The sequence below is a fragment of the Schistocerca gregaria genome, chromosome 4, assembly GCF_023897955.1.
Source record: "Schistocerca gregaria isolate iqSchGreg1 chromosome 4, iqSchGreg1.2, whole genome shotgun sequence".
Classification (NCBI taxonomy): Eukaryota; Metazoa; Arthropoda; class Insecta; order Orthoptera; family Acrididae; genus Schistocerca; species Schistocerca gregaria.
The window spans coordinates 740,160,189-740,304,367 of record NC_064923.1 but is presented as its reverse complement, the minus strand read 5'-3'; positions in this window follow the sequence as shown (position 1 = coordinate 740,304,367).

Sequence of the window (144,179 nt, the reverse complement as noted above, 5' to 3'; positions counted from 1 at the left end):
TTTGAGCTCAAAATAAAATAGAAGATTTGAGGATTTAATTTTTTATTTTTCGTGTAGTTACCTTTTTAAGTCAAACATTAGATACAATAATTTTCCATTTTATTAATAGCTTCAGTCAAGTAAAATATGTCGAACTATGAAAGTTAAACATCCGACAAGAATCTTTACCCACACACTCATTTCTTCAGTTTTCAAAACAGACACCCCTACAAGCTTGCCAAGCTGTTTCTGACCACAGGGTGAGCCATTTTGATGCAAAATGGAGAATAACTGGGATAGAGATGAGATACGAGAACAAACACACATGAAACGTAGACCATTCATGTACAAGTCTTTGAGTTAGTCTCCTCACCTCTCATTCCTCAGAATGCCCCTTCCGTTTTGTATCTAACATCATATTTTGCTATATACATCTTTTATGCCTACTAGAACTATAAACGTATTTGCTTGTTTGGCCTTCAGTGAACCTTGTCATGTTCTTGAACAATATATCAATTTACATATAGAGTCTGCCACTCTTTTCAATCTTAAATTAAATATTAGGGTTCCCATTTCAAAAAATTAGTTTAGCCTCCAATCCACCTTAAAATTCACTTTCAACGCCACGGCGATAAGTAGTAATGCGTGATCCTCTTTGCCATCTACAACTTCTGTCTGAAACTTTCTGCTGTATCTCATCTCTGCACCGATTTATTCAACATTATGGTTCAACATGATCCACTCTGCATACATCACAGAACTACAGAAAGAAAACAGAACTAAAAATATCATTTGAAAAACACATTTCATGATGACTATAGATTATGGCCCTTCAGAGCTTAAAATTCATAGCAGCATAATATCTAAAAGAAGCTGCTTTAAATACCTAGGAGAATGGATAACAAGCAACACAAAAGGAAAGATAGCCACAGATAGTAGAATACATAAAAATGAAAAGGTATTGTAAATGACAAACTACAAATATAACCAAAAAATATTTTCCTGGAACGCCAAACTAACAGTGGTAAGGCCTGAAACACTGTATATAGCAGAAACAAATAAGATTTGAGGATCTTGAAAAACTGGAAAAATCAGAAAGAAGAATCTAAGGAAAATACTAGAACCTAGAAGCAAAACTAATGTTGGATACAAATTAACATCAAATGGAGAGTTGTATTCGAGAATGGAAACTGATGTAACGAGGAAAAGATGGCTACAGCTTTACAGCATCATATACCGAATGGATGATAACAGAGTAACCAAGCAGATTTCCAAATTACTAAACAGCTACAAATCCAAACCCACATGGTTCACCGAAATTGACACAGATATGAAAAGCACAGGATTTAGAACAGACATAATACGTAACAGAATAGTTTCTAGACAAGCAACAGAAAGGGCAGGACTTGAGGAAAGAAATAATGTACAAAAGAAAGAAAGTGAATATAGGAAGGAAAAGAACAATACTCCTGATTGATGAACGAAGCCTGCGAGCAACGAAAGTTACTTGTAAAGGAGCAATCCCAAAGTTGATTTATCGTATCCTCTGAAAGGGTTGCTCAAACAAATAAATTACGTATACAGGACGTCGGAAAATGTCTGAAACGCCAGTAGGGATGTCTCAGGGCAGGTTGTATTGAGAGATAAATGTTAAGAAGGAAGTTAGATACTTTGCACCGTTTCCGACTTATTTAGCATTGAAGTTAGTCAGTCACGTCGTCGCACGTGCAAATTCAAGTTTCAGATAACCAGATGAAGCACTCGTTGGGCAACACCCTGGCAGGCCGCTTGAATGTGAGCGCGTCACTCCCCAACTGCCTAATTTCAGTGCTAAATAACTCGTAATGGGCGCAACGTATCGGATTTTTTTTCTTAACATTTTTATCTCAGTCCGACCTGCCTTGCAACATCCCTACAACCCTTTCAGACATTTTCTGGCCACCATCATCGCAAAGATCCACTCAGATTTTTAGCAGTCGTAAGAGATGAGGTGTCAGGGCGTGCTATCTTGGTAAAAGATAGCAAGATGTGAACGATTTCCTTTACTAGCAGCCTTCGATATGCGAAATACAGTAATTTTCAATAATAGTTATGCAGTCGTGTATTTAGTCGGTGACTAGTCCACCTAGATACTACCAAGAATCGGTAGTCATTACTTATTCACACCGATGGAACTTTTTTTACCTTATTTAGTACTGCTACAATGTTTTTCATCCATGATTTCGACTAGCTCTTCTCCTTTACTGTGTAACAGCCCCTGAATGTAGAAATCATTCAGGAAACAACACCCAGGATGTGGCTAAGCCATGTTCCGCAATATCCTTTCTTCCAGGAGTGCTAGTTCTGTAAGGTTCGCAGGAGAGCGTCTGTGAAATTTGGAAGGTAGGAGACCAGGTACTGGCGGAATTAAGGCTGTGAGGGCGGGGCGTGAGTCGTACTTGTGCAGCTCAGTTGGTAGCGCACTTGTCCGCGAAAGGCAAAGGTCCCGAGTTCGAGTCTCGGTCCGGCACACAGTTTTAATCTGCCAGGAAGGTTTCAGTGCCTGAATCTTTCATATGTTGTTGAAAAACGCATGAAACGTCCCCTTTGAAAAATTAATGAATTACTGTGCTGATTAACCTCTTACATTATTTGATTTTCAAACAGTTGAGCAGAACTGAACGTACTCAGACATTTCTCACTTCACTTATTCTGATCATCGCTAAATTGATACACAATATTATTAGCGCAATGCAGTCTGACTTTCAATAATCCCCACAAAAGAATGGCCCTGACTAACATTAAACTATGCCTTTCACAAATCACTTACCTCAAAAAAATCTTCCTTACACGAACTACTGTTACACAGCGAGCGCCAATACTGCCAGCTAAATAAGATTCTAACTACTGAAGGCACTAACTACTGATAGGTATAGTTAGCAAATGAGATGTTGATAGAGAACAATGTATTTACCTTGAAAGTCTTCAAAAGTCATAATATATATAGCAGTTCATGACACCCAGTCTTACAAATTTACTTTCTGATGGACACACGTCCAGATCGTCAGCTCTCAAAATTCCGCCATCTCTCTCCCTACATCCACCACTGCTGGCGGCTCACCTCCAACTGCGCAACGCTACGCGATGTTAACAGCCAACTGCCCAACACAATAGCGAATATTACAACAATGGCACCCAGCCACAGACTGCACTCAGTACAGCCAGTGATTTTCATACAGAGCGCTACGTGGCGTTACCAATATAAAAACCTAAACAGCCTACTTACACGCGAAGCTACCGACAAGCTACTAAACTTACTAGCATCATAGGGCGATATCAGAAGGGCATTATTTTAGAAAGCTCTTAGAATTTTTTCAATATTCCTGCCATCTCCGCATCAGGCTAAAAAGTTTCAGGACGTGCATGAGTAAATGGTCATGCAGATGTACTGGAATGATTGATCTAGATACAATGATCCAATGATTTTATTTCACGAAAGATAGTGAAAATGTAATTACTCTGTAGCGGAAGAAAATGTAATTACGATTTCGGTAAAAGTCCGTGTGCGTCTACTACTGCTGTATACGTGCTCCGTCCATACTAGACAGTCCTGGTGAGAAGCTGCTCCTGAGAGATAGGCCGCCCGCGCTGCCGCTCCGCCGGCTCACGCTTACGGCCGGCAGCCGCGAATACGGGCCGCTGATTGGACGTTTCCCCGCGGATTTATGGGTGCCACGAGACAAACGGCTCCTCTCCGAACGGTGCTCAAAAACCGACCACTGAAATATGCTTCCATATATTTTGTCAGTGGCGCGACGAAATCTATGAATACACAATGAGCCGGCGGTAAATTATACGAAACGGATATCTACCAGAAAAGAAAGAAAAGCAAGAGTGGAAGGTGTTCTGGTCGTAAAGTACGTAGCGTTTTACTTCAGAGAGCGCTATTAGTTCGGTCCGTAAATAGTCGTGTTTCACTTAGGACGGCTGTCCCCAGTTCCCCGCTCATGAGCTGTGAAGCTGGCATTTCCGGACGTAACAAAGGTACAGCGGCGAAAGACTCGGAAACTAAGGTTACCGTCAAGCGAACCTGTATTTCTTCGATCGCTACGATACGTGCTAGCGAGCTTTGCATGCAACTCAGCAAGTACTTTGGTTAACCGTGATGCATGGTGGACCTGCAGCTAAACTCAAACTGTGAGACATCGCCTCGAGATTGCAGCTACCACTAACTGTGTGAATCGGGCTATGCTCGTGAAAGATAAATACGCTCTCAGTGGTCTGGGAACAATATTAACACCGTCTGTACCGTTCGACGAACTCATGTGTCTGAAAGTACCAAATTGAAATGCGTCGGCTACTTTTTCTTACCCAACCACGCCAGCGCGCCGTACGCCAGTCTTCTATTTCCTTCCACAGTACAGAACAACTATAAGCGTTTCATTCGTTTTCAGAGCCATATATTTTCCAACGTATTAGATATAGAAATACACTACTGGCCATTAAAATTGCTACACCACGAAGAGGACGTGCTACAGACGCGAAATTTAACCGACAGGAAGAAGATATGCAAATGATTAACTTTTCACAGCATTCACACACGGTTGGCGCCGGTGGCGACAGCTACAACGTGTTCACATGAGGAAAGTTTCCAGCCGATTTCTCATACACAAACAGCAGTTGACCGGCGTTGCCTGGTGAAACGTTGTTGTGATGCCTCGTGGAAGGAGGAGAAATGCGTACCATCACGTTTCCGACTTTGATAAAGGTCGGATTGTAGCCTATCGCGATTGCTGTTTATCGTATCGCGACATTGCTGCTCGCATTGGTCGAGATCCAATGACTGTTAGCAGAATATAGAATCGGTGGGTTCAGGAGGGTAATACGGAACGCCGTGCTGGATCCCAACGGCCTCGTATCACTAGCAGTCGAGATGACAGGCATCTTATCCGCATGGCTGTAACGGATCGTGCAGCCACTTCTCGATCCCTGAGTTTTCAAGACAACAACCATCTGCACGAAAAGTTCGACGACGTTTGGAGCAGCATGGACTATCATCTCGGAGACCATGGCTGCAGTTACCCTTGACGCTGCATCACAGACAGGAGCGCCTGCGATGGTGTACTCAACGACGAACCTGGGTGCACGAATGGCAATACGTCAGTTTTTCGGATGAATCCACGTTCTGTTTAGAGCATCATGATGGTCGCATCCGTGTTTAGCGACATCGCGGTGAACGCACATTGGAAGCGCGTATTCGTCATCCGGCGTGATGGTATGGGGTGCCATTGGTTACACATCTCGGTCACCTTTTGTTCACATTGACGGCACTTCGAATAGTGGACGTTACATTTCAGATGTGTTACGACCCGTGGCTCTACCCTTCATTCGATCCCTGCGAAAAACTACATTTCAGCAGGATAATGCACGACCGCATGTTGCAGGTCCTGTACGGGCCTTTCTGGATACAGAAAATGTTCGACTGCTGCCCTGGCCAGCACATTCTTCAGATCTCTCACCAACTGAAAACGTCTGGTCAATGGTGGCCGAGCCACTGGCTCGTCACAATACGCCAGTCACTACTCTTGATGAACTGTGGTATCGTGTTGAAGCTGCATGGGCAGCTGTACCTGTCCACGCCATCCAAGCTCTGTTTGACTGTATGCCCAAACGTATCAAGGCCGTTATTACGGCCATAGGTGGTTGTTCTGGGTACTGATTTCTCAGGATCTATGCACCCAAATTGCATGAAAATGTAATCACATGTCAGTTATAGTATTATATATTTGTCCAATGAATACCCGTTTACCTTGTGCATTTCTTCTTGATGCAGCAATTTTAATGGCCAGTAATGTATGATTGATGCATGGACGCACCGAAATTGCATTGTGCCCACCAACTGGCGTTACGAGTGCGGTGCCTCGACAAAATGGCGACAAAGGGAGAAAAGAGTATACGCGCTGTTCATCTGTTACAGTGGTGCAGTATGCATCAGAAGGGATTATGGAAAGGAAACGCCACGTGAACAGAGGACTGTGCGTCGGTGTCAACAGTTCAGGGACACTGTTTGCCACAGTAAACAGAATAATAACGGTCTACCAAATGTGCTAGATGCAGTGGTGGAAAGGGTGAGTAAAAGTTTCGCACGCAGTCCAAAAAGATCAACGGTTCGCGTGCAAGCCACGATCTTGGAATACCGTAGCATAGTGTGTGGAAGATTTTGCGATGGTGGTTACATTTCAGACCGTACCGTTTCCATTTCGTGCAGCAATTCAAAATGGAAGATTATGTCCGACGCCTTCAGTTTAGCATCACAATGCAGGAAGCGCTTGAGGATGAACATTTCCCCTTCAAGCTGACATTCAGCAACGAATCAGCCTTGTATTCATCTGGAAAGGTTGACTCGCCAAAATGGCGAGGCACTGAAAACCTTCATGAAATTGTGACGCATGGACGAGATTTGGCGGAGGTTAATTTTTGTTGCGTAGTCTCACGATGAAGCTGCATGGGCCCTTATTGATCCGTGACATGACTGTGATTCGTAGCTGTTGTCTTGACATGTTGCAGTTTTTGTTGTTTCCACAACTGACTGCTGATTGCGTGGATTTCATCTTCCAATAAGACGGGCCACCCCCTCATTGGAGGATCCACGTTCGTCCCTATCTAAACAACGCACTTCCGCATCGCTGGATTGGGCGTAGTGGTGAAGTTGGTGCCACTCTCTACCCCCTGTTCTTCCCCAGGTCGCCTTGTAACAACGACGACTCTGTACTTTTGTACATATAAATAACTCTTTTCATCTGATTTAACGATAAACTTGTGTAATTGATGTTCTGATTTCATTTCTTTTTGTATCATGCCGTTATGTTAAGATAACTGTAAATAAGTTTCAATGTGAATATTAATGTTTGTCAAATGTCAAGTAATATTGTAATAGAATTGAAATGTAACAAATGTTGAAACTGTTGTAAGATGTTTAAAACTGTAACTGTGCGTCTGGTCCATACGTAGGCAATGTGTTAGGATATGTAGAATGCAAAACCTCGGGTGAATATCCGGTCTGTCAGGGAGCGGTAAAAGGTGGATGGCAGGCGAGCGCTGGAAAATGCGCGCGGACACTGCACTGCACGGCACAGCGGGGACAGGAGTTGTTGGAGTTTGGGACTGGTTTGAGCAACACCTTCTGGAGCGAGGAGGCTGTCCTGGAAGACTTAGCTTCACTGAGCCTCGGGTATGCCGTCCAACGCCCACACAGCATGGCAAAATTCCATAGGTACTAAATGGAAAAGTATTGCGATGCTAAGAAGAATTAAAGTGCCTATACGTCAAGAGCCATAGCCGTGATCGTATGTGTGCTCTGTGCCTCGCCACATTGCCGCCCGCCAACCACCGCATCGATACTAGCAGGTTGAAACTGTATTCGTATGGATCAGAAGTGAAATGTGTTTGGTGCAATAATAATCTAAATTTTACCAGAACTTTTCCATCATTCAATTATCCTCACAACTAACCTAGACAGGGTCCTTTCCAAACGTTGTGCAATCAGTGTGTTCCAAAACGAAAATAAAAAATTGTGTTAATAACAATTATTTGCAGAACTAGGTATATTAGAATGGTGTTTAAAGAAATGTTTTGTTAATGAACCAGTAAATGAATGGCAAACGGCTAACGAAGTCGAAAGATAACTTTAGTATTGATATAGTAGTGAAGTTTATAGTTTCGAGACAGATTTAAAGGCATTTAAATCAGCAGTAAATAATATGAAAAGAGTAGTAACTTATATACTGGAAATCTTGAATGAATAACAAATTCAGTAAACATTTTTTAAAATACAGCAGTCATAACAGTTTCAGGGGCCCCTCTTCATTCGTTTGAATTCTGAAGTGTTCTAAATTGGTGTGGCCAGCGAAAGTTAGTCAATATAAAAGTCAAAATTTATCAGTGTTTTATCTTTATCAAAATTGTCATTTTGTGTGTGGCATGGAAGTACATTTCTAGGGTATCCTATGCCCGATTTTAATCACATTTAACAGACAGTATAAAGTTCTGTAGTAAACATTATGGTGTAGTGTCATGTATTCATGATTTTCTGTATCAGTACAGAACGTGAAACTATCAGTTCAATAGATTTTCTGGTTCCAAAATTCTACTATATTATGTTGTTGTTTAGCATGAATATACACCAACTTGTACAGGGAAGAAACTCAGTTAATGCCTAATTCGGCTGGCGACCGTATTATTGTCACCTTGGAAGCATCTTCTGGTTTGCTTTTGGTCCATCCTGACGTGTGATTGCATTTCGAATGTGCTTCACGTATCATTCTTGTTACAGAGTGGATGTCGATATTTATGCGAAAATCCTTTCTCATAAGGTGAATCCCGCTTACTTACCATAGCGCAGGCTTTAACGAGTACTGTGTCAGGGAGATTACAGCCTGACCAAACGCCTTCTGACTTTTGCCTTTGGGGATACAGTAAGGCCCATGTTTAAGTACCCCCTCTGCCAAAACCAGCTCAGAGAACGCATCAGTGGTGCTGTGGTGGCCACTGACAGGGTGTTACTACATAATGTATAGAAAGAATCTGACTATGTCGTGTGGCCAGGAGGGCACTCGTAGAAAATTTAAGTACAAAAATCAAATTTGACGACTTTACGGTCGTTTCATGCTTCAATCACATATGCACCTGTAGGACTATGGATAATGTTGATCTTCGAAAACGAAAGAATGATTTACAGTGGCTCCGTCCAGTAGCTCTGACAAGGTGTGCTGCCTGGCTGTGTGCGGCATTTATTTCTGCGTGGCCGCGTTCCCGATGTCCCTTGGAGTTTAGGAACTCTGAACTGTGCTTGCGAAACAGACCGCTCGCCTCGAAAATCTGAGTTTGGCGCAACGTCTCCGCATCAGAAATCCACTCTGGGCTAGGCTTCTATTTTCTGGGAACACTCAGCACGGATGACGCAGATCTGCGGTTCCAACCTGCTGTTTAGTACACTTGGGTGTCACTGCGTACTTTTGGATTAATCTGTGCACTTCACTTGTATCACCTTCGTTTCTCGCAGATCGCATTGCCTTTAAATACTGTTTATGCAGCTTTAACTCTCGCGCCACGTATTTGTTCAAACTAAATTGGAAATCAACATTCGTTTGCGATCAGTTCGGAGCTATGTGCTCAAGTAGATAGAGTTATCCAGTTGTAACACATCCGTGAACAACGGTGACATTCAAACTGACTCATTCTCTCTCTCATCTAAAAGTAATAAGAACGCTTTCACTGTGTTATTTATTGGTCGTATTAATTAATTACAGCATTCATGACTGATGGGCAATATTTGAGACGAATTGTGATCACCCACATAGGGTTTTATACCCTTTAAATTACCTCTAAGGTCTTTAAAATAACTTTCTACCACATTTTGCTTTCGCCTTTTCATTACATTAAAATATTTCCTTTGTTTGAACATACAACCATGCAGCGTTATAAGTTTGCTGTAACACCAAGTGCCCTCGTGATACCCCGTTCCCTTACTCCGTCACGCACTTAACTGTCTTTTGTGACATTTAAGTCCGCAGCTCGTGGTCGTGCGGTAGCGTTCTCGCTTCCCGCGCCCGGGTTCCCGGATTCGATTCCCGGCGAGGTCAGGGATTTTCTCTGCCTCGTGATGGCTGGGTGTTGTGTGATGTCCTTAGGTTAGTTAGGTTTAAGTAGTTCTAAGTTCTAGGGGACTGCTCTGAGAGCTACAGAGGTGCATGTTTTCAAAATGATGCGGTACCGTTTCCGCCACGGGTGATGATGGCAGCGCTGAGGCGGTGAGATACTTCAGTGCACCGTACTCGCGTTATTGTTTGTGCACCGAATAATAATAAACACACATTATTTTTGAAAACGTTGTTGCAGGAAGTCATCGATCACAATGTAATATTTGAAATTAATTATAAAACTATCTAGATCGCAAAACACGTTTATTAAAAGGTGACCGATTTCGATCATTAAGTGATAACCTTCAGACCTTCAGCCAAATCAGATTAAGTCTGATGGATGAAGGTCTGAAGATAATTATTTAACGATCGGAACGGGTCACATTTCAATAAGTGCCTTGTAATCGGGACTGTTTCAGAACTAATTTCAAATAAACAAACGATATTCGGAGTTTCGGTTTGTTATCTATAAAGTTAACATCACGACAGATATGCAGTGGTACCGTGGACCCACAGAAGTTAAGTATTTGATAAGCTGCTTTTGGTAGGCACCTTTTGTAAACTAAGCTTGAAACACGTCGGCTATCCGCGCCAGCTTGTTTCTATAAGTAAGTACGCTGTTTTTCAAAGCAACGTATTTCTGACAGGCTGCTACCTTTTACCTTTTCTAATGATCTCTATGTCCCATTGGCCTAGCCGCAATGGGGCCCTTGTGAGGCAAACTGAGAAGCTACTGGACATGAAAACTGACAACAGCAGAGAGAGCTATGTGTCGATCTCACTCCCTCCTATGTTCACATCCAGTGACGCCCATAGGCTGAAGATGATACGGCGGTCGGTCGCTACCACTGGGTCTTCCGAGATCTCTTCGGACGTAGAGAGACAATGATCTCTATGTAGACAACGCTTCAAATTTTAAGCTTACATCCTTTTGACTTAGCATCCCGGCAAGCTCACAATGGGTAATGTAGCTACCTCTTCATTGCTTGATGTCTACCTTAACGAGAACTTCCAGTAATTTATAATTTACGGTATATAAGTCGTTAATGTGGCGCTAACTCTAGAACAGGGTGTGCGAATGTGGGCCGTGCGGCGGATGTGTTGCGAAGCTTGCAGTCCGTGCCAGCGCTGCAGAAATAAAACGAAGCCACGCCGGAGACCGCTGCAGTAAATCGTCGCTCGGAGTAAGAACGGACCCACTGTATCCTCACCGCGCTCAGAATGCGTCTCTCACCGCGCAAACAATTCTTGGCCCCTTCTGCGAGGACCGTTCATCAGGGAACACCCAATAAATTTCGCAGCTCCACCTCTTAGAATCCTGCACAACGCATTTTCTTGGCGACCTCCCGTCGCTTTGACACGACACAAAGCTCCTTGTGTTGTAATGCCACACTCGGAAAAAAATATGAGTTTACAGGCGATTACGAGGTACACTTTGCAGTTTTCCACGTACAGGTGCCCGATGCGGGAAGTTTTCAGAGAACAGCAAAGAACCTCCTGATTGCTTTACATCCGCGTACACACTGCTATGCCAGTCTCATGTGTTAGACGGCACCAGGTGTGGTCCTGATATTTATGGTATGAGACAGACGTATGCACACGTGCTCAACCTTCAGGTTAAAAGCGACGGTGTATGCCACTTGCAGAATGGGGTTACTATATACTCTGGGTCCAAGGGGAACTATATACAGGGTGGCGCACGAAATGTGTTACCAATTGTTTCTTTCACAATTTACGACGTACATTAGATATCCCGCTGGGATCTCTACAGCAGTACCAGCAGTGCTTGGAAAAACAAATCAGTTACGAAATGACGTGTAATTCACGATACTGCCGCTAGGAGACTAGTAAGCAGCAATGGCTGATAATGGAGGACTGACGACACTGCAACGATCGGCAAATGTATTACTTTTTCATGAAACGAAAAGCCTTGTTGTGACGCAGAGGCGTTTTCGACAACAGTTTAACACACAATGGGTCCTTTGCAAGAAGACCATCCACAGGTTGTACGATAAATTTGTACAGGAAGGAACAGTATTGGAAGCGAAGCTACCTTGGCCTAAGCCTGTTTGTTCGCCGGAGAATGTTGAAGTGGTACGAGTTGCTGTATAGAGAAGTCCGGGGAAATCGTGTAGAAAGACAACAGTGCAACTGGGAATATCCAGACGCTCCGTTCAATGCATTCTTAAAAGTGACCTCCATATGCACCCATACAAGATGACCTTTGCACAGAAGCTCAGTGAAGAACACAAACAGCAGAAACTACAGCAGTACCAGCAGTGCTTGGAAAAACAAATCAGTTACGAAATGACGTGTAATTCACGATACTCTCAACAACGTTTGGTTTTCAGACGAGACGCAATTTCATTTGGACGGTGTGGTTAACAAACAGAATGCACGATTTTGGACCACTTAAAACCCACAAGTGCTTCATGAACGACAACATTATGCTCCGAGGATTACAGCGTGGGCAGCAATTTCCAGTCACGAACTTATTGGACCCTTTTTCTTTGAAGAAACTGTGAACAGTGAGCGTTATTTGAGCATGCTTCGCAATAGCTTCATTCCACAGCTTCTTGCTACTGCCTTGCCCTTCAACACGCAGTGGTTCATGCAAGATGGAGTAAGGCCACATACTGCAAACGCTGTGTTGAACTTTTTACACGTGCATTTCGACATGCGGATCATTTCACTCATATTTCCAGGTCACTTCAATGACGGACAAAACTGTCCCCCCAATAGTCCAGACCTCAGTCCATGTGACTTTTTTCTTTTGGGGTACCTAAAGGAAAAAATTTTCCCGAAACGTCCACGTAATTTAATGGAGCTCAGAAGACTTATTCTTCAAGCTTGCAGTGAAATTACGGAAGACATGTGCGGTAGGGTAATAACTAGCTTCAGTGTTAGTTTGAAGGAAGTTAGGAAACGAAATGGTGGACATATTGAGCATGTGCTGAGTTAGAACAAATCTCCATAGACGGCTCTTCATTGTAGTATATGTTCCTTTCAGATTGTATTGACAATAAAGTTTATATTCAAAAACAAAATGGTAACACATTTCGTGCGCCACCCTGTATCTGTAGCGCGACAATTGTCTTCCTGTGACACGACACCATAACAAACAGCTGAAGACGCTCCGTCCAACGTAGAGGTGTTAGCTGAAATGTTCCGTCCTGTTAGCAGTAGAAATTCTGGAGTAGTCAGAGATAAAATACGAGAGGAGAGATGTCATCTACAAAGTTTACAGAAACCAGGCTGCAGTTATACAGTCGTGTACAGTGTAAAAGTCGAAGGACGTTACAACGGAGGTAGTACCTGAGGAGGTAGTGAGACAGTGCTGTAGCCTATTCTACATATCATTCAGTCAGTAAATTGATCGCGCTGTGAAAGAAATCAAGGAGAAATTTGGGAAGGGAATTAAAGTCTAGGTTTACCAACGATGCCGTAATTTTACTAGAAACAACAAAAGACTTAGATCAGTTGAACGGACTGGCTAATGTCTTGAAAGGAGATTGTAAGCTGAATATCAACAAAAGTAAAACAAGGAACGCAGTCGAACTAAAACAGGCGATGCTGAAGGAATTACATTAGGAAATGAGTTCGCTTCTTTTTTTTTCTTCCGGAAGTGTCCATTTAGCTGACAAAAGTGTAACATACATACAGAGAAGTAGCAGGCTGTAAAAATAATGATGAGTTTTGCTGTTTCGGAGCAAAATTAGTGACGATGGCCAAAGTAGAGCGCATATGAAATAGAGACTGGCAAAAGAAAGGAAAGAAATTCCTTAAACGGGGAAGGAGTGTAGCTTTGTACGGAACGGAAACATAAACAATAAGCAGTTCGGACGAGAAGGGAATACAAGATTTAGAAGTTTGGTGATTGACAAAAATGTTTAGGATAAGATCAGATAACTAATGAAGAGCTACATACGTGAAATGGGGAGTAACATGATTTATTGCGTGACTTGACTAACATAAAGCGTCGCTTCATAGGACAGATCCTGAGGCACAAGGCGTTGTCAATTTGTTAATGAAGGGAAGTGTGTGTGTGTGTGTGTGTGTGTGTGTGTGTGTGTGTGTGTGTTTTTAGGAGGGGCGGCGGACGGGTAAACTGTAAATGGAGACAGTGGAGAAGAGACTTTAACACAAGGAGGCTTGCACTGGATAGATTGACGTGGGGAAATAGATCTTACCAGGATACTCGGTGGTGATTTTCAATCGTTTCTTACCATCAACAACGTGACAGCAAAAATCATACTCTACATGCTTTCAACATAGTCATGAACATCCCTTTTTACGTAATTACGAATAACTTAAATTCGAACGATCCCAAAGGGAAAAATATCCAAAGGCTGCGATTTGTTGACAGAACATTTAGAAGATCTAACAGATTTACTAAAGAGACTGCTTACACTACACTTGTCTTCTTTCTTCTGGAATATTGCTAGGTGGTATGGAGTTAGCATCAAATACGATTGACAGAGGACATCGAAAAAGTGTAAAGAAAGGTCGCTCGCTTTGCATTATCGGGGAATAGGGGAGAGATTACCACGGTTATGGTACACGAATTGGGGTACCAGCCATTAAAACAAAGATGTGTTTCGCTGTGGCTGGACTTTCTCAAGAAATTTAAACTACCAACTTTCTCCTCTGAGTGCGAAACTATTTTTTTGGCTCCCACACACGTAGGCAGAAATGATCATCATAATAAAATAACATGAGAAATCACAGTTTGCATATAAAACTGTATTTGTTGGGACGACATGCTGAAGATTGGTGTAATGGATGCAACAATAACATTCAATGATGGTGCAATTTCAAGGATCAATGTTATGAAGAAATATGCAGACGGGAAGGAATATGGCTTCAGCTCCTGTTCGGAAATGGATCGGTACAGAAGTAGGTTAAAGGTGGTTCGACGAATACTCTGATAGGCGCTTAATTGTGAATTACAGAATAATAATGTTTATGTAGATGCAGATATAATTTAGTAACTCCTTCAATTTTGTCTCGCCTGCCTGAAAGTTTTTACAACACAGGATTGCAGCCAATTTTTTATCTTCTTGGTATTGACACGCAGGTTGTTCTCGAATTCGACAAAATAAAAGAAATTTTGTACACCGGAATCTATTTCTAATCTAACTTTTTCCACATTTTTAGACGAGCAGTGAAACGTTATACTGATGTACACATAAGCGAAGGGACAATGTCGAAGGAACAATATGGTTTCATCTTCCGTGTACGATGATGCCTTTGTAGATAGAACAGAAACTCGTATTGGGAAGGGAAATGTGTCGCCTTGCTTCTAAGGAAACGTCCTGACGTTCACGATAATCGATTTGGGGAAATGGCGGAAAAACACACTCTGGATGAACGAACGAGGGATAGGAGAGCAATCTTAGTGAACGCGACTCGCTGTCTTAAACACTGCTGCAACTCCCTTGATGTAGACAGTGTGGTTGCTCAGAGGGTTTCTCTGACAACGTTTATAGACTGCCTGCCACAAATATGAAGCGCCCAGAAGACGTAGCTGGCCGTCAATTTAACTTCGCACACGTACACAACACTCATGGGTATGTAAATGATTACAGAGTTGCAATTCTCTGTGACAGGTGGAAAGGTCACCAGCATGCATTAGTGTTGCTCGTGTTTATGGTTACTGCCAGGTTTGCTAGGATATAAACTGAAGCGACAAATAAACTATTATAGGCATGCGTATTCAAATACAGAGATGTGTAAACAGGCAGAATACGGCGCTGCGGTCGGCATCGCCTATATAAGACAACAAGTGCCTGGCGCAGTTGTTAGATCGGTTACCAAGATTTAAGTGCGTTTGAACGTGGCGTTATAGTTGGCGCAAGAGCGATGGGACACACCATCTCCGAGGTAGCGATAAAATGGGGATCTTCCCGTACGACCATTTCACGAGTGTACCGTGAATATCAGGAATCCGGTAAAACATCCGATCTCCGACACCGCTGCGGCCGGAAAAACATCCGTCAAGAACGGGCCCAAAGACGGCTGGAGAGAATCGATCTACGTGATATAAGTGCCGCTTTTCGGCAAAGTGGTGCAGACTTCAATGCTGGGCCATCAGCAAGTGTGAGCGTGCGAACCATTCAACGAAACATCATCGATATGGGCATTCGGAGCCGAAGGCCGACTCGTGTGCCCTTGATGACTGCTCAACTCAAAGCTTTACGCCTCACCTGGACCCGTCAATGGCGACATTGGACTGTCGATGACCAGAAACATGTCGTCTGGTTGGACGAGTCTCGTTTCAATTTGTATCGAGCGGATGGACGGGAACAGGTATGGAGACAACCTCATGAATCCATGGACCCTGCATGTCAGCAGGGGACTGTTAAAGGTGGTGGAGTCTCGGTAATGGTGTGGGCGTGTGCGGCTTGAGAGATATGGGACCCCTGATACGTCTAGATACAACTTCGACAGGTGACACTTACGTATGCGTCCTGTCTGATCATGTGCACCCATTCATGCCCATTGTGCATTGCGACGGACTTGGGCAATTCCAGCAGGACAATGCGACACAACACACATGCAAAATTGCCACAGAGTGGCTCTAGGAACACTACTCTGAGTTTAAAAACTTCCGCTGGCCCGACAGTAAACCCACGACAGTAACATTATTGAGCATATTTGGGATGCCTTGCAACGTGCTGTTCAGAAGAGATCTCCACTCCCTCGTACTCTTACGAGTTTATGGACAGCCCTGCAGGATTCATGGTGTCAATTCTCTTCAGCACGACTTCAGATATTAGTCGAGTGCGGCACTTCTGCGTGCTCGCGGGGGCTCTACACGATCTGTTTTCGGTTTACAAGGGACGTGATCAGCGCCAGATCGTGAATGATCTCTATGAAGGACACTGAGATGCTGCGTACTCGTCTAAAACAGCATTATCGGCTTCTGACAGTTTGAAAGGGGCGTCATTTTAGTGCTCCGTTTGCGTAGCTGGTTGAATCGTGGCAATGCGCTAATTTGTGGGGCATTCGGATATGGCAATGGCTCGATATGGAAACGTGGATGCAGGCATATTAGCGGTCAGTGTTCCGGTAGACCACTGCTGACCATGACAAGAGGATGATGATGATGATCATGATGATGATGATGATGATGATGATGATGATGATGATGATGAGTTTTATTCATGGGGCGCTCAATAAATAACGTGGTTATCAGCGTCCCTACAAATTCCAGGTCTTTCCCAAATGATGATGAAATGATGAGGACAACAGACACCCAGTTCCCGAGTGGAGAAAATCCCCCACCCCGGACAAATGGTTCAAACGGCTCTGAGCAGTAAGGGACATAACATCTTAGGTCATCAGTCCGCTAGAACTTAGAACTACTTAAACCTAACAAACCTAAGGACATCTATGCCCGAGGCAGGATTCGAACGTGGGACCGTAGCGGTCGCTCGGTTCCAGACTGTAGCGCCTAGAACCGCTCGGCCACTTCGGCCGGCCCCATAAGCCTCACTGGATGCAGCTATGGAGGGACATGTGGTCAGCACACCTCATTCCCAGCCGTATGTCAGTTTACGAGACCGGAGACGCTACTTCTCAGTCAAGTAGCTCCTCAGTTTGCCTCTTAAGGGCTGAGTGCACCCCGCTTCCCAATAGCGGCAGACCGAATGGTCACCCATCCAAGTTGTAACGTAGGTCGACATCCCTTAACTTCGGTGATCTGACGGCAACCGGTGTTACCACAGCAGCATGGCCACTGGCCAACTGGGCATATATTTGGAAGTTATTTATAAATTTGACTTGTTTTTGTAATCAATGCAGTAACATCACATATCCTTTGAAATCGTGGAGTTTCATTTCGGCTCCTCCTGCCTTTCTGTGTGCTTCACTTATTTTGTCAGGCCGTGTTTTTCACTTATTTTGTCAGGCTATGACATTAATCTTGCTCGCGAATTCATGGTATTTTTCGCAGAACTGTATGCGATCCTAAAAGCACTGGGGCAGGTAAAGTCTGATCAACGGAATAATTTACTAATTTTTCCAGTTTCCATATGTGCCCTTGAGAGCATTATGCTGATATCCCAAGAAGATGGGATGGTTCAGCATTTACGAAACACTTTTCAGATACCAAGGAGTGTCACTGTGCTGCTACCTGGGTCACGTAGGAATCCACGGAAACAACCTAGCTGACAAAGCAGCAGCCGATACTCGATCTGAAAACACTATTGCGTTCCATCCCTTGAGTTCTGTTGAGGGGCGGTGGGTTGAGTGAGTTATTCTCTTCATCGTTTTTACAAGAGCCTGAAAACTGTTTCTGCAGACTGCCAGAAAGCGATGAAGTGACCATAACTGCCAGTCTGCAAGTCACGTTCTTCTTGTGCTCACCGATAGGAATTGTTCCTACTAGATATTTACTCAGAGGGATCAGGATCTATGACTACAGATATAAGTTTTGAGTTCTAACTCATTAATATGTTCAATAAAAGTTCACATGCACAAACATAGTAATATTCCTGATAATAATGTCCCTATCATAAACAGCTATTAGCAGTTCAGGGGTGACGTCTACGGTAAGTTCCAGTAAAATGATCTATCGCCTTGAATTCTTATCACCCAAGTTAATCGCTCGCCACAAAAGTGGAAAGTAATTTCACTACTTCCCACTCGGTTTTTGACAACACTACGGGCGGCGCAGAGAGTTACTCCCGTGAAATCTATGCGTCCCAGGACGGTCTACGATCCTCCCGCGTTCACTTCCTACTTGAACGAAAACGGTTTTGGTAGGTGCCTGGCTGTGACGTCATCCTAGACACAGTGTATGCCGGCGTTTGACTGACGTAGGACGAATGATAGCTCGGTGCGAAGTGTCTTTCTTTCAGCTGCCTTTCTGGCCGTATTTATATACGGGTGCAGCGGAGGACCGAACGGAACATCTGCTGACAATCACTCTAGGCAAAGTCAGCAGTATCTAAATGATGGCTTTCTGAGGCACATATTACGTAATAACCCTGTCAGGTGTCAATTTACAATCTTAGTAATTTTTATATGAATGAAATTAGGCTTCCTTTAGTTACTGAAGAAGTTTCAGCTCGACTGCATTTAAGGGGGCAAGTCCGTGAAAATGACCAAAATTAAAAAAAAATTCTTCTATAGAAAACAGCATTTCATGCTGATTTAAAAAAGGTCTAGTTTGTGGGCATTATCATTTTCCAGTCGTTCTAAAATTGAGGTTGAACGTATTGTTGCACAGGGGCCACGCCCATCTGTTTGAAGTGCGTCATAATACTTGATGCATTATTTTGTTCTTCCGTTTTTTTCCGTCGTCAGTTACGGATCGTTAACACAGGTGTATTCTAGAAGGCACTGACTCCCGGAAGCAAAGTACAGGCATGTCGAATGTAAACAATGATCTGAGAATATATAATTTCGGAATTTCACACGCTTGTTGTTTTGTAGTTACTGTGTGTTGTTTTGATTCTGTGTGTGTAGTTTAGTGTACTACAAATGCCGAGAGTAAAGAAATTTAGCCCCAAACGGAAGTTTCGCGGCAACCAGTTCCAAACACAACCAAATAATACACATCTGTTGCTTCAAAAGTCGCCCGTAGAAACTGTATCTACAGGTAGTGTTACTGGACGTAAGTTTTCGCTTTCTGAATGTAATAAGAACAAGCCTAGCAGTATTGTGAGCATCAATAACCACGCAAATGTTATTGTAAACCTAAATATCCTGCCAAGACTTTTGCAGAGTACCGTGAACTGTAAGTACTGCCACTCTGAAGATAGTATTGACGTTTCTGAGGACATTTCAGCAAGGAAGGCTCTTTAAAGTCGATTAGTGAGTGCCTGTGACTCGTGCAACATGCACAGTGATACTATGACATCGCCAGCAACTGATAGTCGACATTACTGTGTAAATATTCAGTATGCTTATGCAGTGCGATGCATCGGAAGGAGAAGGAGGGCTGGCCAGACTTTTGCGCAGTGATGGATTTGCCTCCACCTCCACTGAATGGGGTTGTAACTGCCACGTTTATTGAAATAGATAAGATACTAGATTATGAATGTCTAACAAAGCACTTCCAGGGTTGTTCAAGTAAATTTATTGCCACCCATTTTTGTGTAAAGAAGTTTGATGGCCCAAGTGGAAACATAGAAACGAAAGGAGTTCTAAATATTTTTAGAAGATCAGAGGTCAATCATGGTGTGAGGTATGTAGGCTACCTTGTGGATGGAGTCTGTAAAGGACAGACCATATGGGAACACTGATAGAAAAGATTGAATGTGTTGGACATATACAAAAAAGAATCTGAGCTCGGCTGAGAAAATTGTGTAAAGACATTGATGGTCCAGGTCGTCTTACGAAAAGTGAATTGATTCTTTGACTCAATATTATGGACTAGCAATAAGCAGAAATGTAGGAGATTTGGAGGACATGAGACGAGCTGTTTGGGCAACATGTTTTTCCAGAGTGTCAACAGACGAAACTCCCCAGCATGGTTTGTGCCCAAAAGGGGAAGATTCGTGCTGCAAGTGCTGGCTGAGCAATGCTACAGGCATACAATATACCCACAAGCATTCCTTACCACTTGCTGTAATGGCGGCAATTAGACCTATATATAGTGATCTGACAAATAAAAATCTACTTAGGAAATGTATGCATGGTCTCTGTCAGAATGCAGATGAAAGCTTCAACAGCTGTATATGGGAGAGAATACCCAGAACTGTATTTGTTGGGATGACATGCTGAAGATTGGTGTAATGGATGCAACAATAACATTCAATGATGGTGCAATTTCAAGGATCAATGTTACGAAGAAATATGCAGACGGGAAGGAATATGGCTTCAGCTCTAACTGCTTTTGATAAACAGCGGGTAACCGAAGCAGAGACAGCCGCAGAAGCTGCTACCAAGGCGTCAAGGATAATGAAAAGAATGAAGAGAAAGAGTACGGAGAACAAGGAAACAGGAGGACAACTGAGTATGCAGCTGGAATGTTCTAAATGAGCATAGTGGTTAGTTAATATCTGTAAATATTCTTTTCAGATTTACCGAAAACTTGAATTTTCATCATTCTCTTTTTCTCCTAAATGACTGAAGTTTAAATCACAAAAATTGGTACAGATGTTTAGGATGGCCTCCTCTACCTGCCTTGCCTACTGTTTACTGAAAAATGTATAATATGATGATGATGATGTCGGTGATATTTTATCTACATTTTTAAATATTTTTGTTGTGGTAAAATAAATTACTTGTCTTTTTTACAGATCAGCATCAGGGGAGGAAATTGGAGGCATAAAACACTTACATGAATCCAGAATGAGATTTTCACTCTGCAGCGGAGTGTGCGCTGATATGAAACTTCCTGGCAGATTAAAACTGTGTGCCCGACCGAGACTCGAACTCGGGACCTTTGCCTTTCGCGGGCAAGTGCTCTACCATCGGTAGCTCAGTTGGTAGAGCACTTGCCCGCGAAAGGCAAAGGTCCCGAGTTCGAGTCTCGGTCGGGCACACAGTTTTAATCTGCCAGGAAGTTTCACTTACATGAATGTTGTCTGTACTGTGACTTTTTCCAAATTGTGCAGCCAGTGGTTCCAAAGAAAATCGTACTGAAGTGAAATAGTGTTCCGTTTTTTATACTATTATAAATATTGTCAGAACCAAAATATAACAAATATCTCAATGATTTTTAGGAAATTCTTTGACTACTAAACCTAAATGTGTGTAAGAATTTTGAGCTATCCCTCATTTATAGATCGGTTGCACTATAACGATGAGGATGATGCTAAAATTGCTGTCCGCTCAGGACGGTGTCCTCTTAAACTTTGCCTTCTACAATTTTTAGAATGGAACAGGCACTTGAACATGAGCTCTGAACTATTTCCTTCAGAATCAATGTGTTGATTTTTATATATACTTAAGTCGTGAAACTTGGTACAGATGTATTATTTCCTAAACGTAATAGAGTGCCGTAATTGGAACTTTCCATCATAAAAAAGTCATACATAATCTATCAAGAATAGAGATGTTTCTTTTCCAAATTTGGTTTTTGGTAAATTACTTAAACACTATTAGATGTAGCCTAATGGAACCACACAGTTAACGGTTTCATATTAAACTGAGGCTACATACGAATTTTCATCTTTCTGAGTCTAATGTTTAGCGCCTTCAAGTTTTCGTAAATAAGCCGATTTTGACCAAAATACTGCACCCATCAAGTTGTAACTTTTGACTGCGACGATCTTTTCACATTCTGAACAGTTTTTAGCTTCCTAATTTCGTTACTTAGCGCCACTTCTTTGTTTCTTAAAATAATGTATTTGGTAAACATATTCATCTGATCATTATGAGATATAACAATTTTAACGTTAATATACTGAAGCATGTATTAACAAGGTATGTTGAAGCTGTTTCAACTTTTAATTTTTCTCTTACACTATGGCACGATACTTTGTATGCTACGAACAGGCGCATTATGATGACGTGTCGCTAATAACAATGAACTTGGATAAGTCCCGGCACATTTGTCCGCCTCTGTATCTCTCAAATGATTCGGCACTTGATGAATTCTTCTCGGGTTATCAGCCGAGTGGTGGCGTCGTCTTGTCACAACGTTTCGATGAGTTTCGTACCCATCCTCTTTTGGCGAAGTCCAGAAGATGAGTTTCGTACCCATCTTCTTCTGGCGAAGTCCAGAAGATGCTGGGTACGAAACTCATCGAAACGTTACGACAAGACGACGCCACCACTCGGCTGATAACCCGAGAAAAATTCATCGGTGGAATATGCCGAGAAAGACTGTAATCGCAGATACGCCACTCGTTTCGCATCACTGTTACGGATAAATCTTGTATTCGTGGCTGGTGGTTGAAAGGGGTCCATGCTCCCTTACTCAGAGATACACACATTTTGCCTCACACAGGTCGGTGGAACGGAGAATCGATTGTCAAAACGCCCATAAGTGCTAAGTAACTGAACAGTAACTCTGGGCGTATCCGTCAGTCAGTGAGCATATCGTGATCATCCAGTGATGTCGTATCGGCTGAGAATGTGCCCACCGACGTGGATTGACCCTTAGTAAGACATTATACCCAATCGTGACAAGTGACATTACTAACAAGCGTTCAGAACGTTTAGAGACTCCTGAAAATCCGCGTTCTCATTACCCACGCTTGCCGTACATTGGAGTACGATAAGAATTGTGTGTGCTAACTATAGCTACAGCGTTTGACGATTTACCGAAATACAGACATATTATCGGATCAACAGCAATCAGAAGTATAAAATGAAAGTAGTGTCTGCATCGCATTGCGATTAATCAGAATACGGTATATTCCTCAAATAATATTTAAATAAGTTGATATTGATTATCGCAAAAACCCCATTGTGTTTAACGTTGTTGAGCACCAGCTTTCTGACTACAAATTAACACGTATCTATTAGCTCACGGTCACACAAGAATTAGAACTCAGATTGCTATTCGGATATTAATAGTAGACGGAAATTAATGTGGAGTGTTTCACGGTGAAAATCGACAATCCAAATTAAATTCAAGGAAACGTTCAACCATGTCGTTCGTTCCCCCGATCACAGAGATGGACAGAGGAGAATCCAATGATGTTAACACTAAGGCATGTAAGCGGAACTGCTAACCATAGTGGTGTGACGTAGTAAATCGTACCACTTACGCGTCGCTGGTTCTCTGGAACTGTCCGAGCTGCGTGAACCTTTTTTCCCGGAGGGCAATTTCCTTTCTTTTTTGTTCAAAATGTTTAAGCCATATCGGTCACGCATCAGAACGTTAGTAGAGAAACGGTGTCGCGAGTAGATGCACCAAAATTATTTGAATAGCTGCTAAAGTGGTGAAGTATGAGTTTGGAAGTATTACGTCGATAGCTGGAGTAATTTTGAGCAATAATAGGGTTTATTCGCGGAAGGTGAGCGTAGTTATATAGGGTGTTACAAAAAGGTACGGCCAAACTTTCATGAAACATTCCTTACACACAAAGAAAGAAAATATGTTATGTGGACATGTGTCCGGAAACGCTTACTTTCCATGTTAGAGCTCATTTTATTACTTCTCTTCAAATCACATTAATCATGGAATTGAAACACACAGCAACAGAACGTACCAGCGTGACTTCAAACACTTTGTTACAGGAAATGCTAAAAATGTCCTCCGTTAGCGAGGATACATGCATCCATCCTCCGTCGCATGGAATCTCTAATGCGCTGATGCAGCCCTGGAGAATAGCGTATTGTATCACAGTCGTCCACAATACGAGCACGAAGAGTCTCTACATTTGGTACCGGGGTTGCGCAGTCAAGAGCTTTCAAATGCCCCCATAAATGAAAGTCAAGAGGGTTGAGGTCAGGACAGCGTGGAGGCCATGGAATTGGTCCGCCTCTACCAATCCATCGATCACCGAATCTATTGTTGAGAAGCGTACGAACACTTCGACAAGAAAAGTGCAGGAGCTCCATCGTGCATGAATCACATGTTGTGTCGTACTTGTAAAGGCACATGCTCTAGCAGCACAGGTAGAGTATCCTGTATGAAATCATGATAACGTGCTCCATTGAGCGTAGGGGGAAGAAACTAAAATGAGCTGTAACATGGAAATTAAGCGTTTCCGGACACATGTCCACATAACATCTTTTCTTTATTTGTGTGTGAGGAATGTTTGCTGAAAGTTTGGCCGTACCTTTTTCTAACACCCTGTATGTGAAAGGAGGAGGCGAAACAATATCGTCGTTGTATGTGAGTAGCTTCCGTTTGTGGAACATATTACTACTTGCATAGTTATAAAAAAAAAGGCTACCATCGTCATTTATAACCTGGAAGAATAATTCAGAAAGGCTGCACAACACTGATAAACTTCAGTGAATTTGTGCGTGGTTGGAGTTAGGCGTTGTTAGGAAGTATGTTACTTTCTAAAGCCGATAAACAAAGCGAAACGGCATGTTCTGCAATGCTTTCAAAGCAACATTTTCCCTGAAATTTCCTGGCAGATTAAAACCGTGTGATGGACCGAGACTCGAACTCGGGACCTTTGCCTTTCGAGGGCAAGTGCTCTACCAGCTGAGCTTCCCAAGCACGACTAACGCCCCGTCCTCACAGCTTTACTCTTCTGCCAGTACCTCGCCTCCTACCTTCCTAACTTCACAGAAGCTCTCTTGCGCACACTCGCTGTAGAGTGAAAATTTCATTCTAGGAACATTTTCCTTCTTGAAACGGAGCAAGTTTAGTATTCTTAAAGGTAAAAAGACAAATTTTTGTGTTGAGCAATACGGCTAAATTCTCTTAGCAGCCAAGCGTTTTCTGTCTGTTAACATCCCCATATCCATGTCCGATGGCACCAAATTAAAGTATATGAGAAGGGGGATTTACTAGGTGAATACCACACGCTCACCTCATAGGAGCCATCAACGTGTCGTTCTTGCTGCGTTACAGTTACAGTACGGTACGAACTGCTTTGACTTAGTGCGTCGTATATTCCGGTAACAAGGCAGCAATATGTCCTAGTAAAGTCCTAACTTTTGTCAGACTGATAACAATATGAATGAGGGAAAACATTTTTTAAGGTTTTGTGTGCTGTCTGGCTTGATACATATATTACCAGGAACTGAACTACACCAGCTTTCAGAAGACGCTAACGCTGCTGACCGACCGCCGTGTCAACCTTACCATACAGGCGCCACTTGATGCGGACATGGAGCGACGTGTGGTCATCAGTGTTCTTCCGGCCGTTGACAGTTTCCGAGACCGCAACTTCTCAATCAAGTAGCTTCTCAATTTGCGTCACAAGCGCTGAGTGCGTGCCGCTTGCCAACAGCGCTCGGCAGATTGGACATTCACCCATCTAAGTCCTAGCCAAGCCCGACGGCGCTTAACTTCAGTGATCTGACTGTAACCGGTGTTAGCACTGCGGAATGGCCGTTGGCAATTAACTAGGAAGAATACTTTAATATGTCTAAGAGCGGCCATTCATAATTACACTCGCTCACAGATCAACCACCCACGCTTACCTAAATGAAACTATTACAATTTTAATGCGAACGCTCCACATTTGATCGATAACAAAGATACAGGTTTTTAATCAGTTTAGAGACGTATATGCTGAACGACAAGTAGTTTTAACAGAAATCAGTTGTCAGTTTCGTTAGCATGAAGTGTGCACTCCATATAAAAGCAGAGAATTTGGAAGCTATTAAACGTGGAGGCTAATAAGCTTGTTTGTCGTACCTAGGTTTAAAAGGCTGCTTTCTTTCCCATCTTCCTCTTGCAAATTTTCTCTGAGACCTCTTCCGACTCATTCTTCCAATGTTGTTTTCGTGAGTTCTTTTCCTCGTCTGTTAGTTGGAATCTGTTCCATCATCTTCTTACTTAATCTGTCGTCACATAAACGGCACATATGTCCATACCATATCAGTGGCTTTTCTTCAATTGTATCCATTACAGTGGCACCCGTCTTACATGTGGTTTGATTGTCAATTTTATCCCATCTTCCTTAACAATAAGTTTCTTTTAATTCTTTCTATTATTTTCCTTGTTGCTGCTCCATACGTCACTCTATTTTCGACAACAGTTTTAAATATCCTAATCTTAGCTTCTAGTCCAATATGTGTGCTCCATAAAACTCCATTTAATTGTTTGGTTGCTTGTCTAGCTTTGCCAAAAATTTCCCTTTCAGCAGATCTGTAAATGTTAATAATCACATCCAGTAATTTATAAGTCCACAGACCTTACTACCCCAAAAGCTAACGCCACGTCCTGACTATCTACTCCTGTAACACATGTTCCATGTTCTCCGAATGGTTAAATCGCGTTACTGATACTTTCTGTGCAACTTTCTAACCGATTAGTTCATGTCATCCTTATGTTCTCCAAAACGACTTGATCAACACTAAAATGCAGAGTGAAGAGCTTGTGATCGTTTGTAGACAAGTCATTACTACGACAGGAACGTTTGCATAACCTTAAGACACTATTCAAGTATGTTTAAAATAATTTAGGTGCTAGCGTTCATCCTTGTCGAAACCCTTTGGTAGCTGATATTTCTCCAAACATTTTAGTTCTAGAAGTTGAGCGGTGTATAAAGCTCTAACATCTTGAACATATAAAAGAACCACTCCATTCTCTGACATTGTGATCCTCAAATTAGGTAAAATATATTGTCTGTCCACAAGCTTCATTCTGTTACTCCTCGTTCACAACCAGTGCTCCGATTCTTTCCCTTATACTGTAATTCCCCCACATAATCGAGGGACTGCATATGTTACACTTGCTCCTTTATAGTTTGTTTCTCTGGTGATTACTCCCCTCTCAGGAAGAAATTTGAAACATGTACCATTAATTCCAGAAGTTTAGCTTGTCCACTTCTGAACTATTCTTTAAGCAATCCTTTTGAACTTGAAGCTTGTCCATTATTCATAGTCATGTAAAGGGTATTCGAGACCATAAATCATTTTTATCTGTTGTCGGCTTTGGGTCCTATAATTTAATTTTTATTGTTGAGATCGCAGCATTAAGAATTACATATAAGCTGAAACTACAATTTTAATTTTCTGACATTCCACTCCTTTACACATTCGCCAGACATCAGCTAAAACGCACTGTGAGTGCGTTAGCGTCTGTAGAATAAATGGCTGGGGTTAGCAGTGGACCATAATTCAATAACAGAGAACATCGGTGTTTAGCTGTACACAATTTGTTTAATTTCAGAATTATTGTCAAAGAAGTACAAAAATTTACATAGATCGTAACATGTTACTTAAAGGACAGTTGTCAATACAGTGTATTGTGTCGTGTTTAGTAGAAGTAATCCTGAACACAACAATATCAAATTTAAGTAGAAAGTTCTCGACAAGATTACTCTTACCACTACACCGTGCAGTTGGCCAATATTAAGACAATTCATCCGATTGCGGTTCTAAGTTTGGTACTATTTAACCCGTGGTCTAGGGGTAGCGTCTTTGATTCATAATCAAAACGTCTTCGGTCTCGGGTTCGATCCCCGCCACTGCCTAAATTTTGATAAATAATCAGCATAAGAAGTCAACCTCATTCTGCCAACGGCCTTCTCAAAGTGGGCGGAGGAGCGGTAGAGGTTCAGGGCACTCTCTTGTCCTAGGGGTGGGAAATTGCCCCTAAAGGCGGAAGAATCACCAAATGATCAATGACATGAGGATGCAGAAGGCAATGGAAACCGCTGCATTAAAGACACGTAACGTGTATCCACAGGACATGTGGCCTGTAGTTGAAGAAGTGTCATGATGATCTCTCCATTGTCAAAAAATTCCGGAATAGTCCCCCATTCAGATCTCCGGCAGGGGACTGCCAAGGGAGAGGTTACCATGAGAAAAAGATTGAATAATCAACGAAAGGATAATGTTCTACGAGTCGGAGCGTGGAATGTCAGAAGCTTGAACGTGGTAGGGAAACTAGAAAATCTGAAAAGGGAAATGCAAAGGCTCAATCTAGATATAGTAGGGGTCAGTGAAGTGAAGTGGAAGAAAGACAAGGATTTCTGGTCAGATGAGTATCGGGTAATATCAACAGCAGCAGAAAATGGTATAACAGGTGTAGGATTCGTTATGAATAGGAAGGTAGGGCAGACGGTCTGTTACTGTGAACAGTTCAGTGACCGGGTTGTTCTAATCAGAATCAACACCAGACCAACACCGACAACGATAGTTCAGGTATACATGCCGACGTCGCAAGCTGAAGATGAACAGATAGAGAAAGTGTATGAGGATATTGAAAGGGTAATGCAGTATCTAAAGGGGGACGAAAATCTAATAGTCATGGGCGACTGGAATGCAGTTGTAGGGGAAGGAGTACATGAAAAGGTTACAGGAGAATATGGGCTTGGGACAAAGAATGAAAAAGGAGACAGACTAATTGAGTTCTGTAGCAAGTTTCAGCTAGTAATAGCGAATACCCTGTTCAAGAATCACAAGAGGAGGAGGTATACTTGGAAAAGGCCGGGAGATACGGGAAGATTTCAATTAGATTACATCATGGTCAGACAAAGATTCCGAAATCAGATACTGGATTGTAAGGCGTACCCAGGAGCAGATATAGACTCAGATCACAATATAGTAGTGATGAAGAGTAGGCTGAAGTTCAAGAAATTAGTCAGGAGGAATCAATACGCAAAGAAGTGGGATACTGAAGTTCTAAGGAATGACGAATACGTTTGAAGTTCTCCAACGCTATAGATACAGCAAAAAGGAATAGCGCAGTAGGCAGCACAGTTGAAGAGGAATGGACATCTCCAAAAAGGGCCATCACAGAAGCTGGGATGGAAAACATAGGTACAAAGAAGGTAGCTGCGAAGAAACCATGGGTAACAGAAGAAATACTTCAGTTGATTGATGAAAGGAGGAAGTACAAACATGTTCCGGGAAAATCAGGAATACAGAAGTACAAGTCGCTGAGGAATGAAATAAATAGGAAGTGCAGGGAAGCTAAGACGAAATGGCTGCAGGAAAAATGTGAAGACATCGAAAAAGATATGATTGTCGGAAGGACAGACTCAGCATACAGGAAAGTCAAAACAACCTTTGGTGACATTAAAAGCAACGGTGGTAACATTAAGAGTGCAACGGGAATTCCACTGTTAAATGCAGAGGAGAGAGCAGATAGGTGGAAAGAATAGACTGAAAGCCTCTATGAGGGTGATGATTTGTTTGATGTGATAGAAGAAGAAACAGGAGTCGATTTAGAAGAGATAGGGGATCCAGTATTAGAATCGGAATTTAAAAGAGCTTTGGAAGACTTACGGTCAAATAAGGCAGAAGGGATAGATAACATTCCATCAGAATTTCTAAAATCATTAGGGGAAGTGGCAACAAAACGACTATTCACGTTGGTGTGTAGAATATATGAGTCTGGCGACATACCATCTGACTTTCGGAAAAGCATCATCCTCACAATTCCGAAGACGGCAAGAGCTGACAAGTGTGACAATCAGCTTAACAGCTCATGCATCGAAACTGCTTACAAGAATAATATACAGAAGAATGGAAAAGAAAATTGAGAATGCGCTAGGTGACGATCAGTTTGGCTTTAGGAAAATTAAAGGCACGAGAGAGGCAATTCTGACGTTACGGCTAATAATGGAAGCAAGGCTGAAGAAAAATAAAGACACGTTCATGGGATTTGTCGATCTGGAAAAAGCGTTCGACAATATAAAATGGTGCAAGCTGTTCGAGATTCTGAAAAAAGTAGGGGTAAGCTAAAGGGAGAGACGGGTCATATATAATATTTACAACAACCAAGAGGGAACAATAAGAGTGGACGATCAAGAACGAAGTGCTCGTATTAAGAAGGGTGTAAGACAAGGCTGTAGCCTTTCACCCCTACTCTTCAATCTGTACATCGAGGAAGCAATGATGGAAATAAAAAAAAGGTTCAGGAGTGGAATTAAAATACAAGATGAAAGGATTTCAATGATACGATTCGCTGATGACATTGCTATCCTGAGTGAAAGTGAAGAAGAATTAAATGATCTGCTGAACGGAATGAACAGTCTAATGAGTACACAGTATGGTTTGAGAGTAAATAGGAGAAAGACGAAGGTAATGAGAAGTAGTAGAAATGAGAACTGCGAGAAACTTAACATCAGGATTGATGGTCACGAAGTCAATGAAGTTAAGGAATTCTGCTACCTAGGCAGTAAAATAACCAATGACGGACGGAGCAAGGAGGACATCAAAAGCAGACTCATGGCAAAAAAGGCATTTCTGGCCAAGAGAAGTCTACTAATATCAAATACCGGCCTTAATTTGAGGAAGAAATTTCTGAGGATGTACGTCTGGAGTACAGTATTCTGTGGTAGTGAAACATGGACTTTGGGAAAACCGGAACAGAAGAGAATAGAAGCATTTGAGATGTGGTGCTATAATATTGGAAATTTGGTCGACTGATAGGTAAGGAATGAGGAGGTTCTACGCAGAATCGGAGAGGAAAGGAATATGTGGAAAACACTGATAAGGAGAAGGGACAGGATGATAGGACATCTGCTAAGACATGAGGGAATGACTTCCATGGTACTAGAGGGAGCTTTAGAGGGCAAAAACTGTAGAGGAGGACAGAGATTAGAATACGTCAAGCAAATAATTGAGGACGTAGGTTGCAAGTGCTACTCTGAGATGAAGAGGTTAGCACAGGGGAGAAATTCGTGGCGGGCCGCATCAAACCAGTCAGTAGACTGATGACCCAAAAAAAAAAAAAAAACTATTTAGGATGGCAGTCAAGTCTACAGAGGATGGTTCATTTTTGTGACAAGAACAGTAAAAGATTACTCAAGGTTGCTTGAGTTCACAGTGGACGCAAGCTGGAGAACCAACAAGTTTACGCCTCTGCTAGTGACATTTTCCTTTGCTGCGATGAGCTGTTGGTTGCAGTGCTGCTCTCGCCCTCTGAAAATCCTATAAATAGCTAATCAAAATCTTTACTGATTTTATCATCAGAAACTGTCCTATGTTTCTCGTTAGGCGAGAAATATGTCTGGAAATATGGCGATATACACGTGCATAGATGGAGCAGCATGTATACTACAATGGCCTCTCATTTGTTGCAAGAACAATTAACTACATACCTGTTTCGTTTCTCCGCTGTTGGAACTCAGAGTCTTCAGCTAATTTATAGCTGAATGTCAGCTGAAGTGAACGCAGTGTTCACACAAAATTCCCCTTTTGGCATCGTACAGAGCGTGATGTGCCCTATTCTACACTTCACACTGATTCCGAGGAGAGTCCTCAAAGTTTTCGGTCTTGTCTTTCATAGCAAACTGTCCCCCATCTGTGTCCTTTCATGTGTCGCGTCATGTCTTTTTTCAGACCAATGGGAGCATTCCTTTCATCTTGTGGAAATTACCTGTGCAAAGGGTCTACCTTAAAACTGCGTCGAAATTTCGCCCCCTTCTACTCCTTCTGAGTTTATTCCAGCCAATCGGACATTTTGTACCCGTTCCTGACGCCTAAGAGTTACACGTGTGCATCACGAGCGCACCACATGCATTTCAATTCATCAACTGCGTCACTGGTCTGTTAGTATCCATCTGGAAACTCCCCTATGCAGTTTTCTAAAGAATTTTTCCGTAGCAAGCAGCGCTGGCCCACTTGCTGCTCTCCTTGATGTATTGTCCCTCTTGCTACAGGTCACCAACCCCCCTTTGAAAGTGTTCCATTGTACTCGGGCTGTGACGGCGCAACTCATGTCTGCCCCAAACTGAAACATTTCCTCTAGTAGCTTTTTCCTCCTTTTGCTCATTGACATGCAGGATTCGGGTTAACTGTGTTAATGCAGTCGAATTGAGTGCCATCCCTTTGCATTACATACTGTACATTTTAATAGGCAAATCTGCTCATTATCGCCGAAGTATGTCAGGTGACATACTCATCTACTTCTTATGACATATAAAATCACTCACCCGAAATTGACATTCATTCAATCTGCCACGTTACAAGTTGTCTGATGGTTGAGCAGATAGATTGAAACTGTTAGCAAATGAAATGTTGTCTATTTGCAGCTTATGTTGTTACATAAAATAACTTTCTCTATATAATCATCGTGTAAGAAATTATGATAAATCACAAATTTAGCTGTAACTCGCACAAAATGAAGGTAAATGTCACAGAAGCCGAATGTGATGTTACTGCAGTATCAGACTACAAGTGGCCCTGGAAAATGTTCTCTTCACCAACACGTAGCAGTTAAAACCATGCTTGGAGTTAGGACGGCTACTGATGTTATGAAAGAGAACAGGTGTGATAGCTGGTTTTTTCTAAGGCGGATAAGGAGTTACGACGACTGCTGTTGTGAAAGTAAACTGGTGTGATAGCTAGTTGTGTCTAAGACAGATAAGGGTTTACAGTTGAAAGGTGGTTAAGGAAACGGCCTTCTTCCCTTTGAAGGAACTATTTCTGCATTTGCCTCAAGTGATGTAGAAAAACCACTGAAAACCCACATTTGGATGATTGGGAAGGCAATTAATCTGTCACCTGCAATTCCCCGAATCCCACGTCCCCTCACCCGAATGCGAATCCAGTACCTCACCACTGATTTAGAAACTGCAATAATGCCCCATTGGGATACTGGTAGTTCGTCAGAGACACAAGAGAGACGCTGGTTGATGTTCAAGAGTCTGTTATCCATAATTTGCTATTTTTATTCTGGAGCACATTTTCGGTGTCTGGGAAATTTGGCAATCACAGCCATGAGTTACGGCTTGCATCTACGAAAGATGCCAGTGAGCAGTTACTGTAGGAAATCTTCTTGAAGGTGGTGTGGACACAAAGCTGCATACCCCTCGCCGTTCGTCACAATGAGAAGTGCCGGATCTTCAGTACGTTCCTTAGACTGCAGATCAGTGAAGCATTATTCTCCTGCCGGATAAGTCTCGATTTAGCTGACAAACTGTCAGTAGACATGTCCCGCTCTGGTATGAAGCCACAACCACTTAATCATCCATAGTTGGAATCACGAACGACTGACTTTAGAGTTTAGGCTCCGTCTGCGCATATGACTCACACATTCCTGCCATCCAATGAACGTTCAGTAGTGCTTTGAGCGTTCTGGTGTAAACGTCGAAGCCAGTGCGATCACTTAACATGATCGTAACGGGTTGTTTAGTGAACGTTTACTCCACTTGTTGCGACCTGTCATGGATGGTGATGGTGTAAATGACAAATTCTGTATAAGCTACTAAAAGACATAATTTGCGGGATACACGTTTTCGTTAAAGCCCCTCAGTGAACATACCACAACTGTCTCATGGAACTGGCAGTGCTGCAATCCCGGCTGTGTCTTTGCATGCGCGGACAGTTTTCGTTCGTGAGTAGGACTCTAACATCCCTGAATTCCAATGTTTTCGGTGACGGTTGATGTTTCGTATGCACGGTGATATATTTTAACGTGACCTACAGTCCGCGGTTGTTACTCCTTCACTGAACTTCTGACTCTGCAGTTCTCGAAGAAAGAGAAATTTATTAACGTCGAGTATAGCTTTAAACGTCAAGAAGTCGTTTCTGACAGTATTTGTATGGAGTGTAGCCATGTATGGAAGTGAAACATGGACGATAAACAGCTTGGACAAGAAGAGAATAGAAGCTTTCGAAATGTGGTGCTACAGAAGAATGCTGAAGATTAGATGGGTAGATTACATCACTAATGAGGAGGTATTGAATAGAATTGGGGAGAAGAGGAGTTTGTGGCACAACTTGACAAGAAGAAGGGACCGGTTGGTAGGACATGTTCTGAGGCATCAAGGGATCACAAATTTAGCATTGGTGGGCAGCGTGCAGGGTAAAACTCGTAGAGGGAGACTAAGAGATGAATACACTAAGCAGATTCAGAAGGATGTAGGTTGCAGTAGGTAGTGGGAGATGAAGCTTACACAGGATGGAGTAGCATGGACAGCTGCATCAAACCAGTCGCAGGACTGAAAACAACAACAACAACAACAAGTAGATACTCCGCAAACCACAGTACGGTGCGTGGCGGAGGGTGCCCTGTACCGCTACTTGTCATTTCCTTTCCCAATCCACTCGCAAACAGAACGAGGGACAAACGAATGTCTATATCCCTAAATATGAACCCTATTTTCTCATATCTCACCTTCGTGGTTCTTACGCGCTCTGCACGCCGACTGCAGTAGAATCGCCCAGCAGTGAGCTTCAAATGCCGGTTCTCTAAGTTTTCTCAATTGCGTTCCTCGGAAAGAACGTCGCCTTTCCTCCGGGGATACCCATTTGTGTTCCCGAAGCATCTCCGTAACACTTACGTGTTGTTTCAGCCTACCGGTAACAAAACAACTGCTTCGATGTCTTCCTTCAGTCCGTTCTGGTACGGATCCCAGACACTCGAGCAGTACTCATGAATAGGTCGCACCAGGGTCCTATATGCGGTTGCCTTTAGTGGTGAACCACTCCTTCCTAAAATTCCCCCAATAAACCGAAGTCGACCATTCGCCTTCCCTGCCATAGCTGCGCACAATCGTCCCACCTCATATCGCTTTCCAACGTTATGCCCAGATATTTGAACGACTTGACAGTGTCAGGCAGGACAATACTAATACTAATTACAGGTTTGATCTTCTTACTCATCCGCATTAACTTACATTTTTCCACATTTAGGGCTATCTGCCATTCCTCACACCATCAATAAATTCTGTCTTAGTCGTATCTTTCTACAGTCACTCAACTTCGACACTTTACCGTAAATCACGGCGTCATAAGCAAACGACCCGAGATTGCTGCCTGCCCTGTCTGCCAAATAATTTGTGTGTTCCCTGGGAGCCTCCTGACAGCACCCTTGTCTCTGATGAACACTCACCATTGAGGACAACATACTGATTTCTACACTACTGAACATTAAATTGATAAACCAAGAAGAAATGCAGATGATAAACGGGTATTCTTTGGACAAATATATTATACTAGAACTGACACGTGATTACATTTTCACTCACTTTGGGTGCATACATCCTGAGAAATCAGTACCCAGAACAACCACCTCTGGCTGTAATAACGGCCTTGATACGCCTGGGCATTGAGTCAAACACGGCTTGGATGGCGTGTACAGGTACAGCTGCCCATGCAGCGTCAACACGATACCACAGTTCATCAAGAGTAGTGACTGGCGTATTGTGACGAGCCAGTTGCATGGCCACCATTGACCACACGTTTCCAATGTGCATTAACCTCGATGTCGCCAAACACGGATGCGACAATCACGATGCTCTAAACACAACCTGGATTCATCCGAAAAAATGACGTTATGCCATTCGTGCACCCAGGTTCGTCGTTGAGTACACCATCGCAGGCACTCCTGTCTGTGATGCTGCGTCAAGGGTAAACGCAGCCATGGTCTCCCAGCTGATAGTCCATGATGCTGCAACCGTCGTCGAACTGTTCTTGCAGATGGTTGTTGTCTTGCAAACGTTTCCATCTGTTGACTCAGAGGTCGAGACGTGGCTGCACGATCCGTTACAGCCACGCGGATAAGATGCCCGTCATCTCGACTGCTAGTGATACGAGGTCGTTGGGATCTAGCACGGCGTTCCATATTACCCTCATGAACCCAATGATTCTATATTCTGCTAACAGTCATTGGATCTCGACCAAGCGAGCAGCAATGTCGCGATACGATAAACCGCAATCGCGATTCGTTACAATCCACCTTTATCAATCCTTACACGAGGCATCACAACAACGTTTCACCAGGCAACGCCAGTCAACTGCTGTTGTATGAGAAATCGGTTCGAAACTTTCCGCATGTCAGCACGTTGTAGGTGTCGCCACCGGCGCCAGCCTTGTGTGAATGCTCTGAAAAGCTAATTATTTGCGTATCACAGCATCTTGTTCCTGTCGGTTAAATTTCGCGTCTGTAGCACGTCATCTTCGTGGTGTAGGAATTTTAATGGCCAGCCACTCACGTATCGGTGAACTTATTCCATATGCTCGTAGCTTTGCTAAAAGGCTGCAGTGTTGCACCCTGTTAAATGCTTTCGGAAATCTAGAAATATGGAATCTGTCTGTTGCCATTCATCCATAATTCGCAGTATATCATGCGAGCAAAGTTGAGTTTCACACGAGTGATGCTTTCTAAAACCGTAATGATTCGCGGACATAAACCTCTCAGTCTTAAGAAAGTTTATTATATTCGAAATGAGATTACATAGAAAGGATTCTGCAACAAACAGAAGTTAGTGATAGTAGTCTGTAATTTTGCTGGTCCGATCTTTCCGTTCTTATGTACTGGAGCCACCTGCGCTCTTTCCCAGTCGCTTGGGATTTTGTGCTGGGCGAGAGATTCATGATAGATACAAGCTAGGTAATGGGACAACGCCGTAGGGTACACTTTGTAAAATCGAACTGGGATCCCATACTGGTGATTTATTTGCTTTCAAATCTTTCAGTGGTTTCTCTACACCAGGTACGCATATGTCTGTCATCCAGACCCCGGAGTCCTGTGTGAACGATTTCTTGAACGTGAAATCCAAAACTTCGTCGCCGGCCGGAGTGGCCGTGCGGTTCTAGGCGGTACAGTCTGGAACCGAGCGACCGCTGCGGTCGCAGTTTCGAATCCTGCCTCGGGCATGGAAGTGTGTAATGTCCTTAGGTTAGTTAGGTTTAATTAGTTCTAAGTTCTAGGCGACTGATGACGTCAGAAGTTAAGTCGCATAGTGCTCAGAGCCTAAGCCCTAAACTTAACCTTTCATTTTGCTATCTTCAACTGCCAGACCAGATTGATCAATAACGAGGTGGATGGAAGAATTAGCGGTTTTGCATAGGGCCAGATTTTTCTGGGGTCCTCTGCCAGATTTTTTGCTAAGTTAGGACGGCGTTAGTAGTTGTAAGCTTGGCGAGTAGACCTTTTCATATACGCAGGCATCTCTACTGATCTTTGCTCGACGTCATTTGTGCGTTCTCTTTTGAACCGAGAGTGTAACAGCCTCTACCCTTTCAGCATTTTATGAATTTACTTACCAAACCAGGGTGGGTCTATTCCATCATTAATCCAGCTACTCATCACATATCTCTCCAGATCACGATTTACAATCTGCTTAAACCTTGCCAATAATTCCTCTATGTCAACCCTACTGGAACTATGTCAGTTCACTGTCTAAGTGAGATGTTAACAACTGCGTATCTTTTTGTAGCAGGAACAATCTTCTAGCTCTCTCCTAGCTTTGTACTTTTATTCGTTGCTGGGCTTGTGATTTCCTCTTAACAGATAGAAATGTTCCTCCATTCAGGGGCTCTCGCTGTTGCCAGATTTCTTCGTCGGTGAACATTTCAGCGGGTGAACAGGCCACTTAAGTTCTCCGACCTGATTACCTCAGGACAAGTTCTCCTGTCCCCTTCAGACCTTAGCCGAGCTTAGTGTAGAATGAATGCTATTAATTTCTTTATAGATCTCGTGACACCATTGTTCACAACATCAGATATCGTTGTGTGCTACTACACATCGTCTCAGACTTAATGCGCTGCCTATTGACGACACATTCTCTTTATATAATACCATAAGTAATACAGTTTTGTATGTAGTTATCTTCGCATGTTTCATTTACGCTGCAACACATTTTCATGAATGTGCATGTACGAGTTAACCCAGTGTACAGAGAGCAGTTTCAGTCAGCCTGTCCATCTCTCTTTATTTGGAATTCAAATGTATATATTACAGCACCCGGGACGGTTGAGTTCGTCTTAACGTCATACTTCTTTAGTGTCAATTGTCAGATAAGTAGGTCAATTTACAATAAATTTTTCCTAAATTGTTCTTTCCTCTAGCAATATTCGTTAACTGCTTTGACGAAGTGCTTACCTTCATAGGATCAATGACGTTTGATTCCAATAACAGAATACAAGAACAACAATCATTATTAATTTGCTTCTCCTAATATTATTCGTTTGCCATGTGACATCTCGACTACCTGCTGGCCAACATAGTTTGGGAAGTAATCTTGCGCAGCGGATGTCTCCTTGGGGTACTATGAAATTCAGACTATGCCTGACTTCAGCCCTCGTATGAGGATGGGGTAAGGACCATGCATTATGTATACACAGTTCTCGTCTGGAGCACCATGCATTAGACACGTAGGTTCATGAATTCCTAATGACTCTCCCTGTCACTTACTGTCTGTTTAAGTGAGAGTCAGTGAACATTCTGTAGTCTTGAGTGTAATGGAAAACAACCATAAAATCACCTGATTTCAATCCTAGGAAGTAGTATGACAAGGGAAAACGTTATTGGGCTGATGCAGAGATAGCATTACCGTCAATGAATTTTGCTGTTGCTGCTGTTATTATGTTAGTATTTTTTAGGCAAGCAGTTACCAAATTGACATAAGATAAAATTTGTGTTGTTCACATTTCAAAGCGTTTGGTAAGCGCCTGTCTTGATCAAACTGAAAAACAAAATTAAATGTGCTCGTGTTGAAAGTTGTAGAGGATGAACATGCAATGGTAGTGTTTACTGGAGAGGCGCACCTCTGTTTTGGGAGCCTAAAAACCACCGAGAATTACAAATTCGGGCTTTACTTTGTAGTGAGATAACTGTGCGACGTGGAATTTACAAAATAGAAATAACTGGCGTCTGATTTTTGAAAATGAGAGACCTTACATGCATTCGTAATTGTGAATATGGACAACCATCAGCTGTGTAATGGAATGACGGTCCAGCACAAATTTTCAGATTCGTCATTCCATTATACAGCTGATAGTTGTCCGTATTAGCAACTGCGAATAAATTTCTTGTATTTCATAACGGCTGTAGTCGCCACAGTACCTGTTCCTTCGGATATGTATGCATTTCCGAAGGGAGTGTGCATCGTATTTCTGAATAACACAAGCACTGCAATATCTAAAATGAGACAAGTGTGGCAGTGATGGTGAATTGCGAGCCTTGTGTTGCTATGCTCATATCTCGTCTTGAGAATAATGACACTGATACTGAGAACATCTGGCTTTAACAAGACGGTGCCACTTTTGTACAATAAGGGTTTTCCTGGATTAGGCGCAATCTATTTTGTTCGGCCGCCTCCGTGAAGTCTCCTGGCCCCACCCTCTGTGACTTTATGCTTTGGGGCTGCCTCAGGTCAAATGAGTATGTCGATAAACCACGAGCCCTGGCAGATTTGAAGAATGACATCAGAAATGAAAATTTTCGACACTATCGGATGATATGCTACTGGAGTGGCGGCGATCTCGAGGAAACATCTTGACGAATGCGTTGCTGTCATTCGACTGACTTTTTTTTCTACACTTGATATGTTTTCCTTCTGTTAATACAATTTACGAAGTTTCTGTGTACATTGTGCGCATTTCCAACGGTGTAAAGCCAGTTGCCCTATAACTAGTTGGGTAGGTCGGATGGAGGCAAAGACTTAACACCTCAAGCGTGATCATGCCCATTAGACCATTGTGGTGTTCAGAACAATCTTCGGATTGATGGCAGTTTCACTTTCAATTACAACCAAATTGACAATTTCGCAAGATTTTGAAAACTCAGTTTCCTGTCCACCAGCCTGTGCAGGACTGAACAGTTGGTATCTGCTTCTATAGAGGGCCAGAGCACCAGACACGAGAGCAGAAATATCAGTGTAGACAGCTCAAGAGAATTAGGGCATCATGACTTTGAGCGTCTGCAATACTCCATTGAGCAATGGATGGTTGGTTGGCCGATACGGGGGAGGGGACCAAACAGCGTGGTCACCAGTCCCATCGGATTAGGGAAGAATGTGGAAGGAAGACGGCTGTGCCCTTGGAAAGGAACCATCGCCACTGAGCAATAACCGAGGAAACGATATGTTACCAAATTACATCTTTATCTTTCAAAAATTAAGAACACAGCAAAACATCATGACATTCTCGATCGTTTGCATAAAAACATGATCATTTATCCCTTCATAATGGATGATTTTCATTGGACTTCCTGAACCTCAATAACGTGTATGCTCTCCGTGAGTGCTTATCACTGTCTGACACCTACTTCTAAATCTACGGTGGTTACCCTGTGGTATCCTTTCCCATTCTTCAATAAGAGCCTTTGAGAGTTTTTGGAGAGTCTGTGGTGGAGTACGACGACTACGGACACACCTGTCCACATGGGGTTTAGGTCGGGACTCACCACCGGCCAGTCCATTACTTCAATGTCCAGACTTCAGAAGAAACCCCTGCTGACTCCCGTCACATAAAAAGAAATTTAGGGCCACCACCGCATGCAGCAACCACCACATGGTCCAGCAGGATCTGTCCGATGTACTGCCTGGCGGTAAAGAGAAGATCTGTACGGGTGTCACTACTGAAGCCTCCCAGTAACACTGCAGCACCTTAGAGATCTCTCGATTTCCTGAACAACTTTTCACAGGTACCGCTCACCGCGGATCTCCGCACAAGCACTCGACTTCGCATCAGAAGGTATATGGACTTGGCTTTGACAGACACGTTTTACCAATGACGAAGTTTACAGTTGACATGACGAGCTCTGAGATATAGCCGTGTCAGTCGGGATAGTTGAACAGGACGTCTGGGTCGTAAGATCCTATCTCGTAACATCTTCAGTACAGCCTTATCGGACACACAGGATCCAGTGGCCCTTCTGAGATCGCCTTTTAGTGCTCTCGCGGTATTGTACGACGCCGCAAAGTAGAGAGGGACAGATATCGGTCCTCAGTTGGGGTTGTAATGCGTCGGCAACCTTGTCCAGCTTGCCTTAAGCTCTGACCTGTGTCCCTATAGCATGTCCATAACCTATGAAGGGACGTGGATGTTGTGGCGATACCTGTAAGACACCGCTAGCCCACGCCTCTCGCGGTGTGCGTTTAACCCCATTTAAATGACGCGCCAAGCGCGCGCCCAGCGGCTGTACGATTAATTAAATAATCGGAGTTGAAATCTCTGGTCCAGAGGGACGTGAAGAGGCTGTGGTCCAGAGAGAGAGTAGAGTCAGTCGAGTCTTGTTCAGTCTTAAGAGTCAGTCGAGCTAGAAAGTGTCTTGTGAAACGATCATTCTGTGGATAATATGTGTTCTTTATTATTCTTGTTCTATATTCTTTTATATGTGTTGTGTTGTCTTCTTCGATGCGTAAAAAAAAAAAATATAGGTAAAATAAATTTTTGTGATGTCTATCAATAAGTTCATTCCAGTAAAAATAGAACCACTTCCCTTCACCTTTATTCACCCTTTTTTCTTTCTTTCCTTTCACCATGAACAAAAAAAAAAACAAAAAATTACAACCCCCCCTTTTTTTTTTAATTCCGGACATCACACTGGCGACCGTTTACAGGACGCCAATCTTCGGATTTTACTGGAATGAACTTAACAAGGGCAAATTAAAGTAAAATCATACGTGTAGTAATATTTATTGTCTTGTACATTGGCTAAAAAACTGTAATTTTCTCTTTCATGCCCAATATGAAAACGAGAGCTAACGTTGTTTCAAGATTAACAAGATTTCTGCAAGCTTCAGCGCAGCGCGGTGAGTAGTGCAAAAGCATTTGTTCTGCTATGCCATTGTCCAGCGTGCGCCTCCCGCCTATGCTAACTTTTATTCCCATTTCCCATGCCTTTCCCTAAACAAGAATCATACCCTTTGTCAATGGAATTTCTATTATTGTAACATTGAAATTCAACAGTAAGATATGCAGAAGTCATTGTTATGAGTCAATCCTGTTTGTTACGTCATGTCACCACTTTCAGATTAGCTACGCGAATACGGTTACAACCACAATAATAATTCAGACATTTTTGGAAATTCTATCAAGTAATAGTTATTACCGTCTAACTATTTAAATTTTATTTATCTTTTGTACTTTGCAAGCCATCGCCATTCTGGGTGTACTATTTGTATATTTCACGTTTGTTAATTATTGGCAAAAATGGAACAACAGCAACAGCAAACTGATAACGGTGATGCTACTGTATCATCAGCATCCCCTTTCCTACGCTTTTCCAGCCCAGAATCTATGGAATTTACTGCAGGTGTATCACATCAAATAATACTAAGTAACGAAAGTAATTCATCAGGTGACACACTCAATAATCCTGACCCTATGGAAAACGATAGTAGACGTGTCCAACTAGGGATTTCCCACTCCGATCCTAATTTGCACAACTCTAGTGAAAGGTACAATGATCCAAACATTGATCCGAATCAGTACGGAATTTTAATACAACTTCTTACGCGAAGTATGGATAGCATCCTTAATGAAAGGTTTGATAAACTAAACACTAGATTTGATAAACAGGAGCAGAGTACAAAAGAATTAAACAGCAAAATCGATCAATTGTCTTCTGAGGTAACATCTACTCTGGAAAAACAGGCTAACCAAATCTCAGAACTTAATTCAAAAACGACACAATTGACCGAAAGTTTCAACGAATTGTCATGTCGTGTAAACACTCACGAAAATTCCTTTGTTAAATATCAAACAGTGACAAATTCCGAAATGCAGTCATGTAAAACCAAGTTGGATCAGGTCACGAACGCTCAGGCTCAGGTCAATGATCTAGTTCAGAATTTCGTGCAAAATCAAACCACCTCAAAAAATAAAATTTCGATGGATATCGAAGGTATTACTCAACAAGTTAGCGTAGTATGCTTACAACAATTTGAAATGAAAGAAAAAATTTCCCATTTGGAGGAAAAAACAGAATCGCTTTCTTTAGAGTGTAACGCAAACATTGCAGAAAAATTTGTGCACGAATGTGGTATTTGCAACAAGCTCATTGAGCAAAGGGTAAAAACCGCTACAAAAGAGATTTTACACCAGGCCATGTCGCAGGTGCAAACCGAGACCAACACTTTAAAAAACCAAATTTCTCAGTTATTAACTCCCGATTCTAACGTAGTTACTGTTCCGCCTACAACCCCACTCACAACGAGTTCACCGCCTAATTTCACTGTGCAGTTTGTTCCACAGTCTAACAGCGAATCACTTGCGAGCGAAAAACATCAAACAGAGCCGCTCTCAGTGATCGCACAAAACAGTAATTCTCAACCACCCTTGTGCCATGAAGTTTCACCAGGGAACAATAGTTCAGGCCCTATAGTGCCTGCCGGTATTGTTGACGGTAACATGATTAAACATGCCTATTTTCCAACGTTCAGTTCCGATGATACCCAAGCGGTGCACCCGATTGTTTTTAGTAGGTCTTTTGACGGAATGTTTCCGCACAACTGGTCAGATGCGGAAAAGATTTTTTTTGTAAGTAATCTGTTGAGGGGGCGAGCATCCAGATGGGGAGCTGAAATAAAAAGGCAAAATTTAACTTTCAAGCAATTTGAAGAGGCTTTTCTGCAGGAATTCTGGTCAGAACATGAGCAAAAACAACTTCGACGTGAAGTTCACAATCCCGAACCATACAACCCTCGTAAAGAAACTTTGCGTCAATATTTTGAAAGATACCTGGACAAAACACTTTATTGGTCAAAACCGGCCGATCTTGCCGATGTGATTAACACCTTAAAAAGTCATTTACCCCTGCATTACCGGACACAATTAATTGGTGTTCCGGAAACTAACATCAAGAAATTTCTAGATTATTTGAATGAAGTAGACCTTGTGTTTAGAGGAGATTCAGGGAACACTCCACATATTTATAATGCTAATTCCAACTCTCGCCAAAACAATTGCCATAATTTCAATCAAAATAACAACAGCGGTAACATGTGGAATGCAAACCCGCTTCCTCAAAATCAGGGGCAAAAATCACAACAGCCCAACTTCACACAATATTCGCAGCAATCTTGCGATCCCCGATTCCAAAATTCCAACAATTACAACAGTTTTGGTAATGGTCAATTTTACCGAAAAAGTAATAGTAATGGCAACAGACGCAATGGTAGTTTCAACAACAATCAGTACTCCAGAGGCAACAACAACCGTAACCGAAAAAACAACAATCAAAACAGACGTCAGGATGGAAGATACAACCCTGGTTATTTTGAGAGAAATTCGCCATATCAGCAGAATAATTCAAATTGTCAAAATTCTAGAGTCAGTTACCCACCCCCGCACTGGGGAAACCCGAACTATACACCACACAACTACAATTATATGTTTCCGAATGCACGACACTTTGTACCAACAAACAATGCTAATAATCAGGACTGCGGTAATCAAACTCCACCGAATACCAAACATGTCCATGAACAAAGGATAAATATTATTGAGGTAAGTGATGACCAAAATGCGTCGCCTAATAACGCGGCGGAAAACATGAGCAGACCGGCGTAAGCGCCCAAGCCCCGGTCGAGAACGTGAGCACGGGCGCAAATAATCTTGCAAATTGTTTTTTGAGATTCCAAGACGGACACACTATGGAACATGACCTTCTTGCCGAGAATAATAAGTCTAGTAATAACGACAAAGTAAAGGTAACGGTTCAGGCAACTGCTGTTTTATCGTTAGAGAAATCCATTGTAGAAGTGTTATTCGACACTGGAGCGTCAGCAAGCGTGATTTCTAGTTCCCTGTACTTGGATCTAGATAAAGGTTCTAAACTTCCGACGTTTCCAGTGCAGAACTGCCGAATCATCGGTGCCACTGGAAACAAATCAAAAAATGTCAAATTACAAGCTCTTCTAACTTTTGTTGTTTCCAACGTGCATGTTCGTTATCATTTCCTTGTTGTGGATAATTTAAGTTCCATGTCTTTTCGGCATCGATTTCTTAAATCAGTATCGAGCAGTGATTGACTTAGGGAATGGTATCTGTCAATTGACGGTTGAAAAGCAAAGAATTTTGATACCTTTATCTAAAACAATTAATAACAACAATTCTTATCGGGACGTACGTCACTTGAAATCTGTGCCCATCACTAATTTTTCTATGACAAACAATTGCAATTCTTCTTACAATGCTGATAGTAAAACTCTGTGGGAAAAGTGTGCCGAAGCCTACCATCTAACTGATTTGCAAAAACAGAATCTGTTTCACCTTCTTCAACAAATTTCAGTAGTCTTTCAAGATAAACCTGGTATCATACGTGGGTATGTGTACAAGATGGATGTCAAACCCCACCTAACATTTTGTCGTACACACTACAATATACCATGGTCTAAAAAACCAGCGGTTATGCAGGAAATTAACAGAATGCTACGTTGGAAAATCATAGAAAATTCGCACTCGCCGTATTGCAACCCTTTGTTGTCAGTTTCGAAACCCGATGGAAGCGTGCGTCTTGTTCTCGATGCACGCGAAATCAACAAAATTATTATACCGGTAAATACTCGCCCTGTAAATCTGGACGAACAACTCCTGAAATTTCACAACGCCAAATTTCTGACTAATATCGACCTACGATCTTCCTACTACCAGGTTCTTCTACATCCTGAATCACGTAAATATACCGCATTTTTATGCGAAGGACGATCATACCAATTCCGTGTTTTGCCATTCGGGTTACGAATAAGTGCAGGAATCTTTAACGAGGCGCTTCACGACGTCCTCGGGCCAGATTTACTTTCACAAATCACTCCCTATGTGGATGATTTAGTTGTGGCGACTGCCACCTGGGAAGAACATGTCGATCTTCTAAGACAAATTTTGATTAAATTCGCCGATGCAGGCGTGACAATCAATTTGGAAAAATCAAGGTTCGCCCGACAACAGATTAAGTTCCTTGGCCACATCATCACGCCGGAAGGCATCAGGCCGGACTCTAAAAAGACTGAAGCAATTCGCAACTTTCCTGCACCCCGAACCAAAAAACAACTTAAAGCATTTTTGGGTCTTTCGTCATTTTTCAGAAAGTTCGTGACACAGCAAGCTCTTAACAGCCCACATCTTCTAAATCTTCTAAAGAAAAATTCCCTTTGGCGATGGACTACAGAATGTCAAGCCGATTTTGAAAAAATTAAACAATCATTAATCCACGCACCACTCCTCTGTCATCCGGACATGTCAAAAGACTTCTGCCTATCGACCGATGCGTCATCTTATGGACTTGGGGCCTTTTTGTTTCAACTGTCGGTTGAACATGATCGAACAATAGTAAAACCTATCAGTTTTGCCAGTCACACCTTAACTGAATGCGAGAGATCGTATTCAGTTACGGAACGCGAGACCCTTGCAATTATTTGGTCTATGCGAAAATTTCAATATTTTCTCTGGGGAAAACATACACGCATCTATACAGACCACCAAGCTTTATCATTTTTACTGTCTTGCAAATTACTTCATTCCCGGCTCACTCGTTGGTGTTTGTCGTTGCAAGAATACGATTTCGAAATTATTTACATCTCCGGCGAAACCAATATTGTTGCGGACGCTCTTTCTCGTCTTCCGCACGATGCGAAAAATCTTTCAGATTTGCATGAGCAAACTTCCGACTTTCAGGTCATGTTAATGTATGACGAATCCTACAACCGCTACTATCACCGAATCTGCAGGGATTTTGCACAGTTACAAGATGCCGATCCTAGGTGGTCTACAGTAAAAACAAAATTATGTCAGAATTCAAATTCTAATCTTCAAAATTACTACAAGATCAACAATGGTGTACTGTTTCATCGTTCCCATCTCGTGTCAGAGCGTTGGTTGGTATGTTTACCGGAAGCTTATGTTGACGACTTCATTTTGTTCACCCACAAAACCTGGGGACATTATGGCATTAATAAATGTGCCGCCAAGATCCTACGCTTCTGCTATTTTCCTAACATGCGACGTAGTCCTGCAGGTCATTCGCAAATGTATCATTTGCCAGAAGGCAAAATATTTGAACAAACATGCATCAATTGAATTGCATCCCATTCTTCCAAAGCAACCGTTTGATTTGATTTCCGTAGACATTGGCGGACCCTATCCACAATCCCGCGGTGGTGCTAAATACATTTTGGCTATATTGGACGTTTTTACTAAGTATATGAAATTGTACGCCTTGCGCACAGCCACTGTTGCGGCTATCATTCGACGCTTTTCGGCCGACTACCTAGCCCGCGTCGGAAAACCTGTCGCTGTCCTAACGGACAATGCATCGTACTTTACGAGTGCAAAGTGGAAATCATTTCTGCAAGATTCCGATATTAAACATGTTCTTACTTCCCGATTTCACCCACAGGGTAACCCCGTTGAGCGAATTTTTAAAGAATTTAATCAATTTATGTGCATCCATTCTTCTACAAAACATTCCAAATGGATAGAATACCTCGCTCCGTTCGAGTACATTGTGAACAATTTGCCACATAGTTCAACCGGATTCTCACCTGCCGAGTTATTATCAGACGAACCAGAAAAAAAACTCATGGTCAAGTCCCCTGCCTAAGTTGTCTTCGAACGATATTTCTTTGCAGGAAAAGGTAAAGCAAGCTGCCATTACCCTGGCACACACTGCGGAGCTCCGGAAGAAAAAATTTGATAAACGGGTCAGACCGACACGTGTGTTCGAAATTGATGATTTGGTATTGCTCACAACCCATCCCAAATCTACGAGGCTAAAACGTTTGCTTAAGAAATAGCAATTAGTTTACTCAGGTCCATACCGGATCGTCGATATTCCTCACCCTGGATGTTATTTATTAGCATACCCTACAACACAGAAAGTTAAAGGACTTTACGCCCACCACCACTTAAAGCAGTATGTAAAGTAAGAGAAAGAGAAAGGATGTGCTAGTTACAGCTAAAATGTTAGTGTTAATTGTTAGTCAATGCAAAGAATCATAACGCATTAAACTATAGCAAATCTACGTTAAATATTACATGCAATCCAAGAACTATTTAATCTACGTTATATTTACTATGCTACGAATAATTTGACTACTAGCCAAGGACAACGAAGTTAGCGACCAAACTTACTCCTTAAACAGGCATTTTCTAGAACAGGAAACTATGTACAAGAAAAAAGATTTTATTATGTTTATAACTGTGATGAATTTGAGAGCCACCAGAATGCTATACTATACGCCAGCATGAATGAATGATTGTGCTGAAATGAGTGTGAAAGAATGAATGTGAATTTTAGTTTATAAGGTAGTTTTTATGATGATGATGAGGATTTCGTTGTGTGTGAGCCAATGATGCCACCACGTAGTATTACTTGATGATTTGCGATTTATATTGAAGCTGTTCTATGAGAAGAAAGGTGAATATTAATTATATGAAGCTGTATGAATGAAAACGATACGTGTGTATGAATACTGATAGATGTTAATGAGAAATGATTCGCCGTGTAGGCAATAAAAAAGGAGAAAGAAAAACTTATTTGGTATGTGCCCTATTTAAAAAACCATTATCTCACGCTTGGCATAAAGAGTTTGTGTGCTCTCCATCGTAACAAACGTAAATTTTGTACATAGGTCATTGTGGAGGAAAAATGTTTATCAGCCACAGCGAAATAAATAATCTGCTTACGTAGCGAATAAAAATTGCTGTCGTTATAGAATCTCATTCTTTACACAGGCTAATTGTGTAGTACCATGCATGCAGGCTGCCTTCGTAAGATTTGTATTCCGCATTTACGAAGGTCGTGTTTAATGGTTACGAACTTATGAACTCACTAACATTAACACTATTTAAAAAAATGTTTTTATCCTGTGAAGTAATTTAGGTGAAATCTAGCACTCATTACTTGATACTGTGAGGACATGGACATATGTATTTGTGTAAGTGGGATAGTATATAAGTTATGCAATTTTATGTCGTTCTGTCTGGACCAGAGTTAAGAAAATGCGACTCTCATAAAACAATTGCTAGGATACGAAGTCTCCCGCTCTCTGCTCATGTTCTCGACCAGGAAACAAAAACTACACGACTACCGGTACGACGTACAATTCACGATTACAAGAAAACATACTTTAGTGTATGAGATTTTTCTTTCTCTTTCAGCAAAGTGGATAAGTTTTTGAAGATTTGTGTGTGAAGCAGTACGACGCAGCTGTCTTCGTGGACACAGCGATTTTCTTGTCTTTATGGAAACTAAAGCGCATTCATTTTCCTTCACCTACAGGAAATTCATATATTTATTTTACTACGTGATACTCACTAAAGTACACCTCTTATGGAAGGATCCTATAGTCATTTATTAGTACGTTTACTGACCGCATTTTTTTTTCAGGAATATAAACTACCGTGTCATTAAGCGCGTATTTACCTAAACATGACTGATTCAACGAGTGAATTAAACCATATACGGTACTCACATTGATTCTTGCAAAAATCTTTGACTGATTTACAGGAAGTGATTGACAATGATCATTGAATTTCTTTTTGCTTAAACAGCAATTCGGATCAACTTTAAAGGATGAAACTGAATACAACATGAATTGGCTTAAAGTCAATGACACTTGCGCAATGGCAAAGTTTATGATGCATACATTACGCAAACAGATACACTATTCGTCGCACACATGTGTGAAAACACTACTGTATTGATGAAGATTTTGTAAATATGAATATAACCCAATCCTTCTATCTTGATCCTACTCCCACCTCCTTGCCCACTGCTGGACGATGGATAGTGGGGTAGTGAGGTTTTTGCACTATTCTTTTGTATATTTTGTCCATTCATAATTTGCAGCACTTAGGGTCTCTCGTCGAGTTTTGCAGAATTCTTGATGACGGATGCCATAGATTTCAATATTCTGTAAAGAAGGAGATAGTACTCCGTTAGTGCACATGCACAGCAAGAAATAGATGGCACAACCTGAATTTCGTGTACATAAATATGTCATGTCATGTCTAATTGTAAAATTTTGTAAATGTAAACAACTAGCAATCTCAATATAAATCTGAATTTTGTAAAGTTTCACAGGACACGACTAGCAAAACATGTCTAATTGTAAGTTTTTGAAGATGTAAACAACTAGTATTCTCTATATAAATATGAATTTTGTAAAGTTTCACAGGACACGACTAGCAAAACATGTCTAATTGTAAGTTTTGAAGATGTAAACAACTAGTATTCTCTATATAAATATGAATTTTGGGAGAGTTTCACAGGTCACGACTAGCAAAACATGTCTAATTGTAAGTTTTGAAGATGTAAACAACTAGTATTCTCTATATAAATATGAATTTTGGGAGAGTTTCACAGGTCACGACTAGCAAAGTATTTCAATGGCTATGTAGCAACTTAGCTACGAAGAAGTTCATTTGTATTATGTATATTGAATTGCCTGTCTATAGTAGGTAATCATTTTATGTATATGTACATGTCCATTTTTTCTATGTAATTTTGAACTTGCCTATTCAAAACTTAAATGTCCTCTTGTGAAGGCTACACACAAAACAGTCTTACTATGTGCACCTAATATAAAAGGAGAAAAGATGCAAAGTGTAATTTTGCTCAAAAGTGAAGTGTCTGTGAAAATGTGTTCTCAGAAGGAACAGGAAGTCGAACCTCCCTTCTGGACAGTGTAAAAAAAATCAAATAGTGTTGATAAAGAGAAATCAACCAGTCAAGAGTAAAAATATGATAGAAAAGTGTTTTCCGTACAAAGTGATAAGTTTAATCTCAAATTCTACGATAAAGTGCTATGATGCGTATCACAGTGATCCCTACCTTGGAAAGTGCTTGGAAGTCTGCGTTGTACGGTCTTCGGATGCGGCTACCAGTATTGTCGCGTCCGTCGTAAGGGGTGGCGCCGCCAGACGTGTCACCGCCTATTATACCTCAACAGCGGACCCGAGCGCGAGGCTGTACGCAGTGCCGCGGTGCGTGGTGGATGGACCACTTTATCAAAATTACTGCACTCGTGCAAGCACAGCCACTCTTAAACACCAACAATACTGACATGAACTTTGTTGTCATCGACAACTTAAAACCAAATTGTATGACCTTTTGTGTTCTTTTGTCGTAAGCAGATTCATTACCTATTGTCCTGATGTGCAATCTGTAAAGTAAACAAAGTTGTGGTGCTGTGACTTTTACTGTGCTTCGCACGACGCACCACACTGAACTGAGGCAAAGCATAGTGCTCACTGGTCGACACAATAAGAACTGTGAATACAGGGTAGCAGCTATTGTTTTAATAACAGGACTGCCAACGGTGCAGGCATCTCTCTAAAAAAAAAAAAAAAATGAATCATCCATTGATCAATTTCAAAGTGGCTATTTTGTAATGTGCAACAATTTATGTATATTTACTTAAACTTTGTACTTTAGGCTATAATTCTTTATATATGTATGTACTTGTCATATGTTTGAAAATGTTGTATAATGCTGGTGCAAACACTGCACAACCTTGTTCGTCAACTCAAATCTGGTACTGACGCGAAGTTTGAAAAACTTACGCACCAGTAGAGGGGGCCGTGTGGCGATACCTGTAAGACACCGCTAGCCCACGCCTCTCGCGGTGTGCGTTTAACCCCATTTAAATGACGCGCCAAGCGCGCGCCCAGCGGCTGTACGATTAATTAAATAATCGGAGTTGAAATCTCTGGTCCAGAGGGACGTGAAGAGGCTGTGGTCCAGAGAGAGAGTAGAGTCAGTCGAGTCTTGTTCAGTCTTAAGAGTCAGTCGAGCTAGAAAGTGTCTTGTGAAACGATCATTCTGTGGATAATATGTGTTCTTTATTATTCTTGTTCTATATTCTTTTATATGTGTTGTGTTGTCTTCTTCGATGAGTAAAAAAAAATATAGGTGAAATAAATTTTTGTGATGTCCATCAATAAGTTCATTCCAGTAAAAATAGAACCACTTCCCTTCACCTTTATTCACCCTTTTTTCTTTCTTTCCTTTCACCATGGACAAAAAAAAACAAAAAATTACCACCCCCCCTTTTTTTTTTAATTCCGGACATCACAATGTGCAACAACATGACCGAAAGTTCATCGTTTTACGATCAGGCAGACCGGACTTGCAACTTGTACAACACAAAGATGTCGCATTGTATGTACTAGGTTGAATAAAACGTCCACAAATAACAACTGCCATCACTAGAAAACGACGGGACGCTGGAACTCTTTGTCCTGAGGGGTCACTTGACACTGTTATCCATAACACAGCTGATGGCGAATGGTTGTAATTGTTGCCTACACTGAATGCGAAAATTTCAAGCCATGCAAGAAGACTACAGATACTGCGTTCATCTACATAGACATAACATGACATTTATTGAACTATAACTAATAACGTCTGAACGGTTTGCGTTAGGACGTTCAAACTAGACGTTTGGCCTCGTGGCATGATGGGAATTGGAATGCGCACTGTTGTTTAGTTTAGCCACGAAGCCCACTTTCATTTGAATGGGTTCGTAAATAAGCAAAATTGCCGCATTTGGAGGACTGAGAAACCGCATTTCGCCATCGAGAAGTCTCTTCCTCCTCAACTGATGACTGTGCGGTTTTTCTTGATGGCACGGTGACTACCAAACCGTACGTGAAGGTTTTGGAATATGATTTCATCATTATCCAAAGTCATGCTGATTTCGACAAATGTCGTTCATCCACGACAGAGCTCAATTCCATCGAAGCAGGAGAGTGTTTGATGTCCTGGAGGATCACTTTAGGGCCGCCGTTTTGGTTCTGAGGTACCCAGAGGCCATTTACATGATCTTCCATTGGCCGTCATATTCTCCGGATCTGAACACATGTGACTCCTTCTGCTCGGGCTGTGTTTTCACCCGTGATCTCGGGGTAGCGTCTTTGATTCATACTAAACATCTTCGGTCCTGGGTTCGAATCCCGCTGCTTCTTAAATTTTGATTAATAATTAGCATTGACGGCCGAAGACTTTCGGTCTAAGAACTCACCCTCATTCTGCCAACGCTCTTGTCAAAGAGGGCGGAAGAGCGGACAGAGGTTCAGGGCACTCTGTTGTCCTAGGCCGGCAGAATAAGCAATGATCAACGGCATGAGGATACAGAAGGCAATGGAAACCAGTACATTAAAGACACACAACGTGTATCCACAGAGCATGTGGCTTATAATTGCGAAAGTGTCATAATGATCTTCCATTGGCAAAAGATTTGTGAATAGTACCCCATTCGGATCTCCGGGAGGGGACAGCCAAGGAAGAGGTTACCTTGAGAAAAGGATTGAATAACCAACGAAAGGATAAGGTTCTAAGAGTCGGGGCGTGGAATGTCAGAAGCTTGAACATGGTAGGGAAACTACAAAATCTGAAAAGGGAAATGCGAAGGCTCAAACTAGCTATAGTAGGGGTCAGTGAAGTGAAGTGGAAAGAAAACAAGGATTTCTGGTCAGATCAGTATAGGGTAATATCAACAGCAGTAGCAAATGGCGTAACAGGAGTAGGATTCGTTAGGAATAGGAAGGTAGGGCAGAGAGTGTGTTACAGAGAGCAGTGCAGTGACAGAGTTGTTCTAATCAGAATCGACAGCAGACCAATACCGACAGCGATAGTTCAGGTATACATCCCGACATCGCAAAATGAAGATGAAGAGATGGACAAAGTGTATGAGGATATTGAAAGGGTAATGCAGTATGTAAAGGGAGATGAAAATCTAATAGTCATGATGGACTGGAACGCAGTTGCAGGGGAAGGAGTGGCAGAAAAGATCACAGGAGAATATGGACTTGGGACAATAATGAGAGAGGAGGAAGACTAATTGAGTTATGCAACAAGTTTCAGCTAGTAATAGCGAATACTCTGTTCAAGAATCACAAGAGGAGAGGTTGGAAAAGTCCGGGTGGTATGGGAAGATTTCAGTTAGATTATGTCATGATCAGACAGAGATTCCAAAACCAGATACTGGATTGTGACGTACCCACGAGCATATATAGACTCAGATCACAATATAGTAATGAAGAAGAGTATGCTAAAGTTTACGACGTTAGTTAGGAAGAAACAATACGCAAAGAAGTGGAATATCGAAGTACTAAGGAATGGCTAAATACGGTTGAAGTTCTCTAAGGCTGTAGATACAGCAATAAGGAATAGCTCAGTAGGCAGTACAGTTGAAGAGGAATGGACACCTCCAAAAAGGGCGATAACAGAAGTTGGGAAGGAAAACATAGGTACAAAGAAGGTAACTGCGAAGAAACCATGGGTAACAGAAGAAATACTTCAGTTGATCGATGAGAGGAGGAAGCACAAAAATGTTCTGAGAAACTCATGAATACAGAAATACAAGTCGCTGAGGAATGAAATAAATAGGAAGTGCAAGGAAGCTAAGACGGAATGGCTGTAGGAAAAATGTGAAGACATAGGAAAAGATATGATTGTCGGAAGGACAGACTGAGCATACAGGAAAGTCTAAACAACCTTCGGTGAGATTAAAAGCAAGGGTGATAATATTAAGAGTGCAACGGGAATTCCGTTGTTAAATGCAGAGGAGAGAGCGTATAGGTGGAAAGAATACATTGAAAGTCTCTCTGAGGGCGAAGATCTGTGTGATGTGATAAAAGAAGAAACAGGGGTCGATTTAGAAGAGATAGGGGATCCAGTATTAGAATAAGAATTTAAAAGGAGGACTTAAGATCAAATAAAGCCGAAGTGATCGATAACATTCCATCGGAATTTCTAAAGTCAATGCGGGAAGTTGCAACAAAACGACTATTCACGTTGGTGTGATGAATGTATGAGTCTGGCGACATAGCATCTGACTTTCGGAAAAGCATGATCCACACAATGCCGAAGAAGGAAAGAGCTGACAAGTGCGAGAATTGTCGCACAATCAGTGGTTAATAGTGGAAGCAAGACTAAAGAAAAATCAAGACACGTTAATAGAATACGTCTACCTGGAAAAAGCGCTCGACAGTGTAAAATGGTAAAAGATGTTCGAAATTCTGAAAAAAAGTATGGGTAAGCTATAGGGAGAGACAGGTCATATACCGTATGTACAACAGCCAAGAGGGAATAATAATAGTGGACCACCAAGAAATAAGTGCTCGTATTAAAAAGGGTGTAATACAATGATGTAGCCTTTCGACCCTACTGCTCAATATGTACATCGAGAAAACAATAATGGAAATTAAAAAAAGGTTCAGGAGTGGAATTAAAATTCAAGAAGAAAGGATATGAATGATACGATTCGCAGATGGCATTGCTATCCTGAGTGAAAGTGATGAAAAATTACATGATCTGCTGATCGGAATGAACAGTTTAATGAGTACAGAGCATCGATTGAGAGTAAATAGAAGAAAGACAAAGGTAATGAGAAGTAGTAGAAATGAGAAGAAGTTAAAGAATTCTGCTACTTAGGTGGCCGGCCGCGGTGACCGACCGGTTCCAGGAGCTTCAGTCCGGAACAGTACAGGTTCGAATCCTGCCTCAGGCATGGATGTGTGTGATGTCCTCAAGTTAGTTAGTTTTAAGTAGTTCTAAGTTCTAGGGGACCGATGACCTCAGATGTTAAGTCCCATAGTGATCAGAGCCATATTTTTGCTACGTAGGCAGTAAAATAACCAATGACGGTCGGAGTAAGGAGGACATCAAAAGCAGACTAGCAATGGAAAAAAGGGCACTCCTGGCCAAGAGAAGTCTACTTATATGAAATATCGGCCTTAATTTGAGAAAGAAATTTCTGAGAATGTACATCTGGAGTATGGTAGTGAAACATGAACTGTGGGAAAACAGAACGGAAGAGAATCGAAGCATTTGAGATGTGATGCTACAGACGAATGTTGAAAATTAGGTGGACTGATAAAGTAAGGAAAGAGGAGGTTGTGCGCAGAAATTGAGAGGAAAGCAACATGTGGAAAACAATAAGGAGGAGAAGAGACAGGATGACAGGATATCTGTTAAGACATGAGGGAATGACTTTCATGGTGCTAGAGGGAGCTGTAGAGGTCATAAACTAGGGGAAGACGAAGGACGAATATAGGAATACATCCAGCAAATAACTGAGGACGTAGGTTGCAAAGTACTGCTCTGAGATGAAGAGGTTAGCACAGGAGAGGAATTCGTGGCGGGCAGCATCGAACCAGTCAGAAGAAAAATGAAAAAAAAAATGGCAAGGTGTTCAGCAACATCCTCAAAACCACTGGTTAGCTAGAAACAGCCATTCAGTAGGGCATCGACGGGATCGATGTTCCGAAACTTCAGCGGGCCATGCAGAACATCGCGAATGATGGCAGTCATATCGAAAATGTCATAACCCAAATCCGAATATGTGTAGTGACGTTTACATGTCGAATAAAGTGTGTGCAGGCCTTAGTTTGTAACTAATTTACGTTTTTTTCTTATAGTTCAGTAAGCTGACGTACGTCGATACACGTGTTCCACAAATTTTTCTGGGCAGTGTATGAAGAGAAGGTCTGAGTAGCTAAATATCGAGGAAAAAAAAAATGGCTCTGAGCACTATGGGACTTAACATCAGAGGTCATCAGTCCCCTAGCACTTCTTAAACCAAACTAACCTAAAGACATCGCACCCATCCATGCCCGAAGCAGGATTCGAACCTGCGACCGTAGCGGTCGCGCAGTTCCAGACCTAGAGCAGCTCTGCCACTCCGGCCGGCCCTAAATATCGAGAAGAAGAAATGCTGAAACAGAGTAGTGCAGAGATGTGCGTCAAAGCAGACTCTGGAGGGAAGACCACAACAACGGGTGGTTTTGTTGCGATGCGCCAGTGTGAGGTTGCTGAACTTACCCCACCTCGCTTCGGGAAGGGAACAAGGATTTGGAGCGCACACGTAAGGAGAGCCACACGTGTGATAGCCATCGCTCTACCGGCAGGAATGCCACCTCCAATTTAGAGCGCCGCCAACATTGTCGTGCGGGCCGCTACATTAATTCCGGCGACTCATTTGGGCCCCGCGCAGCGCGTAGCGCGGAGCGTGCGTGGGTGGTCCCGCACCCCCGGCAGCGGCAGCGTCACGCGGACTGATTTAGTGCCGCCGGCGGCGAGCGCGTTTGCGGGGGTGCTCGGCTGCTGCCGGCTGCGCCTGGCGGCCGACAGCGCCGGATGCCGGCGCGGCGGTCACCACGGTGTCGCGAGCATACCTCACGAGCGGCGGCGGCAGCGCGGGGTGCGGGGCTGCCGTGACGGAAGCGAAGTGGCGGGCTGGCGGTCGCTGCTCTGTCGGATGAGCGGCGAGTCGCAGGGTGGGGGCGCGAGATGAATGATGACTCGCGGGGAGGCGGAGTCTGGGACAGGTCGGTCCCAGGTCTCCGGGAGCGGAGCTGATGAATGTCTCAGCGTCTGAGATGAGGGAAAGTCACTGTAGCGACTGTATGACATCCCTGGCGTAAGGAGACATTTGTATGGCCTGACTAGATAGTGAATCTGGCCCGAGACGAGAAGGACACGTACATTGTAGTTTCTTAGATGCTGAGCTATGTACAGGAGCATCGGGACACCTACTGCTTAACGTTAATATGGGGTACGTCCACCCTTCGCCTTTATGACAACTTCATCTCTGCTCGCGTCACTTACAAATAAGATGCTTGAATGTCTGTGGTGGAATGGTGGAATTGCAACCCATTCTTCCTCAAGAGCCAAAACTAGAGAAGGTAGTGATGTTGGATACTGGGATACGGAGCGATGTCGACGATCTAATTCGTCCCAAAAGTGCTCCATTGGGTTCAGGTCGTGATTATGAGCAGACCAGTACGTTACCAGTTTCATATCAGCGCACACTCCGCTGCGGAGTGAAAACCTCATTCTGGAAACATCCCCCAGGCTGTGGCTAAGCCATGTCTCTGCCATATCCTTTCTTTCAGGAGTGCTAGTTCTGGAAGGTTCGCAGGAGAGCTTCTGTAAAGTTTGGAAGGTAGGAGACAAGGTACTGGAAGAAGTAAAGCTGTGAGGACGGGGCGTGAGTCGTGCTTGGGTAGCTCAGTTGGTAGAGCACTTGCCCGCGAAAGACAAAGTTCCCGATTTCGAGTCTCGATACGGCACACAATTTTAATCAGCCAGGAAGTTTCAAGGAACATTCAGCATCTCGTAGCCATATTATATCGTGCTAATTCAGCGAAGTGCTGACAATACCATCTTTATCGCCTTAAAGGCGTTCTTGACCTCCAATCGTTACATCGTATACAGGGTGTTACAAAAAGGTACGGCCAAACTTTCAGGAAACATTCCTCACACAGAAATAAAGAAAAGATGTTAAGTGGACATGTGTTCGGAAACGCTTAATTTCCATGTTTGAGCTCATTTCACTTTCGTCAGTATGTACTGTACTTCCTCGATTCACCGTCATGATTTCATACGGGATACTCTACCTGCGCTGCTAGAACATGTGCCTTTACAAGTACGACACAACATGTGGTTCATGCACGATGGAGCTCCTGCACATTTCAGTCGAAGTCTTCGTACGCTTCTCAACAACAGACTCGGTGACCGATGGATTGATAGAGGCGGACCAATTCCATTGCCTCCACGCTCTCCTGACCTCAACCCTCTTGACTTTCATTTATGGGGGCCTTTGAAAGCTCTTGTCTACGCAAGCCCGGTACCAATAATAGAGACTCTTCGTGCTCGTATTGTGGACGGCTGTGATACAATACGCTATTCTCCAGAGCTGCATCAGCGCATCAGGGATTCCATGCGACGGAGGGTGACTGCATGTATCTTCGTTAACGGAGGAAATTTCGAACATTTCCTGTAACAAAGTGTTTGACGTCACGCTGGTACGTTCTGTTGCTGTGTGTTTCCACTCCATGATTAATGTGGTTGGAAGAGAAGTAATAAAATGAGCTCTAACATGGAAAGTAAGCGTTTCCGGACACATGTCCACATAACATATTTTCTTTCTTTGTGTGTGAGGAATGTTTCCTGAAAGTTTGGACGTACCTTTTTGTAACACCATGTATTTACACCAAACCTGCTTTCCATCTTGATACCATCGCTTTTGCCACTACTGCTATGCATTTGGTATGAAATTTGAATAGACGTCATGGTTCACATGTCTAAACACGCTTATCAGTTTTCCTTTATGTCGCACATCTACTCCTCGGTGTTGCGATTTTTTCCGTTAATGTACTGGGCGACAAAAAGTCAGTATAAATTTGAAAACTTAATAAACCACGGAATAATGTAGATAGAGAGGTGAAAATTGACACACATGCTTGGAATGACATGGGGTTTTATTAGAACCACCCCATATTAATGGACGCGTGAAAGATCTCTTGCGCGCGTTTTTTGGTGATGATCGTGTGCTCAGCCGCCACTTTCGTCATTCTTGGCCTCCCAGGTCCCCAGACCTCAGTCCGTGCGATTATTGGCTTTGGGGTTACCTGATGTCGCAAGTGTATCGTGATCGACCGACATCTCTAGGGATGCTGAAAGACAACATCCGACGCCAGTGCCTCATCATAACTCCGGACATACTTTACAGTGCTGTTCATAACATTGTTCCTCGACTACAGCTATATTGAGGAATGATGGTGGACATATTGAACATTTCCTGTAAAGAACATCATCTTTGCTTTGTCTTACTTTGTTATGGTAATAATTGCTGTTCTGATCAGATGAAGCTCAATTTGTCGGACATTTTTGAACTTTTGTATTTTTTTGGTTCTAATAAAACATCACGTCATTCCAAGTATGTGTGTCGTCAATTTGTACGTCTCTATCTACATTATTCCGTGATTTATTCAGTTTTCAAATTTATACTGACTTTTTCATCACTCGGTATATGCACTATCTGATCTAAAGTTTCCAAAAACCCCCCAAAACATATGTTTTCCATATTAGGTGCATTGGGTTGCCACCTACTGCCAGGTACTTCGTATCAGAGACCTCAGTAGTCATTAGACATATTGATAGAGCAGAATAGGGCATTCCGCAAAACTCGCGGACTTCGAACCTCAAGTGACTGGGTCTCACTTGCTTCACACGTCTGTACGTGGGATTTCGACACTCTTAAACATCCCTAGGTCCACTGTTTCCGATGTGATAGTGAAGTGGAAACGTGAAGGGATACTTGCAGCACAAAAGCGTTCAGACCGACCTCGTTTGTTGACTGACAGACACCTACAGTTGAAGAGGGTCGTTATGCGTAATAGGCAGACATCTATCCACACCATCAAACAGGAATTCCAAACTGCATCAGGATCTATGTGACTGTGACTGTTATGCAGCAGGTGAGAAAACGACTATTTCATGGTCGAGCCGCTGCTCATAAGCCATACATCACGCCGGTAAATGCCAAACGAGGCCTCGCTTCGTGTAAGGAGCTTAAACATTGGACGGTTGAACAGTGCAAAAATGTTGTGTGTAGTGACGAATCACGGCACACAATGTGGCGTTCCGATGGCAGGGTGCGGGTACTGTGAATTCCCGGTGAACGTCATCTGCCAGCATGTGTAGTGCCAACAGCAAAATTTGGAGGCAGTGGAGTTATGGTGTGGTCGTGTTTTTCGTGAAGGGGACTTGCACCCGTTTTATTTTGCGTTGCAGTATCACAGCACAGGCCTACATTTATGTTTTAACCACCTTCTTGCTTCCCACAGTTGAAGATCATTTTGGGTATGGCGACTGCATCTTTCAACAAGATCGAGCACCTGTTCATAATGCACGGCCTGTGGCGGAGTGGTTACACGACAATAACATCCTTGTAATGGACTGGCCTGAGCAGCATGTTTTGAAACGCCGACTTTGTGCCAGGCCTCACCTACCTACAACGATACCTCTCCTCAGTGCAGCACTCCGTGAAGAATGGGCTGCCATTCCCCATGAATCCTTCCAACACCTGACTGAACGTACACCTGCGAGAGTGGAAGCTCTCATGTAGGTTAAGGCTGGGCCAATACCATGTTGAATTCCAGCATTACCGATAGAGAGCGCCACTAACTTGTAAGTAATTTTCAGAAAGGTGTTCAGATACTTTTGATCAAATAGTGTAGGGAGAAACAATACGTTGCCTATCTTCGCTAGTAAAGAACAAAAAAGTAAGCCACACCTTGAAGCAAAACGCCTCTATTCTGATGTCAACCACTGGCTTTGGAGAATGAGAAGCGTTTCGCGGTTACTAAACGAATCCATTTGGAACTTAGCTATTTTTCTTTGGATATTCGCTCTTCCCACAGTCATACTACTTGGTATGGGTCATGAATTCAACAGCAGTACTCAGCATAGGGCGAACGAGTCTTTTATAAGCTACTTCCATCATGGGTGGCTTACACTTTGAGAAGTTTTCTCTAACGAATGTCAGTCTGGTTCTGCCTGATTAGTTTTATGTGGTTGTTCCACTTAAAATCACTTCTCAAACATGCTCCTGGGTATTTAATGGATGTGACTTACAGTGAATTATGTATTATGGAACTGACTTTTTTTGGGTTTTAGCAGCTAAAACAAGGATGAAGTCTTCAGTCTGCAACGGAGTGTGCACTGATATGAAACATCCTGGCAGATTTAAACTCTTTGCTGGTGAGAGACTCGAACTCGGGACCTTTGCATTTCGCGGGCAAGTGCTTTGCCATCTGAGATATCCAAGCATTACACACGAACCGTCCCCACAGATTTACTCCAGCCATTACGTCGTCTTTCAAACTCGAGTCGTGCTTGGATAGCTCAGCTGGTAGGGCACTTGCTGACGAAAGGCAAAGATCCCAAGTTCGAGTATTCGATTGGAACACAGTTTTAATCAGCCAGGAAGTTTCAGCCAGTAACAACTCTGCATGTTTCTTTAAAGGCAATCTCGACTTAGTATGGCCAGATACACCAAACAGGACATCCGTATCCCCCGCAGCCGTCACTGCATTGTAGTTTGTGGCTCAGTAATAATCGGTGCACCTTGATAAGGAGTAGTGCGACGTAACTCAAGCCTCCTGATCTCTTCGTTGGCGCATGCAAGTCATATTGAGGCGAGAGTGATTGGGAGTGTAGTCAAACTTTTAATTATTACTCCAAAAAACTAAAATTACGTTGTCAGTTTCTTGTTTGCTTGGTGGTTATGTCTGCAGTGTTGATACACATTGTAATCCCCGTGCATAAATACCGTATCACTATGCAGCAACAATGGACCGTAATATGGCACAATGGTTACTTGGAGCAGGTGCTTGCAGTATGGGCAAACTGATTTCAATGGCGAAGAACCAAATGGCAGACCATCCCTCTCTGAAGAAACGAGAATCGGAAGAGATGTGGAGGCTCTGGTGATGGAAGACAGGCGTACCGCAATCCAGCGGGTAGTGAAAAAGTAAAAAACCAGTCATGAATTACTTTTTAATATCCTGCACGACGGTTTCTAAGTGACAAGGGTCGGGATCCGCAGTGTTCAGAACATGAAGGGATTTTGAAAAGTAAGTTACACATCATTATGGCACACCAAGCAACTTTCAGAGAATGCTACACCACACTTCAGATTGACACAGATGCAGGGTAACAATTAACTGTATTGAATAAAAGTACCACAACTTCTGAACGATTTGCGTTGGGACGTTGAAACTACACGGTTCGCCGCGAGGCATGGTGGGAATTAGTATGCGTATTTGATTTAGTGACGAAGTCCACTTTCATTTGCATGGATTCGACAACAAGCAAAATTGGTGCATTTGGGGTGGGAGTGAGAATCCACATTTGACGATCGAGAAGTCTCTTCATCCTCGATGGGTGACTGTGTGCTGTGCAATGTCCAGTCACGGAATAATCGGGCCGATTTTCCTTGATGGCACGGTGACTTCCAAACGGTACGTGAAGGGTTTGGAAGATGATTTCATACCAGTTATCCAAAGTGGCCCTGATTTCGACAAGATGTGATTTATGCAAGACGGAGCTCGACCCAACGGAAGCAGGGGAGTGTTTGATGTCCTGGAGGAGCACTTTGGGGGCCGCATTTTGGTACGCAGAGGTCACTGTCATGGGCCTCCACTGGCAGCCATATTCTCCGGATCTGAGAAGATGCGATCTCTCCTTGTGGGGCTGTGTTAAAGACAAGGTGTACAGCAATAACCCTAAAACAGTGGCTGAGCTGAAAACAACCACTGAGGAGCTAACCAACATCATCAATGTTCCGACACTTCAGCGGGTGATGCAGATTTTCGCTATTCGTCTGCGGCACATCATCGCTAACGATAGCAGGCGTATCGAACGTATCACAACCTAAATCCGAATATCTGTAGTGACGTTTACACGTTCAATGAAGTGTGTGCATGCCGTAGTTGGTAAGTAATTTACTTTTATGATTTTTTTCATATAGTTCAATAACTGTCGCCCTGTACAGTGTGTAACACTATTTTTCAACATAATCACCAAGCGTCTGTAAGCAGCGATGGGAACTATCTGAAGAGTTAGTGCCCATAGCGTCTTTGGTACCCCGCCACACAACCGCCAGAAAGACAATCACACAAGGCGCATCGACGAATGAGCGACACCAGCGTAGCCACATCCAGAAACGTTTCGCTATTTCGCCTTAACGGATCTTCTTCTTACGGCCGAGTAGAGTACAGCTATGCTCAGCCTGAAACCATCGACAACAGAATTGCATCCTAGTAGGCTAGCTGTATGACCAATCTACTAGGAAGAACTCTGTGTGAAAGTTAAATGTACTCTGACTGAGAGACTTGCATTCTGCCTGTATCAAATGATACGTTGATGTTAGAGGCAGTTGTGAACAGTCATGACATTCCTGCGGAAGTTGATTGTACAAAGTTGTGAATTCACCTTATCTATCTTGTAATATAGGGAGCCAGTACTTCATGTGTTACAGCAGCCTCTAAGTCTCTTCTCGGAACCAACCAAAGAACCCACCGTTGTACCGACGAGTGTATTTTCGTCCGGTACAACAGGAATGTTTAACCAGTCGTTCAATTTTTCAACGACAGAAATTCGTTTCTTGATCATGGAGTCATATGAGAACAAATAGGTGAACATGCTGTAAGTTAACGAGCATTTCGCTCTCATTGAAGTATATGGCCAATAGAGTCAGAGTTCAGGAATTGTGAAACTAACCCTGTCGTCCAGGACCACATGCCACAAAGAGCGCAGATTCACCACGAAATGGGGAAACTCACAGGCGTCTTTTGTCTGGTGAGGCCTAAGTGTTGTACTGTAAGAAACCTAGAGGAAGGCGTTTGTGGGCAAGGAGATGTAGCAGTGTTAAATATGGCGGACCTAAGTTCGCCCACAAAGGGAAACATTTATGAAAACTATTTAATTCTATAGTAGTGCAGGGAATGAAGCCACAGTAATTTTAATTTATCATACTTCATAAAATTTCATGGTGATCCCAATGAAACTTGAATATTGATCGTATCTACAATATTTCAGGATGTACCTTTAAGTGAAATTAAAGAGTTTTGTAAAAAAGACCTAAATGCTAAAATGTGGACGCTATGAGTGACCTTAACGATCGGCATTTCATAGAGAAGCGCATCATTAAAATGACAAACGTTGTAAATATCGACTCTGTGACTTTATTTATTTAAAATATATAGCAAATTTAAATTATCAGTATTATCAGTTAAGCATCAGATCATCATTTCCTCCACACAAAACACATTGAACGATGACAGCATGACACCTTGTTGAATCATTAGGTAATAGAATATTTGTTGTTCAGTTTAGTGCATAATAATTACTTCCGTTCTTTACTTATTTCTCAGGAAGCATATTGTTGCAAGGCTATTGGTATTCAAAGCTAAGAAGGAAATCATGTTGGTTTTATGTAAAAGAATTTAACATATTATGTGTAATGAATATTATTGTTGCTGTATTTAGAATGTGAAAGTGGTCAAGCTTTGGTTATTTAAACATGTTAAAATGTAAAATAATGAAGAATAAGCTGTAGCCAATCACATGGACGGCTTCAGGAAAGGGAACTGCCCTTGTCAGTTGAGCGAGGCTATTCGGCGCGCGGGAAACGTGGCCGGAAACGGACGCAGGGACAGTGCTGGTGCAGACGTGAAAGTGGGTAGTTGGGCTGGAGACAGCAAAGTGGACAGTTCGGTTTGAGACGCGAAAGCGGACAGTCTGTCTTTGGGCAGTTAGGAAGTGAAACGACTTAGAAAATTTCGCGTTGTGTGGTATCGCGGGACTTAGACTCTGAGTGGTGAGTAGCCGCGAGCCTGAAGTGAACTCTAACTTTTCGTGTAAATATCGAGGTGGAGTTTTGTTTCGCGGTGAGATTGTAAATGATCGAACTGTGTCAAATGGACATGCACTCGAGTGTAATAGTGATTCTAAATAGGACCACTTTCGCTATTAGTTTTCTTTCTGAATAAACGTTATTCTAACCAACTATGTGGCCTACATCATTATTGGGTCGTTTATTTAGTTCCTGATATTATTATTCCTGTTATTATATGTTATATTAACTTCGTATTTCGCCATCAGACAGAGAATTTAACCAAACGGTCACAAGTGTCTTAATTTTGGGCGTGTAATGCGACACGTGCGGTTCAGCCCCTTAGACGAGTTTGAGCCAAGACATTTCGACAGAGGAACCGCATTTGAGTCTGAACATCTTTGGGATGTTAGCTCGCAATCCTCACAGATGTTCTTTCAGGATGTCGAAGAAAGGGAAACTGCATGATGCAAGATCTGCAGATCCAGATCAGCGTCAGCCTCGTGTGTCTGGCATTGGTGATATTTTTTGACATTTCTACTAGAGCCAGAAGCGGTACTGCATTTGCTCCATACAGCGTGGGAATTTCGCTGTGAATCTGTTTGCAATTTAGCCGTTCTTTCCACAAAAATCTTACTACCTCCGTACTCCAGTTTTCCAGTGCTTTTCCAGTGGCCGCGCCATTTTACCCGCACACTGTGAGACATCTGTCATCAGCACTGCAGCGCATCTATGCCTTAAGGAAGCCCAGAACACGCACTGTCTTGTTGCACAATGGCCTCAAGGTGGGGCGGCATGTGTAACTTGTTCTTGGAAGACCCCACGTACATGCCTAGTCGAGGCAGCACCGGTTTCATTCCGGCTGTGGCTAAATCAATCGAGATTATACTGCGTATATCATAATGAATGGCGTAAACGTATATAGTTGATAGTACAAGATATTAACAGCAAAAAAGTCTAGTAAATATTGGCTCTAAAATGCATTTCTAAAGAGTTACGAGCATTTCATAATCTTCTATACTGTGAAACGTGTCTCTTCTCCTGCAAGCTGGTTGCTTTTCATATTTTGAGAGATGATAATACGGACAAAAACAGTCCAGCAAATATGGGCTCTAAAAGGCATACCTTAAGTTATGAGCATTTGTTCATCCTCGCTACTGTGAAACACATCTCTTCTATTGAGCACCTGCGCGTAGTTAATAAGGTGTGCGTTCTAGAGCCCATGTTCACTAAACAAATTTTTATTGTTTTGCTTCATAATACTTCGTGCCAAAATATGGAAAAAAGAGCTGCAGTAGAAGAGATTTGTTTCATAGTACGGGAGGTGAAGAACTGCCCACAACTCTTCAGGTATGCATTTTAGAGCCCATATTTACTAGACTCTTTTGCTTTTAGTACCTTGTTTGTAACTTAGGAAGTCGACATCAGGGGAACAGCATGGAAGGTCAGGGCCCCTACTGAATCACTCCTTAACACAACTAGCGCATCAATTAATAACAATTTATTCAAACAAGCTTTTATAAAACAAATTAGAGGCAATCAACACGTGGCCGTTCTTAAGACAATATTAAAATGTACAATTACAACTTCTTACTGGAGATTTCGATACTTAAGAAACAAATTACAATCTGAAGGTGATTTTACAAGGTGGCACATATGTTCACCCCCTCCCCCCTTTTTTCCAAGGCAGTAGTCAATAATATGAAAATGATTCAAAAAGCACACCAGGCCGTTACGAACCCAAATAACACAAGGAGCAGAACAAAAAAATAGGTCCAATTACTACCAAACGGGCAGTGACGCCAGTTTACCCTAGGCAAAAGGTGACTTGACTTAAAATGCCGGAAGCAGCTGACCATCCGTCCAAAACAACACCTAAACGCTGGGGCCCAACCGGGAGTGCCGGCCGGGGTGGCCGAACGGTTCTAGCCGCTACAGTCTGCAACCGCGCGACCGCTACGGTCGCAGGTTCGAACCCTGCCTCGGGCATGGATGTGTGTGATGTCGTTAGGTTAGTTCGGTTTAAGTAGTTCTAAGTTCTAGACATTAGTCAGGAAGAATCAATATGCAAAGAAGTGGGATACGGAAGTTATAAGGAATGACGAGATATGTTTGAAGTTCCCTAACGCTATAGATACAGCAATAAGGAATAGCGCAGTAGGCAGCACAGTTGAAGAGGAATGGACATCTCCAAAAAGGGCCATCACACAAGCTGGGATGGAAAACATAGGTACAAAGAAGGTAGCTGCGAAGAAACCATGGGTAACAGAAGAAATACTTCAGTTGATTGATGAAAGGAGGAAGTACAAACATGTTCCGGGAAAATCAGGAATACAGAAGTACAAGTCGCTGAGGAATGAAATAAATAGGAAGTGCAGGGAAGCTAAGACGAAATGGCTGCAGGAAAAATGTGAAGACATCGAAAAAGATATGATTGTCGGAAGGACAGACTCAGCATACAGGAAAGTCAAAACAACCTTTGGTGGCATTAAAAGCAACGGTGGTAACATTAAGAGTGCAACGGGAATTCCACTGTTAAATGCAGAGGTGAGAGCAGATAGGTGGAAAGAATACATTGAAAGCCTCTATGAGGGTGAAGATTTGTCTGATGTGATAGAAGAAGAAACAGGAGTCGATTTAGAAGAGATAGGGGATCCAGTATTAGAATCGGAATTTAAAAGAGCTTTGGAGGACTTACGGTCAAATAAGGCAGAAGAGATAGATAACATTCCATCAGAATTTCTAAAATTATTAGGGGAAGTGTTAAAAAACGACTATTCACGTTGTTGTGTAGAATATGAGTCTGGCGATGTACCATCTGACTTTCGGAAAAGCATCATCCACACAATTCCGAAGACGGCAAGAGCTGACAAGTGCGAGAATTGTCGCACAATCAGCTTAACAGCTCATGCATCGAAGCTGCTTACAAGAATAATATACAGAAGAATGGAAAAAAAATTTAGAAATCGATAGGTGACGATCAGTTTGGCTTTAGGAAAAGTAAAGGCACCAGAGAGGCAATTCTGACGTTACGGCTAATAATGGAAGCAAGGCTGAAGAAAAATCAAGACGCGTTCATAGGATTTGTCGACCTGGAAAAAGCGTTCAACAATATAAAATGGTGCAAGCTGTTCGAGATTCTGAAAAGAGGAGGGGTAAGCTATAGGGAGAGACGGGTCATATACAGTATGTTCAACAACCAACAGAGAATAATAAGAGTGGACGATAAAGAACTAAGTGCTCATATTAAGAAGGGTGTAAGACAAGGCTGTAGCCTTTCGCCCCTACTCTTCAATCTGTACAACGAGGAAGCAATGATGGAAATAAAAGAAAGGTTCAGGAGTGGAATTAAAATACAAGGTGAAAGTATATCAATGATAAGATTCGCTGATGACATTGCTATCCTGAGTGAAAGTGAAGAAGAATTAAATGATCTGCTGAACGGAATGAACAGTCTAATGAGTACACAGTATGGTTCGAGAGTAAATCGGAGAAAGACGAAGGTAATAAGAAGTAGTAGAAATGAGAAGAGTGAGAAACTTAACATCAGGATGGATGGTCACGAAGTCAACGAAGTTAAGGAATTCTGCTCCCTAGGCAGTAAAATAACCAATAACGGACCGAGCAAGGAGGACATCAAAAGCAGCCTCGTTATGGCAAAAAAGGCATTTCTGGCCAAGAGAAGTCTACTAATATCAAATACCGGCCTTAATTTGAGGAAGAAATTTCTGAGGATGTACGTCTGGAGTACAGCATTGTATGGTGGTGAAACATGGACTGTGGGAAAACCGGAACAGAAGAGAATAGAAGCATTTGAGATGTAGTGCTATAGACGAATGTTGAAAATTAGGTGGACTGATAAGGTAAGGAATGAAGAGGTTCTACGCAGAATCGGAGAGGAAAGGAATATGTGGAAAACACTGATAAGGAGAAAGGCAGGATGATAGGACATCTGCTAAGACATGAGGGAATGACTTCCATGGTACTAGAGGGAGCTGTAGAGGGCAAAAACTGTAGAGGAAGACAGAGATTGGAATACGTCAAGCAAATAATTGAGGACGTAGGGTGCAAGTGCTACTCTGAGATAAAGAGGTTAGCACAGGGCAGGAATTCGTGGCGGGCCGCATCAAACCAGTCAGCAGACTGATGACCCAAAAAAAAAAGTTGTAGGGTATGATGACCTTGGAAGTTAAGTCCCGTAGTGCTCAGAGCCATTCGAACCATCCAACCGGGAGTCACTTCCCATTAGACGACACGTCAAAACCTCTGTTCAAATGGTTCAAATGGCTCTGAGCACTATGGGACGTAACATATATGGTCATCAGTCCCCTAGAACTTAGAACTACTTAAACATGACTAACGGAAGGACATCACACAACACCCAGTCATCACGAGGAAGGGAAAATCCCTGACCCCGCCGGGAATCGAACCCGGGACAAAGCTTCTGTGCACCGAAGCAGAATGTGGCGCCGCTCCTACACACCCCAACTCGCAGAAAACTGGAACACAGACAGACAGCAGAAAACACGGCAAACACCAAGCAAACATCAATTAATATAAGTTAAGAAATAATAAATAATAATATAATTTAAAAAAAACCCAATAAGTGCTTTCAGTAAAACGGCTAAAAGTTTGTAGCAATATCAATGCTGTAAAATATTTCAACTGAGACTTGCACACCAAGAATATTTGCATATATCATGAAGACCGATAGTATGTACAAAGATGAAATGGAAATAATTTAAAGATGATATTACGTTATTGAAATGCACAACTTGAGCCCAAACTAGGTTTTGTGCACTTAAATTTCCTTGAAAACGTCTGCAATGCAGCTGTCAATAGTGTAAGCTTGGTATGCAGAAAATTACAACTATACTATGACCTGATATCTTCAATAACTTACAATTACTACATCTTTTGGGGACGAAGATTTCCTTAAAGGAAGTAGTGATTGCTGTTTTCCTTACGATCACACACCTTGCGAGCTGCTCTTAAAATGGTTCAAATGGCTCTGAGCACTATGGGACTTAACATCTGAGGTCATAAGTCCCCTAGAACTTAGGACTGCTCAAACTTGACTAACCTAAGGACGTTACACACACCCATGCCCGAGGCAGGATTCGAATCTGCCACTGTAGCGGTCGCGCGGTTCCAGACTGAAGTGCCTAGAACTGCTCGCCCACACCGGCCGGCCGGGTTGCTCTTACTTCATCAACCCATGTATTAGGGCAACCAACCAACAGGTGACAGTCGTTACAACGCAAACGGCTCCACGAAATGAAGGCACCAAATCGACTTACACCTCCGATGGAGAGCGTTGCTCGAGATGGTCTCGGGGAAATGGTCTGTCCGAGAATTCAGGTACCAGATCAAGGCGGCGAGCAGCGCCCAGAGCTGACATCAGGTAGGTCCACCACAAACTCGCGACCGTCTTGCAAGGTAGACCGGCCGCGCCACTGCTGGCCGCGCCCTTGCGTTTTGCTCCTGCGGCCCCTGAAGCACCTCCTAGCGTCTCCCCAACAGCCAATACCCGCCGCCAGATCACGACAGGGCCTAAGATCGTATTACAGCCGGGTAATCGATAGTCGTCCAAAGAGCTGGTGTGCCAGAAAAGGCGCACCACGGCTCATTGTTCTTCCAGATATACGCGTTTACGCCATCAGTTATGATGGACCCTGAATTTCTAGCTGCAGCATGTGGAAGTGTTGGATGTGCAACAATTATTCGAGACGAAGGAGCAAAGCAAGCAGTGGAAACATGTGGACTCAACACTGAAAGACGTAAAGTCTCAACGACTAATGTGCAAGGTGTTTTTTTGGAAATGCCATGGTGTGGTGTGTGTACGGATTGTGTTCATACTGCTTCTTCGGCCTATCAAACCTTACGTTAACACCCGTATTCTTCTGATGTGGCACCCAGTGACTAACAAGGGAATCTACATCTACATCTACATCCATACTCCGCAAGCCACCTGACGGTGTGTGGCGGAGGGAATGGTCAAACTTGTCATGTCGAAACCTATGTTGCTTTCTTTAGGACTGTGAGTTAACATTGCAGAATTTTAGCTGCTGAAATGACTTGGAAGCCTGTAAACAATTGTATGAAGTAAGACATTATTGTCGCATGGTTTCCGCGCTTGTAACTGCCTTTTGTACAACCCTGACCTCTCTCGCTACGTTATACCAACGCCATCTAGGGACATGGTGGCGTTAGCTACGCGTCGCTCTCTTGCCAGAGCAGTGAGAGAGCTCATTTCCCCAGTGAAAGCGATCGTATGATAATTAAACATTAGTTGACAAATATGGCTGATATGTTATCTACAACATTCTTTCCAAATAGCTATGAAATAGACACAAATAAATGTACGGTTTAGAACACGTCCAAATTTTATTTCTTGTAATTACCGCAAAAATGCGAAATATTGATACAATGTTCAAAACATAGGTTTTTTTGTGCACCAAGAACATACAAGCAAAGACGACATATGACAGCCCTGCGAATCACAGACGTTGTTAGATGTCCGTAGACAAAGCTGGGCTGGTGTTAGGAATGAATCACGCCTAGTATCAATATATTTCGAGGAGTGCCACGCATGTTTAATCAAATTCTGAAACCGTGGGGAGGAAAACTGATGATGTACTACTGATTGCAGCTTGAGAATATTGTCACGGTGATAGACAGGAAATTACAGTGATCTGCACACAATAATTTTATCTGTTAGTTTTCTGTAAAATGCTTTCCACTGACGGAAAAATTCTCTGTCTAAAGGTTGAATAACGTTCGTCGCGACGGGTGGAATCTGAAGCATCTCTACGTCTTTGTCAGGGTGGGCTCGAAATACAACTTTTAATGAATCGGACCTTTTATGACCTGACAACGAATCTATAAGGAGAAGAGATTTGTTCCCGCAGAACGGAAGAAAAGCATGACGCATGAAAAGTGTAACGTTTCCATTTCCCATTTTTCCAGACTTCGATGCGTTTACCACAAAATTGTTAGCGTAGAACATTGTGCTTTTGACACATGGTCCAAAACGTCCAGTTGGTTTTTGAAGACACACATATAGTTTAGGCAGCAATGAACCATCCAGACTTATTATGGGCATTATAGTGTATGAATGGATGAGTGCAGTCGTGGACTGCGCAATCGCCTCAATATGGTTTCCCCTTTGAATGACAGTGTTCTTTTCGCACGCATTTCTTTTTGAAAACTTGACTGATGTGAATTGTACACGTACGATTCACTAAAACTAGCGATCTTACTTTTTGCATTCTTAAGAAAAGCTTTCATCATTTCGATTTGTGTCACTTCATTTTCCGACTTCTTTGTCCAAACAAATGTTATTTTTCTTGCCACAATTTTATGTGCTCTTTTGAAGCGACCAATCCAACTTTGAGAAGCTGTAAATTCTTTTGCGCCTATCGCGTTGGCAATCTCTAACGCCCAATCACGCCAAGTTGTATCGCTGACACTAAATGACTGTTGTCTGGCATCGGTAAATAGCTCAAAAAGTCGTGCATTTATCTCCGTCGCAATTTCCAGTCGACTCTTACGTCGTCCAGCGACTTCCTTTTTCCATCTATACAATTCACGTTCAGAACGGACAAAGCGATACTTATTTTGAACGGTACTGACACGTAGGCGCTTCTTACTACTTTCGTTCAACCAATACGCCACCGCTTTTTCTTTGTCTGATAAGGCAATTTTAGTTGCTGGTGTTACTTTCGGAGATAATTAATGATGGTACGTGGCACTATCACTCGAAGAGTCTTCACGAGTGCAACTTTCGTCGGTGTCTTCGCCGTCTGCAATATCGAGTGTTTCAGTTCCACATGTCTGCGCCTTTTACATGCTCGTCTAGAAGTTTAAGAACCAAGTCGCACGACACAGTCTTCACGCGTGTTTCTGTTGATTGCTTCATTTGGCGTCAGTGGTATATCTCCATGGCAAGCAGTAAAACATTTACAGGTTTCGCTATCACCTGTGAGGGGAGATTGAATGTTCACCGTAAAGAGGCTTGCGGAGTATAGATGAACATGTACAGAATATCTTTCACATCTCTAACCAGTTTCAGGACGGTATGTTTCGAAATACGTACCAGAAACTAAAAGGACGTGCATGCCACAGAAACGAATACTCGTTTGCCCTTTCCACCAAAACCGTGCAGCGATATTCCTCTTTAGTGAGCGCCGCGATAAGACGCCCGCACTTACCGACCATGCAACCATGCGCCCAACGCTCGCGACTCGCCATTACCAGGGGTGGCCAGCCGTCACTGCAAGCACCAAGCAGTAAACACAGCCATGTTCGTGATTTTTTTTTTGGGTGACTTCCAGTTCATGTCAGCAGCTACAATTTTGCATACGCACCTTTTGCACAGTTAAATAACAGTGCTAAAAAAATCAGTACATGTTTCGGCATGACAAGTCTGACCATTCCCTTGTAAGTCCTCCTCCCTAGGATGATACCTTTGTGTGGTAGACATTTCCCTAAAGACGACGAGCTGGTTTGCGTGGTTGAACATTTCATGAAAAGCCAAAAATGCAGACTTCTGTAACCAAGCTTGCCGCCAAGCCATCCATCACTGGGAAAAAAATGTTTCGCACTGAAGGATGAATACGTAAGAAAGAGCTGACACCGTTAGCAGGTTTCACTGTGGCAGCTTGATTTTTTTAGGTGGCGATGACCACAGCATTATGACTGCTCCTGGTGGTTTTTGGCGTCCCAGACGTGACGACAAAGTAGCCCGGCCAGGTAGGCGGGAGACAGCCGTGTTTCTAATTGCCGGTGGGTCGTCCGGCCGCGTGTTTGGCCGCTTAATTAGGACGCGCGGACGGACCGGTGTATGGCGGCGCGTGCCGGGCCATTGGTAGCTGCGCGACCCGCCGCCCCAGACAATGGGACCATGGGCCGCCACAGGTGAGCGACCCACTATCGCTCTCTGGCTGCGCAAACACTGGCGCGGCCCCAGACACCGCCCGGGCTGGCACAGAGTCAAAAAAACCCGTCTCTCCTCGCGGAGCAGGCGCTCTGTCAGGCACCGGTCCGGGGTTCGGTCCCGAGACGTGGCGGCCGGGACTGTTGCGTGGTTCATCGCTGTTAGTGCCTCCCCCATCAACACACACATGTCTAACTTTACGTCTCGCTCACTTTTAGCGAACGAAACCCAGAACTTGCCCCCCCCCCCCCTCTAACAGCCGTGTACCGCAAGTCTCTAGAGGAACGCCAAGTTCCAAATGATTGGAAAAGAGCACAGGTAGTCCCAGTCTTCGACAAGGGTCGTCGAGCAGATGCGCAAAACTATAGACCTATATCTCTGACATCGATCTGCTGTAGAATTTTAGAACGTGTTTTTTGCTCGCGCGTCATGTCATTTCTGGAAACCCAGAATCTACTCTGTATGAATGAACATGGATTCCGGAGACAGCGATCGTGTGAGACCCAACTCGCTTTATTTGTTCATCAGACCCAGAAAATATTAGATACAGGCTCCCAGGTAGATGCTATTTTCCTTGACTTCCGGAAGGCGTTCGATACAGTTCGGCACTGTCGCCTGATAAACAAAGTAAGAGCCTACGGAATATCAGACCAGCTGTGTCCCTGGATTGAAGAGTTTTTAGCAAACAGAACACAGCATGTTGTTATCAATGGAGAGACGTATACAAATGTTTAAGTAACCTCCGGCGTGCCACAGGGGACTGTTATGGGACCATTTCTTTTCACAATAAACAGGGTGATCGAAAAGTCAGTATAAATTTGAAAACTTAATAAACCACGGAATCATCTAGACAGAGAGGTGAAAACTGACACACATGCTTGGAATGATATGAGGTTTTATTAGAACAAAAAAAAATAAGCTGTCCAACAGATTTACGCTGGACAGCAAAATAACTGCTACCGTGACGGGTGGGAGGTACGCCGATATGTTAGAGAATCGCATCATCCTCAGACCGGCTGATAAACACCTGGTGCAACGTACCATGTTTGTGCAGGATGGCGCTCCACCTCACATTGCTAGACACGTGAAAGATCTCTTGCGCGCGTCGTTTGGTGATTATCGTGTGCTCTGTCGCCACTTTCGTCATGCTTGGCCTCCCAGGTCCCCAGACGTCAGTCCGTGCGATTATTGGCTTTGGGGTTACCTGAAGTCGCAAGTGTACCGTGATCGACCGACATCTCTAGGGTTGCTGAAAGACAACATCCGACGCCAATGCCTCACCATAACTCCGGGCATGCTTTACAGTGCTGTTCACAACATTATTCCTCGACTACAGCTATTGTTGAGGAATTATGCTGGACATATTGAGCATTTCCTGTAAAGAACATCACCTTTGCTTTATCTTACTTTGTTATGCTAATTATTGCTATTCTGATCAGATGAAGCGCCATCTGTCGGACATTTCTGAAACTTTTGTATTTTTTTGTTTTTTGGTTTTAATAAAACCCCATTTCATTCCAAGCAAGTGTGTCAATTTTTACCTATCTACATTATTCCGTGATTTATTCAGTTTTCAAATTTATACTGATTTTATGATCACCCGGTATGTAAATGACCTAGTAGATAGTGTCGGAAGTTCCATGCGGCTTTTCGCATATGATGCTGTAGTATACAGACAAGTTGCAGCATTAGAAAATTGCAGCGAAATGCAGGAAGATCTGCAGCGGATATGCACTTGGTGCAGGGAGTGGCAACTGACCCTTAACATAGACAGATGTAATATATTGCGAATACATAGAAAGAAGGCTCCTTTAATGTACGATTATATGATAGCGGAACAAACACTGGTAGCACTTACTTCTGTAAAATATCTGGGAGTAGGCGTACGGAACGATTTGAAATGGAATGATCATGCCGGCCGCGGTGATCTCGCGGTTCTAGGCGCTCAGTCCGGAACCGCGCGACTGCTACGGTCGCAGGTTCGAATCCTACCTCAGGCATGGATGTGTGTGATGTTCTTAGGTTAGTTAGGTTTAAGTAGTTCTAAGTTCTAGGGGACTGATGACCTAAGATGTTACGTCCCATAGTGCTCAGAGCCATTTGAACCATTTTTTTTTGGAATGATCATATAAAATTAATTGTTGGTAAAGCGGGTGCCAGGTTGAGATTTATTGGGAGAGTTCTTAGAAAATGCAGCCCATCAGCAAATGGGGTGGCTTACAAAACACTCGTTCGACCTATATTTGAGTATTGCTCATCAGTGTGGGATCCGTCCCTTGTCGGTTTGACAGAGGAGATAGAGAAGATACGAAGAAGAGCGGCGTGTTTCGTCACAGGGTTATTTGGTAAGCGTGATAGCGTTACGGAGATGTTTAGCAAACTCGAGTGGCAGACTCTGCAAGAGAGGCGCTCTGCATCGCGGTTAAGCTTGCTGTCCAGGTTTCGAGAGGGTGCGTATCTGGATGAGGTGTCGAATATATTGCTTCCCCCTACTTACACCTCTAGAGGAGATCACGAATGTAAAATTAGAGAGATTCTAGCGCGCACGGAGGCTTTCCAGCAGTCGTTCTTCCGTAGGCGACTGGAACAGGAAAGGGAGGTAATGCAGTGGCACGTAAAGTGCCCTCCGCCACACGCCGCTGGGTGGTTTGCGGAGTATAAATGTAGAAGTAGATGCAGAATCAATATTTTAATGAAAACAGTGTTAATATACAATTACTGAACTACATGAAAAAAAAGACGCAAATTACTTACGAACTAAGGCGCGCACACACTTTGAAGTGCCAATGTTACTACAGATATTCGATTTATGTTATGTCATGTTCGATATTAGCATGGAGAGCTGCATCAAACCAGTCTCAGGACTGAAGACAACAAGAACAACAACATGTTCGATATGCCTACCATCATTAGCGATGATGTGGCGCAGACGAATAGCGAAATTCTGCGTGACCCGCTGGAGCGTCGGAACATCGACGCTGTCGATGACCTCCTGAATGGCTCTTTTCAGCTCAGCAGTGGTTTTGGGATTATTGCTATACACCTTGTCTTTAAGATAGCCCCACAAGAAGGAATCGCACATGCTCAGATCCAGAGAACATGGCGGCGAATCGAGGTCGGTGCCAATGGCCAGTTGGTACCTCAGTGCCAGAGTGCCGTCTCCGAATTCTTCCTCCAGGACATCAAACACTCCGCTGCTTCGATGGGGTCGAGCTCCGTCTTGCATAAATCACATCTTGTCTAAATCAGGGTCACTTTAGGTCATGGGGAAAAATCATGTTCCAAAACCTTCACGTACCGCTCGGTACTCACTGTACAATCAAGGAATAGCGTACCGATTATTTCGTGACTGGACATTCCACACCATACAGTCACCCGTTGTGAGTGAAGAGACTTATCGACCACGAATCGCAGATTCTCAGTTCCCCAAAAGCGCCAATTGTCCTTCTTGACGAATCCATCCAAATGATAGACGGCTTCGTTGCTAAACCAAACCATGCAGGCGCATACTAATTATCATCATTCCCCGCGATGAACAGTGAAATTTGAACGTCTGAACGTAAACCATTCAGAAGTTATGACTATTTCATTTCATGTAGTTCAATAATGGTCACCTCGTATATACCGGGCGTCCCAGAAGTCTTTCCTTCATGAAAGACATTCACAAGGCATAAAATCTGACACAGCAGAGATGACGTTCATGAGATATGTGAGGAACTGTAATCAAATGGTTAAAAATAAGGACTGAAATGATGAGATCAGATTTTATTTGTGGTTAATGACAAGACAGAAGGGCGTAGAATTAGATGGATCACGTTGATAGAATGACACAGAACACACTGCGACGACCGGTGTGGCCAAGCGGTTCTAGGCGCTTCAGTCTGGAACCGCGCGACCGCTACGGTCGCAGGTTCGAATCCTGTCTCGGGTATGGATGTGTGTGATATCCTTAGGTTATTTAGGTTTAAGTAGTTCTAAGTACTAGGGGACTGTTGAGCTACATTTGAACCTCTGTTACGTCTAGATACGAACCTGGGAGGAGACACGTACGTAAGCATCCTGTCTGATCACCAGCATACATTCACGTCCACTGTGCATTTCAGACGGATTTGGGCAATTCCAGCAGGACAATGCAACTCCCTATACGTCCAGAATTGGTACAGAGTGACTCCAGGAATACTGTTCTGAGCTTAAACACTTCCGCTGGCCACCAAACCCCCCAGACATGAACATCATTGAGTATATCTGGGATGGCTTGCTACGAGGTGTTCAGAAAAGATCCCCAACCCATCGTACTCTTACGGATTTGTGGACAGGCCTGCAGGATTCGTGGTCCGTTCCCTCAATCGCTACTTCAGACATTAGTCGAGTTCATGCCATCTCTGCGTGCCCGCTAGGGCCTACACGGTATGAGTCAGGTGTACCAGTTTCTTTGACTCTTCATTTTATATTTTATTGACAAATAGTTGCATTTACTTTTTTTCCAGTACTATTTTACGTATCGGTGACTGGTCAGGACAGTATGAATGATTTGCACAGGTCAACTAGTTTAAATCTAAAGCTAAGAAATATATAAAAACTCAAATTTTTAAGAGTGCCTCCCTTTGAGCCTCTAGACGCTCTGGTCTCTCTCGAGTCACTGTGGGAAGTTCGCATGTATTACGTATTCTGTTTTTAATTAATTTAAAAAAGTTAAACATGTCAGAGCCCGAATCGTCATGTTACTGAAGAAGGAAATACGCCATAAACTTAAGGTAAGAAGTCTTTTTAACGTTATTCGACTCATTTATACAGGACGATTCCGTGATAATGTTCCAAACTTTCAGGGACGATAGGGAAGCGTAAATGTATAAATTTGAGGTAAAGGAACTTCATCCGGAAATGACTGAGTCGATAGTTGTAACGAAAATCGTTCAGGTAACTCTGACAAGTGGACTTTTCCTCCTGCTAGCTCTTTGCTTTCCATGTTTTGGGAGGATGTAGTACGGAAAAAAGTTCTTGGCTCTAAAGTGCATAGCTTAAAAGCTATGAGCATTTGTTCTTCTTTGCTACTGTGAAACACATTTCTAGTGAACAAGCTGTCACGGCTAGAGGTCAGCTGTCAGACGTATCAGAACGGTTTTCACTTTCAACTTTCGACTCTGTCGTTTCCGGACCAGCGTATTTTACCTCTGATTGATATATTTACCTTTCTATGTTACTCCTAAAAATCTGAAACATCATTACAGAACCACCCTTTATAGTTGTTCATGCTTCTTAGAATGCTACTATCAGTACAGAATTACCTGAAGAAGCGTTAGTTTCCTAATGACTTACATAATTATTATTGCATTTAGATTTTTTCGAATTTAAAAATAAGAAATGGCTGTAAGCACTATGGGACTTAACATCTGAGGTCATCAGTTCCCCAGACTTAGAATTACTTAAACCTAACTAACCTAAGGACATCACACACATCCATGGCCGAGGCATGATTCGAACCTGCGACCGCAGCAGCAGCGCGGTTCCGGACTGAAACGCCTAGAACCCCTCGGCCACAGCGGCCGGCTCGAATTTAAAGTTACACTGTTTTGATGATGAGAGTAGATTTGAGTCTATTAGCTACTCTGCTGTGAGATAGCCGCCCTTCTAATTCTGGGATCAGAATAAGCTTTCGTTTCCATTATTTGGTTAAAAAGGATCGAGAGTTTGCGTTATTTCTGGTCTCACGACAGGCTAAACTTAGACCCGTAAGCTATTTTTTGAGGAGGCCAAGCCATGCTGGCGCATATAACTTTGGAAACATCTTCTTTGCAACAGGCCATTTATCACCTGAGACGTGACAGCAACTCACACAAAAAAAAATATCGAGCTTTCGTGACGTACCAGAGACTGGCTTCATTCGAGCAGTAGCTTTGGACGTGGCTGGTCGACTTCAGTCGTCGCACGGAAGTATTACTGTAAAGTCGGTTTAGGGTCGCACACCAAGATTAAGTTCCAGTATTCTATAGATGCTGATTTGCCGGCCGGTGTGGCCGAGCAGTTCTAGGCGCTGCAGTCTGGAACCGCGCGACCGCTACTGTCGCAGGTTCGAATCCTGTCTCGGGCAAGGGTGTGTGTACTGTCCTTAGGTTAGTTAGGTTTAAGTAGTTCTAAGTTCTAGGGGACTGATGACCTCAGAAGTTAAGTCCCATAGTGCTCAGAGCCAATTGCACCACAGATGCTGATTTGTTATTGATGTGTACTGCAGTTCAGGATGAAGAAATCACAAAGTGTTGGTAATTACAGGCTTTAGAAAAATTGTTGCAATGCCAACTCTGCGTTACGATCTTGCTTTCTAAACTATGAATGACAGCGTAAAAGAGCGCTAGGGAGCGCTGTACATTATGATAATTGGTAACAGGAGCTCTCGAGTCCATCCATCTCTGACGTACATGATAGCAGCGAAGCGTTGCTACAGGGTGTTTCAAAAATGACCGGTATATTTGAAACGGCAATACAAACTAAACGAGCAGCGATAGAAATACACCGTTTGTTGCAATATGCTTGGGATGACAGCACATTTTCAGGCAGACAAACTTTCGAAATTACAGCAGTTACAATTGTCAACAACAGATGGCGCTGCGGTCTGGGAAACTCTATAGTACGATATTTTCCACATATCCACCATGCGTAGCACTAATTGGCGTAGTCTCTGAATGAAATTACTCGAAACCTTTGACAACGTGTCTGGCGGAATGGCTTCACATGCACATGAGATGTACTGCTTCAGCTGTTCAATTGTTTCTGGATTCTGGCGGTACACCTGGTCTTTCAAGTGTCCCCACAGGAGGAAGTCACAGGGGTTCATGTCTGGCGAATAGGGAGGCCACTCCACGCCGCCTCCTGTATGTTTCGGATAGCCCAAAGCAATCACACGATCATCGAAATATTCATTCAGGAAATTAAAGACGTCGGCCGTGCGATGTGGCCGGGCACCATCTTGCATAAACCACGAGGTGTTCGCAGTGTCGTCTAAGGCAGTTTGTACCGCAACAAATTCACGAAGAATGTCCAGATAGCGTGATGCAGTAATCGTTTCGGATCTGAAAAATGGGCCAATGATTCCTTTGGAAGAAATGGCGGCCCAGACCAGTACTTTTTGAGGATGCAGGGACGATGGGAGTGCAACATGGGGCTTTTCGGTTCCCAATATGCGCCAGTTCTGTTTATTGACGAAGCCGTCCAGGTAAAAATAAGCTTCGTCAGTAAACCAAATGCTGCCCACATGCATATCGCCGTCATCAATCCTGTGCACTATATCGTTAGCGAATGTCTCTCGTGCAGCAATGGTAGCGGCGCTGAGGAGTTGCCGCGTTTGAATTTTGTATGGATAGAGGTGTAAACTCTGGCGCATGAGACGATACGTGGACGTTGGCGTCATTTGGACCGCAGCTGCAACACGGCGAACGGAAACCCGAGGCCGCTGTTGGATCACTGGCTGCACTAGCTGCGCGTTGCCCTCTGTGGTTGCCGTACGCGGTCGCCCTACCTTTCCAGCACGTTCATCCGTCACGTTCCCAGTCCGTTGAAATTTTTCAAACAGATCCTTTATTGTATCGCTTTTCGGTCCTTTGGTTACATTAAACCTCCGTTGAAAACTTCGTCTTGTTGAACCCACTGTGTTCTAGGCGGTGGAATTCCAACACCAGAAAAATCCTCTGTTCTAAGGAATAAACCATGTTGTCCACAGCACACTTGCACGTTGTGAACAGCACACGCTTACAGCAAAAAGACGACGTACAGAATGGCGCACCCACAGACTGCGTTGTCTTCTATATCTTTCACATCACTTGCTGCGCCATCTGTTCTTGAAAATTGTAACTACTGTAATTTCGAAAGTTTGTCCGCCTGAAAATGTACTGTTGTCCCAAGCATATTGCAACAAACGGTGTATTTCTATCGCTGCTCGTTTAGTTTTTATTGCCATTTCAAATATACCGGTCATTTTTGAAACACCCTGTATTTGCCACGCGGTTGCATGGAATCGCAGCTTAAATGTGTCGACGTGAGAGAACAACAGAAAGGCGCAGTCGTGTTTGGCCATGCCCATGACCACGCTGTGAATAAGCTGCTTAGCTAGTTCGTGTATCAACACGACATGCAAAGGCGTACTACTCGCAGCCATTTAACAGGGCTTAAGAAAGGGTAAAAATAGTGGTCGTAAAACCGTTCCAGCCAACAGGGTTCGAAGACGAGTGCGATGCGGTATCAGTAGACAATTAGTCTCGCACCAGACAGATACTGCTGCTGTCAGCTAATGGAGTTCCGAGGAAACACTGCGAAGATAGCTGAGTGCAGTGGATATCTGGAGTCTGATACCTCGCAAAAAGCGAGTCCTCGTCATGGCACATAAGACTGCACGTCTTCATTTTGCGAAACAACACAGGAAGTGGACAGCAGTTGATGGGAAGCATGTAGTGTGGTCAGCCGTGTCGCGACTTTGACTATTTTGAAAACAATGCAAGGTGTCGAGGGCACTGGCAGCCCAGTGAGGTGTTCAACTCACAGCGTGTGGAACGTGTCATTTTGACCGGAGTTGGTTCCTTGGGTATTTTTCGTACCATGGCTTAGGCCGAATTGTTAACGTTACTATGGGTATGGATCACAGTTGGTTCCATGGGTATTTTTCGTACCATTCAAACGTCCCCTTGGAAAAATTTATGAATTACTGTGCTGGTAAACCCCTTACGTTATTTGATTTTAAAACAGCTGAGCAGAACTGAACGTACTCAGACCTTTCTCTCTTTACTTATTCTGATCAACACTTAACTGACACACAATATTTTTAGCGCAACGCAATCTGACTTTTAATAATCCCTACAAAGGAATGGCCCTCACTTACAATAACCTATACGTTTCATGAATCACTTACCTCACAAAAATCTTCGTTACTCGAACTACTGCAATACAGCGAGCGCCACTACTGCCAGCTAAATAAAAGATTCAAACTACTGAAGGGACTAACTACTCATAAGCGTATTTAGCAAAATGAAATATTTTGATAAAGAACAAACAATGTATTTTCCTTAATGTCTTCAAGAGTCATATATATATATATATATATATATATATATATATATATATATATATATAAGTTCATGAAATCCAGTCTTACAAATTTACTGTCTCTGATGGACACACGTCCAGATCATCCTCTCTCAAAACTCCGCCATCTCTCTTCCCACATCCACAACTGCTGGCGGCTCACCTCCAACTGCGCAACGCTACGCGCTGTTAACAGCCAACTGCCCAACACTACAATAGCGAATATTACAACAATGCTAACCAGCCACAGACTGCACAAAGCACAGCTAGCGATTTTCATACAGAGCGCTACGTGGCGTTACCAATATAAAAACCTAAACAGCCTACTTTCACCATGACTTAGGCCGATTCATTAACGGTACCATGGGTATGGACCAGATTGTTGATTTCAACATACTTGTTGACCAAGTACTACCTTTTCTCCTGCATCTCCAATGAAGACTCCACTCATCTTTACTGCGCAGCACGCTATTGCTCCTCAACTGGCTCTCTAGATCGCTCGATGTTAATAATACCATACAAGATGTGTGAGACTGCAACATGGATGAAACGAATCTATATTTACCCCTCCTCAAGGGGTTCAAAAAATGGCTCTGTGCACTATGGGACTTAACATCTGAGGTTATCACTCCCCTAGAACTTAGAACTACTTAAACCTAACTAACCTAAGGACATTACACACATCCATGCCCGAGGCAGGATTCGAACCTACGACCGTAGCAGTCACGTGGTTCCGGACTGAAGCGCCTAGTACCGTTCGGACACACCGGCCGTCGCTTTGTGTTCTGTGTCATTCTATCAACGTGATGTATTTAATTCTAGAATCCTCTAAGGGGTTTAATGATAAACTAGTGAGTGGCTTCAACTGAAAATTGTACACGTAACGAAAGTTTCGGTCATGTTCGTAGACATATGTGGTGATACACGGTATTAACGTGACACGTTGTGGGGACTTCTAATTTTCTGTCAGGTATGCAATTTATTTAATAAAGGAGACCGCTACACACCCTCGAGTAGACACCTACTCACGGTTGACAAGGGTTCTCACAGTTAAAGTGACAAAAAGAAAAATTAAGAATGTGGACGTTCGTAGCCTGCATAGCTCTAGCTCTCGGGTAACACGCAGAAGCGTGCTTTACCCACCATGCGGCCCCATCTTATACTTGTCCTGCGGGTAAGGACCACCTGGCAAGCACAGTCCATGAGTTCGTGAGGATATTTTTCTATGGTGTCATCTGTTCGTAAGAAGCCAACAAGTTAGTGACGGCATTTTAACTTCGAGCGATTTGAAAAGTTGATTTTTAATTCAGTTAAATGTGATTGCCATGTTAGTGGTACTTTATAACTGAATCAGTCGTTGCCCGCTGGTGTGGCCGAGCGGTTCTAGGCGCTACAGTCGCTACGGTCGCAGGTTCGAATCCTGCCTTGGACATGGGTGTGTGTCATGTCCTTAGGTTAGTTAGGTTTAAGTAGTTCTAAGTTCTAGGGGACTGATGACCTCAGAAGTCCCATAGTGCTCAGAGCCATTTGAACAATTTTTTGAATTAGTCGTTACTTCTAGAAAACTTTTTAACGAGCAACTCAGTATATCAATGCACAGAACTGTAAGACTCCAACGAGAAAAAAAGAAAAAGAAACGCACGATGAAGGAATTATTCCAATGGCACGGAAGTCGGTAGATGTGATGCAAATGTACAGACAGATAAATGATTACAGTTTCAGATAAATTGGGTGATTCATTCAAGAGAAAGAGCTTCACAAATTGAGCAAGCCAATAACGCCTTGGTCCACCTCGGGCCCTCATTCAAGCTGTTATACGGCTTGATATTGATCGACAGAGTTTTTGAATATCCTCGTCAGGGATACTGTGCCAAATTCTGTCCAATTGGCCCCTTAGATCGCCACAATCCGAAATGGTTGGTGGATCCCGACCATAATGCTCCATACGTTCCCAATTAGGGGGGAGATCTAGCGACATGCTGGCCAAGGTAGGGTTTGGCAGACACAAAAACAAGCAGTAACAGCTGTCTCCTCGAGCGGACGGACAATGTCTTGCTGAAATGTAAGCCCAAGCTAGTTTGCCATGAAGCGCAACAAAACGAACAGTAGAATATCGTGGACGAAAAAATTGTGACGCCTAATCAGGAATTCTTTCGAGTGCTCAAAGTGACATCACCCATGAATGAATGTGACGGCTTTGGGAACTCTAACGAAAGTTAAAATTAATTCCTTGGCAAAGAACCTTTTTTTTGTCAAAACAACCAACCCCCTTCAACTGAGGTCAGCAGATCACAACAAGAATTTGCGTAATGCTATCACACTGTGGCCCCCGCGAACATAGATGTGATGATAGGTGACAAGCTGTTGCTTGACTGGCACATCTCATGCTCCATTTTCGTATTTTGCTTAAATTTCTTCTGGTATGAGTTCAGTCGTTGTCACTGTATGGATGCTCATGTTTATAGGAAAAAACCTCGCTGAGTGTGGAGATGAGGACGTCGATTAATACCTACTTCTGTCTCTTAATACTGATGGAAGTTGCATGTCATTCTTTTGGTAATTGTCTTGGAGCTTGTGAATCCTAGACGGGATCTCTGTTTGTGAACGAGGAGGCTGTCGTCCCAAAAGGTCCAAGAGGATGAGCACACTTTTACATCTAAAACTACATGACTAATGACTACTCTGAACTTTTTCCATGTCCTCCGTCAAACCTATCTAGTAAGGATCACATACCACACAGCAGGGGATGGACAAGAAAGAGTATTGTAGGCAGTCGCCTTAGTACACCCGTTGCATCTTTTGTTCTGCCTGTAAAACAAAGACTTTGGTTAAGCTTATCGTTATAATTTTAAGTTCTTGTATATGTAATTCCTAGGTATTTAGTTGATTGACAACCTTTAGATTTTTATGATTTATCTTGTAACCGAAACTTAAACGATTTCTTTTACTATTCATGTGGATGATCTCACACTTCCATTATTTAGGCTCAACTGTTACCTTTTGTACCATAAAAATATGTTGCATAAATTCTTTTCATCTCTTCATCTTCTGATGGTTTTACTAGAAAATAATTGTAAGCCTCATCTACAAAAATCCTAAGATCGCTACTCTGTCTCCTAAGACATTTATGTGGTTTAGAAGCAGCAGAAGTCCTGTAACACTTACAAGAGGAACGCCAGATAGCACCTCTGTTTTACTCGCTGACTTTACATCAGTTACTACGAACTGTGACGTTTCTGACAGGAAATCACGATTCTAGTCGCACAACTGAGACAGTACACCATAGGCACGCAATTTGATTATAATTTTGTGATGAACTGCATCAAAAGTGTTTTGCAGATCTAGAAATTTGGAATCAATTTGAGAACCGCTGTTGATAGCACTCATTATTTCATGGGAATAATGAAGAGCTAACTATGGTTTACGAGACCGATATTTTTTGAATCCGTGCTGACTTATGTCAATAAATCAATTTCCTTGATGTAATTCATTATGCTCGAACTCAGTATATATTCCATAATCCTACTGCAAATCGACGTCAGTGATATGAGACTAAATCATCGGATTACTCCTTTTCCCTTTCTTGAGTACTGGTGTGATCTGTGCAACTTTCCAGGCTTTAAGTACAGATCTTTCGTTGAACGAGTGGTTGTATATGATTCTCATGTTCAGAGGTATTACATGGGCTTACTGTGAAATGTATGTAACTGGTATACAGTCTAGACCGGAGGACTTGCCTTTATTAAGTTATTTAAGCTGCCTTGTTACAACGAGGATATCTACTTCCAAGTTACTCATGTTACCAACAATCCTTGGTTCGAATTCTGGAATGTTTACTTCATCTTCTTTGGTGAATGACCTTGGAAAAACTGTGTTTAGTAACTCCGCTTCAGTGGCTCTGCCATCGGTAACATTACCATAGCTGTCACGCAGTGAAGATATTGACTGCGTCTTGCCGTTGGTGTACTTAACATAAGACCAGAATCTCTTTCAGTTCACTGCCAGATTTCGAGCCAGAATTTCGTTGCGGAAACTTTTAAAAGCATTTCGCATTGAAGCTCTCGCTTATTTTCAAGTTTCTGTAAAACTTTACCAATCTTACGGATTTTGCGTTCTTTTAAATTTAACATGCATTTTTCGCTGCTTCTGCAACAGTTTTCTGACCTCTTCCGTGTACCATGTGGATTAGTTCCGTCTGTTGTCAGATTAAGTGGTATAAAGTTCTCCATTGTTGTCGATACTATTTCTTTGAATTTGAGCAATATCTGGTTACACGTACATGGTTAGTTTGGAAGGAATGGAGATTGTCTCTTCGGGAGGCATCCAGAGAATTTTATCTGCTTTTGTGTTTAATTGTGATAGGTTTGGATGTTACAGTATTCAGCCCCGCTACAACAACCGTGTGGTCACTAAACCCCGTGTCTGTCATAGTCTATTTTCTCAGGATTATTTGGTACTAAGAAGCGCAGTATGTTTTCACAAAAATTCTAATGATCTCCTGACTAATTGGACAAAATACTTTTCGAAGAAAGCATTTAGTACGCTTTTGAACGATGTTTTGTGCCTACCAACGACTTTAAACATGTATTTTGGCCACTATATCAAGTGTAGACTGAAGTCACCACGAAGAATAATTGTAGTAGTGGGTTTCCTATAACTCACAGCAACTATCTACTTCAGTTTCACTACAAGGTAAACTACATCTGACAGCGATAAACACGCCACCATCAACTGTATTTAATCTACCCTTTTTGAACACTCTCAGGTTCTTTGTAATAATTTCGGCTGAACTTATCTGGCTTTAACCAGCTTTCCGCTCCTACAACGATTTGATTTTCCGTTCTTTCTATCAACGACTGGAGCTCTGCTGCAGTCCCATCACAGCTCCGACGATTTACTGCTATAACGCTTATGGTTCCTAGATCGTGTCTTCTTCTGTGTTTGAAATGCAACCTTTCAGGCTAAAACCCTTTTCGTTCTTTCTTTGATCTAAGAAAACCAGATTTAGGAACCAGGAGAGGAGGCGACTAGGCGTGGCAGGCCACTAAGCTGGGTGAGCCGTGGCATTGTCTGGACTCCTCGTTCGTCCTGCTTCTCGCCGCACAGCAGTTCGCTAGTTAAACTTCACGCTGTAGCCCGACCGCCTTCTTGAGAAAATTGGGTAAAACAGACGACTGACAAATTTACGAAGCCGCGGAAGTTGACCGTCATGTTTTCACGACGAAAAGCTCTTCCTAGAATTCAATGGAGTGCGGTGGGTAGTCACTTCGCGGTATAGGCACAAACGAGGAGCACTTCACCGGGAGCAATCCAGCCACTTGTTGAAAATTTTCAGTGCAACTTCTTATTGGTTAACAGTAATCATGAGCCATAGGAGAGGAACCAAACACTAGTTTCCAGAAAATCCAAACGTGGGACCCAGTGGTTTGGCTGATGAGAAAACTCTACTGCACACACTGGGTATCAAATAGAAAAGAACATCCTTCGGTAGGTTAGTACTGCAAAAGTGTTGCTAACTCGTAAATTTTTTTTTTAATGTTGCTGCCGTACTATAGGCAGAATATTGTAAAGCAGTCTCATCGGCGCAGGTTCAGAAGGGATACATAGTCTCGAGAGTGAGTAGGTTTCACTTCTTCCTTAGCAGGCTGCGAGTAAACACTTTTCCTTGGTCGGCAACGCGGTAGGACTATTTCCCCGCCGGCAGTAGATCAAGGCACACGTAGTACTTCGGTCAAAAACTTAAAAATTTCGGTGAGTTAAACGAGCTCAGACGAATGGGTGATGAGCCTCAGACATTATTTGTAGTATACAGTTGTGTAAATATTGTAATTTCATGGGAAGTTAGATGGTCCATTTATGCTCAGTTCCATGAAATAGAACGTATGTTTTAGTGAAACATTTTTTCAGCGTAGCCACTCAGTCACTGAGCAAGTACGACGAGTTTGCACTTTCTTAGCTGATTTATTAGATGACGACCTCACATGTTCCCATTACCTTCCAGTCCTTCAGGAGACAATAGTGTCTCATGTTAATCGATTCGTCATTTTGTGTTCTTCACGTTTCTGAACTTATGTTACCCATTGTGATCAAATTTATTTTCATATATGTACAACAGAAATTTAGTAATAAAATTCGTTAGATATGGAATTCTATTTCAGTTGGTAGTCAAAGAATCTTCTCCTTCTATTACATATGTATTGCTACCTGGTTGATCCATTACTCATGCTTCCTTACGGCCAACCTTTCCTAACTAATCTAATCTCTTAAGCACAATTTTAAATGCAGTACACGCTCCTAATCTGAATTAAAATGATACGCCGTGTGGCTAGGACCTCCCGTCGGGTAGACCACAAAGATAAGAGAGATTAGGGCGCATACAGAGGCATATAGGCAGTTATTTTTCCCTTGTTCTGTTTGGGAGTGGAACAGGGAGAGCTGCTAGTTTTGGTACGAGGTGCCCTCATCCACGCACCGTATGATGGATAGCGGAGTATCTATGGAGATGTAGACCGGTCGCCTGGTGTAAATCTTTTTAGTTGACGCCACTTCGGCGACTTGTGTGTCGATGGGGATGGTATGATGATGAAGACGACACAAAAACCCAGACCCTGAGCGGAAAAACCCTCCGAACCAACAGGGAATCGAACCAGGGCCTCTTTGCAAGGCATTCTGCCGCGCTGACCACTCAGCTACCGAGGCGGATAATTTAAAAGTTATAAACGGTCATTAGCAGTGCTAATGATCAGGGACCATGTAGCATAATCTATGTCATTGTCGTAAAATTTTCCTTCAATACACGGAACCATATTATCAAAGTTTACTGCGTTGTTATAAGTCAGCCGTTAGTAGCCAAGATCAAAAAAATTATTTATAATCATGGATTACTGGTTTCGGCTAGCCAACCTTGTTTCTACATATATTAGGCTATGACTGCTATTAGGCACAAGTATCTAATTCATTGATGGCGTTGTGTCTCTTACCGGCTTACTGATTAGACACGGCAATGTTTGTCTTATTTCATCTGAAGTTTTCAATAATTATAAATAATTTTTGCTATTTTGACCAATAAGGTATTATTTATAAGGATCCAGTAACTTTTAACATTCGTATATCGTTCATCTCCAACCTGACTGTGACGGGAATCAGCATCGTGCAGTATTTTCAGTTTAATTATCAAGTCTTCTAACAACAATCGAGTGACTTATATGGAGACATTTAATTACCGACTAGAATGGTCAAAATGCGGAAGTGAATGAATATTTCGTTTCAATATTACAGACTGAAAACATTGACCGCTGCTATATTTCGTTATACAGCTTAACAAAAACAGGAAAGTGCGAGCTACATCCAATAGGTGCGTGACTAGTTAAACACCTCTTGGTTCAAAAAAACTTTGGCTTGAAAAAATATCAATTATGCTTTAAATAACACGTTGTGGTGCGCTCGTGGCCGCTTAACTCTTTAACTCTAAACTCAAGTACACGACAATACAATACAATAAAATTATCGTCTGTCAATAAGTGTGGGAATAAGCTGATGTAGAAGTAAAGTTTTAATTTCATTTTTTTTACTGTTACGTCCTAGCTGTGCGTAGATGAAGTAAATATTTTATATTACTATTTCAATACAAGAATTAATGGAGAAAAGTGGCTCGCGAAATTTCAGCTTACTCCCTATCTGCGCTAATTAATATGAGGTGAAATATATCATGCAATCACAGGGTCGTGAATACTGTGGTATCATTAGACGAAACTACTGTTGAAACATCCCCTTAGAAAAAAATTATGAATTACTGTGCTGGTAAACCTGTTACATTATTTGATTTTCAAGCAGCTGAGCAAAACTGAACGTACTCAGACATTTCTCTCTTTACTTATTCTGATCATCACTAAACTGACATACAATATTTTTAGCGCAAATGCAATCTGACTTTCAATAATCCCTACGAAAGAATGGCCGTGACTAACAATAATCGGTAGCTTTCATGAATCACTTACCTCACAAAAATCTGCGTTACTCGAACTACTGCAATACAGCGAGCGCCAATACTGCCATCTACATCTACATGACTACTCTGCAATTCACATTTAAGTGCTTGGCAGAGGGTTCATCGAACCACAATCATACTATCTCTCTACTATTCCACTCCCGAACAGCGAGCGGGAAAAACGAACACCTAAACCTTTCTGTTCGAGCTCTGATTTCTCTTATTTTATTTTGATGATCATTCCTACCTATGTAGGTTGGGCTCAACAAAATATTTTCGCATTCGGAAGAGAAAGTTGGTGACTGAAATTTCGTAAAAAGGTCTCGCCGCGACGAAAAACGTCTATGCTGTAATGACTTCCATCCCAACTCGTGTATCATATCTGCCACACTCTCTCCCCTATAACGCGATAATACAAAACGAGCTGCCCTTCTTTGCACCCTCTCGATGTCCTCCGTCAATCCCACCTGGTAAGGATCCCACACCGCGCAGCAATATTCTAACAGAGGACGAACGAGTGTAGTGTAAGCTGTCTCTTTAGTGGACTTGTTGCATCTTCTAAGTGTCCTGCCAATGAAACGCAACCTTTGGCTCGCCTTCCCGACAATATTATCTATGTGGTCCTTCCAACTGAAGTTGTTTGTAATTTTAACACCCAGGTACTTAGTTGAATTGACAGCCTTGAGAATTGTACTATTTATCGAGTAATCGAATTCCAACGGATTTCTTTTGGAACTCATGTGGATCATCTCACACTTTTCGTTATTTAGCGTCAACTGCCACCTGACACACCATACAGCAATCTTTTCTAAATCGCTTTGCAGCTGATACTGGTCTTCGGATGACCTTACTAGACGGTAAATTACAGCATCATCTGCGAACAACCTAAGAGAACTGCTCAGATTGTCACCCAGGTCATTTATATAGATCAGGAACAGTAGAGGTCCCAGGACGCTTCCCTGGGGAACACCTGATATCACTTCAGTTTTACTCGATGATTTGCCGTCTATTACTACGAACTGCGACCTTCCTGACAGGAAATCACGAATCCAGTCGCACAACTGAGACGATACCCCATAGCTCCGCAGCTTGATTAGAAGTCGCTTGTGAGGAACGGTGTCAAAAGCTTTCCGGAAATCTAGAAATACGGAATCAACTTGAGATCCCCTGTCGATAGCGGCCATTACTTCGTGCGAATAAAGAGCTAGCTGCGTTGCACAAGAGCGATGTTTTCTGAAGCCATGCTGATTACGTGTCAATAGATCGTTCCCTTCGAGGTGATTCATAAAGTTTGAATACAGTATATGCTCCAAAACCCTACTGCAAACCGACGTCAATGATATAGGTCTGTAGTTAAATGGATTACTCCTACTACCCTTCTTGAACGCTGGTGCGACCTGCGCAATTTTCCAATCTGTAGGTACAGATCTATCGGTGAGCGAGCGGTTGTATATGAGTGCTAAGTAGGGAGCTATAGTATCAGCGTAATCTGAAAGGAACCTAATCGGTATACAATCTGGACCTGAAGACTTGCCCGTATCAAGCGATTTGAGTTGCTTCGCAACCCCTAAGGTATCTACTTCTAAGAAACTCATGCTAGCAGATGTTCGTGTTTCAAATTCTGGAATATTCCATTCGTCTTCCCTGGTGAAGGAATTTCGGAAAACTGCGTTCAATAACTCCGCTTTAGCGGCGCAGTCGTCGATAACAGTACCATCGGCACTGCGCAGCGAAGGTATTGACTGCGTCTTGCCGCTTGTGTACTTTACATACGACCAGAATTTCTTCGGATTTTCTACCAAATTTCGAGACAATGTTTCGTTGTGGAACCTATTAAAGGCATCTCGCATCGAAGTACGTGCCAAATTTCGCGCGTCTGTAAATTTTAGCCCATCTTCAGGATTTCGCGTTCTTCTGAACTTCGCATGCTTTTTCCGTTGCCTCTGCAACAGCGTTCGGACCTTTTTTGTGTACCACGGGGGATCCGTTCCATCTCTTACCAATTTATGAGGTATGAATATCTCAATTGCTGTTGCTACTATATCTTTGAATTTGAGCCACATCTCGTCTACATTCGCATAGTCAGTTCGGAAGGAATGGAAATTGTCTTTTAGGAAGGCTTCTAGTGGTACTTTATCCGCTTTTTTAAATAAAATTATTTTGCGTTTGTTTTTGATGGATTTGGAAGAAATGGTATTGAGCCTAGCTACAATGACCTTGTGATCACTAATCCCTGCTAAATAAAAGATTCTAACTACTGAAGGCATTAACTACTGATAGGCATAGTTAGCAAATGAAAGATTTTTATAGAGAAGAAACAATTTATTTACCTCAATAGTGTTCAAAAGTCATAATATATATATCAGTTCATGACATCCAGTCTCATAAATTTCGTTTTTATGACGGACACACGTCCAGATCGTCCGCTCCCAAAACTGTGCCATCTCTCTTCCCACATCCACCACTGCTGGCGGCTCATCTCCAACTGCGCAACGCTACGCGCTGTTCACATCCAACTGCCCAACACTACAATGGCGAATATTCCAACAATGCAAATCAGTCACAGACTGCACGTAGCATAGTCAGTGATTTTCATACAGACCGCTACGTGGCGTTACCAACATATAAACCTCAACAAGGCTACTTGCTGTTGTGTGTTTGATTGCTCTGGGAGGTGACTCATTGGAAGTGAATGAATAAGGAGTTTCTTTTAACTGGATACAATCCCTTGCCATAGGAGGCATTCATAATTTACAGATGCCATTGACTACTGAAGCGTCACCTGATGCACTAATTAACAGACTTTTTTGTTGAAGTATAATACAGTGTTCAACAATTACGAAAGTATATTTCCGTATGAGACTTGAATAATACTTTAGTCCTGCACATTGATGTGGACGTCTTCACTTGAGGTCACGGACTGGGCCATAGCGCTTCCATGTTCGGCTCTATATCGACCTCTTTGCAAGGGCAGAGTTGTGCCGAGAGAGAGAGAGAGAGAGAGAGAGAGAGAGAGAGAGAGAGAGTGAGAGTGTGTGTTCTTTAGCATCTAACAATCGTTACTGCGGACTCCAGCGACATCGCTAATGTCTGTGGTATCAATGCAAATTGCAGACTGTTGAGTGGCACCGTGATGTTTGCGTGATAATATACATTGTATCTTTTACTTTTCATTTCACGCGTACACAGTAAGAACTGACACTTTCGAAGTAATTCCTTAAATCTCTTAGGCGTCGAATTACTACCTCGCCTCCTTTTTGTCTGTATTCACCGTAGAGCTCTGCAATAGGTTATAGGAAATAATTTTTTTTTATTCGGCAGAAATTTGTCAGCACTTTCAGTCATGAGCGTCGTTTATATCTGATGTAAGGTATAATTTCAGAGATTTCATTCGGCGTCTGGCCTTCCGTTATACACTGAAGCGCCAAAGTAATTGGTGCAGTCATGCATATTCAAACACAGAGATGTGTAAATAGGCAGAATAAGGCACCCTTTATAAGACAGCCTGTCTGGTGCAGTTGTTAGGCCGGTTACTGCTGCTACAATGGTAGCTTATTAAGATTAAAGTGAGTTTCAACGTTGTGCTGTAGTCGGCGCATGAGTGATGGGACACAGCATCTCCGAGGTAGCGATGAAGTGGGGATTTTCCCGAGTGTACCGTGAGTATCAGGAATCCTTTAAAACACAGAATCCCTGACATCGCCGCGGCCAGAAAAAGCTTCTCGAAGGATGGGGCCAACTCCGACTGAAGAGAATCGTTCTACATCAGAGAAGTGCAACTATTTCGAAAACTGATGCAGATTTCAATGCTGAGCATCAACAAGTGTTACCGTGCGAATCATTCAATGAAATATCATCGAAATGCGCTTACGGAGCCAAAGGCCCACCCGTGTACCCACGATGACTGCACGACACAAAGCTGGGCCGTCAACACCGACATTGGACTACTAATGACTTTAAACATGTTGCCTGGTCGGACGAGTCTCTTTTCAAATTGTATCGAGCTGCGGGCGCGAACCGGTATGGAGACAACTTCATAAATCCATGGACCCTGCATTTCAACAGGGGACTGTTCAAGCTGGTGGAGACGGTGCAGCTGGAGTGATATGAGACCCCTGATACATCTAAATACGACTCTGACAGTTGACACGTACGTAAGCATCCTGTCTGATGACGTGCATCCATACATGTCCTTTGTGCATTCCGACGGACTTGGGCAATTACAACAGGACAATGCGACACTCCATACGCCCAGAATTGCTGCAGAGTGACACTGGTGAGTTTAAACGCATCCGCTGGCTACCACAATCTCCAGACATGAACATTATTGAGCATAGTCTTACTGATTTATGGACAGCCCTGCGGTTTTCATGGTGTCAGTTCCCTCTAGCACTAATTTAGACATTAGTCGAGTCCTTCGCGGGAGCCCTACAGGATATTACGCAGTTGGACTAGTTTCTTTGGCTCTTCAGTGTAATTCGCGCAGAATAAATACAAAGAGATTGCTTCAATACTCACGACTTGAACTGTGCTCTGGGCGACATGATGCACAAAATGCTACGTTCTCTGAGGCATATTAATACACAACCGATAATGTTCTGCAATGTTTGCTGTGACGAGATACACGATTGAAATCTTTTACCTCTCGCTAGAGAACGTTGGTGGAAGGTATCGTGACAGTAAGGACTTAGACGTATCGACACACTCTCCATCTTGATGCTTAAGTGCCGGGACAAGATTTTCCATACAACGGACCGAAAACGGTGGCGCGTCCTCAATTTTACATAAACATTAGCTGCGTCCTGCTCGAAGAGCCCGGTGGAGCGATAGGCCGGAGGCAAGGGGTCGCAGCGGGGGCAAGGTATAAATATTAATAGGCGGCCGGCAGGGACAGAAGGAGGTCCGGCCCGATAGCGGGGACCACCGCGCGGCGACCCACCTCTGAGTTATGCCCGCATCGACCGCGCCGTGCCGGTATCGATATCTGGCGCGCGGCGCGGGCAGCCGGCCGCCCCGACGCCATAAAACAGTCGCCGCGCACTTGTTAGCTGCGTGGTTTATGTTCGCGCCGTGCGGACCATTGTCTCGCCGCCATTGGTCATTGAACCGACCAATCAGCATTGTCTCCCGGAGCCGGTATTGTAAATATCTTTGGCGGTCTTCGGCGACCGCACGAGCTGAGCCGGAGAGGCCGTGCGCCGACTCCTTGTTTTGCCCCGCGCTGCCCACCCGTTCTCCTCCACCCACTTCCACGGAGCGCAGCGGCAAAGCCAGCTCTCTCGAACACGGCGCTTATACGCCTTCTTTCTCCAACTTCCTGCCGAAAGTTTCGTTTTATTTTATCCCTTACCAGTTCGCAATTCCTCCTCCGGCGTGCTCTTCTTCGGAGCTCATCCCGTTTTCTTGCGGTCTCCTCCAGAGCTCGCTATTATGTGTCGTAATTCGCGACCGAAATTTGCCTACAAAGGACAGATCAATTCCGCAGGAAGGATTGCCGCCTGCGATGCTAATGCGTAAGCCTTGTTCTTCCTACAGTGGGAGAGTGGAAACAGGAACCTGCAGAATCAAGTGAGCTGTGCCGGCATGCGAAGGAGGGAAGGGAGTAACACAAATACCGCGCAGAAACGCGATTGGAAATATGTTAATCCCTTACCTCTCTAATGCTCGCTAGGGCCATGTAAGTGGAACATACCTCTGAGTTTCTCGCCGCTGCTAATCTCAAACGAAAGACAAAAAAATGGCTATGAGCCCTATGGAACTTAACTTCTGAGGTCATCAGTCCCCTAGAACTACTTAAACCTAAGTAACCTAAGGACATCACACACATCCATGCCCGAGGCATGATTCGAACCTGCGACCGTAGCGGACGCGCGGTTCCAGACTGTAGCGCCTAGAATCGCTCGGCCACCCCGCCGGCAAACGAAAGACAAAATACATAACACAAGGTAATTCAAAATCCCCAACCAAAACAGAACCGCGAATGAATTGAAACAAACGAGTTAATGGCAACTTGCTGAACATTTGACTTGTTGAAGCTTGTCAAGGATTCAGTTTCGTATCTGATCTGTTTAAACCTTCTATTCACAACCATTTCCATTTTTTGTGTTCCAGACATGCTTCCAACGTATACATTGACAACACAGTAGTTTTCATGACCTACTTTTTACTGCCTGTATGAAAACAGTAATTCTTATGTTTCTGCGTCAGCAAACCTCAACTTATTTACTACTATCAGCGTCCTGAATAGTAAGCAAATACCTGTTAAGAGTTTGTTTGTGTGGCCATCCTCGGCCACAAGCATATAAATATTTGTTTTGCAAATAAAACAGCCTTTTCCTGCTGCTAGTTACTTTATTTATCCCATACACGTTTCGCCTTCTGCTGTTCTAAGGCATCATCAGTGAGAACTATAACGATACAGTTTTGTTAGTTATAGATTATCAAACAGTTCACTTCGCGATTTTTTCGTAAAAAAAGGAATTACTTACGATTTGCTTATCTGAGTTTCCTCACATCTGGTCTGGAGGTCGCACTACCACATTTATCGCTGCCATATAATCACATCTTTGTGTTATCGTCTTCCACGCACTAAAATGGTTCAAATGGCTCTGAGCACTATGGGACTCAACTGCTGTGGTCATCAGTCCCCTAGAACTTAGAACTACTTAAACCTAACTAACCTAAGGACATCATACACATCCATGCCCGAGGCAGGATTCGAATCTGCGACCGTAGCAGTCGCACGGTTCCGGACTGCGCGCCTAGAACCGCGAGACCACCGCGGCCGGCTCTTCCACACACTGCTCAGTATATTTCTCACTCTCTTCTAAAGAGAAGATGAAACATGAAACACGTAATGGAGTCACAATATTTACGCTGTGAAAAGCAGTGTACGACGTAATAGTTGTATCCAGCGACAAAAGAACAATAGTCCACCACAAAAAAGAGTGAGAAACATGGTGAACAGTGTCTGGAAGACCAGAACACAAAAATGTGATTATAGGGCAGTGATAAAAGTGGTAGTGCGACCTTCAGACCAGATGTGAGAAAAAGGCAGATCAGCAAATCGTAAGTAATTACTTTTTTTTTTTACAAAAAATCGCGAAGTGAAGTGTTTGATAATCTATAAGTAACAAAACTGTATCGTTATAGTTCCCACTGATGATGCCTTAGAACAGCAGAAGGCGAAACGCGTATGGGATAAATAAAGTAACTAGCAGCAGGAAAATGCTGTTTTATTTGCAAAACAAGTACCTGTTACAGTCTTTGTCTCCCTGTTTTTCTCTCTTAATGGCTTTATTTTTTAACAAATTATTTGATGTTTGAGCACACGAATCAGTGGCCAGCAATACTTGTATTAGTTGAAGTGATCGCTACAGCAAAAATCTACTAACAGCAGTATTGCTGGCCCCTGTTTTGATCACAAAGCCGAGGTAGCATCGTCCGACACGTCGCTCAGTGAGGTGAAGATGACGTAGTAAAACGATGGGACTGGTTGCCAAATAAAATAAGTTTGGAGCTAAGAGATGTTAAATTTGACATCCGGATCGAACAGTCGACTCCCTCAATCATATCTAAAAAAATGGACATACAGAGAATTTTTATAGTGTTCTTAACTCGCCTGTTTTGCTTAATAGACATTCTCCTTTTCCTTTAACGTTTGTTCCGCTCGGTGGCAGCGTCTGCTGAGTGTACACAATGTCTCCATTTTGCTCGATCATGGGCCCCGTCTGCATGAATATTTAGAGCCTTCAGGTCATGGCGCAGAGCGGCGGCCCATTGCTATCTAGTTCGTCCCTTGGGTCTCTTTTCCATGGCTTCCACTGTGTATGCTATCAACGTCTGCGCGCAGCCCGTGTCCAAACCATCGTTACACGGCTTTCTCGCATTTTTTCTGGATCACTGCGACCGCGAAACTATTCCTGATACGTTCGAAACAGCTTAATAGATCGTCGTGTGTTTTTAGTGAATTTTAACGTTTTTTAAATTCAATCCAGTTTCTTCTCCGTCCGAATTTCACAATCATACAGAACTTTGGTATATACTTCAAATTTCAATAAGTGCCTACTACATTCCGGGCCGAGATTCGATATAAGTTGTTTTCTTTTGCAAACCAAGTGTTTTTTTTAATATCTTGTCAGTCTCTTTTTTTCGTAACTTTTAATATTAGATTCTTATATGTAGTCGTGGCTTCCAGATACACAACACATGTATTTCTTCTGTTCACGTTTTTCTAATCTTTGCCAGGATACTACTGTAGCTCACGCTCCTTCTCGTTCGTTTTTTGTTTACCATTCTTCGCAATTTTATGGTGCTTAAGTCGTAAATTTTATAACATTCATCTAAATCATTGCATAAGGAATGCAATTTTATTTACGAATCTCAGCGTTGGTCTCGGTCTACTCTGCATTTTAATTTCCGTTGATTCTGCAATATTCATGGAAAAGGGGAAAGAACAAAAAGTGGATATCCTATATTATAATCTTTCTTACACAAGATTGCATTTCTTCAAACGATTCTTTTTCTATCTCCAGCTGGCTGTTTTATCACTCGTCTGTCGTTTCGGAAAGCGTAAATTACTTGATGTTACTTTATCTTACTACAATTCTCTTCATAATTTCCACCGTCTTAATGCAATTTACATGATTTAAGTATTTGTATGGGTCCCCAACGGTTAAGGATCATACCGCACGGCAAAGAAAGCCAAATTGTTCGTCTTCCAGAACAGGTCGACAGTTAAAGAGTTGTAAAGTGTTAACAGAGGGTTACAGAGTTATAATATTTATATGCTGGATCCTGGTGCTTCTTCAAATTCTGATGCTAGATCTCTTTATGTTGTAACACTGGATAATTTTTTCTGTCCTATCGCCTAATTATAGCAAGTAGAAACAAGCCTGACGTTATTAAATTACGCAGACAATCCCGAAAGTTATTATTATCCTGTATTACATGCAGTAAAAGAGGTAATGGAATACATGTTGGAGGTCAGTGTGATTAGGGAGCGAAAGCGAAAAAGCCACAATGCCACACGTTCATCTATTATTTTTTAAGATGAGCGTTGCTTTTAAAAATCCAGCCACTGAAGTGATATCAGGTGTTCCCCAGGGAAGCGTCCTGGGACCTCTACTGTTCCTGATCTATATAAATGACCTGGGTGACAATCTGAGCAGTTCTCTTAGACTGTTCGCAGATGATGCTGTAATTTACCGTCTAGTAAGGTCATCCGAAGACCAGTATCAGTTGCAAGTGATTTAGAAAAGATTGCTGTATGGTGTGTCAGGTGGCAGTTGACGCTAAATAACGAAAAGTGTGAGATGATCCACATGAGTTCCAAAAGAAATCCGTTGGAATTCGATTACTCGATAAATAGTACAATTCTCAAGGCTGTCAATTCAACTAAGTACCTGGGTGTTAAAATTACGAACAACTTCAGTTGGAAGGACCACATAGATAATATTGTCGGGAAGGCGAGCCAAAGGTTGCGTTTCATTGGCAGGACACTTAGAAGATGCAACAAGTTCACTAAAGAGACAGCTTGCACTACACTCGTTCGTCCTCTGTTAGAATATTGCTGCGCGGTGTGGGATCCTTACCAGGTGGGATTGACGGAGGACATCGAAAGGGTGCAAAAAAGGGCAGCTCGTTTTGTATTATCATGTTATAGGGGAGAGAGTGTGGCAGATATGATACACGAGTTGGGATGGAAGTCATTACAGCATAGACGTTTTTCGTCGCGGCGAGACCTTTTTACGAAATTTCAGTCACCAACTTTCTCTTCCGAATGCGAAAATATTTTGTTGAGCCCAACCTACATAGGTAGGAATGATAATCAAAATAAAATAAGAGAAATCAGAGCACGAACAGAAAGGTTTAGGTGTTCGTTTTTCCCCTCTCGCTGTTAGGGAGTGGAATAGTAGAGAGATAGTATGATTGTGGTTCGATGAACCCTCTGCCAAGCACTTAAATGTGAATTGCAGAGTAGTCATGTAGATGTAGATGCATATGTGAAATATATTGTGTGACACGGTTTGCGATCCGAGAAAATCTCAAAACTGATGATGTTCGCCGCGAAACACGTGTTTTACAAGAACTGACTGCGAAGAATGGAATAAATCAAAACTGGACGTTCGTGGCGTAGGAAGTTATCTGCGGTCTTGTTTTGTACAAAACAGACTTATTTTATATCTGTCGATAGCCGTTTATTCCAGAACGACCGGTATCGGCCAACTTTGTCCATCCTGAGATCATCCTAATGAAACTATCAGTTCAGTACCACAAATTAAAGACATTCATTTTATATGGCTGAAGCAACTGTGTTAGTGGTGTCATTTGTAAAGAGTGAATTTATGAATTAGGAAGGCAGAAGTGGTCGTCCGTGTGCTGATATCAAAGGAGTGCAGCAAATTGACGGAAAATTTGATACAAAGTGGTTTTCATTATATCTCAACTGCCGGAGAACTTTCGGCAAAAAGTTTTGCTTGAGATCTTGGGTACGAATTACCGTACCACAATTTCTGTGTTCGTTGCCTTGCAAACATCCTTTTCTGAGAATCACTTAACTCAACAGATAACTGCTTCTCGTTACTCTGGTTTGCATTACAAAGCTACAGAAGAATACCTGCTGAACTGAAACGTGACCGGAAAAGATATTCAGACAGGATGTGTGTGGAAGACTGTCTGAAGCACCTGCTAAGACATATTCCTTATTGTTATGTGATGTTTTAAACAATTAAATGTAATAACAACTAGGCTTTGGTCATTTCAGCAATAAAAAAGTGTATCGTGAAGGAGAAATGGTATTAGTTTAATTTAAAATGTCTAGGCTCTATTGAGGGTATAAAATAACAGCCTCTATGTAACCACTTCCCTTGTTTAAATGGCTAACGCCACTGTTCAGTTTAGTAAAAAACGAAAAAAGATCATACCCTCCCTTACAGAAAAAAGCTAAAAAGAACCATCTTAGGATATGAAATTCTTTGAAGTTTTCTACTGTTATCAGAGGGAAAGACAATCATCAGGCGGTATGTTCGTCCCATAATTATTAATGAGTGAGGATCAGTAGTAATTTTACTTTTAACAGAAAATAATTACTAATACGAAGTACCTCTATGGAATACATCTTCCTCAACGAAGGTGGCGCATGTCATCAGTTTCAAGCAGGACTTATGCTGAATTCAGAAGAAACCTTATGCTACGAAGACATTATTAAGATATAGTTTTGTTGTTGTTAAGTGTTAAATAAGTCATAAATTTATAAACCTGTGAAAAACCAAATCGCAAGTGAACATGTCATGTAATTATTTGGAGTGAAATCACGCCAAAGAACCTACTGTAGGATGGAAGGTGTGATGATAGTCATACATATGTATCAGATAAAATATACCTCCCTTAATTAAGAATCATGTTGATTTATACGTTTTTAGCGACGGAGAACGACGGAATTAGCCGAAACAGAGTTTGTTTGTAAGTGAACTGTTTCTAATAAGCTATCAGTGTAAACAGTAGTGGGCACATAAAAATGGTTCACATAAAAGAAGTCCTCGGCTTTCGACTCAACATAAATTACAAACTTTTATTCTATAGGTAACGCAGTTAATGGAAATGAGTTGTAATTAACGGATACAGTCAGTGGCTGTGAATGCGAATGGAAGATGTATTCAGAGAATTTTAGAAAAGTTTACTTCATCTGCTAAGAAGACTGCATATAACATTTTCGTGCAATTTATTCTTGAGAATTGAACCATATTTGGCTTTATAATGTAATCGGCCTCAAAGAAAATTTCAAAGGAAACTTTCCAATAGAGATGTTGCAGCTTAGTTCAGGCCACGAAGATGTTAAAAGAACTCGAAGAGGCAACATTATTAAATAAATTTGAAGAATCAGTGCTCCAAATTAGTAATGTTGTGGTCATCAGTCAGAAGACTGTCTTAATGCAGCTTCCCATGCTACACTATCCTATGCAAGCCTCTTCATCTCCGAATAACTATTGCAACTTACATCTTTTTGAATCTGCTTATTGAATTCATGCCTTGGTCTCCCTCTATGATTTTTACCACCAATATTGCCCTCCAATACCAATTTGGTGATCCATTATGTCTCAAAATATCTCCTATCGACCGATCCCTTCTTGTAGTCAGATTGTGCCACAAGTTTCTTTTCTCCCCAGTTGTATTCAGTACTTCCTCATTAGCTACTTGATTTACCACCTTCAGCATTTTCTGTAGCACCATATTTCAAAAGCATCTATTATTTGCTAGTTTAAGCTATTTATCGCCTATGTTTCAGTTTCAAATATGGCTAAGCTCCATACAAATACTTTCAGAGAAGATTTCATAAAACTTAAATCTATATTCTATATTAACAAATTTCTCTTTTTAGAAAAGCTGTTCTTGCCATCGTCAGTCTACATTTTATATGTTCTCTATTTTGGCCGTCATCAGTTTTTTTATTCCACAAATTGCAAAATGCATCTACTACTTTAAGTGTCTCGTTTCCTAATCTAATTCCTTCAGCATCACATGATTTAATACGACTACATTCCCTTGTCGTTGTTTTGCTTTTGCTGAACTTCATCTATTCAAATTTGGAAACAACGGAAGAGAATACCAACTAGAACATTATGTTATTTTTATGGCCTCGTCCTCATGTACAGTTCGTCTTAATATGGAAAAATAGGATGTCTTACTTGAAAATAATCTGTTTATTAGGTCGAATAAATCAATATTTAAACATAACCAGACGGTATTTTCTTTCACTGCATCAACAGTGGTCAAAGTTTCTCCACGCTATGACATTTAGGAAGAGTCCTACTGTCTCCTTTGTATACTGCATGTAGCATTACGACCATAAGAAGAAGATAAGAGAGACCGAAGTCATACGACTACGAAGAGATTCTTTTATGCTTCGATCCAAAATCGAATAGAACGTGAAAAGATGGGAGTTACATTGTTACTACCACTACTGCAGAACAGGCCTATAGTTTATCATATTGTGCTCTGAGGCACAGAAATTGTTTTGCGTCTCCTTTTTTCTGGTTCAAATCGTTACATACGCAACTGAGAGAAGTAACACAAAACGCAAATTAAATGATAAACGTGAAGTGCACAAATTATTGTCACTACTACAGATGCCGCGCCCGGGTTCCCGGGTTCGATTCCTGGCGGGGTCAGGGTTTTTTCTCTGCCTCGTGATGACTGGGTGTTGTGTGATGTCCTTAGGTTAGTTAGGTTTAAGTAGTTCTAAGTTCCAGGGGACTGATGACCATAGATGTTAAGTCCCATAGTGCTCAGAGCCATTTGAACCATTTAACTACAGATGTTTAATACTGCACTGAATGACTACAGGTCCCAGAAATTCATCACACAGCCACCCTCGTTCATTTAAGCTTGCTGTCAGTCATTGAATTCACTATTGCAAGGTCTCATAAGCTTACAAAGAACACAGAAGAGTGGCCAATGAAAGGAAAATTAAATAATCTTTTATTATTCAGTACCTTGCTTTCTCTTGAATGAATTTCTTTAGCTTTATCGCTTTGTCGCATTGTACAAAACTAAAATTTACGTACAGGTTAGTTTATGTTTATTAACGAGTTGTTGTTGTTGTTGTTGTCTTCAGTCCTGAGACTGGTTTGATGCAGCTCTCCATGCTACTCTATCCTGTGCAAGCTGCTTCATCTCCCAGTACCTACTGCAACCTACATCCTTCTGAATCTGCTTAGTGTACTCATCTCTAGGTCTCCCTCTACGATTTTCACCCTCCACGCTGCCCTCCAATGCTAAATTTGTGATCCCTTGATGCCTCAAAACATGTCCTACCAACCGATCCCTTCTTCTAGTCAAGTTGTGCCACAAACTTCTCTTCTCCCCAATCCTATTCAATACCTCCTCATTAGTTACGTGATCTATCCACCTTATCTTCAGTATTCTTCTGTAGCACCACATTTCGAAAGCTTCTATTCTCTTCTTGTCCAAACTAGTTATATTAACGAGTTAATCTTATATTAATGTCCATCGTATTTCAGTTAATATTTATCATAATGTGTCCTTACTTATTTCAAAATCAATTAAGAGTGATTACCGATAAGAATTCGCTTGGAGAATGTTAATCAGTCTTAGATTCACAGACTCCTACTGCATGTTTCTTCAAAGATTACACTTCGAAATAACTAGATTTATCAAAAGAACAAATTCTTCATTTGTTAGTATTTTCCTAAAAAACTGTTTCAATTTTCTAAATTTTGTGTCACGCGTTATTTTAGTCTCTTTCCTGACGTTCCGCATTTTTACTTTAACTTTTTTTCTACTTTATTGCTGAAGGCTAAGATTCTACCAAACTGCTTTATGTAATAATAATAATAATAATAATAATAATAATAATAATAATATATTAACCCAAGTGTAGGCAAACCACACAACTGATGGAGTGTCTCTTGAAACTACGATATGCTGGAAGTTTAATCCTGGATGGTAGATGATATACAGGGTGCTTCAGAAGTGAATACCTTAAGAGCTATGAGGAATTCTTCATCTTCGATTTGCAACTACATCTACATGGTTACTCTGCAATTCACACTTAAGTGCCTGGCAGAAGTTTCATCGAACCATGTTCATACTACTTCTCTACCATTCCACTCTCGAATGGCGTGTGGGGGAAAAGGACCACCTAAATCTTTCCGTTCGAGCTCTGATTTCTTTTATTATGATGATCATTTCTCCCTACGTAGGTGGGTGTCAACAAAATATTTACGCATTCGGAAGAGAAAGTTGGTGATTGACATTTCGTAAATAGATCTCGTAGCAAAGAAAACAACCTTTGTTTCAGAGACTGACACCCCAACTCGCATATCATATCAGTGACACTCTCACCCCTATAGAGCGATAACACGAAACGAGCTGCCCTTCTTTGCACTTTTTCGATGTCCTTCTTCAATCCTACCTGGTAAGGATCCCACACTGCGCAGCAATATTCCAGCAGAGGACCGACAAGTATAATGTAGGATCTCTCTTTAGTGGGTTTCTCGGATCTTCTAAGGGTTCTGCCAACGAAGTGGAGTCTTTGTTTCGCCTTCCCCACAATATTATCTGTGTGGTCTTTCCAACTGAAATTGCTAGTAATTGTAATTCTTCGGTATTTAGTCGAATTGACAGCCCTTCGATAAATTTTGGCTATACGATAAATCACACAAATCTGATTTTTTTAGTACCCATGTGAATGACCTCGCGCTTTTCTTTGTTTAGTGCTAATTGAAACTTTTTGCACCGTAAAGAAATTACCGTTAGATTATTTTGTTACTGGAATTGATCGTCTGATGATTTTACTAGACGGTAAATTACAGCGTCATCTGCAAACAATCTAAGGGGGCTGCTCAGATTATGACCTAGATCATTTATATAAATCAGGAACAGCAGAGGACCTATGGCACTACCTTGCCGAACGCCAGATATCCCTTCTGTTCTACTAGATGATTCACCGTCTATCACTACGATCTGTGACCTCTCTGAGAGGAAATCACGAATCCAGTCACACAACTGAGAAGATACTTCATATGTACGCAATTTGATTAATAGTCGCTTGTGAGGAACGATATCAAAAGCCTTCTGGAAATCTAGGAATATGGAATCGATCTGAGATCCCTTGTCGACAGCACTAATTAATTCATGGGAGCAAAGAGCTAGCTGTGTTGCAAAAGAACGATATTTTCTGAATCTGTGTTGGTTATATATCAATAATGTACCGAGAATGTGAAAAAATCTCTTCTAGTGCAAGCTCATTGCTTAATATTTCGGGAAGTTGTTGTACGGACCAAAACAAGTAAAAATATCCCGTAAACATGTGCTCTAAAACGCGTACTCTAAAAATTATGAGTACTTGTTCATTGGAAGAGTTGTGTTTCAGAGTAGCGAAGATGAACAGGTGCTCACAGCTCTTAAGGTATGCATTTAAGAGTACATGTTTACTGGACATTTTTTCCTTGTTTTGGTTCATACTACCACTTTCCAAAATATGAAAAGCCAAGAGGTTGGAGGAGATTTGTTTCACAACACCGAAGTTCAAGAATTGCTCAAAACTCTTAAGGTATGCACCTTAGAGAAGTTGTTTACTTGATTTGTTTTTGTTTCGAATGATCATTCCTATCATATTCCTGAATGTTGACCATCACTACTGAAACACTCTGTATACAAAAATGGACCAAGCTTACGAAATATGTTTCATTGTTCATAATCCACAGTACATGTGAGTAAGAAAGAATGAAAAAGTCATTCATAACCTGCAACGACACATAATCAGAGAACATTTGGGAGGCAATGAAACTTGAGACTAGAAAGCAGTAATAATACCAAAACTCTTGTTAGTTACAGCAATAATTTAAGGCGGGTACACACTGAAGTAATGTGAACAGTACATCACGGAACGAAGTCGTTTAATCGAAACTCTGACGAGTCTATGTATCCTGTTCCTCAACTTTTATGGGTTACAAAGTCAGAATTAATACATTTTGAAGTAGATCATATGTTTTGCTTTAACATAAAAAAAATTACTCTGCACATGAGCCAACGCGGCCCTTGTGCGACTGTGGACTTCCTTCCGGAGAACACACGTAGAAGGGTGGAAGACTCAGATGGCAGAGGTCGCTTCCCACCTTAATCTCAGGAACCGAGTGACGTTGAAGGCGCCCCAACCTCAAGTATTTACGAAATACTGCTTCCTGCTGTTGACTCGCGTATTGCTCCTCGCAGACCTCCCTTCCCTTGAGATCTCGTGTCCCTATTGTTTCGTTTCTGCTGCAGTCAAGCACGAGCAGAACCGTAAGACAGCTCCCCAGGAAGTGAAGACTGGGCGGTAATTTCTGTTTGTTCCCTTTTCCTCCGTCTTTTCCGCTTTCCTCTGTAGCCCACGTCTTACGCACAGATTTTCCCCGTTCTTACGTCCCGTCTTCCAGTTCCTACTTCTCCCTCTTGTGCGTAAGCCGGTGGTGGTTTCTTCGAGCGTGTGATGCAAATTTCCTTTACTTGTTTGCATTGTCGGGATCTGTGTGTTAAGGGGGCAGTGACTTGTGCAGTTTCCTTGCGCAGGCTCTATCAAACTTTGTTTAGCACTGTTCCTGCTTTTCTTAAACAAGCTCTAGGCCGCTACGACCTCTCCAAAGAGCTAACGTACTGTCAAAAGTTCTCCGTTATTCAGATTTTCATACTGTTAGAGCCGTCTAGGCGCATGTGAATCTATTTCAACACAGCACTGTATTCGGTTTAATAAATTCACTTTATTCGTTTGAAATTACTTTCGGCTGAAAGAAGTGGCATGAATTAAGATTATTTCTAAGTCCGTATCACTATGCTGCATGTACTTTAAAGTGTAATTAATTCATCTTGCTTGTTTTATTTATTTGCACGTGAAACTAGCGCCAAACCATTAAAAGTGTTGACGTGGGTAGGAAAATGCAGCTAAAAGAAGTTTTTCGCCTTTGGAAAATTGAAAAATTCTGTTGCTTTGCTGGGCTATTGCGTATCTAATGGAACCAGAGTAATATGTAAAAAAAAAAAAAATGCGGTTGAATGTAGGGACACGGTTGGACTAATGAGCTTTGCTTACTATCTGTATAAATGATCTTGTGAACTATAATTTTGTATACTGTGTGTGATTACGAGGGTAATCCCAAACGCAAGGTCTCCTATTTTTTATGTACATACACCTGTTTATTTCTACAATGGTTTACATCAGTTTACAACTTCAACATTTAGCTATTTTCCGACGTAATCACCATTTCTGTCGATGCATTTTTATAGACGCAGTGGCATTTTCTGTATGCCCATGCCATACCAGCTCCCCGCCATGCTGTTCAGAAAGCATGTCGTCGGAGCTGAATCGCTGGGACCACAATTAACGCTGACAGGTACTGTGAGAGTCTGAAATAACTCAAACGGGCAACTCAGAACCGGAGATGAGGAATTTTGAGCAAGGGCGTACACATTCTCCATAACAACGCTCGCCCACACATAGCTTGGCAAACCGTTGCTCTCCTGCAACAGTTTCAGTGGAGCATTCTCACCTACCCACCCTATAGTCCTGACTTGGCGCCAGTGACTATCACCTGTTCACTAGGTTAAAAGAACTTTTGGTCGGAATGCGATTCAGCTCCGACGACGAGGTGAAGGAAGAGGTTCCTAACTTTCTGAACAGCATGGCGACGAGCTGGTATGACATGGGCATACAAAAACTGCCACAGCGTCTACAAAAATGCATCGACAGAAATGGTGATTATATCGAAAAATAGCCAAATGTTCAAGCTGTAAACTGATGTAAATCATTTTATAAACAAACAGGTCTATGTACTTGTAAAAAAACTGGAGACCTTGCTTTTAGGATTACCCTCGTAGATTATTTATATTGTTTATTACTGTAAGACTATTTCGACGTGGTTGCCATCTTCAGTTATGTCAGGCTGACTTAATATCCATCTGACATCGATATCGATGTCTGAGTTACTGTGACACTATTAGATAAGTTTCCTGCTTTGATGCCGGCCGCGGTGGTCTCGCGGTTCTAGGCGCGCAGTCCGGAACCGTGCGACTGCTACGGTCGCAGGTTCGAATCCTGGCTCGGGCATGAATGTGTGTGATGTCCTTAGGTTAGTTAGGTTTAAGTAGTTGTAAGTTCTAGGGGACTAATGACCACAGCAGTCGAGTTCCATAGTGCTCAGAGCCATTTGAACCATTTGAACCTGCTTTGATGTTGTTGCAGCTATAGTAGATCTGAAACTTGCGTTGGAGCAGTTATCTGTGTAGTTCGTTTCATAATGACATTTCGTAACAGCTGTACTGATATCCAGTTGGTGTGATGAAAGGTAGCAAGCGCTAAATGTGGAAAAACGTAAGTTAATGCGGACGAATAGGAAGGTCAAACCCGTAGTGTTCGGATACAGTATTATTAGCATCCTGCTTGCCACAGTCAAATCGTTTAAATGTCTGCGGGTAACGTTGCAAAGCTATACAAGGTGCAACGAACATGTGAGAACTGTGGTAGGAAAGGCGAATGGTCTACTCCGGTTTATTGAGAGAATTTTAGGAAAGAGTGGTTAACCTGTAAATGAGACCGCATATAGGGCTCTGGTGCAACCTATTCTTGATTACTGCTCGAGTGTTTGGCATCCATACAATGTCGGATTAAGGAAGACGTCGAAGCAATTCAGAGCTAGGTTGCTATATTTGTTAACAGTTGGTTCGAACAACACGTCAGTGTTACGGAGATGCATCGGGAACTCAAGTGGGAACACCCTGGAGGGGAGGCGAGATTCTTTTCGAGAAACAATCGAGGAAAATTAAAGAACCGCCGTTTGAAGCTGACTGCCGAACTACTCTAACGCCGCCAATATACACTGAACCTAAGGACCACGAAGATAAAATACGAGAAATTAGGGCTCATGCGGAGACACATAGACAGTCATTTTTTTTTCTCGCTGTATTTGCGAATGGAACAAGAAAGGAAATGACAAGCAGTGGTACAAGGTACCCTCCGCCACGAACTGGACAGTGTCTTGCGGAGTATCTATGTAGATGTAGATGTACTGACAGTTGCGCCAGTGTCATAGCAACTGAGACATCGATGTCATAGGGATTTCAAGACCACCTGATGTAAGTTGAAGATGGCAATTGTAATTTTTCCTCCTATCTATGTAATTATGTAGTTCTCAATTCGTTCGAGCAATCAGTCATTCACAATATGAAACACAGTCATAACTCAGTCACTCAAAGTGATTCAGAAATTTTACTTGTTAGAATGAAATCAGGCGATGATTCTTCTTCTCTGCAGGCTCGTGCTTTGCGGCAGTCTGCTAATCTGCACAAATAAAATGCCTCGTAATTTTGGGAGCGTTGTATAATCAGAGGGGAAACCTCAGATCAAGCGGATATTTGGCTTTGATGAAGTTCAACCTTCCGAAGAAGTAATGGAGCTCTTGGATTATTAAATGCAGGTTCGTGTCCAGTCTTTCGGAAGCTCCCTTCTGATTAACAACTACGCAATATATCGATGAATATAATTAATTCTCAAATGTCAAATATACACCTTTTGTATGAAGGAGCAATAGGTATGTATATTTCCCTTTTAATCGTACAATTTCTTCTCAGTTATCTTTTGTCACACATCTCAATATTCAGATTACAATTCGTCAAACCAAGCTTCGGTTAATCGGCACGAAGACAATCTCGGAAGCTTTTTTTTTCTAACAACCACCAGAGAGAGTACTACAAAGAATAATTATGCGCTCATGGCATAGCTATTGTATAAACTACTTTGCGCATGGATTCTGCGAGTATGAAGACAGAAAATTAGTAAACGTCATTCAAGGGTAGAATTGTATCCGAATAATTCATCGAATATAAAGAGATATTAAACAGTTACCCCGAAAGAGACGTATAGTAATAAACAATATTATAAACACAGCAGTGTCTTGGCCTTATGAAATGATACATAATGTCCTTATATGACATACTCGTACACTACACAGCGGCCCGGATGAATACATAATATACAAACATTAGCTGGTATCACGTAAGACAGCCTGTCTTTTAGCAACATTCCACCAAATAACGTAAAACAACTTTAAGTATTGAAAACAATGCAAATTGGAGCTTAATCCAGTTCGGAGTGAAAACATAGTCGGATAAAGAGCATCCGTGGTTGCTCTGATAGCTTCGAAGTTTTTGTGATACAGTGTTGTAGCAGAAAAACTTGGTGCTGAATAACTTTACGCTCATTTTCCGTCTTCCTAAGTCAAATCACACAAAAATAAATACAAAAAACGCTCTGTGATATCAACTGATGCTGCTGCATGTACGCCATTGCTCTAATGAAGAACTATTTCAGTTAGAAACTACGGCAGAAATAGTAGTTATTTGAGTGTCTAAGCTATTTAACGGGAGGCAACTGATTTACACATTACAGTGTTACAGTACTTACGAGTGTATTGAATCTTTATTAGGATTTAATAATTGTTATTTTATTCACCATTTTAAAATAAAATTTGGCTTTCTTTCGTTTTCACGGTTCTAGAATTATTTTTGTCTCTGTGCTTCGTGGTATCACTGAAGTTATAGATAGCACTGGAATCAGTTCTTTGTCAAGACTGGTTTCAGGCGCTAGTAGTAGTCCAGCCAAGTATTTATGCTAATTTGAAACATCGTTTGTATTTCACAGTTAATATGTGTACACGATTGTGATTGTATCTAATCGCTACATCTGACCATTCCTTGTGTTGTAATGTTTATTAAATGGGTAAATGAGATTTCCACAGTAATAGAATCATAGATAGTCGAACTTACTGAATGTCTAACAAGCACGTGCATTTCGGGAGAAACTGCTCTAAAAGTAAAACTTTGCTTTTCACGACCAAATCTATGAGAACCTCCATTAGTTAACGAAGCGGAAGGAAAAACCAGCTCTGAGATCCACAGTAAATCAATAATAAGTAATGTTGTACCGACACATGTCGACTGCTAACAATTACTTCCGTAGAAGTAAAAATAGGCGAATGTGTTTCAGGTTTAATTACCGAGTTAAGCGCCCCATGTGTTCGTCATACGCAGACTACAAGCTTTGTTGACTAACCACGATTCGTAGTCCTATTTCGACTACGGAACTAGGAGGTGATCTCCTAAACTCCGAACCCATACACATCAGAAGAGAACTGCGCAACATTGTTTAAGGTGGCTTGGTTCTTGCTTCCTACGAGGTATCGAAATGAACCTGGCACCTCAAAAACGAATTTCTATTCAATTCACAACAACCTTGGGAGATGACAGCTGAAACTGCCAAAACAAGATATAGCTTATTCTTTGTATTGAAATCTTTGTTCCCGTAGCATGGAGGCCGATGATGCCGTTCTTGAGAAACGTGGTAATTGCGCGTATAGCATTCGTGACACTTTATTTTATAGCTTACCTGTGGTTACCATTAACGCCTAACGTCTCGACAAGGTCCCAACAGTAACAACCCAAACAAGGAACATTATAATACAACAGCAAATTCTTATATAAGACGGTGCCGTACCAATTACCGCACAGTCTGCCGTAAGATAATGCGACAGCCATAAGCCGAGACAGGAAACAGCGATTTATTTCACTCGGTCATGTGGCCACGAAAGGCAGGGTTGCAGTGAAATAAGTGCAGTATTTATCCTTTTGGTGGTATATTTTCTGACTGGAATAAAGGTTCCATTATTTTTGTTGTCATATAGAGAAGCAGAAAATCCTTAAATATCAAATTAAACCTGCAAGCACTCACTTTCATTTAACATTCCCTTGTAAATTGTGGTTTTACAGTACTTACGAATCATCTGCGTGGCACTCTAAGTTGGCTTAAATTTTTCCACCAACTTATGTAGCGTGAAATAAGAGGAAATTCGGATTTTCCCGTCGTTTTAAGTGTTTAGTCTTGTTCCTGAATCTGTGAAAAACAGTACGGAACAACCAGACACTGTGCTCACACTCGCCAGCTGGGGAGTTTTAGCGCCTCATAACTTAATATCAACAACACAAAAAAGGACACTGCATACAAAATTAAGTTTCTTATAAGAAGCAAAAATAAAGCGCAGGTAGCGCAGGAATAGTGTAATTTTCAACCCAGGCAGAAAATCTGGCCTCAGACACGGAGCTATTCGTGTTCAAATTAAAATCAATTTTTTCTGAACACTATGGAACTTAACAACTGAACAGCTGAGGTCATCAGTCCCCTACAACTTAGAACTACTTAAACCAAACTAACCTAAGGACTTCACATACATCCATGCCCGTGGCAGGATTCGAACCTGAGACCGTAGCGGTCGGGCGGTTCCTGGCTCAAGCGCCTAGAACTGCTCGGTCACGCCTACCGGCAGCTATTTGTGAACTGTTCGTTCTGTGTAGAGTTTGACACTCGTTCGAGAGTCAGTTAGAGGATAGTAGATTCTATAGTTGGATGAGTGAACACAGAAAGTTCAAATAACACATTAATCTATTAACGCTTACAGGTATGTGTACTACAATACAACATCTGCATTAATATAGGAGTAAGTACACCAGCTGCACGAAAGGATACGTCATAATTACTTTCATGTAGTAATGCCCGAATCAAAGAAAATCTTGATAAAATATGAACCATACGCAAAGGCTGGCAACTTGCACTTGATCTAAAGAAACGCAAAATTGTATGTTTCAAGCAGTGGCAAAAGCTCGGCACGGGCAGACTACACGATTACTGAGTCAGAACTAGGATCACTCACAACCTACACATATTTAGGGATAACAGCATGCAGGTTGGCATCAAACCAGTCATAAAGCTGTTAAGTTAGAAAAAAAAAACCCATCACCACCATAGAAACATCATACATATTACACAAAAAGTTAAAATATGAGTATATGTGGAACAACGAATACACGAACCACAACTTCCTCCCTTATAGTGACTTCCGCTGTGCTGACTGGAGCGGCTTTCTTATCCACAATGACGTTAAAAATTATAGGCAATCCGTAATAAGTCGTTGCTCATCATGAACGGTCCCTGCCACATGGTCGACAAATTTTTACAATGACAATGACAGCTTCATTATTATCTGCGTTTACTTCAATACAACATCCGTGCCCATTAAAAATGTAACAGCAGGAAGTAAGGCAAATTACGAAATATTAGTTTTTATCTATATACACGATGATCAGAAACAGTCTGAAAAACTTGTAAGGGTGTTACAGGGTAGGATGCGCCGAGAAATAAGTGCTAAGAAATACTTCGACGCGTTGCACCGTTTCCAATGTAATTAGCACCTTGCAAGAAACAGTGTCGCCAAACGTGTCTTCGTCTGGGCTCTTCAAAACGAACAAACGTAGCTTTTGCTGATGTAGCTTACATTTATCACTTCGGAAAAAGGTAATGAGCATTTAAACAAGTGGTAGGAACTCAAGGATGCACATGTGTCTGTGCATTGCCGCATTTTGACGCGTGCAAGAGATTAAATTTGCAAGCACCACTCTTATTAGCTAACTTCAATGCTACTTAAACCAGAAAGAGCTGAAAGTTTTTTTTCTTAACAATTATTTCTCAGCAAAACGTACCCTGTAACACCCTTACAAGCTTTTCAGACTGTGTCTGCCCACCGTGTATAGTGTAATAGAAAGAACACATGATTGTATCTCTGGGTGAATTTGGGTTACACATAGTGCGACGTTTATTAAAGAGAACTGCAGCTTCTAGACGACAAGTAAATGTGCGGATTTTCGTACTTCTCGAATTCTGTGTCAGAGTTTAGCAATGACAGTGCCATGGAGCTTTCGTGTCAGTCTGTCTGCAGCCCACGACTAGGTAATTTTACTCGGTGGAAGATCTATAGAATGTTCTGGCCAGGACAATAGACAAATTGCCTCTGTGTCGAATTATGTCAGGACAGACTGGGAGACATGCTGTCTTACGTTATCTTGTTTACAGCCAACAACACAGAGACCTGAAAGATAACCAACAGCCACCAGCATGAACGGTCAGAAATATATTGGTTCTCATTGAAATTGCCGGCTATACGAACCACACGGAGGCCTGTGCGCTATGAACAGTTCTCGTCCGAAGAGGAGGGCGAGGCCAACACTGTCTGCCACCTTTCGGCGGTGACAGAATCAACACGCACGCCATGCAATTTGTCTCAAACTATTTTACAGAAACTATTCGGAAAAAAGTGCTTTACTTGTAGCATCGTACGTCAGGTTCATTATGGTGTGTCCATCATTTCGTTAATGGGCATATTTATTGTGATATTTAAATGGAAGTAAGAAAACTGGTTGAAATTCGCAAAAGGTTGCAACGAAAAATAGGGGTTGCTATGATTTTGCATTTGGTGCATATTACGTAATACGTTGTTGCAAATGAAATTCAGCTAACGTACTGAATTTTTCTTTAGGATCGGGAGGAGGTGTCTATCGGTCACCAATCTCGAGAAAACAGCATACTCATTTGTAATAGCCCCTCGCCAGCGATAAAGCCAGAATGAAATATCCACAGTATTCTTCATATTTCAAAAGCGGTTTGAGATATCGAAATCAGTTTTGGCAAATCACAGCCACAAATTTTGCCGTATGGTTATTATGCAAGTCTTCATTATATACAGTGTTATACCACTAACTACAGACTTTTTCGACGAATGAATGTATTTTTTAAGGGCCATCGACAACTGGTGAAACGAGAAATGATATGGGTTTTGGAGCAACATAAATGAAGATATTACACGTTTATTTTGTACCGACGATGTGCTTTTTCATATGACACTGACCTTACTTTTCCTCAGTTCTTCACTCATTAAACTTACGAAACTGCTCTTCCAGAATTCTCTCGCAATTGTATCTGCACAGCATGTTAGTGAGGTGAGACTATCTAAACTCCACTGTGTTTTGGCAAAAGAAGCAAATTTTAACGTGGTAACAAGTGAAACCTTCCCGTCTAATATTGGATGAACGTTTGCTTGCTGACTGAACGCTGCGTCTCTTAAAATCTTTTAACTGCTGCTCTGTCAAGACTACCTGCTGATTATTACGACGAAACATAAAATGTGTTGTCGCCGTGGCCCTCAGTCGTTACCTGAAATTATTATTTATACTGGATCGCCATCTGACTGCTACAGCAAACTGTGGAATGAATATACTTACTTCTCTTTAACATAATTATAAGCTGCTGGTGGAGTTTCATAATACTTTGTGACTGGAATTCTTTAAGTTGAAGTTAATTTAGATTTGATAAAAGCTGAAGCTCAGTTTAGACTTTTCTTTTAAGATAACAATAAATTCCGTAAAGCATTTACGTGAATGATTTTGGGATAGAAAATTCTTAATGCATTTAATCTGGTAGAAGTTAACTATATTCTGAGAACGATCTTGACAAACAATTACAAGGGGTATAGTTCTTTACAAAAATTCTTAAAAAGTAGCGTTGCGCTACATACCTAATTTTCCATCAAAATTACATAACTATATTCTGAGAACGATCTTGACAAACAATTACAAGGGGCATAGTTCTTTACAAAAATCCTTAAAAACTAGCATTGCGCTACATATAGCGAGTGGCTGGCGAGCACACCGCTTCTTTCAAAGTGTTAATTCATACCTCGCTTACAGCGACCTCCTCTCATGTCTCGCTAGCTACGACTGCCTCGTCTCACATCTTACTCGCAATTGCTCGCTTCCAACGCTCAATGCTACAAAAGTGCGGTCTCGCCGCCAACAATGGTTTTTGGTGCAGACAATCCCTGCTACCATTACAGATGTATTACTGCGCGCTGTTTCCCGCTCTTTCTCAAAATGTATCTATGCGCGGTTTCCCGCTCTTTCTCAATAATACACAATGCAATTTAATTAACAAAACAATTTAAATAAGAAACAGTTCAGATAATTACATGCTAAAACAGTTTAAATACGCCTATTACATAATTACACAAGAATGTGTACATTTTACTCAAAATTCGCCACTCGCGATGCTTTTTGAAAGTAACAAATGGTTAACAAGCCAGGCACGATTAGCGAGGTTTCAGACGCCTTGCGACGGTTCGCGCGGTTGTCCCCGTCAGAGGTTTGAGTCCTCCCTAGGGCGTGTGTGTGTGTGTGGGCGTGTGTGTGGGCGTGTGTGTGTGTGTGTGTGTGTGTGTGTGTGTGTGTGTGTGTGTGTGTGTGTGTGTGTTGTTGTTTGTGCGAGTTAGTTTAAGTTAGATTAAGCAGTGTGTAATCCTAGGGACCGATGACCTTAGCAGTTTGGTCCTATAGGAACTTACCACAAATTCATTTGCGGCGGAGTTCTTTTTAAATCTAACCAAAGTAGAAGTGACAAATCTTCTTCAATGCTCATCATGCAAGTGTTGTCCTGGAATGGCACCACTTAATATTTACAAATAATGTGAGTGTAGGCTTCAGTTCAGAACGGCGCTTCCCCTCTTGAACTCGGAATTTCCCCTACAATGCCTGACCACAACCACCACCATTACTGCTCTCGCCACATGTGCCCTGCCCTGCTGTCTGCGCATTCATCGGCCACGGTGTTCTGCGCAGACTAGTGTTGTGTACGTAAAGTCATGCCATATCATCACAGCAGGCGCCGGCATCACGATGACGAATGCAACTTGGCAACATTCGTTCTTGGTTCAACAATGGTTCAAAGGGCTCTGAGCACTATGGGACTTAACATCTATGGTCATCAGTCCCCTAGAACTTAGAACTACTTAAACCTAACTAACCTAAGGACATTACACACATCCATGCCCGAGGCAGGATTCGAAACTGCGACCGTAGCGGTCACGCGGTTCCAGACTGAAGCGCCTAGAACCGCACGGCCACACGGGCCGGCTCATTCGTTCTTGACTGAGCTTTCACACACGCATAACTTCATAACGATGCTGTATGCGGGACCACGACCCACCTGAAGAAACGACATGGTTCGACTTATTTTATTTATTTATTTATCGTTGCGTGGGACCAAATTAAGCAGTAATCTCCATGTCCATGAAAAGAGTCAATACATGAAATTATAACACGATAGTAGAAACAGATAAAACTGAAATATAAAAAACATATTCAGGCGCAAGACGTAAATTTAAATAAAGAAAATCAACAATGTAACACTGGAATTTGCTTAATTTTTTAGCTCTTCCAGGAGCTCCTTGACAGAATAGGAGTGAGCCATGAGGAAACTCTTCAGTTTAGACTTAAAAGACTTTGGGCTACTGCTAAGATTTTTTAGTTCTTGTGGTAGCTTATTGAAAATGGATGCAGCAGAATACTGCACTCCTTTCTGCACAAGAGTCAAGGAAGTGCATTCCACATACAGATTTCATTTCTGCCTAATATTAACTGAGTGAAAGCTGCTAACTCTTGGGAATAGGCTAATATTGCTAACAACAAACGACATTAAAGAAAATATCTACTGTGAGGGCAATATCAGAATTCCCAGACTGTTGAATAGGGGTCGACAAGAGGTTCTCGAACTTACACCACATATAGCTCGAACAGCCCGTTTTTGAGCCAAAAATACCCTTTTTGAATCAGAAGAATTACCGCAAAAAATATCATACGACATAAGCGTATGAAAATATGCGAAGTAGACTACTTTTCTTATTAAACTGTCACTTAATTCATATACTGTTCTAATGGTAAATAAAGCAGCATTTAGTTTCTGAACTAGATCCTGGACATGGGCTTTCCACAACAGCTTACTATCTATCCGAACGCCTAGAAACTTAAAATGTTCAGTCTCGCTTATAGTATGCCCATTCTGTCTGATCAAAATATCGGTTCTTGTTGAATTGTGAGTTAGAAACTGTAAAAACTGAGTCTTTCTGTGATTTAGCATCAAATTGTTTCCCACAAGCCACGAACTTATTTCATGATCTACATTATTTGATACTGTTTCAGTATTACACACAAGAGCCTTCACTACCAATCTGGTGTCATCAGCAAACAGAAATATTTTTGGATCACCTTTAACACTAGAAGGCTTATCATTTATATAGATAAGGAACAGCAGTGGTCCCAGCACCGACCCTTTGGGGAACGCCCCACTTAACAGTGCCCCATTGGGACTGAACATCACTACCACTCTCAATATTGCGGAGAATTACCTTCTGCTTTCTGTTCTTAAAGCAAGAGGCGAAGCAATTGTAAGCTACTCGGCTTACTCCATAATGGTCCAACTTCTGCAGTAATATTTTGTGGTCAACACAGTCAAAAGCCTTCGTTAAATCAAAGAAAACACCTAGCGTTCGCAACCTTTTATTTAATCCGTCCAAAACCTCACAGAGAAAAGAGAATGTAGCATTTTCAGTTGTTAATCCATTTCTAAAACCATCTGTACATTTGACAGCAAGTTATGTGAATTTAAATGCTCCAGTAACCTTGTATATTCAACTTTCTCGATACCTTTTAGCAAACACCGATGTCATGGAAATAGGTCTAAAGTTGTCAACATTGTCCCTGTCTCCCTTTTTATAAAGTGGCTTCACTACAGAGTACTTAAATCGGTCAGGAAACCGACCACTCCTAAAGGAAAAGTTACAGATATGGCTAAGTAATGGGCTAACATACACAGAACAATACTTCAGTATTCTGCTAGATACCCCGACATATCCATGAGAGTTCTTGGTCTTTAGTGATTTAATTATTAAGTCAATCCCCATCTTGTCAGTATCATGGAGGAGCATTTCAGGTAACAGTCTCGGAACACTTTTTTCTACGAACGCTATATGATTCCCTGTTCTGTCTAGGTTTCTATTTAGTTCACCTGCTATATTCAGAAAGTGATTATTAAATACTGTACATATATGCGACTTATCAGTAACACGAACATTCCCACTACGCACTGATTGTATATCCTCTACCTGTCTCTGCAGACCAGCCACTTCCTTTACGACTGACCATATGGTTTTAATTTTATCCTGAGACTTAGCTATTCTATCCTGTGTCCAGTGCAATTGCTTCGTGCACCACTGCCGGTCTACATCTCTCTGATGCCGCGTCAGAGCGAGCGACAACAATGGTCGTTGTGCTGATAGTGTCTGGTTCTCCAGAGGTCGCTGCATTGCCTGTGTGGACGCTTTCCTCGCTACAAAGAAAGCTGTTTCCTGACTGAACGTGGCTGTGTGGCCCTGAACAGCCAAGTGAACAACATGCGAGGCATCTCGAGCCGATGTTCGTATGGGGCTGTTGAGACATTGTATGGTGTTGACAATGTCCACCCCGAAAACACCGGATGCATATTCCTGTGATGGTCTTGGGTCCAAAACCAATGCAATCAGCAATATATTGCAGAACAGTAAGCTGCAGCCTCAATAGGACATGATTGGGGCACTTCAAATTCCGACACATGCCGATTGTAATGGATCTGGTCAGAGATACTTTTTTCTTCGACGTTTCACTGGATACAATCAAATAAATATCCCACCCGATCCACAGACATTTTTCGCAAATTTGGTTACTTATCGTTAAACAAAGAGTAAAAGGTTATCTTATTTATACAATACCTCAATGCTTGTGTTGTTCAGAAGTATGATACATTGTCCCTTTAGTCATGCACACACATACTTGTCCGAAGGAGCATTACATCGTACTCCTGAACAACAAAAATGTCTCCCCCATTCGGGAATATATATAACGGATCTACGAGTGCAGGTTGCAGATATATGGTTGACGACATTTGGAAGTTTGGGTCTGACAGTAAAACATGCTCGGATAGCCTAGTACTAAAGTGACCACTCACGATAAACGGAAAATCCAGGCTTGAGTTCTGGTCTGGCATAAATTTTCAGCTTTCTCCATTGATCTCAATCAGCACCACTTTGCAGCTTATGTATGTCATTCGTGTGTACCTTAATTAATAGTGGCTGCTGGATGCAAAATAGTGTCTTTTCTTTTGGACATGTCCAAACACACACAATATATTATTGGTGTTTTGCCCTTAAAGAGCGCATTTGGACTAAACTAAAAGGCCAGTTCCTTTTGCTGCCTTCGTTGCTGTCCAAACTTCCCTCATTCGCTCGCTATGTTTCTGTTTCCGGTCCTCTGTCCATGCTTCTTGTCGGCTTTGTGTCTTCGGCTTCATCTTGATTACCTTTTTGGCTGCCCATATTTCTTTCATCTTCTGGCTGTGATCTTGCTTGCGTTCTTCAGTCCATTTTATGCCTGTTCGTTTGTCACATTGTATTTCATGTAGTTTACTTTTCTTAATGATGTTTCTGAATTTTATTCTGTCGTTTATTGTGTCTGCTGTTATGTTGAGTTGGTTCAGGTCGTTTTCTACCTCTGCCACCCATTTGTTGTTTCTATTTGTTACCCAGTCAAAGATCTGTTTGGTCAGCCTGTGTGATGGCATTCTGTATAGGTGTCCATAGAATTGTAGTCTGCGTTTTCTAATCTTTTCTGTTATTGTCTCCGTATGTTTGTATAGTTCCTCTGTAGGTTTCTTGATCCATATTCCATTGTTGTTAGTTGCGCGAAATATTTTCCTAAGTATTTTCCGTTCTACTTTTTCTAATTGTCTGATACGTGTGTGCCCTAGATTAGTGTAGTCTCTGCTGCATATAGTGCCTCGGGGAGCACCACCGTGTCGTAATGGCTTAATTTGGCTTTTTGTGAGATAGACTTCATGTTGTAATGATTCCACACTAATTTGTATGCCTTGTCCAGTTTAGTCTTTCTTTCTTCGTTTGAGTCTCTGTTATGTCCACTCATTTGTAGTGTTTCACCTAGGTATTTGAAGTTTGCCGTTTTGTAAATCGTGCCATACTTTGTGTTCAGAGATCTCTCGTTTCTTTGTGCTCATAAACTGAGTCTTTTCGTAAGAGATCTGTAGTCCAGTTTTGGAAGCGATTTCGTGCAGTTTTTCAATAGCGTCTTTTGTTTTCTTTATACCTTTTGTGACAATCGCCAAATCGTCTGCAAAAGCCAGGCATTTAATATGTGGGTTTCCCAAAGTTATCCCCTGTTGTGATGTTTCCCATTCTTTTATGACCTTATCTAACACCAGATTGAAAAGGAGAGGTGAAAGGCCATCGCCTTGTCCGACACCTGTGCGAATTTCAAAGGGTTCTGATAGTTCCCCACAGAACTTTACTTAGGACGTCGTGTTTGTTAAAGTTTGCTCTATGATAGCCCGTGTTTTGTTGTCTACTTTGTATTCTGCTAGAATTTTGAAGAGAGTTTTCCGGTCGATAGAGTCGTACGCCTTTTTGACGTTGACAAAGGTAATGATCAGTTTCTTTTGTGTTGTAAATCATTTTCAGGTTATATATATATATGAGGGTTGAAACTTAAATAGTGGCAACTATTTATTCACAACCGATACAAAAGAGTTACATGTTTGCACCCTGTTACTAGACTTCAGAGTAGTCACCAGCGTTGTGTAGAACCCGTTTCGAGCGATGTGGAAGGCGTAGTACACCGTTAGCAGAGCCTGTTCCGTTGATGGTGCCAATGGAGCGGTCTACTTCCTGTCGAATCTCTGGAACAGCTCTGAAGCGAATGCCAAGAAGTGGTTCCTTCATCTTCGGAATCAAATCAGTCAGAAGGACTTAAATCCGGGGAGTATGGTGGATAGTACAGTACTTCCCAGTCCCATCGACCGAACAGAGCAGCCACAGATTGGGCGCGTTGCACAGAAAGTGTTGCCGCTTCTTTCGCAAAGCTGGTCGCAGGTGATGCTGGAAAAACGAACGGTAATACTGCGCATTGACGGTCTGCCGTGGAGGAACGTAATGCGTTAAGATAACACCATCACAGTCGCACACGAGAATCACCATACTGGGGCACTGACGCACTTTCGACTTTCGCGGCGACCCTAATGACGTCATTCGTAGGATTGGCGTTTCAGTTTTCGCTCGTACCATGTGGCCCATGTTTCATCCAGTGTTTCGATACGCCGTAAGAAAGCCAAGTGCGTCTGAGCAGCGTCGTAGAGCATCCACTTCTGCATATCCGTCGAGTCATGCGGAACCCATCGTGGTGCAATTTTTCGCATGCCCAAGAGTTCCTTCAGGCTGTGAAGCACAGTCGTATGCGCTAATCCGGTTTCGTGGACGAGCTCACGAATCGTATGGCGTCGATCAAGGTCCACTAACGCCGCAACCTCATGCACTTCTTCTCCAGAGACGCCAGGACGACCTGCCTCATGCCTCTCTCCCACAGTTTGCCGACCTTCGTTGAAGGCTGTTACCCAACGTACGAGTGTTCTGTACCGCAATGCCGATTCCCCGCACGCCCCTTGAAGTCCTTTATGACCCTGTCATGCTGTACGACATCTGGCACATTTAATCTTCATCCAACGTCGTTGTTCCTGTTTCTAAAACATAGTGACACCGTTACGTTAGACTGCTCGCTCGCAAGTGCCTGTGTTTCCCTGGACTGTGCGCACGCCGGTGACGTGGAACGGGCGAGTCCATTTACTCACAGGTGAGGTAGGTATGTCAACAACGTGAGTGTTGCCTTCCAGCGTCCTGTCCACAGGGACCTCCGTCGCACTTCACTGTCAATATCTGACACTAGTGGGGTACTTCGTCTGCATCATTTCACGTTACCTTTTGCCGAGGTTAGTACATCTCTTGTGTTTTTGCTTTCTAGACAGGAGAAGTCCTTATCTTGTTCTGCTACTAAGCCTCCCACACGTTCGACGCTTAGAAAGTCGACACTCACCATTCTATTACCTTTCGTCCGTTTTGCCTTTGCTTTGTTTAAGTTTTATATTCTGCTCCAGTCAGGCTGCTCCTTCATTTAAACGCTTCTCCAGAGTCCCTCTTACCGTGACTCAGATGAACTATGTCACTGCACATCCCATCATCGCTATTTGTTCCCCATGCACGAACTCTTATTCCGGCCCTGATGCTTTTTTTCCCCCCTCACATATTTTCTTCGACAAGCAAGTGAACTAAACACTGACGATCAGGTTCAAAATTGGCTCTGAGCACTAAGGGACTTAACTTCGGAGGTCATCAGTCGCCTAGAACTTAGAACTACTTAAACCTAACTGACGTAAGGACATCACACACCCATGCCCGAGGCAGGATTCTAACCTGCGACCGTAGCGGTCGCGCGGATCCAGACTGTAGCGCCTAGAACCGCTCGGCCACTCCTGCCGGCCGACGATCAGGTGCTTCACTTTTCGTAAAAGCTGAAAAAGTTGAATCCGACAAATTCTCCGGGGTTGCACGGGACACCAAATATATATATATATATATATATATATATATATATATATATATATATATATATATATATATATATATATATATATATATATGTTTTTTGTGATGTCGTATTTCGTGTGAGCAATCTTTAATCCGGTAGAGATCGTATTCGCTTTTTAGTTGTAATGACTGGTTTGAAACTTACTGGCAGCTTAAAACTGTGTGCCCGACCGAGACTCGAACTCGGGATCTTTGCCTTTCGCGGTCAAGTGCTCTAAGGCAAAGGCAAAGGTCCCGAGTTCGAGTCTCGGTCGGGCACACAGTTTTAAGCTGCCAGGAACTTTCATATCAGCGCACACTCCGCTGCAGAGTGAAAATCTCATTCTGGAATGACCGGTTTGTTGCTGTAACGGCTCCTGTTATACTGGTAGATGGTGTATTTCGTTCTTCAGCCGTAATATCTGTTTCACATACACATTTAATTGTACCTCTTCACCCAGCACAATACTTCTTTATGGAGCGATGCACATGGAGTGGGTACAGTGATATGGTTGCTGGTTACTACATAATGAACGACAACGGACCAGCAGTACCGCGTGTTTGTTTTAAACAACATCCCAGTCACCGTACCTCTCGGTCGCAGATTCTCATCCTGCCTCGAGCATGGATGTGTGTGATGTCCTTAGGTTAGTCAGGTTTAAGTAGTTCTAAGTTCTAGGGGACTGATGACCTCAGATGTTGAGTCCCATAATGCCCAGAGCCATTTTGAGCCGTACCCCTCAACATACGACGTTTATCGCCGTGTACGAACGTCTCTGTGAGACCGGTACTTAGCAGATTACCTGGACAGAGACAAAGTCTCACGGTACTAACCCTTCAGACTGAGGAAGCTGTCCTGCAGCATGTGGAGCAAGATCCTTCCCTCAGCACTGGTACAATTGCGCATAACACTGGGAATTATCAGACGAATATAAGAAACGTCCTTCATGAGCAGTTGTTACATCAGTTTCAATAACAGCGTGTGCAAAAACTGGAGCCAGTTTTCGCAGTGATCCCTGGAACAGTGTTACATGCACCCTACATTTCCATCTATGCCCGCACACCCCCCGTCGTCGCGACTGCACAGCTATCGCTTCGCCGTATTCCCCCCGGCAGCGGAGCTGACCTCAAAAGTTTGTATATACACGGTGGTCCACTGATGACCGGGCCAAATATCTCACGAAATAAGCGTCAAATGATAAAAATGCAAAGAACGAAACTTGTCTAGCTTGAAGGGGGAAACCAGATGGCGCTAAGGTTGGCCCGATAGATGGCGCTGCCATAGGTCAAACGGATATCAACTGCGTTTTTTCAAATAGGCACTCCCATTTTTTTTATTACAAATTCGTGTGGTACGTAAAGAAATGTGAATGTTTTAGTTGGACCACTTTTTTCGCCTTGTGAGAGATGGCGCTGTAATAGTCACAAACATATGGCTCACTATTTAAGACGAACAGTTGGCAACAGGTAGGTTTTTAAAATTAAAATACAGAACGTAGGTAGCTCTATCTAGCGGGCCAACCAAAGCGCCATCTGGTTTACCCCTTCAAGCTAGACAAGTTTCGTTCTTTGCAGTTTTTTCGTTTGACGCTTTTTTCGTGAGATATTTGGCCCGGTCACGATCAATGGACCACCCTGTATATTGTCCCGGCTAGTGAAGAACCATTCCCTGGGTCGGGCATAAAACATCTCTGAATCACGTTGTCAATCTGTGTGAACTAGCTGTTGAAAATTAATCTCATTTTCTATTTCTAGAGATATTTCATATACTTTCAACCACGACGGATCCGAAGAGAGTGATTTTATTTATTACTCGGGAATAACATAGCAATCGGGTTCCAGTCTATTTTTTCTAATTTTTGTTTCCCAAATAACTTGATTTAGTTACCTTCGTAGTCAATATGCCTTCGTTAAATAATATCAGCTTTTCTCAATAACCCTTGAATGGTCACAGATATAATCGTCTATGTACTAACTGATTTTTGGGCTTTAGAAAACACAGAGAAAGTCTCTTATATATTCTGTTTTTATTGACCCAATTCTCTTCTTAAATTAATGATAGATGGCACTGGGGACTCAATGAAGGAGTTGATCCTAGTGTGTGTGTCGTTTTTGTATAGTAACAGTCAGTCCGTACCACGTTCCTTCGCGTTCCTGTCACCAAAGATATGATTTCCCATGAAACTGTCCTTTATCATAAATATCTGATGAATCATAAACATGTCTCTGGCTTTACAATGTCTAAGCTTAATTCTCACGACACGATATTAATTATATGTTCGAGTTATTTCAGTGTCTGTTCAGCATAAATTTAGTCTTTTCACGGTCGCTATATCTCACGTCTCGTTTATTAACAGAATCGCCTTGACAACGATCGGCACAGATATTACTGTGATAAGGTCCAACTATTTTGTGTCCAAATATCCCAAAATAATCTGTTATCCACCACTCCAATGTCAAATCCAGTCATCAGAATGATATTCGATTAGGCCTATAATTCCTAACTTCCGACTAGCACGGAAGACGGCAAACCTGCACCATTGAAAACAAAGACGCAAGAGAGCTAACAATGCCGCGCATTGGTTTATATATTATATTCAAAACGAAACGTAGCTGTGCTATGTCTTCCTTGGATTCCCTTTGTACTACTTTGCGTTAGTCTATTTCAAATATATACTCATTTTAAAATTTTTAACTATTACATCGAAATACAACTACCGTTTTTTGCCTCTTTGATCATTTCGTATTACAGAATTTAATCTAGTATTTGTTTCTGAATACCCACTCTCTAAAGAGCGGTTACATATCATGTTTGCTGTTTACAGACCAAGCAACGTTCGAGCGTGATGGGGTATTCAGTATCCACAATGCGCGTCTTAGGGATGAGTGTAATCCACGTGACACGTTTACTGGCGCTCATCGTGTGTGGTTTTATGAGAAAGCGTGTGCACGCGTTGTTAGTAACTATTTAACTGAGTCATATCTCCTACATAGGACATTAAATGGCAAACAAAATCACAATTTCCTCATTGTGAGAATTCCTGGATGACTTGCCATTCACTCCGAGACAGAGAATGTGCTTTCAGCAGGACGGAGCGCCGGCACGTTTCATTTGTCCTGGGCATCGATTCTTGAACCGACAGTTGCTAGAAAAGTGGACTGATCGAGGTGGTCCGGTACCCTGGCTTACTCTATCCTATTGGTTTGACACTTCTGGACTTTTTTTCTGTGGGGAGAGATGCGCAACCTTGTTGGTAAAACCCGTGTTGAATTAGAAGAGTGTCTGGTTGTTCTTATAGTAGCGGCAGCAGCAGCATAGCGAAATTACGGATATCCCTGCAGTCTGTGACCGTGTGAGACGGAAATGATACGCTGGTGTAACCTTTGTTTACAAACCAATAATGGTATTTTTGAACCACTACTGTAAGTGAAGTAATTCTGTTGTGTTGATGCCTTTCTCTCTTGGTAAAGAAGAATTAACAACTGTTTCGATACTTTTTGTCTACTTTAAGTAAGATGTAATGCCTTCGAAAAATTGGAAAAACTGCTGCCTTGTCCAATGCAAGTTTTCAGACTGTATTAGTTTAGTAAGCTCCATGCCGAAAAACCTCTCTCTTCCATTTAAAAAAGAAAAGCCTCACTGGAAAATCTGACGTTAGAGAAAAATAATTGTTTTGGATTTCCGTGTAACCTCCCGGAGTTTGTCGGTTTAAATAATTTTCACACTGTGTAGTTTAACACTAGTTTGTCTTTCTTCTTATACAATTTTCAATAGGTATTACGTTTTGATAGGTATTATTATCGGTTAATATTATTATCGGTTAACTTCCGTACTTAATACTCAATCTTGTTTTATTATTATTATTATTATTATTATTATTGTTATTATTATTACATTTGAACATTTTAATACATACATAAATAAATACTATTTTAAAAGAGAGGTGCTAAATTCACAAAGGAAATATTTTTGTACTGTACTCAACAGTTAAACGTGCAATTACACCTGAAGTTTACTTTATATGAAAATTTTATTTTTGTATGAACATCTAAATACGCGTTGAATGCAAATACAGTTAACAGTTAACAAGAATTAACTACAGGATTGTCCGCCCCGGGTAGCTGAGTGGTTGCCGTCACGGTAGCTCAGCGTGTTCGGTCAGAGGGTGTAGCACCCTCTGGTATAAAAAATCTGAGTTAACGGATCAACGAACAACCAGAAAGAGTGTCACCAGACGTCCAGCACGAACAAATTCAACGAACACTATAGAACAAAATGAGATTCTACAAAAAAAAAAGTGGTCAGCGTGACAGAATGTCAATCCTAAGGGCCCGGATCCGTTTCCCGGCTGGGTTGGAAGTTTTCTCTGCTCAGGGACTGGGTGTTGTCCTAATCATCATCGTTTCATCCCCATCGACGCACAGGTCGCCAAAGTGGCGTCAAATCGAAAGACCTGCACCCGACGGGAGGCTCTAGTCACACGACATTTACACATGGTTTATAAAACGCAAGAAATGCATATCTGTCATCTGTATAAAGTAATGATTAGTGCTAACAAGGATTTTCGCCGAAAATATTAAATGTATTTTAGAGTTTAATTTCATTTAATCTTCCGAGAAGACGTCTCATGAACTAAGATTTTTTCCCGGAGAAATTCCATTTATAAAGAAACAATTCTCTTAGTTCAGTGTTACATGAATCTGCTCTTTTTAAGATAAAAAAAACAGAATGTATTGCTCTTGAGGAAATGTCAAGCTATAATTGCTACTGTGGAATCTTACAGGAAGTGTTTTTACAAAAAAAATGGTTCAAATGGCTCTGAGCACTATGGGAGTTAACTTCTGAGGTCATCGTGAAACACGTGACTTCAACCAATGATGTTCTCGACGAGGTGTTTGCATACCTAGATGCACACCACAGCCCGATGTATGTCAATTGGTGCCTGCATACCTAGATACACACCACAGTATGATGTACGACAATAGGTGTTTGCATACCAAGATGCACACCACCAACCTTAATGGACCATTGGAGATGGAACTTAATCCTGATGTGGCTGCGGCAACTCAGGCTATTCGACGACGTACTTAGTGTTTGGGTACACTAAAACTATGGAGCAAGGCGATGATGGAACCACATGGCGAAACCTGGTGTTGTGCTATGTGAGGGAAAGGAACAGACTTTTGAGTGCATTCACAGACAGTTGCCAGTGCTTTGACCATGCTATCCAATTCCTTTTGTACCTTCCTTAATTGTGGTACTAAGAGATGCCAATTTGAATTAAATGTTTCATAATGTAAACTTTCAATTGCTTCATATGATCTGTATATTGATTTTCACATTTACTCTTATTCTTGTTGTTAAATTTAAGGGAACCAAATTTTACTTGATGTACAATTCCTACTAAAACCCTTTCTATTTACATATTCTCTTTATTAGAGATAGACAAATCATTTCGTATGACAGCATTTGTGTATACACTTTGTTCAAACTATTTTCTATAATCAAATTTTATACTTATGTTGAGTCCATATGACTCAACAACGTAGTAAAATTTTAAGAAAGCCGAGTAGCGGCATATGTAATTATGTAATAGGCGTATTTAAACTGTTTTAGCATGTAATTATCTGAACTGTTTCTTATTTAAATTGTTTTGTTAATTAAATTGCATTGTGTATTATTGAGAAAGAGCGGGAAACCGCGCATAGATACATTTTGAGAAAGAGCGGGAAACAGCGCGCAGTAATACATCTGTAATGGTAGCAGGGATTGTCTGCACCAAAAACCATTGTTGGCGGCGAGACCGCACTTTTGTAGCATTGAGCGTTGGAAGCGAGCAGTTGCGAGTAAGATGTGAGACGAGGCAGTCGTAGCTAGCAAGACATGAGAGGAGGTCGCTGTAAGCGAGGTATGAATTAACACTTTGAAAGAAGCGGTGTGCTCGCCAGCCACTCGCTATATGTAGCGCAATGCTAGTTTTTAAGAATTTTTGTAAAGAACTATGCCCCTTGTAATTGTTTGTCAAGATCGTTCTCAGAATATAGTTATGTAATTTTGATGGAAAATTAGGTATGTAGCGCAACGCTACTTTTTAAGAATTTTTGTAAAGAACTATACCCCTTGTAATTGTTTGTCAAGATCGTTCTCAGAATATAGTTAACTTCTACCAGATTAAATGCATTAAGAATTTTCTATCCCAAAATCATTCACGTAAATGCTTTACGGAATTTATTGTTATCTTAAAAGAAAAGTCTAAACTGAGCTTCAGCTTTTATCAAATCTAAATTAACTTCAACTTAAAGAATTCCAGTCACAAAGTATTATGAAACTCCACCAGCAGCTTATAATTATGTTAAAGAGAAGTAAGTATATTCATTCCACAGTTTGCTGTAGCAGTCAGATGGCGATCCAGTATAAATAATTAAAGGTAAGAATCAGTCTTAATAATTTCAGGTAACGACTGAGGGCCACGGCGACAACACATTTTATGTTTCGTCGTAATAATAAGCAGGTAGTCTTGACAGAGCAGCAGTTAAAAGATTTTAAGAGACGCAGCGTTCAGTCAGCAAGCAACCGTTCATCCAATAATAGACGGGAAGGTTTCAATCGGTCCCCTAGAACTTAGAACTACTTAAACCTAACTAACCTAAGGACATCACACACATCCATGCCAGAGGCAGGATTCGAACCTGCGACCGTAGCGGTCACGCGGTTCCAGACCGCCGGCAAGTGTTTTTACAGCAGTATTATGAACAAACCTGTCTGTTTTTCCCCTTTTGCTGCAGTGGGACAAGATTCTAAAAATGAATGTTGACGTGATACCAATGCGTCAGTGTTTCCTTCGTTTCTAAATGATAAGAAAAGAGGACAAGTTCTTGCTTATCTATCACTGCCTAACACAATTTCACCTCTCCCAGCATGCAGCCTGCCTATCTAAATGTCCCCATTCACGTTGCAGCGTTTTAGGAAAGATTAGGAACTCGTAAATGTCAGCAGTGAAACTGACAAGAGTTACGTCAGAGAGTAAATCACGTGCGGATAGCGTACGAACCGACGATACTTGTTGACAGTTGTTTTGTTACGATGACTTGTTACAAGAGATTTTGTAATTATATTCATTAAGTAAATGAAGCTATATCACACACAAAATACTGGACTAAGACCTGTATATGTTACTTTGCCATCTATCATTTTTATCACTTATTCGGAACTGTCTCACGTCGCTGATATTGTATTCTCTTCCTGTTAGACTGGTAACCTTCACACGCAAGGTTTAGTTTCCTGAAAAGGGCGGTACATTTAACCACCACATGACGAGAACTTTCCTCTAGAGAAAATTTTGGAATGAAGCTCGTTTTAAAAAATTTCTGTAGATTTATTTTATTTGCAAACTTAGATCAGTGTTACTCTCTAAGTAATTTAGACGTAACTCTCTCATACATTACGTACCACACCCGACACATCCATCAACACATGTACTGAAATTACGTTAGGGTTTGTACACGAACAAGACTTAATAAAGAGGAATTGGAGTGCCACCATTATAGTGTCTTGTACAAAAGAATTAGTAAGAGCAGCAAAGTTAAAAATAGTTTGAGAATTCGGAGACAGAAATAGTATTAGGAACTGTAAGTCTTGTAATAATATTATTAGTTCCTGCTGGAAAATTTTTGTTAGATTACCAGGTGGATGAAAAGTTTGGTTTCTGAAAGTTGTCGATATGCGAGTTGACTGCTCTTCCGGTAAATTCTTGGCGTTATCCTGTAATTCAGTGTCCGTGCGTCTAAGCTGTATCGATGTGACGCTTGTTTCCATGGCTCGAAGCTCTTGCTGACGTTACGAGATCATATTTCTCTGGTGGCAGGAGTGCCGTGCACACCATCCGACTTTTTTCCGTATGTTTTCATGTTTTAGCCGTTTGTGTGTGATATTTATGAGATGAAGGTGTCGAGTATCTCATCATGACAGTCTAAAATCGACGTCCAGGCTGGCCAATGTGCTAGATGAGCGATCGGGTTAGATCCCGATCTTGCTCACCTCCGGTCCATGCAAAGCAGCGGACGGCAGTAGATGCTATCACACTGTATCAAAAAGCATTAAGTTAATATACAGTTGCGTGTTGAGTGTAATGGTCCTGTAAATGAATATACTCGAATGAACTTCGTTTGTAGCCCGAGAACCTTCGTCTGGGGACACAGATGTTGACACTCTTTCACTTATCATAATGGTATTTCAGAAAGATCTCTTACAGCCAGCTGACATCAGACCGATACATAACAGTACAGAGCAGTTACATGAACAGGTGAGGACATGTAAACACAATCCTACAATGATGTTATGACGTAATTAACCGACTGGTATCAAACATTGTTTCCATAATTGCTTGATATTCTATGTGGATGTACAAGTTGCCTAAAAACATGTAAGGACGTCGAAAAAACTTCGATCCTCCCAAAAGGACGAAGTGCGTCCACAAGCTTCATCAGGTGTGCCCATTCAAGTGAAGTTACACATTGATTATCAGATCCCGTAGATCCACCAGACGCCGGGGGTGTGGTTTGCTACGTTCGATCTACTATTACAAACTGTCACGATTTTCTGTGGGTTCAAGGTCGCGTAATTTAGTGGGCCAGAAGAGGAACAGTTCGGTGCTTAAGTGTCCTTAGTTTAAGAAAGTATAAATGGTGCGCTACGAACATCGCTGTAGTCATCTCGGAGTAACGGTCTTTTGCGAGGAACCCGAACCCAAATGTTCATTTCCTTAGGTTAGTACGGTTTAAGTAGTTGGTTCAAATGGTTCAAATAGCTCTGAGCATTATGGGACTTAACATCTGAGGTCATCAGTCTCCTAGAAAACTACTTAAACCTAACTAACCTAAGGACATCACACACATCAATGCCCGAAACAGGATTCGAAACTGCGACCATAGCGGTCGCGCGGTTCCAGACTGAAGCGCCTAGAACCGCTCGGCCACATCGGCCGGCTTTAAGCACTAGGGGTCTGATGCCCTCAGATGTTAAGTCCCATAGTGCTCAGAGCCATTTTTTCCACCTATTTACATATCTCTGTATTTGAATACGCATGCCTATAAAACTTTCTTTGGTGCTTCAGTGTTCTAAATTTGTCACCTAATTGGTTACTCCAGATGCACTTGTCCGAAGTCCATTAAACTGGATACTTCTCTCACGTTTACAATGCCGCAGTGCCACATTCCACTGTACTTGTCCTTTCTTCTCTTTCCTGGAATAATAAAACAAATGAATGTGTGTGTGAAGTTAAGAATTCTAAGTGCATAACAGTTCGAGTTAGAGTAATTTGCTGGTGCAACAGTGTGGGCAACTTCAGTAGATGCTTTGTGGCTAACAATGAGATTGCTTTTTACCTTGGTGCATCCTTTTGTGTAGGTTGGCTCAAGACAATAGGGCTGCTCTATAGCCAAGGATGAACCTCGGTTTCTTGAAGGAGGCTCGTCAATGTGCTTCGAAAGCTTGTTGAGATTGGTTCCTCGTAAGAGCTTCTCCTCAATCGTTTGGTTAATGTTTGAATTTGTGTAAGTTTTCAGTCTAACTGAAGCCCTAACGCTTTTCTCTTATAGCTTTATACTCTGGTAGTTTGTGTGATGAGTTTTATTTTAATATCGTGGATGCCCTCCCCCCATGAACCATGGACCTTGCCGTTGGTGGGCAGGCTTGCGTGCCTCAATGATACAGATAGCCGTACCATAGGTGCAACCACAACGGAGGGGCATCTCTTGAGAAGCCAGACAAACGTGTGGTTCCTGAAGAGGGGCAGCAGCCTTTTCAGTAGTTGCAGGGGCAACAGTCTGGATGATTGACTGATCTGGCCTTGTAACAATAACCAAAACGGCCTTGCTGTGCTGGTACTGCGAACGGCTGAAAGAAAGGGGAAACTACAGCCGTAATATTTCCCGAGGGCATGCAGCTTTACTGTATGGATAAATAATGATGGCGTCCTCTTGGGCAAGATATTCCGGGGGTAAAATAGTCCCCCATTCGGATCTTCGGGCGGGGACTACTCAGGAGGACGTCTTTATCAGGAGAAAGAAAACTGGCGTTCTACGGATCGGAGCGTGGAATGTCAGATCCCTTAATCGGGCAGGTAGGTTAGAAAATTTAAAAAGGGAAATGGATAGGTTAAAGTTAGATATAGTGGGAATTAGTGAAGTTCGGTGGCAGGAGGAACAAGACTTCTGGTCAGGTGACTACAGGGTTATAAACACAAAATCAAATAGGGGTAATGCAGGAGTAGGTTTAATAATGAATAAAAAATAGAAGTGCGGGTAAGCTACTACAAATAGCATAGTGAACGTGTTATAGTGGCCAACATAGACACGAAGCCCATGCCTACTACAGCAGTACAAGTTGCCCACTAGCTCTGCAGATGATGAGATAAAAGAAATTATTCAGGTAGTGCAGGGAGACGAAAATTTAATAGTCATGGGTGACTGGAATTCGACAGTAGGAAAAGGGAGAGAAGAAAACATAGAGGGTGAATATGGATTGGGGCTAAGAAATGAAAGAGGAAGCCGTCTGTTAGAATTCTGCACAGAGCATAACTTAATCATAGCTAACACTTGGTTCAAGAATCATAAACGAAGGTTGTATACATGGAAGAATCCCGGAGATACTAAAAGGTATCAGATAGATCATATAATGGTAAGACCGAGATTTAGGAATCAGGTTTTAAATTGTAAGACATTTCCAGGGGCAGATGTGGACTCTGACCACAATCTATTGGTTATGAACTGTAGACAAAACTAAAGAAATTGGAAAAAGGTGGGAATTTAAGGAGATGGGACATGGATAAACTGACTAAACCAGAGGTTGTACAGAGTTTCAGGGAGAGCATAAGGGAACAATTGACAGGAATGGGGGAAAGAAATACAGTAGAAGACGAATGGGTAGCTCTGAGGGATGAAGTAGTGAAGGCAGCAGAGGATCAAGTAGGTAAAAAGACGAAGGCTAGTAGAAATCCTTGGGTAACAGAAGAAATATTGAATTTAATTGATGAAAGGAGAAAATATAAAAATGCAGTAAATGAAGCAGGCAAAAAGGAATACAAACGTCTCAAAAATGAGATCGACAGGAAGTGCAAAATGGCTAAGCAGGCATGGCTAGAGGACAAATGTAAGGATGTGGAGGCTTATCTCAGTAGGGGTAAGATAGATACAGCCTACAAGAAAATTAAAGATACCTTTGAAGAAGAGAGAGCCACTTGTATGAATATCAAGAGTTCAGATGGAAACCCGGTTGTAAGCAAAGAGGGTAAAGCAGAAAGGTGGAAGGAGTATATAGAGGGTCTATACAAGGGCGATGTACTTGCGGACAATATTATGGAAATGGAAGAAGAAATGGGAGATACGATACTGCGTGAAGAGTTTGACTGAAAGACCTGAGTCGAAACAAGGCCCCGGGAGTAGACAACATTCCATTAGAACTACTGACGGGCTTGGGAGAGCCAGTCCTGACAAAACTCTGCCATCTGGTGAGCAAGATGTATGAGACAGGCGAAATACCCTCAGACTTCAAGAAGAATATAATAATTCCAATCACAAAGAAAGCAGGTGTTGACAGATGTGAAAATTACCGAACTATCAGTTTAATAAGTCACAGCTGCAAAATACTAACACGAAAAACTGATAGAAGCCGACCTCGGGGAATATCAGTTTGGATCCGTAGAAATGTTGGAACACGTGAGGCAATACTGACCTTACGACTTACCTTAGAAGAGAGATTAAGGAAAGGCAAACCTACGTTTCTAGCATTTGTAGACTTAGAGAAAGCTTTTGACAACGTGGACTGGAATACTCTCTTTCAAATTCTAAAGGTGGCAGGGGTAAAATACAGGGAGCGAAAGGCTATTTACAATTTGTACAGAAACCAGATGGCAGTCATAAAAGTCGAGGGGCATGAAAGGGAAGCAGTGGTTGGGAAAGGAGTGAGACAGGGTTGTAGCCTCTCCCAGATGTTATTCAATCTGTATATTGAGCAAGCAATAAAGGAAACAAAAGAAAAATTCGTAGTAGGTATTAAAATCCATGGAGAAGAAATAAAAACTTTGAGGTTCGCCGATGACATTGTAATTCTGTCAGAGACAGCAAAGGACTTGGAAGAGCAGTTGAATGGAATGGACAGTGTCTTGAAAGGAGGATATAAGATGAACATCAACAAAAGCTAAACAAGGATAATGGAATGTAGTCGAATTAAGTAGGGTGATGCTGAGGGAATTAGATGAGGATTTGAGTCACTTAAAGTAGTAAAGGTGTTTTGCTATTTGGGGAGCAAAATAACTGATGATGGTCGAAGTAGAGATGATATAAAATGTAGACTGGCAATGGCAAGGAAAGCGTTTCTGAAGAAGAGAAATTTGTTAACATCGAGTATAGATTTAAGTGTCAGGAAGTCGTTTCTGGAAGTATTTGTATGGAGTGTAGCCATGTATGGAAGTGAAACATGCACAATAAATAGTTTGGACAAGAAGAGAATAGAAGCTTTCGAAATGTGGTGCTACAGAAGAATGTTGAAGATAGGGTTGGTAGATCACGTAACTAATGAGGAGATATTGAATAGGATTGGGGAAAGGAGACGTTTGTGGCACAACTTGACTGGAAGAAGGGATCGGCTGGTAGGACATGTTCTGAGGCATGAAGGGATTACAAATTTAGCATTGGAGGGCAGCGTGGAGGGTAAAAATCGTAGAGGGAGACCAAGAGATGAATACACTAAGCAGATTCAGAAGGATGTAGGTTGCACTAGGTACTGGGAGATGAAGACGCTTGCACAGGATAGATTAGCATGGAGATCTGCATCAAACCAGTCTCAGGACTGAAGACAACAACAACAACAACAACAACATCGTGGATGTTGGTCACTGAAATTTTGATGATTTAGTAATGTATTGTTTGATTCAACTGGTCACTCGAATACGTGAAGATGTACCGAATGGGTAACGAGTCAGCTTAATCATCTTCTCATTTTTCTACCTCTAGTGCATGTGCATTATTATGGTACCATTTTGATTTTGCGACTGATTTACCAATCCGGTTTATTCCGTCCCGTCCATTGTTCGGTACTTGCTTTGCTCATTATCACAAGTTGTTAGAGTTCATGTTTCAGAGCCTTCAACTATCACCACTTGTTCCCTTTGCCGCAAATTAACAGCAGTTCTAATTCTTGTATCTTGAAATTCCTGTTTGTTTAGTACTTGTTCGTTACCACAGCATAGTCATGTTCTGGTGTATCAGCCTTTTCCGCTGAGGCTTCCGTAATCATCCACATACACTGCACATTTAAATTAAACAAATTTGTTAGATCATGTTTTGTTCTTAGTTTGCGTATTTCAGATGTAGCTTTACACATTCATTCAGCTTGTTAAAATCGAGTGAGCACATGTCTTTGCTAGCCACGTGTGGTCACGGTGGAGCGCCTTCGTTGTTTTCTTTTCTCCTCTGAGTAAACCTCATCGGCTGCATGTGGCTGTTAAATGTGTCTATGATGAACCCATTCTTAGATTATTCCAGTTCTATAAACCACGAATTTAATAGCGGACTCAGAACCAAGGTTTACGATATATCAAGTAAGGAACTTAATATATTTCAGGCACCAGCAATCGTCACAAGATTTGTTATGATTTTACTGAAGTCCTCGAAGTCACTAGACGTTATTTGTTGCCCGTAATTATATTCATGCTCTCCATAGATTCATCCCATGCCTCGTCCGCCTCTGATCTAGAGTGCATCGGAGAGCAGATACTTTCGCAATAAGTGAATACAGGCCACTATTTTCCTTCACTATGAACAATTTAAATTAGCTTAAGGCAAAGAATGTTGGAGCTTAGTTTCTTAAGCGTAATACCATAGCAGAGCCATGACTAATCAGGCTGCAGTCGCAATCGTTACGTGAGTAAATTCCTGCGAAGTATACGAGCTGGCGGTAGTAACAGCGAACACTCTGTTTCTCTGTTTAACATTACAACTCTTTACAACTAACGTAGCAACCTTTTAATGGTTCTATCTCACTGCTGAACATCGGCATCTGGAATTCCACAATGGCTCTCTTCTCTGGCTCGCATGGCCTCATTAGCAAAAACCTCTACAATGAGTTTCCTTTAATTTACGTCTATGGTCACAAACTTTTTATTAACAGATTACCGGTTTCGGTCTACAATGACCATCATCAGTACTGCTACCGTACGGCGGCTAGTTTTGAACAGTTGTGCTAGTGACAACATAACTCGTGCATATGATGTTATTTATATGTATTTGACGATGCTGGTGCTGATTCTGCATTTAACATTTGACGATGGCACTATGGCTGCAGTACATTAGGACTTTGTTTTTATAAACCAGGTATGCCTCTTCATACTTAAAGCGCGCAAATGCATAAATTTGTCAGTAGTACTTTCCATTATGGTCTATGTATTGTTTTTAAGCTGTAGACAATCTGCGAGTGTATTTATATTTTTTCCATTTTTGCTGCAGATGTGATGATGGTCATAATAGACCGAAACCGCTAATCTGTTAACAAAACGCTTGTGACCATAGACGTAAATTAAAGAAAACTTATTGTATACATGGGTCACTGTTTTATTCGTGACAATGTCGCAGCTTGTGAAACTTCTACAATGTCGGTTCTCTTAAAGGTCCAGTGTTCTGCATCGAACAGAAACTGGCTTTCTCTTGACAGGTGCGCCATAATGCTGCAATATCTTATATGTAAGGGCAAATGAGTGATCGCTGCTTTCACTGTACAGAAAATTCAGGAGAGTAAGTGCTGATGAGTTATCCTACAATACGACCATCAGTTATCCATTTCTCTTGGAAACACGCTGAAGATCCTGTGGAAAGGTAGTTACCTCTGCCATAGGAATACGAGGTGCGACAGTAAGATGATGAGACTGATGTGAAAAAAAGTTTCTTACCGTTTTAGTGAAGTTTAGTGTTGTCTTTTTCAAAGTAGTTCCCTTCTGATTGCACACACTTTTTCCAACGCTCCTGCCACTGATGGTAACATTTCTGGAACTCATCTTCTATAATATTCTCCAAGACCCTCGTCACAGCTTTTTGGACATCTTGTGTTGTTTGAAAATGGTGTCCCTTGACCGCCGTTTTGACTATTGGAAATAGAAAAAAAAGTCGCACGCAACGATATCTGGTAAATAAGTTGGCTGTGGTAGTACTGAAATTTGTTTTGAGGTTAAAAATTGCTGTACTGACAGAGCAGTGTGCGGTGGCGCATTATCGTGATGCAGAATCCGATTATCTGCAATATTGGCATGGACACGAAGAACTCTTTTACGAAGTCTTTCTAAAATTTCTTTGCAGTAATATTGGTTAACTGTTTGTCCAGGAGGTACCCACTCTTTATGAACAATTCCCTTGGAATCAAAGAAGCACACAAGCATGCATTTCACTTTTGACTTTGACATGCAAGCTGTTTTGGTCTGCTTGATCCGTTTGAGTACCATTGCGAACTTTGGCGTTTTGTCTCTGGATCGTACTGAAAAAAAACCGACTTTCATCACCAGTGATAACACGGCTCAACACTTCTGTATTGATTTCCGTTTGCTCTAACAGATCTGCTGCCACATCTTCCCGTGTTTCTCGCTGCTGTAGTGTGAGATTTTTCGGGACAATTTTTGCACAAATGATTCTCATACCAAGATCTTCAGTTATTATTAGACGAACCGTTTCTCGATTGATGTTTAGCTCATCTGCAATCATTTTAACGGATAATCTTCGATCAGATCGTACGAGTTCACGCCCCCTGGCCTAGCTGACATCCGTCCGTGAGGTTGGTGGTCGTTCAACATTCATTCAGCATTCATTCTGCCTTCAATAAACATTTTATGCCAACGAAAAACTTGAGCTCTTGACATAACCGACTCTCCAAAAGCCTTCTGAAGCTTTCCGTAAGTTGTAGTCGCGTTTTCGCCCAATTTAACGCAAAAAGAAATGGAATACCATTGCGCAATATTACACGGTTCCACTTCCGTGAGGAGAGAAACAAACATGGGTCAACTTATTACAGCACAACTCACGACTGAGCAGTTGCATCGATGTGCCGCTTGGACTAGAAGCAGCTTATAGACCAAGGTCAAAGTTATTGTGCCTACGCAAGCCTGCAGGGTTGCCACATCTTCAAAAGAAAATCAGCCTCATTACTTTATTGTCGCACCTTGTAGTGACGTCTGCAGGCAGCACAAGGGAGGTCGTTGAACAGGATGCAGTACGCCGGTTGCTGCAGCTGGTGCTGTGCGCACATAAGTCATATGCCACATACTGTAGCTAATATCTCACCTGGTAGTGGAACAGTAGCATGGGAGAGTCTTCTTTATAAAAAAAGGGCTCAATGTTTTATTGTTACGAGTTTTACTTTCCTGTTGTTCTTCTCGTAATAATGACAACTGTTCTATTGGTGTTGATACTGGATGGTAAGGTAAAAGTTCTAACTCTTTTCTTTTCATGCACTAGATCGGAGGGAAAAAAATCAGAATAAAGTATTTAACCTACTTAGACCACATCCATTGCCAGGGCTATCTAGCTAAACGTACTAGTGGGCGTGGTGCCTTGCATCGTACCTACACTGATACGCCAGAACATTATTAGCACTGGAATGAGATTTTTCACTCTGCAGCGGAGTGTGCCCTGATATGAAAGTTCCTCGCAGATTAAAACTTATGTGAAGTTTGGGAGGTACGAGACAGGTACCGGCAAAAGTAAAGCTGTGAGGACGGGGCGTGAGTCGTGCTTGGGTAGCTCAGATGGCGGAGCACTTGCCCGTGAAAGGCAAAGGTCCCGAGTTAGAGTCTCGGTCTGGCACACAGTTTTAATTTGCCAGGAAGTTTCATTATTAGCATTGTCCACCGCGACGATGGATGCCGCCTGGTGGCATTGTGCGTGCGTGGCTCTGAGCACTATGGGACTCAACTGCTGTGGTCATCAGTCCCCTAGAACTTAGAACTACTTAAACCTAACTAACCTAAGGACATCACGCACATCAATGCCCGAGGCAGGATTCGAACCTGCGACCGTAGCGTTCGGGCGGTTCCAGACTGAAGCGCCTAGAACCGCTCGGCCACCAGAGGCCGGCCCCAGTTCATCGTACATTGTTGTACACAGAGCTCCGCAGCAGACCACCGCTATGATTTCACATGTTAACCAAACAATATCCTCAATTCCGATTGCAGTGGGTACGGGACCATCAGCATTCGACGGTCGATGGATGGAAACGTGTCGGCTCTTCGGATGAATCACACTTTAGCTCCACCAGGTCGATGGTTGTCTCCACAGACGCCGTCAACGAGTGAAAGGCAGCTCGGAACGTGCAGCGCGCCACGGACCCAGGCTGGTTTGAGCATTATTATGTTACGGATGACATTCTCCTCTGCTTGAGTGGGGTCTGTGGTTGTAATCCAAGAGACGCTGACAGCTGCGAACCACTTGTATTTCTTCGTGCTTGGTGTCTTCCCCGACGGTGATATCGTCTTTCAGCAGTATAACTGCCTGTGTCTCGGGAGCCAGAACCGTGCTGCAGTGGTTTGAGGATCGTTATAGTGAACTCACCGTGACGTCTCGGCGACAAAATTCGCCTGATGTAAATCGTATGGACCCCAACAGAGTTGCTAGCGAGCTCCATTACCGATAACGCAAATCAGCGGCCCGATATTTACCCGATTACTGACCTGTGCGTAGACATTTAATGCCACATACCTGTATAAACCTATTAACAAAGTGTCGGATTCCTCATACGTGGAAACGGTGACGTATTTCGTTCCAAAGACAGACAAACTATTAAGCAGGTGGTAATAATCTACTTTTACATCTACGTGATTACTCTGCTTTTCACAATAAAGTGCCTGGCAGAGGGTTTAATGAACCACCTTCAAGCTGTCTCTCTACCGCACGCGGGAAAAACGACCTCTTAAATTTTTCCGTGTGAACCAAATGTTCAAAATGTTCAAATGTCTGTGAAATCTTATGGGACTTAACTGCTAAGGTCACCAGTCCCTAAGCTTACACACTACTTAACCTAAATTATCCTAAGGACAAACACACATACCCATGCCCGAGGGAGGACTCGAACCTCCGCCGGGGCCAGCCGCACTGTGTGAGCCCTGATTTCTCTTATTTTATCGTGATGATCATTTCTCCCTATGTAGGCGGGTGCCAACAGAATGTTTTGGCAATCAGAGGAGAAAACTGGTGATTGAAATTTAATGAGAAGATCCCATCACTACGAAAAACACCTTTGTTTTAATGATTGCCACTCCAATTCCCGTATAATGTCTGTGACACTATCTCCCATATTTCGTGATAATACAAAACGAGCTGCCCTTCTTTGAACTTTTTCGATGTGATCCGTCAGTCTCACCTGATGCGGATCCCATACCGCACAGCAATGTTCCAGAACAGGGCGGACAAGCGTGGTGTAAGCAGTCTGTTTAGTTGATCTGTTGCACCTTACAACTGTTCTGCCAATGAATCGGAGTCTTTGGTTTGCTCTACCCACAATATTATCTAAGTGATCGTTCCAATTTAGGTTATTTGTAATTGTAATCCCTAAGTATTCAGTTCATTTTACAGCCTTCAGATTTGTGTGACTTATCGCGTAATCGAAATTTAGCTGATTTCTTTTTAGTACTCATGTGAATAACTTACTTTTCCTTATTCAGTGTCAATTGTCACTTTTCGCACCATATAGATATCTAAATCATTTTGCAAGTCGTTTTGGTCATCTGATGACTTTTCAAGACGGTAAATGACAGCATCATCTGCAAACAATCTAAGACGGCTACTCAGATTGTCTGCTATGTCGCCCTAACCGCCGTCTGCTTCACGTCTTCTGTGCAGCGAGCTACCTTAATTTAAGTATTATCTGTATTTTTCTTACTTGTCACTTCTTCTTCTGCGTGTTTTTGCTTTTAGGAAGCTTTAATAGTAGAGTGCTATTAAGTGTTTCATAGATCTCGTGTTTGTTTTGAATACAGTCAGAGAGTCTCTTTAGTCAGCCATAGTGCTAGTAGTGCTAGTGTTTGTTTTCATTACCGTCCAGAGACAGGTAGTGCTATTTTCCTTGTTTCTACAAGAAGTGGTTAGCAATCACAGTTTAGTCAATAATCAACCGCCTTTAGTGAATTAGCAGTCTAGTTAAAAGTTGATTAACACTCTATAGTAAATTGATTTCTTAGGATGGATAGGATGTGTGGCTGCTGTGTACGGACGCAGGAGGAGCTGGCCACTCTTCGCGAACAGCTGAGCGTGTTGATGGCCGCGGTCAGCCGTCTTCAGGCTGCTGCCTCGGAGTGTAGCGGCAGTGGGGAGTCTGGTGCGTCGCATGGTGCACCCCAGGTGTTAGATGCTTCACCCACTGTCCCTGCTGTCGAGACATCTTCGCGGGTACCGGGCGCGGTTGGGCCACCCTCTCCCCAAGGGGAGTGGCGGGTTCAGCGG